The 144,179-nt window shown below is 39.1% G+C and overlaps 3 protein-coding genes and 1 non-coding gene across 11 annotated transcripts in view; 2 read left to right on the forward strand and 2 right to left on the reverse strand.

Moving 5' to 3' along the window:
• The first annotated feature begins 51,235 nt into the window (after nucleotides 1-51,235).
• Tcf/Lef (HMG protein Tcf/Lef) lies at nucleotides 51,236-68,983 on the forward strand. The gene is made up of 7 exons (XM_030979630.1): nucleotides 51,236-51,455; nucleotides 52,242-52,338; nucleotides 56,165-56,371; nucleotides 59,675-59,849; nucleotides 60,753-60,918; nucleotides 61,477-61,552; nucleotides 62,144-68,983. Exons 1-7 carry the CDS (start codon nucleotides 51,251-51,253, stop codon nucleotides 63,126-63,128), a joined length of 1,911 nt encoding a protein of 636 aa, XP_030835490.1. The 5' UTR covers nucleotides 51,236-51,250; the 3' UTR covers nucleotides 63,129-68,983.
• Nucleotides 68,984-69,239: 256 nt separating this feature from the next.
• Nucleotides 69,240-117,373, reverse strand: LOC763682 (ankyrin repeat domain-containing protein 17). 6 transcript variants are annotated; one of them, XM_030979635.1, is made up of 33 exons: nucleotides 116,937-117,373; nucleotides 114,978-115,125; nucleotides 114,172-114,334; nucleotides 100,675-100,831; nucleotides 99,405-99,552; nucleotides 98,313-98,546; nucleotides 96,204-96,346; nucleotides 95,607-95,796; nucleotides 95,130-95,321; nucleotides 94,471-94,580; nucleotides 93,762-93,849; nucleotides 93,073-93,200; nucleotides 92,287-92,421; nucleotides 91,544-91,637; nucleotides 90,178-91,425; nucleotides 89,283-89,657; nucleotides 88,786-88,931; nucleotides 88,168-88,310; nucleotides 86,993-87,206; nucleotides 86,413-86,650; nucleotides 85,465-85,565; nucleotides 84,648-84,743; nucleotides 84,059-84,175; nucleotides 83,385-83,565; nucleotides 82,263-82,642; nucleotides 81,468-81,706; nucleotides 80,691-80,858; nucleotides 80,064-80,210; nucleotides 79,227-79,476; nucleotides 77,054-78,449; nucleotides 75,725-75,858; nucleotides 74,311-74,499; nucleotides 69,240-72,898 (listed from the first exon to the last, which is right to left on the reverse strand). In XM_030979635.1, exons 1-33 carry the CDS (start codon nucleotides 117,120-117,122, stop codon nucleotides 72,866-72,868), a joined length of 7,911 nt encoding a protein of 2,636 aa, XP_030835495.1. In that variant the 5' UTR covers nucleotides 117,123-117,373; the 3' UTR covers nucleotides 69,240-72,865. The 6 variants fall into 6 exon arrangements, with proteins under 6 accessions (XP_030835495.1, XP_030835494.1, XP_030835491.1 ...); XM_030979634.1 differs by having other exon boundaries at nucleotides 93,762-93,873; nucleotides 114,978-115,101; nucleotides 116,937-117,372; XM_030979631.1 differs by having other exon boundaries at nucleotides 93,762-93,873; nucleotides 116,937-117,372.
• Nucleotides 117,374-117,541: 168 nt separating this feature from the next.
• On the reverse strand, nucleotides 117,542-117,614 carry TRNAT-UGU. The gene has a single exon. It is a non-coding gene; the product is annotated as a tRNA-Thr (tRNA).
• A 4,680-nt stretch (nucleotides 117,615-122,294) lies between these two features.
• The window catches only part of LOC574639 (wings apart-like protein homolog), a 30,720-nt gene continuing 8,835 nt past the window's right edge, over nucleotides 122,295-144,179 (forward strand). Inside the window, exons 1-9 of one of the 3 annotated variants that reach the window (XM_030979638.1) lie at nucleotides 122,295-122,438; nucleotides 124,671-125,987; nucleotides 126,659-126,718; nucleotides 138,901-139,086; nucleotides 139,781-139,917; nucleotides 141,183-141,294; nucleotides 141,578-141,826; nucleotides 142,294-142,405; nucleotides 142,813-142,993. In XM_030979638.1, coding sequence (XP_030835498.1) covers nucleotides 124,764-125,987; nucleotides 126,659-126,718; nucleotides 138,901-139,086; nucleotides 139,781-139,917; nucleotides 141,183-141,294; nucleotides 141,578-141,826; nucleotides 142,294-142,405; nucleotides 142,813-142,993 — 2,261 coding nt within the window. In that variant the 5' untranslated portion in view covers nucleotides 122,295-122,438; nucleotides 124,671-124,763. The remainder of the gene's footprint in view (nucleotides 122,439-124,670; nucleotides 125,988-126,658; nucleotides 126,719-138,900; nucleotides 139,087-139,780; nucleotides 139,918-141,182; nucleotides 141,295-141,577; nucleotides 141,827-142,293; nucleotides 142,406-142,812; nucleotides 142,994-144,179) is intronic. The other 2 variants (XM_030979639.1, XM_030979637.1) reach the window with 2 other exon arrangements.

Here is a 144,179-nt window from a genome sequence, read left to right on the forward strand (position 1 = left end):
CTGTTGAACTATTCATTTCAAAAGTCATCCGCTCAGAGCCAATAGGGCATGTACTGTATGTGAATATATGAGTTAATGCCCTTTCGGCTGTCAGAAGATGATATATTGCTGAGGGAGGTAAATGGAGGTGCACACGGAGGGTTTTCTTGAACACTGTCGGAATCATTTGAAACTGTGCCCTTCAAATGTGAGCACCATATCCCCCCCATCCCTATACTGTAAGTGGTGATGCGATAGGGAAAATAAAAGTGTGCATTGATGGTTTTAATAAACATTGTCTGAATTATTTGGAACTGTACCCTTTAAAAGTTCAAATGCAATGATTACCCCAACCCTCCCACATTAATGGTTTTCATTGACATTGCCTGAATCTCTTGAAGCTACACACACTGTTGTGGTGATGGGATATAAAAATTAGAAGTGCCCATTGATGGTTTTAATAATCATTGTCTGAACCACTTGAAGTTGTGCCCTTCAAATGTGATCACCATACCCCCCCCCCTCCTACATTGAAGGTTTTCATTGACATTGCCTGAATCACTTGAAGCACAACACAACTGTATGTATACGGCCTACATATATTATTTAAAGTACTATACCAAACGCCTCTTCTAACAAACAAATGACTCATTATTCCAAATGATAATTTAGTCATAATTCTTTCATGGCAAAGTTATATATAAACTTCCCTTATACATGATTCCTGGAAAGCAAATTTGATATCATGTTTACATTTGTATTTTCATCGAACATTCAACCGGGAAATTTGCGAACAAGGCAAGGAAGTACAGTTATTTAGATGTCACCATTAAAATCTCTCCAAAATGGACTGAAAAATGTGTTATTATCTCGACCATGAGAAATTGCTGCAAATGGAATTTATTTGTGAACAGATGTAAATGCTTGGATGCCCATTTGTAACTTATTTGTCAAATCCAACAAAACTCACCGATACATCAGCCTTTCAGCAGATTATGTTTCCCCCTTCAGTAGGCAGAAGAATGCAACGCAAAGAGCAGACTGTATACATATAAATAATAAATACATTACATTTACAAAGCGTCTTTTCATTAGATGCAGAGCGCATTTATAAACAAGAAATACTTACAAACAAACAAAAATAGAGAACATTATCATACAAAGCTAACATTGATAACAAACAGAGAGGATTATTACAACATACAGTATTAGAACAGATGTGCTTTCAGACACCTCTTGAAAGCTGTGAGAGTATGGCAAATTCTTCAATAGTACATAGGGTAAGGAGTTCCAGGTTTTGGGAGCAACTTTATTACTTGAATGATGATATTAAATATCAGCAAATAGCCATATTTTGTATGTTGAGAGCTAGCTATGAGGGCACTACGTGTAACTCTGTGTAAAAGTATTATGAGTTAATGAATGCCTCTCATTAGATGATATAAAGATATTGAAATAATTATGTCTCCAGTACCCTCTTAAAGGGATGCAGAATCAAGGCATTATCTACTTATCTATATTCAAGAAGGGGCAGAAATAATTGATTTTTTTTTTCAATCAGAAGAGTAAAATAAGTCATCTTATGTAAATAGCATATTTCATGGAAATTGATCATTATATATTTTCTCGGTAACGTTTGATCTGTCTTGTTTATGCAATGATATGCGCAAATGAAATCATTTCTAGGTACCAGTAAACATCTTAAAGTTTCAGACACTTGCCCTAACTGATGTAATTTGAAGAAGAGAAAAGAGGGGAGATACTTTGTGGACTCCCAGGGTTCGGGTCGTTGAGGAAAAGTTAAGAGGGCTGTATTAAAGAAAGTGTGCAGGTATCGAGGAGAGCTACGCTGGGGGGAAAGAGAACCTGGGAAGGTATCTAGGGAAGAGAAAACAGTGCTGAATCACAAATAATTGAAAGATCAGAGAGTGTAATGAATATCTTTAACGCGTTACCAATATCGGGACCTGTGGCACGGCAGTCATTACGCGACTCGCAGGTCCGTCTTAAGACGTCGCTGCTTTGGTCAAAATCAATGAAGCGCTCCGCGCCCGGGTATGCATCTAGACGTTCGACACTGAGGGCGACGCGTCTTTGGGTGCCGATAAAGAATCGGAAGGAATCACCTGTGTCGCAACTCCCTTTGACTCTATCCCTTCATCCATTAGAGCGCTTCGTTGTGCGTAAAGACACATTGTTGAACGTTGACGCAACCCGATACGTGTTGCCACCGGCGCACCGGATATATTCGGCTTCTGCTGTTACACGGGTTGGGGAATCTTTGGGGTTCGTTGCGCTGGCCCACATCTCCTATCTCCGTAAATGTCGCTGCAATTATGTGTAACCGATACCGCGGCTGTTTTTGTGTTATCTCCGACTATTCAAAGATGGAAAGGTAAAGGGACGAGATTAGAGAGGGAGCGATAGATAGAAGAGAGGGATGGTAGGGATAGCAGGGAAGGGAATGTGATGTACAACAGCATGATTTATGAAGTGACGAGAACCGCTGTCGAAAGGACAATCATTAGGGATGAATAAGGGATGAGGTACTCGAGCGCTTCAAAAGGGAACTTCACTTCATCATCATGCAACAATATCGCTTTGTTTGATGAAAGGGGAGCACTTGGGGTAATTGAATAAGAGTGTTTCAGCAGTGTTTTTAATATCCAGGATCATTTATTTACGAAGTTTATTCAGGGCCACTTTCATTAGCTTCTCTAATAACTCTGTCTCTGTTTTCAGATTTGAAGGCAAAGTATCATGAGTACCAGAGTAGTCAGGGAACATTAAGCCGTCTGTTTGGAGCCAGAATTTTTAACTCGCATCATTTCAATGCCTCTCTGACTTCAAACAGACAAAGTGTAAAGCATCTACAACATTTTACACATTTGGTAATTATTAGGCTTCTTGACGCTCTATGCAATATAACATACTTGTAGGCTACTGTTGATGAGCTTATAAAACTGAAACATTTCCAAATAATGAATGTCAATCGTTTAATTGACAATTTATTGACAACCACAACAACATTCTGTATTTTCAGTGCCAGAAAGGCATTAATATATTGTGTTAATGCCCTTAATTCTGCCTCTACGTACAGAAATGCTCAATGCATCAAACACGAGTGGAATATTTTGTCTAGTACTATTGTCCCATTTATTAGTCTTTCTGCTCTCTGTAATATAATCAAAACTGTAAGGAAGGATTTTATTGCTCAGTCTCCTTGCAAATCTCATAATGTTACTCAACACCCTTTAAGCTGTTTATGCAGAAAGACATTCTCAAAGCCGAAAAGTGATGAAAGGTACCTCTAGCATGGCCGGCCAGCTGATGGCCGAGACCTCACTACAGATGGTAGAATGGCCATTACTGACCCATACATCGTCTTGACCGGATGCGCATCACATCAGAAGTCCTCTAACAGTCATATTTGTCCACCCTATCCACCATATATTCTTCTTCATCGCATGATCTGCATGGCTATTTCGGAAAGGACATACTAATCAAAATGCTTTTTAGCAGGTTAACAGATGTGGGTTTTTTTCAAGGGGAAGAGGGTTTATTGTCCTTACAAGTTACATGGAAAAATTGCTATTGGAATTTGGTAAGGCTTGCGTAAGCATTGAATGATAGCTTTATGGTGTTAGCCTTAGAGATGAAACTGATATCATTATCAAGCATCTTCATAAATAAATGTGTATGGTGTTTCAAAGTTATTTGAGTTATTATTATGGTGAATAATATTGTACTGTATGATCTCGCTATGAAAGCATAATGTTTCAATCAAAATATAGAAATTCCATATTTGTCAATTAACTGAGGGAGATTCAAATTCCCTGTACTTTAGAATGGTTGTAATGCCGAGTTGGCAAATTACAGGCCTACATATACACATAGTTGGATCATTGCATTTGCATTGTTAAATCGCTATTACATGTATTTTAGTATTTCCTGTGAATATTAACCTAGCTCCAGCACATTTGATGACTCATGTTAGATTATATTTACAAAAAATATCATTGATGGGTTCAGTTCACACATGACTGGAACCGACTGAAGAGGGGTTGACCATTCCTCCATCAACATTTTGGTCTGGGCTTTATTTCCTCAGATAGGGTTAGGGTTGTATTTGGGATTTAGGTTGGGCTTGGGCTTAGGATTAGGTATAGTGTTTTGTCCAGGGTTGAAGTTAGGAATTCAGTTAGTGTGGGATATGATACAGGGCTCAACTGCACCCAGGCTTTGAGTGTTGAGGAATGGTGTGGAGGAATGATGACTGGGATATTTTGGGCGAGATGTGAGAGGGGCCTGCCTGCATGGTCAGGGACTTTCTGGGTGGAAATAAACAACAAGGATGTCAGGAATGTGATGACTGAAGGCATGAACCCAATTCATAAACTCTGGATGATATCATCTGTCTACGCTGAGAGCCAACTGCTGAGAGCCAGAAAGGTGTTAACTCCTAGAACCACGAGCACAGAACCCAATGTCCTTCTGGCTCTCAACAGAAGGTGTGAGGGGAGGAAGTACTAAAAATAAGCATCTTAGGAATTACAGGGTTAACGAACATGTAGGCATACCAGTGGCGTATCCAGGATTCCCCCATGGGTGGGGGGGGGGGGGGTGGCACAAGTTAGGAAAATCTCTGACAAGGCCAAATGTGATCACATCTTTTGGATGCCCTTTCTATTCTAGACTGGTCTTAAATTGCTGTTGGGGGGGGGGGGCAACACTTGTGTATGCCAATTTGTGGGGTGGTGAGGGGGAATTTTCTTGCCCCCACCCTGGATCTCTTCCTATATTTAATGAACGACTTGTTTGTGTTTTTAAGGCAGTGAATGGACTTGAATTTCCCCATGCAGAATGATGTGCACATCACACCACAAAACTGAAATATTCATTTCTAATTATCATGTCTTTTTAGCCCAATTTCAATGAAATCTTTCATTTTTACTTGGGTTCAAGCCAATAACAAAATGGGCCTACTCGATCCTGCCATTCAAACAGTGGAAGAGGAATTTGGACCAATATTCTATTTCACCATGTCGTTTTCACTTGCCAATGATGGAAAACGAATCCCTCGTAATGTACAGAGATCAGCCATCCCTTTCATGAACTGGAGATATAGATCATGAAGGATTCATTTTCTTTGTTCTAGCTATCATAACAAAATCATCGTACATTAGAGGAAGGAAATTAAATTGCCTTGAAATTAATTGCCATTTTTCTGTTTCTCAAAATAATAATGTTATAATCGCTATAATACACTGGTTTTCAATCGTTTCAAAAGCGTAGCTTTCGCAGTATGACGAAACTCTGTGAATGGATTAGTACTTTCAAAAGAGAATCCTTGGAACGTAATACGGAACGTAATGTCACATTTGGGCATATCTTAACATCCTGAAGAGCAGAGGATTCAGAGCGTAGCAGAGATAATTTGCTTTAACAAGCCAGCCCAAATGTTTATGAAATATTTGGGGCATGAAAATTGGCCGTTAATGTAGTTCCATTTTGTGCTCCAGTAATTGGTGCATTGTGATGATTAAATCAACGTCAACGTAGTGATTAGTTGACAATACCCCCAATTCCTCATCGGGCCAACGTACAATGTCTCAGCCAAGGTGTGGTTTGCTCCGCACACCCTTAACCCTTTGCTTAGGGGAACCTGGTGCTCCCTGTGTTAAGCCTATGGGACCTATACAATTCAGTACTCAACGGATAAGATGCTACAATGACAGGTAGCTAATTTTGTAACTTTGACAGGAAACAATTTTGCTTTTGGTACAGTTACAGTTTCAGTTACAGTTTCACTTACAGTCAGTGTATAAAAATACTTTTCTTTCTTTCCCTGGGAGATCTTTTAAGACATGGTTTTGTATTAGTATGATTTTCTTACAGTGATATTTAAGTATTTCATCTTTTTTTTTTTAACGAGAGCTCCTTTTTAAGTTACCAGAGAACTTTTGGAGCTTTTGAGAGCTAAATTGTTCACTGCTCTCATATTTACTTAAATATAAGTATATATATATATATATTTTTTTTTTTACTGGTTACAGCTATAGTATCTGTAATAATATCTGTAAAGTGATTAGAGACATCACTTTGTATTAAGTGCTATATGAAACCAGATTAATAAGTATTATCAAAGTTGTTGTAAACTGCATTTTAAAAGGGTTAGTTGTACTATTTTGGAATTTTTAGGTATCAATGATTTTTTTAAACTACAGTGGGAGTAGATTACTAAATTTTATCGTTTGAAAAAAAAAAGTCTTGTAGATAAATTTATTCATCTTCTAAGTGACTGCTGTAATATTTGCGCATAATAACTTGCTGTAATTCATGAAATCAGTGTTAATTTATTCTCTTCTGGACTAAAAAGCCTTACAAGGAAGAAAAAATGCTGATATCACAAGCGGAAGAGAGAAGAAAAAAAAATGATTGAAGAATAGTTGGCAATTTTCTTTTTGAAAGGGGCTGCAATAATCACCTACTAAGTGTACAATTAAAGGGAAATGGACCGCTGAATAATTAAGGCTTGGAACCCTTGAGGGAGACTAGCACAAAATCACAGTTGCACCTGGTAGCGAGCTGGGGCAAGGCCTTATGGGAGATATTTGGCAGCATTACATCAGGCCCTCGCGCCAGAGGTGTCGGTAATTTTTTGCCCCAGTGTCAAAAATATCCTTTTAATATTTCAAGAGGATGGGGGTCGATAGTTCTTGCTTGGTCTTTGTTTATGTTCATGCTTGGGTGGTACAGACCATGTCAAAGGAACAAAACAAAACAAAAACTTACAGAAATATTGATCATTCTTGGAAATTAATCCATAAATACAAAGGGAAATTGATGGAAATGTTTTGCTTTTAGACTCAAGTACATGCATGTACTACAAGAAGCAAGCTAGATTTTCTTTGAACGTGTGGGATTGTTTATAAAGGTGAACAGAGTATATTTAAACTGTCTATTCCTTTTCCTTTGGGAAAGAAGAAAGGATGATTATTACAGTCATTGACACATCTCAAAGTTAATTTCATCTTCAATAAAAGTGCTGAATAGATAGAGTTCTTCATCGTACCAGTACACAACTTGTGAATCAAAATTTCACAATTTCCTCACATAATTAACAACTAAAGCTCTGCAATGTGTATATGGTCAAAGTATTCGTCCACACCAAAATTTGAAGGCAGTTGGGGGGGGGGGGGAGAAGGACATCAAACTTTCCCTAATTGTAGTATCTGAAGAAAGAAAATCAAGCTCTCTGTATTTTTATGAGCCACCCTGGCACTGATGACAAGGCATATATCTTTTTGATCATCAAATCAGTGTTGGCCTTCTGAATTTTTTAAGTTGCGCCCATGAATATTGAGCAGCTACAACACCTCCAACCCCTCTCAAAGACTCTACCACGTATGTAGGCCAATGAAGATGGGCATCCACGAAGCTGATGAGCTTCTCACTAAAGAGTCATTCCAAAAGTGGATCATATGGTACCCCAAAGACCACTATCACCCAAGACCTAGAATGATCGCCTAATGATGGCTTTGTGCACTTTTGTCACCCCGCTCACACGCTATGCGAGGAATCTAAAAACTATGAACACTGTATACCTTCTTTGATCTAGTCACAGGTAGTTGTTGTTGTTGTTGTTTATTGGCGCCATCCATCGATTTTGATGATTTCCGCCAGGCTTGGTGTGAGAGGGCGTCTTGCTCTCACTTCTGCTGCTCTACGTTTCTGTGATTCTGATACTTGCCCAAGTGTTCCAAGACAGCAATTATTTCAAAAAGTTGGTAAAGCTACTGATAATTCAAATATAACTCAGGTGTATTTTATAGTAGTTACGTGCAAGGTTAATGCGTAAAGTACAGAACTACAGGAGATACAATGACATCCAGTTTTGTTTCGAGAAATTTGAAAATAAAAATGTCTAAATTAGCTACATGCCTACCGACTTGTGTGGTGTTGCTTCAATGTGCATGTATTTTGTTTGTACTTCACCTGAATTAAAATGATACTTATTTGATTTATATTCTTTAGATTAGTATAAAATGGTCAGATGGAACCAACAATCAACTACAGTTTCCATATATCGATGAATATAAAGGGAATGATTATCATAGTTACAATTATTTTTTACATTAATAGCCTAAAGCTGTTAGAATGGAGATGTTCCCATTGACTCATCACCTTCGGAATCATCCTCACACCCTTACCACAGACTGTGATGATTGGCGTACCCTGAGATGCGCTTAGGCAACGGTTAAAGGACAGTTGAATACACAGTCTGAGTACACAAAATGTTTGAGGGCATGTCCCTACTGCCAAGCAAGCACGTTTCATCTTACTCTGTGATATCATGGATGCCAGTTTTGAGGCAATATCCTGAATTCAGGCCCTGGTGAGTTACTTGCAGACTATAGTTTAGGCTTTTTTTGTGTACAAAATAGCTCATTCTAGGTGATTTTCAGGCCCTCTGATCAATTCTAACTGGCATCCTTGTAATATAAATGGAGTGTACTTGCAGTTGCAGCGTCCCCATGTCTTAGGAATACTGTAATACAGGGACCTTTGGCATGAAGGAAAGTGTGTGTAATACGACTATGAGCAGATCTGTCTATGAATGTTGCACATGGCTGGCAGTGGGGACACAATGAACTTTAAACAGAGATTTTCCCTGAAAATAACAGAGTTTAGCTCACGGCTGCTGTTTACACCATCAACACCACCATTCCCCTAGATCATTGCCAGTTAAGCTTGTTTTCTGGGGCATGACCATCCCCTTTAAGTTGTTTAATTCGTTGGCCATGATGGTCGTTGACAGAGCGCTCCATAACGGCTATGTCTGCCGGGTCGCGGGCTGCGGGATGGGGATGGCGCCAGCCGTTGTCCGCATGGAGGTAACCCAGAGGCGGTAATGATCTGCTCCTAGAGCTCGAGGTGTAAATCCAAGCCTTTTCTCATCAGCATTCAAAGTTGCATTGTTAATGTCCAAAGCAGATCCTTCCTTTGTTTGATGATCAAGTAAGAAATGAGTAATGCTTCTAGGTGGATATAGAATCCACGAGGAAAGAATGGAAAGAATAAATATAAATTGCTGCTTTTTAATCATATTGATCAGTATGACTGTATAGGTAATGATGATAATGGTATCAATATTATAACCAAAGATAATGATAATAATAATAATGTAAATAATAATATATTGTATAGCTCACATACATGTATATGCATATCTGCCTATAATGGCACTCAAGTCACACAAAAGATTCACTACTAACATTTCAAATGCAAACAAACAAATTAAAGTTAAAATTAAATACTGATGGCATTGATGATAATGATAATGAAAGGGAGTGTGGATTTATATCTAGGGTCCAAGTGCGTACCCTTGCCAGTATTAAGCCCTAGCTAATAAGAGAAGTACTTGATTTAAAAAAAATATGAATCACATATAAATAATACCGCAGATATTAGATACAAATGGATGCTAGAGCAGTAGAGGAAGTAAAAATGTGAATAAAATATAACTACACTAAATGATCATAATGATACTGATCACGAATAGAACAAGAAAATGAAGAAAGAGAAAATAAAGTAGTAGTGAAATCATATAATATAAATATTTTTTCTAGGATAGGGCACTGTACTCTCTATTCTAAGAAGTACTTACATTGTGTTGTAAAGTTATGTAATATCTGGTTTATGAGTTTGTCGTAAATCACACTGCATGTGAAAGTGTTTGCTGAGAACTATAGGGCAACACAAGTAGACTTGCTGTTTATGTGCCCTTTTATTCATCAAGTGTTTTAACTCCTTGTTGAGTAATGATTATTTGCCCACTTAAAATGAAAAGTGGTATATATTTTTACAAAAGAAATGGACAATATCATTGTTATAACATTCAAAAGAGCTATACATGTATAAATTAACTACCAGAAAGTGTAAGTATCTTCATAAGAACAAAAAAGAATTACGGTAATGCTCTTCTTTTACCGGTACTCAAGAATTGAGGGTTTCATTAAAAGATAAGACCTTCATTTCATTTGCACTTTATGGGAGCATAAAAGAGTAAATGAAAAGAAATGTGCACTTTTTACCACATTTATTCTTGCCGGCCAAACATTTGTGATGCTATCACGTGCATAAAATATATCATACTAGGGCGAATCATTATATTCGATCCAACTTCGATCTTGTTACTGACGTACATGATTATAATACAAGAAATAGACGATTCAACTTTAACTTACCAGAAAGAGTAGGTAGTATTGGAAATTCGTTTTATTACAATGCCATAAAACATTGGAATTCCCTTCCCAATGGTGTAAAAGAAATAGGAAACTATGATCATTTTAAGAGGAAATTAAAGGAATACCTAATACTTGACAGTCAGAGAAGAGAAGTGAATGACATGTTATATGATTGAAATTGTTATTCTTCTGTCGGTTCATACTTTTTCATGTTGTATATACTTATGTTTTCGTACGTTATAGAAATTCTACAAATTCATCATTATTTTCCTCTTCTTCCTTCTCCTCTTTTTCTTCTTCTCCTTCTTCTTTTTCTTCTTGTACTTAATATCATTTCTATCATCAGTTTAATGTTGTTATTATTATCTTTAATAAGTAGTTCTTTTAATTTTCTTATCTGTCTGTAAATATTACTATTTTAATTTATTAATTGTATACATGTCTGTAAGGGACCCCACTGGAAATAAGCTCTCGAGCTTTCGTGGGTTATCCTGTTCAAGCTGACTTATTTTTGATCTGTTATTATTGTATATTGTTGTATATTGGAAGCTTGTCGAATAAAAATCAATCAATCATATATTTCTAATCGAGTTACAGATTTTCTCTTTTACAATTGCACTTTTTTCTGTTGATAAAATTGAAAAGAATGTTACAATTCTATCATCTTGGGAATTGTGGCTATGCTTTCTGTTGGTAAATTCAACCATAACATATCCCAGGAGATTTTTGTGTACCGTTAAGTGCAAGTTGTGGGGAGTTACGGTACAATTTTGGTTAATTTAGCAAATGTGTTGAATCGGTTGTAATGGCTGGTATTTCAAATGAAAAACAAAATTCTGAGCTAGAATGAGAGGGTGAAATTGTCAGTTTACTCTAACTCGATGACTATCTTATTCTTAATGGATTATCAGAAATAGCAATTTTCTGATAAAAAAACAACAGTTTTATTTTTCAGTTGAAGTGCTTCATTGTTTTCATTTTTCAGTCAATTTCTATTGGGAATATAATCTTCATGGCATATCTAAATCAATTATTTCAGCTTTCCCTTGAAGTAATTTGCTTGAAATTAAACAATATGAGAACATAAAACAGGGCCCTATGAATGTCAATTATATGTTGTTCCTATGTTCATATGTTGAAGCAAGATTGTTCATGTGCATATAAACAATTATCCTATATGGACACAATAAAGAAATGAAATGAAATGAAATGAAATGAACATATAGGCCTAAAACTTCCATTCTAACTTGCCTTTTAGAAGTAAAAATTTGAGTTTTATGAAGTTAGGTTTGTGAAGATATCTTAAAGATAGTGCTGAATTAGTCTGCTGTCACAGGCTCTATATTTGTTGTGTATAATAATTACAGCAGGGCCTAGATCTGTCAGTTTGTGTCTGTTTTCAGTAGTGGCTATTTAGAGCACAAACCATTATATAGTCTCATTGTGCAGACACTGTTATACAAGCAACAACTGACAAGGTTTTGTGTCTGCAATCTAGTGCTAAATGTAATCGTGGACATTTTATGAGGCTAGTTTTTTTCATAAATTCATAAATCAACCTTACTGCCACCGGTGCAACTGAATATTTCCTGTAGCAATGGTGGTATGAGGACAACCAGTTTGAGCATAGTTGCTAAGAAATTTGATACACGTCATGAAATATGGCATAGTGTTTGTATGAGAGGTAATCGAAAGGAGTTTTGTTTAAAGGAGCCTCGTTAAAAAGGTCTCTATTGCAGTACCATCAGTCATGCAACTTAGTTTTGATGTTGGTGTTGTCATGGAGATGGAAGAGGCGATGGCAGTGAAGATGGGTTGAGGATGAGGAGGGGGAGCAGGAGGAGGAAAGTGATGGTGGTGGTGGTGATGCTGATGATGATGATGATGATGATGATGATGATGATGATGATGATGATGATGATGATGATGATGATGATGATGATGATGATGACGATGTTGATGTTGATTATTAAAATGATATTGCAATTTGTGGATTGATGTTGATGATGGCAATGAATATATGTCATGTTATTGATGACAATTACAGTGATGATGATGGTGAGGGTGGTAATAATGATATCAACAATGATAATTTTGGTGATGATGAGGATGATGGTGATGATGGTGATGCTGCTGCTACTGATTATAATAGTGATGTTGATCATTATCACATTGATCAGGGGAAGGAGGAGATGATGATAGTGATGATGATGATGATAATGATGGTGAGATGATAATGATTGATGTAGATGGTGCCGAACATTCATAGTAAAGATGATGACAGTAATGATGATGATAAAGATGATGATGATAATGATGACAGTGTCAATGATATTGGTTCTGCAGCTGATGATGATGATCTGTAGGCCACATCAATTGAGCAGTATATTGCATTTGCTACCATGGTTATTATGACTCTATGGCTGTTGAGATTACGTCATCAAAACCTAAATTACGAAAGTAAGGCCATTAAACTAATTGTAATAATTGACCTCACCCATACCTACTTCATATATTATTCGGTACTTGTCAGATAATGGAAGCACTATGATAACTCTGACCTTGTTGGCTGCTAATCAGTCTCTTGTAATTAATATATCCGTAAAATCCTAAAACGTGCAGATGCAAGCCTCCAAAGTGTATGTGGGCTTATTGCCATTTCTGTATTGAATGAAGATATGGTCATAGCCAAGCGTTACTGAACGACTCTTCAGAGAATTTTCAGTTTAAACAAAATTAATATATTATAGACATTTTGATAAAAATGTACAAATTAAAGATGTAATATATAAACTACATACATACATTTTTGCTTGTGTACATTTACAACATGCTCTCTTAAAATAAAGAAATGCAAAAAGAATCAGAGGCGAACTTCACTTTTAGAACACTAAAATTAACTGCTCTTTCAAAATATTCAATATTACTTTCCAAGCAGCTCTATACAAATTCATATACCATTCACCTCTTTGTGTTTATACCAGAAAAGATGGAATTTCGATGAAATTTATATAACAATGTTTTTCACTTTCTTCTGTTTCTTACAGATCACTCCCAAGTGTGGTGTTCCAAATGTCTTCCCTTCACCTCTACGACTCGGGGAGGTGAGTGAGCTTTCTTTTTAAAGGGAGTGTGTAACTTATGTAGAAGCATTGTGACATTTGGCGTGGATCGGCATCGTGTCGTAACACTTAAAAATCCAAAAAAAGTGTTGATGCCACTTATGTGGCAAATTTTATATAAATCAATACCTTACAAAAATCAATCTGATCTATTAGGCTTTTATGGAAGGAAAAGGAAGGGGGAGAATGTTAAATTTTCAGGAAGAAAAAAAAAAGAGAAATATTTATTGTTAAATTGGTGAAATAATTTTATGAGTTACAGATTTAAATAGCTATTACTGAAATTGTTGGTGTAATTTTTTAGTAAATCCTGTGAAACTTTGCACTGAATGGATCGACAAACCAATGGATGTACATTGTTTTCATGAGAGAGAGAGAGAGAGAGAGAGAGAATGTCTGAAACCCTTCCCCATCTCCTCCTGTGTTATAATCCTGGAGAGGGGGGATGACTTGCAAACATTGGTTGAATGTTGATAGACCTTTGCTTTCAGTTGGGTCAGACTGTGCCCTCTAGAGGTCAAAAGGTCACTGGAGAAGGTGCCACAGATTCTGGTGGTGTTGGTTGCGGCGCACAGTTCCACGTTTTGTATGGCTGGAGTAGTTTTCACTGTTTGCCAAGGAGTAGAACATATTTTTTGTGCGTGTTTGTGTAGAATAAATTTTGAACATTCATTTCTAATTTGTGAGAAGAACATGATGTCAGCCTAGAAAGTCGTAGTAACTCCTGCACCTTTTGGGGGCAGATTTTGGATTTACAGCAATAGCTTGATATCTTCCTTATGGCAATTTTAAGGTTAGGTTAGTGTAGTGTTGTTTTATTCGTTTGTTTTTTCCAAAACCAGAAATATTTTGTACCTTTCAGAGATAAATCACAATTTTCTGTCATTTACTTTAGTTGAGTTTAGCCTATTGATATTTTGTCATGGGCTACATTTATGAATTGTTATCCAGGGCTATACATTGTACACTGACAGGGATTAAAAAAAAAAATACTTAGACCCCCCCCTCCCCCCAAACAATAATAATTCGGTCCCCCACTCCCCCCCCCCCCCAAAAAAAAAAAAAATAGTGTAGAGCCCTGACGCCCCTGAGTTATATATCAGTCAAGAGTTTTATAAACTTACTTTCCCTTTAATATAACTGGAAAAAGCCCACACCCCCTCCCCCATTAAACAAAAATGATGAAGAGGTGATGCAAGGACCAGTCTGTTCTTGAGTTCCTTGCTCGCATACTTGAGGGATATGAGACGGTGAAGAAGATGAGATGAGAGGCGTAGAGAAGAGAAGACAGCTTGTACAAGTACCTTGTGCTGCTGATTGGTATTGAAAATTGTTGATGTACAGACAGCTAAACATGAGCGGAAAGGATCGCAGGGAGGATTAACCTAGTATGGGAGGAGTCAAGCTGGTGGTAGGGGGGTAGGTTGGGGGGGGGGGGGGCTGTGTGATGGGAAGGGGGAGTTCACATATGGCCTCAGCTCCTGCCCATTTGTTGCGGAGACTTCAAGAGTGCCCAGTATCTGGTTCGAGTGGTCCAACATTTGCTATTGGCAACACTTGATCAAGGCTTTATTTTGTCAGAGATATAGGGTTAAGGCTAGTAATAAGTTGTACAAGTTTAGGGTAAGGGTCAAGTATAGCGTTGAGTCCATGGTTGAAGTAAGGAATTTATTAGTAAAGGAAATTGACTGACTGTGAACCAATTGTCACAAAAGCAGGCACGTTTCCTAGAACTGACTCAGCTCATGATTTATATGGATTATATATTTAATCATCAGGCATAGGAGGTATGATAACAGTAATATGTGAATGTTTTACAAGGGCTGTATGTGGTAATGTTACATGTTCGACACGCCGGCTGTATATATATGCAATGATGAAGGGAAGAGATAAAGGATCGCTCGTGATTGAATGACAACCTGCAAAACTGGAAGGGTGAAAAATCAGTTAATAATGCTCTAATATACAGGCCAACTGTGAAATATCAATGTTATTCAAGACTTTGATGTGTTGTGAATCGCTTCGGGCGCAAAAATGAAATGGAATCCCTCACTCATGAATTCATCAGTTAGGATTTGCTCGTGAGTAGTTTTTATTTTGAAATGTTGAGGAGCTTCACGCCACACTTTGGCAGCTTTTTGTTTTTTTTACCAATGACCAGCCAGTCATATCTGTCGATGATACAGTGTATATAGATTTTGCTGCCTGCAAGAAGGCCCTTAGTTGTTGCGTATTGCCCGCAAGAAGGGGGCTGCCGACAATATACGCCAGTTTGTCTTCACACTGTTTAGTGTTGATGAAAACAAGGAGCACTGGCTTAATTTTTTTTGTATGTACCTTGGGTTGCGTGAGGTTTGCCTAACAGAGCAATGCTGTTGGGGAATTTCTACCAGTAAAGAAGTGATGCTTGAAGAGATGCTTCTTATGGTATTGATAGCTACTGGCTGAAAGGTGGTCAGAAAAAGGATTTCAGGCTAGATTATCGCAACTACTGTACCATTGGGTATGAAATGTTGCATGTTTCAATCAATGAAAACCAGTCTATAAACTTGTATCGTTAATCCGCAGAGAGCCAGAAGGATGTCATTTATTTTATGTCCAGCTTAGTTTGAATGTAGATCAAGTTTATGGTCTGAATAAACAGTGATTTAGAAGACAAATGACAGAGGGAAATGATAACTGGAGGAACGGGAGAAAAGAGAGAGAGAGAGAGAGAGAGAGAGAGAGAGAGAGAGAGAGAGAGAGATGTAAATTAGTATACAGTACTTATTTATGAGGACATCTCAACAGACAAGAAGTGTAAAGAGAATAGAGGAGCAAGGATGAAAAAATACTTTTACAATGGGAGATGTGATTAAGAAAGCAGGAAATCGAGGGCAAAATGACTGGCCTTCCACGCCAGTGAGAAAGATGGGGAATGGATGAGGGAGATAATTGGTTTGGACCTGCTCATCGACTGTAATTATGAGAACCGAATCTGTCACAAGATATCGTTGCGCCCGTACATCATGTTTCCTCGTATTTTATGCAGTTATTAGCACATTGCGCTGAACTGAAACGGTGGGGGCTTCGCCCTGTTTTTATGAAAAAAAACACTCCTCCTGTTTTTGCAGGGAGTGTGCATGGACAGAACAGCAAGGGATGGATGGATGTGCGTGTCGTGGTGAAATGGATTCAATAATGTTTTCTCAATTATAATTGCTAATTCCATCCAACAGTTTCGACTTCACGCTCAGCTCTTCACAGCACATTATCATTTACCTTGCCTTTCACTTCCAAACCATCGGGCAATCAATCATCGCACACACAGACACTTACAAATTATGTGTCACACTATGTAAATTTTTATGTTAGAATTAAAGGGATACAAATATTTTTTGGGGGTAAATGTAGATCTTCTCTTTAATAAAATTGAGGAGTCTTCTTTATATATTTTACTTGTTCAGAAGTTCCAGAAAAAAATAAAATTATGAGACAGAGAGAGAAGGGAGATGGGCAAAGCAAGAAAGAGAAAGAGAGAGAGAGAGATAGAGAGAGAGATAAATAGAGAGAGAGAGAGCGAGAAGGGAGGAGGAGAGAGGGGGAGAGAGAGAGAGAGAGAGAGAGGGGGGGGGGGGGAGATGGAAAGAGAATAGAGTGAGCTTTTATAGGAAGGGATAGAAAGAGAGTTGATGAAAAGATGGTGAGACATCAAAAGATTTAGAACAAAGGAGGAGAGAGAGAGAGAAAGAGACAGATGGAGAAAGAGATCATATTGATATGGAAGGTAATCGGTAGAGAGATAGTGAAGACAGAGCAAGATAGAAAAACAGAGAGAGAGAGGGAGAGAAAAAGCTTGTGACTGAGCGAGGAACACTAATGATGGTGATGATGATGATGATGATAATTACGACACCCTTGTTGACACGTAAATGAAGCTTGGGGGCATTCGTGTTGGACCGTGGACGATGCACGCTGTTTCATGCCAGCTCGCTGCATGAATGCGCTGTTTATGATTGATGTTAGGTTCGATTATGCAAATGAACTTTCTTCTCAGCTTTTACGCATTGCAGGCTGTCGCACTCCACAGGGATCTTAACCTAAATATGAGCGTCAGAGAGGCAGACTTGGTCTTTTATTTCAAGAAGGTTTTTCTTCGGTGATAGGACTTGAACCCTGGAAGACCAGAGAGCTTTTGTATTCTCATACCCTGAGAGGGGGTGAAAGAGTCAATACAATTCTATTCTAATCATCTTAACTTAATGTTGATAAACACCTCCCTTCCACTTGAATTCACAATAAAATGCTTTAAGATCAAACCTCAACTCCTATGACATGCCATTGACCCTTGACCCTGTGATGTTTTGTTGCCATGTTCCAGAATTTCACAATCCTTAAACCTGTAGACTTAATGAATGGGACTGCACCGGGATCCAATTTTGAACTGGGCGTGGTGAATAATAGGTGTTATGCAACGTCTGGTCAGTGATACCTTGTTTTGATAATGATATTGATTGCGATCATGAGGCAAGATGATGTAATCAATAACAGGATCACTCCCAGGGGTGTGTTCATACAATTCTTGTAGCTTGAATCCGGAACGTGGAACATTAGTTTAATCAATTGTGACATTTAGAAAATAATTTTTACCCCATTCCTACAAATTTTAGGATCAGAATGAGATCCCATATAAATGTTTATCTTGCTATAGTATGCCAAAGTCCGAAGCACAAATTCTGTATGAGTGCAACCATATTTCAAACATCATTTGAAAGCCCATTTCTGTGTTTAAATACAATTTTATGAACACAGCCTTTATTAGAACTTCTTATAACCCTTCGACTTTTAGGGAGGGAACATTTACTTCAGTAAAAGTGCGATGACCTTTGAGTCAGTGAAGGTATGGCTAGTTGGCAATGTTTGATTTTTGAGAAATGATACAGAGGAACAGGAGCAAGCAAATATAGAAAGGGAGGGAGGGAGGAGGGAGGGGGAGGGGGTGGGGGAGAGAGGGAGGAGGGAGAGAAATAAAGGGAGGAGGGAGAGAAAGAAGGGGAGGGAGGAGAGAAAGAAGGGGAGGGAGGAGAGAAAGAAAGGGAGAATTGTTTGTTAATATCTTTTCTAATTATAATGAAGTAAAATGTTTTATGGAGAAAACATTAAATATTTGCAAGAAAGAATGTAAGTAAGACCTTTGATTCTAAATCCATCCATTCAAAATAGAAGTATGAGACTTGAATTCCAGTGAACACCCCTGTTGGGGTACTATCATACATATCATGTGCATCTTTAGAGACTGAAATTCTGAATATGTAGACAAACAATACTTTTTGGTAGAGGGCAGCACAAAATTTCCCCCCGTTTTTTTTTCCTGTTGTATTTGCTCCTTTCTATCCATCTCTTGCATCGATCAAATGTCCTTTGGGGACAATGAGTGTCAACGTTGAGTTCTGCAAGGAAAATATTTACAGTGCATTATGTTGGGTGATGCCGAATATGTTTGTTGTTCCTGGCGTTGGGTTTGCTAACAGGCCAATGATACCCCCATCCTCGCCGTTCTTCCATATGATGCCCGCCCCTTGTGGGAATTCCTAGGTGTTTTCTGAGGCAGATTCCCCGCGAAACCCTATGGACGCGAAGTGAGCGCATTCTTTCGTTCCCTCTCGCATGTTCACGCATGCTAATCGTTGGGCAGCAGAGCCCCGGGTGGCTCGGCCGTCAGCCATTAGGCGCCGGGATGTGCATCGTGGGATTCAGATCCCCCCCGCGAGGGCTTGCAGCGGAGAGATAGGAGGTGAGAGGGTGGAAAGGAGAGGTGCGGCCGGCGCGAGCGCAGGGCACTCTGCACCTCAAATGTGGGAGAGTGTAAACGGAAATCAATAACCCATTCTCGGAGAATGGATTTCTGATTTTACATGCTCTGTCAAGGGGATAAGAAGTGCGTAAGAGCATGTCTTGCTAGTTATGTCTCAAATTGGCAACTCTTTTCCATGTTCAAAAGATATTATGTATCATAGTCTACAGTAAGTTATATTTTCCTTTGAAAGCCCTTCCATGTATGTACTGCTTTCATTCTTTCATTATGCACAAAATATTCTTTTTGTAGTCTTATTTACATTTCATAGAGCATTGTGGCACTAAGATTTGTTTCTCTTATCAGTTCAAAATTTAAAGGGCCAAATTACATTATTTCTGTTTCAAAGTGGTGTAAAAAAATGTTTCTTTTTCATGTAATTGACAGCCATTTATTCATGAAATTAACATTCACACATAAAATAGACCACCTTTGATTAAACTACCTATGATTAAAAGAAGAAAGGGAAGAAGAAAAAAAAGAGTAATAAAAAGAGAATTTTTTTTCATTATAAAGGACAAAACAAAATATTTTGACTGGAAGCTATTCATTCAGCCTATATCCCAAAGTGCTTGCAGAAAGGTGTGTTCTCGCATGTGCCACCTAAATATTTGATGACACGTTAGTCTGCCTGATCGTACACCGTTTATTTAGCTGCAGTCTCGCCCAGGCTTAAATTATCAATTACCGACTGGCTTCTAACGTGTGCTGGAAAATTACGCTCATACCAGTAATCATCACGATTCTCCCATTAGAAGGAGTTTTAGGGGAGTGAAACGATTGTCCTATCTCTATTTTGAGTCGTTTGCTCTACATTTTGGAGTCTCACGATTAAGACATCAAGATATACGCAAGGGTGACGATATCTTGACTATAAATTACTAATGTGATAAGTTATGGTTCATGCTTTCTACCAAAATATCGCAAACTTGGATGAACATGTTTAATACTACTTATCAAATTCACTACACAGAAATGCATGTGTGGGGATCGTTTATGATTGATAGACAAATTAAGAGGAAACAAACTAAAAGACCTTCAAATGGAAACGTGCAGAGATAGTTCAAGGGAGCTTCTCTACTCTATTAATTTGTGAAAATGGATAGAGGATGGATGGTGTGTGGGGTTGTTTTCAAGGCAGAGTTCATCAATCCATACATTGAGCGTCCTTGGGTTAGAATGTATAATCAATATGTCCCCGATCAGTTTCATTAATGTTTGAATAGTATCGATGTATGAGAGTGACAAAAAGACCTTGATTCCTGCCAAGAATTACTGGTATTTTATTTGCAGAGGTGGAGATTCAAAGGAGTAATTTGCATGGTAAATTGCTTTTATGAACATGAATGTTTGAAGAGCGCTAGTTAAATAGCTTCATGAAATGCCTTGATCTATGCTAGAAAAAAAAAAATCCAGAGGGGGGGGGGGGGGGGGGGGGGAGGGGGGTGGTATGGTAGTAACACAAATTGATACATTTTGCCAAATATTAAAACATTTATGGAGGTATTTATGATGAATGATTTCAGTTGAGTTTTTTATTCTCATTAATTTTATTGGTATAAAACATGCTTTAAAATGATTAGAAATAAACATGAAGACAAAAAAAATATCTGAAGTCGTAAACTGTTCCCCAGTATATAACAACGAGAATCACATTGTCATCAACAAAATGTTTTTATTGCTTGAAAAGTTTCATTTCTTCTACAGTCCTCTATATGTTTATTCATTTACACACAAGAATAAAAGCCGCCTTATTGTTTACGCTCACAGTTGCATTTTCAACCATGTAGAATAGATCACCAAGTCAGAAGGCTGACAAGTCTTAACAACCCTGCAGAGAAGTAGCCGCTGTCCGCGGACGGACGGAGCTGCCTCCGTGAATGGACGGCCGGTCTGTAATTTGTAGGGTATCGGCATTGTGCGGTCCAGTAATGGTGCAGGGCTGATGAGGAGACACGATGCACTCCTATTGTTGGTCAATCTTGCGCTCGCGCCTCATTAAGCAAACGAGAGCGGTGGAAAGGAAAGAGGTGGGGCACTTGAGTATTTTCTCTAGGCTTTGGCCTTGGATTGGCCACTGGGCAGTTGTCTTTCAAAAAAATGGTCCTGCCAGTTTGCCAATTTGCCAAAGCTAATTGGCACAGACGCGTGAAAGGGGCGTGATGGCTCAGTGGTTGATCAGTAATCATAATTAGATGGTTCCAGGTTCAAATCCAAATTGATGTGCCAATACTATTTGATAAGACATTGGTTCCTCAATTGGTGTCCCTGAGATAAGATGTGTACAGTTACAGCAGTTGGATAAATAACCATCTGCCAGGTCAACACCAATTATGCAGTTTATTATTTCTCAGTATATTATTACACAGTGCAGTTACAGCTACTTCTATATAATTTAACACCAAAAATCTAAGATGTCAGCCTCAGTATGGTGTAGAAATTAAAATTTAAAAAAAAAAAAAAAAAAAAAAAAAAAAAAAAAAAAAAAAAAAAAAAAATCAAAATTATGAAAGATCACATCAAATTTATGTCTTGTGAAAGAAATGTGGACAAGGTATCATTCTGTGCTGCAGTTTAGAATGAAATAGTATCACACCTAGTATGGTGTAGAACTTTTAAAAACTCAAAATTATGAAACATCACATCAAAATTTTGTTATGGTGAAAGAAATGTCTGACAAGGTATCATTCTGCGCTGCACTTAAGAATGAAATAGTATATACCGTATGTAGAATTGTAGATGTTGATAACAAGGAAACAATAATGAGATAAGCCAAGAATAGAAAGACAAAGTGAGAATGGCAGAGGAGAAGGGACTGAAAGAAAGGATATGGAATCAGAGGAGTGGATAAAAGTATAAGACCGATGGATGTGAGCATAGATGAACGGATGGATGGATGGAGAGATGGAAAAGATTAATTTCTCCTAGTTTTCCTCTCAGCATGTCATGCATGCATTCAATCTCAACCCTTTTAGCAAGCCCCGCTGGTTTTGAATAGACTCCAAGCAGTATGGGCGGAAAGAGAAAGGCCCCTTCCTACCCCCGTGGCCGTCTGCATCACCCCTTCCAGCAACCAGGATGCAAGGTGCACGGGAGCATGGGAGGGGTCCGGAGGAAGGGGATTCTTTTTACTCCAATTCACATTGTTTTGATTGAGAATCGTCAGCTTTATTCAGTTTCAATAACATTGGAAACTGTGTGTAGTGACCTATAACTGTAGTGTTTCCTTTCAAGCTGGATAGTGCATCTATATAATGGCGCCTGGCTGGAATACTCCCCAGGGAGTGGAGAATGTTCACACATTGTGTGCCAGCAAGCTTGAATCCGATGACCGGGGTATGATATATCTGTAAAGCACTTAGAGACATCGTCGATGTATCAAGCGATATATATTTCATATATGCAGAATATTATTATTATCATATATGATTCATATACCTCATTAGCATAGAAGCTTGTACTCTGACATAGGTTTGTTCAGCATTTTATGAAAATTTGTCAAGTTGATTTAGCCGGAAAGATGACACTCACAACATTTAGCATCCTGATGAGTGCTAGAAGGGTGTAATTGACTCTATGTAGAATTAAATGAGTTAATGTCCCTCTTGCTCTCAGCAGATGGTAGGTTGCAATTATCCAAGAACATAGAGTGGTGAAGTGTGACGTCATCAAAAATCTATTTTTAGAATTTCTCAATTTTTTCTTCATATTCCGAAAGAACACCAAAAATAATGTCCAAATGTAGAAAACCAATTGAATATGTTAAATATTGGCTGAGTTATGACCATCTGTCCTATGGGAACTCAGTGTTATATGCTCTGGCTCCTAACCATTAGGAGCCAGAGCATATAACACTGAGTTCCTATGGGGAGTATCTTTATTCAGATGGTCATATCTCAGCCAATATTTAACATATTCAATTGGTTTTCGACATTTGGACATTGTTTTTGATGTTCTTTCGGAAAATTAAGAAAAAATTGAGAAATTCTAAAAATAGATTTTTATGACGTCACAGCTTCGGTACTCTATTGTGTCTGTTGAGAGCCCGGAAGTTCTTATCAGGTCTATTTGAAAGTGTATGACTCACTATGAGTTAATGTCCTTCTTTCTCTCAGTTGACAAACCTATAAGTTGCAAATATATTGTTCCCAAGAATATGGTGTCTGTTTGAAAGCCAAAAGGGAGGTAACTCTTTCTTTAAAGTGTGTGAATTAAAGCCCTCCTGGCTCTCAACAGACAATATATTGACGTGTGATAAAGATAGACGAGGCGGCAAGAAAGCATGCCTCTCCCGGTCGCTTGCTAACAGATCATGAGTATCATACAGCGTAGCCTCGATCCATTGATGAGTATGATTTTAGATGTCCAAGCTCCTCCTTTGTTTCCTTTTTGTGTGTTAATCAGGAAGCCCTCAGCAGCCGTAGTCCCAGTTACCTCATTTGGTGTATTGCTTTGCTGTATATCCCACTGAGCCAATTGTGTAGTCCCACTGGGCCGGTTTTGTGTCCTGCCCAGCATGGAGCAGCTCGCCTCAAGCTAATGCTCTCAAATGAAATGCAATTTTCTGAAAATGTCTTTTGGATGTACCAGTGGTAGTTTGGCTTGACCATTCATTCTTGGTAATTTGGTCAGTTGATTTGCGACGGCTTACCACGGCCCACCCGAGGGTTCGATTAATTGCAAGCATCATCCTCAAAGAACTTTAAGAAAAAAAAAGAAGAAAAATAGGAAGGCGTAATGCTTTCCATCCTTTACAATATATAATCAGTATCATACGGAGTCCAAACATATTCTGAAGGAAAAGATGTACAAAGGCATATTAGAGATACTAGTCAACGTTGCTTTTGTATGAGGTGTCGCTAATGACTAGGTATTATCAGTAGCCATTGATTATCTGCTGAATTGAGAAACATTGATTTGATGGATGAATGATGGTGATTCTTTCTTTTCTCACTGAAATTCCACTTTTGCCGGTTATTGTACATTTTGTTAAGGACCGAATTTGAAACAGGATGAGAATTTGATGGTGGGTGGTAAGAAAAAGCAGCCTTTCAATATTCTTGGATTAAAAACATTTATTGCATGTTATTTTTTGTATACAACGTTTCTTATAAACGATATTCATTCTTGTGTAAACATGCCTAGTTGCTGTGATATAGAGATTAGAGAAGGAAGATGAAACATTGAAAAAATATGGAAAGATTTACAGCATTGCAACACAACCGTATTCAATCACTTAAAACTGCAAATGGGGCAAACTAATCATGTAAGGTCTTGAAATGGAAGCTTCTTGAAGCATCTCTCGATTCTTCTTGATCAATCTTGAAATCAATGCCCTTTTCTCATGCAAATACTGCCCCAGGGGTCCGCTTTTTTCCATCCGAAATTATTCCAGTTTTTAAAATCCAAGAGTAACGTTTGATATCTTGATTTGTTTAAATCATGTTTTTGAAGGACTGCTCATGAGATGTGAAAACAGATCGCAACGTATTAGCCTTTCGACGTTAGAATGAACAGCGAGGGATACGCCGATTATTGAAACCGCAGACACGAAGTCTACCCCCCGATCAATCCGATCCAGACTTTGCCCGGAGTCGGGGCAGAAGGACGAATTCCTGTATGATTCTATCAATATGATTCGCCTATGTTTTAATACCCCTGACATATTCAATTGAGCTAATGGACATACTTAGTTAATCGCCGCGGTTCTGTGCATTATGTGGAACGTAGCGGATAGGGGAATGAGCTCATTTTCTTTTTCTTTTTGACGCCAATATGCAAAATTCCATGTTGAGGGCAAAAGCAATCAACTTTGTGGGGGCTGCATACAATTACTAATTCTGTGGGTGCTTTGGAAGGGACATGAAACATTGTTTCATTTTATTATTGGAATTCATCCATGTTAGCGATCAGGCTATGGTGTGAGAATGTGAGATGTAGCAAGAAATTTGAAGACGTGAATAAGTGTTCGATGAAGAAATGAAAAACAAATGACTTTGTTAATGAATAAACCTAAAGATGAGTGAACCAATGAATGTTTGAATAAAACAAATAAGATCTGAAGAAGAAAAAAAATCATCTGATGAATTAAGAAACAAATTTCTTCATGAACAATATTTCCAACAGTATATTTATGTTTATGTTTTGACAATTTCAAGGAGAATTTTGTTAATTGTAATTTTTTTTTACATCAAAATGAGTTTGAAGTAAAAGCTCTCACAAACGTTAATTTAAAAATTAAACAATTCCTCAGTAAATGTGTACTTGATGATTTAACAGATGATAATGCCTTTATCATTCATTTAGTCTATTTTTCTGTAAAGATATAAAGATATTATTCAATATTTAATTCTTTAAAATCCATGTTGAAAATGTTGAGTTAAGAAGGTTATGGGAAGCAAGCTATAAATGCAATCTCATGGAATCTAATTGAAATTAGAATGAAAGATTTCTTGTATCCATATGTAGGTTAAATCATTTAAAAAAAAGTAACAGGTATTCAAGCATGCCTATTCTAATATTATCATAGGAAAATGTGGGGTATTGCAGTTCTATTTTCTTGTTTTGTTGTTGCTCCATGCTAACACACAGATACTCTTCTCTCACTCTCTCTCTCTCTCTCTCTTTCTCTCTCACCCTTTCTCTCACTATTTCTCTCAGTCTTGCATGGTCTCCGTCTCTATTTCTGTTTGCCCATCACTTTTTTATAAATATATAATTTATTGATTTTCAAGATTAACATCATTACTCGCATTACTCCCTCTCTCTCTCTCTCTCTCTCTCTCTCTCTCTCTCTCTCTCTCACTCTCTCTCTCTTTCTCTCTTTCTTCGTATTGCATGGTCTCCGTCTCTATTTCTGTTTGTCCATCACTTTTTTCTAAATATGTAATTTATTGATTTTCAAGATTAACATCATTACTCTCATTTCTCTCTCTCTCTCTCTCTCTCTCTCTCTCTCTCTCTCTCTCTCATGTCCTTATCTGTCTCCTCTCTCTGTCCGTCTTTCTTTGTCTCATTTTTCTCTCCCACTTTAATGTTCCACACATTTCACACACACCCTCTCCATCCATCCATCCATCAATCCATCCACCCCATGTCTCACGGTCCCTGCCTGACACAGACGGGCCACCTCCAATTTGTAAATTTAATTCCGCGGTAGTGAAATTGGTTTACTCAGGCGGGGCTTAAACCATTAATGGGCTTCTTGCGCTTCCAGCCGGCATTAAAGATTGGCACTGGAACGCAGAGGTGAGCAAGTGACAGGCTCTGCGAGTGGAACCCTGGCAACGACGACGATGATGATGATGATGATGGCACGCCGGAGAAGCGCGTGAAAACCGCTTCTGCGGAATGCAATCGTGATTGGCAGGGGGATGGTATTAATGAGCTCTGGCCGAGGTGTTAATTACCTTCTGTTTTGGGATGTTAGTCCTCTTGACCTTAAAAGAAGAGTGGTGGTTGGAAGAGAAAGAGGAAGACAAAAGGAGAGGTGTTGGGGTTGATGGAGGGAGGAAGAGATGAAGAGATGGAGGGATGGAGAGAGAGAGAGAGAGATAGAGACAGTTAAAGAGGAGAAGAGAGAGAGAGACCTTACAAAGAGAGACCTTACAAAGAGCGGTGGTGGAAGGAAAGAGAAAGAACAAATGAGAGATTGGGGTTAATAGAAATAGAAGAGGGAGGGAGAGAGAGAGAGAGAGAGGGGGTGGGGAGGAGGGAAGAGGGTGGACGGAGTGAGAGGAGGGGAAAGAAATGCAGATAGGCAAGGTGAGAGACCAAACAAGATGATCATATGGTACAGAGTGTGATCATTGTGATGAGATGGACAAACTAATGTTAACTATAGATGACAAGGTGCAAGAATTTAGGAGAGGGTGAAAGAGTCTGATGTGGGAGGGGGGGGGGGAGGTGAAATGGAAATGGTGATTCATAAAAATATGGGATGGAAGTTGCTCTACCAGATAGAAAGATTGGATATATAAGACAGTAGGAGATATAATGTAAGGGCATATGGGAGGGTGGGGGAGGGGGGGGGGGGGGGGGAGGGGAACAGACAGGAGTGATGGAAAAGATGTCCACCCTTTTTGCTTTTTTATTAAAATTGAATAATGAATATAAATAATGGTGGTCTTCATCATTATTCCTAGGGAAAAATTATGTAAAAAAAAAAGATTCCCCATTCATATTCCCATTCATTTGTTTGTTCATATTTACAGAGTAGACAGTTTCACAATATTTGAAATCAAAGAATGGATCAGAATGGGGGCAATCAATTACAAAAATGAGCTTGTTGAGCAATAGAACTAGCAGAAAGGTGAAAAGGCCAAAGAAAGGGGGACATGTAGAAGGTATCCATCTTACATGATGACCATGACCACTCATGGCCAGCGAGTGCCTCCTACAAAACTGCTACTGAAAATCTGAAATCTGTACAACAACCCAAGTACTGGTCTGCACAACCACTTTAGGGATTATTAATTTTCTAATCCACCACCCCCAAGCCCAGAGTGTGTTTGCTTGTGCCCCTAAATAGCTTAGGAGGATAATACTCATCCGGGTTTAGTGGTCAGTCCGAGGCTGCTTTTACACCAGCCAGAATTTCGGGACGTTAATTGGTCAGCAGTATATTCTATTCTTGCTAGGTATGTAGATGTTCAGGGATATTCGAAACTGAAAAAATTGAGAGATTATACCAATACTAGTCTTCATGATATGATGCTTAGAATGAGAAAAATACAGTATTTTAAAAAGTTGATGAGTGATACCAATAAATGATAAGAGTCGAATGTGATATGGGTAGTATAAAACTATACAGTGGATACTGTTTATTCAGCTTTGAAATATGCATTTATTATGTAATGGTTATCTGGATAATTAAGGGAGTGATCAGAGGAATAAAGGTAATCCCAGTCTTGTTCCATTGGTACAGTCATTTCTGTATCCTCCCAGTGTTCCTTAGCAGCCCAGTTATAAATTATGAACACCAATCACTGGGATATTCTGAAGCGTTTGAAGAGAAAATTATAAAGGTGATCAGTGTAAAAGCCTCCTGGCCGGACTGAAATAGGTGTGGGATAAATTACAAGTATGACCACACTGTGGAGGTCACTGGAGATAGGGGCTGAAGTGTGAGCAGAGGTTAATGATCCGTAAATGGTCAATGGCTTTGCCATGGTCAAGCCGCTCTATATCTCCCGTCCACCCCCCATTCCGTCCTCATTGACGCCTATAATGGAAGCGCAATATGGAGGTTTAATATCGCCATAATTTGGAAATTATTGGGTGATTCCGTGAGATGCTTTACACAGGAAATAACGTCTATTCAGAGCCAGAAGGATATTAAATTTGTTTTAATATATATGAGCTAATGACCTTGTGGCTCCCAACAGAGTTCTAGCCATTTATTTAAGCTAAAAATGAGAAATCTTGTGCTATGGATATGGACAAATGGTTTTTATCTGGTTATCATTATCATTTGTCAATAATCAACGGTCATCTTGGGAGATTTTGTTCATGTTTGGCTGAAATAAATACAGGACCTATAGTGTAGAGGACACACTGTACAGGATCACCTGGGCTCATTCAATAAAGTTGTTTACCTCCAAATTTAGAATTTAATCCTTTGTATTCCAGACAAAACTTTATTTGTGAAATCCTGAATTTGTTGGTATATTCATTTTGTAATGTAGAACTCATGAACATTCAAAGTTATATATTTTACCTAGCCTAAAGTGTCAAATTATATTCCAGAAGCAAAGAAAAATTACTTAATTTGTCAATTTTGATAATTTGTAGGCAATAAAATATGTATTCAGCGGCTTAATATTACAGTTATATCTTCATAAAAAATCCTGAGTGGGTGGACTTGATATCAAAGTGATTTTGTTTATGAATACCAAAAGTAGTCAACATTTTTCCTCTTGAAGTCTCTCCATTTGTGAAAGGCCTTTGCTATTACTGTGTGCACACTGTCTTCTAGTTTCTTTGCAGCTGAACATCATTTAATTTAGACAAGTAACATCTTAAAAATGAGGCCAGATGTTATGCCACATGTTTGTGTAGTCCCATATACATCTTTCTGTGTCCAGTGCTTGTTACTTTACCAAGACTGCCAAATTTCTTATCATTTCGATGACTCCAGAACCTTGCAGTACACACCAATACTTATATGCTACATGATCAACTTTTCTGATCGATTCCAAACCGTTTCTTTCACGGTGCAATCGCATGACCAGAACTCAAGTTTATCTTTAAATTAGAACTTCTAACTCTTGGGATTAGCTCTGGTTTCCATGCAAAGCTATGAGATGATTGTATGGAATATCTTCCCCTTTGACAAAGCTCCAATCTTGTCCAATTCTCATGAAAAATAATGAGGTGATAGATGGGGGTATGCAAAGTTTAAAGGGCATGGTTATTCAGGTAATACTTGGTTGTTGTTCCTCCAAAAGATTCCTGGTGGAATTTAAACTGGTAATCCATTAATACGGAATGTAATTGAACATAAAATATGAGAGATTCAAAGGAATTACCTCTTGTAGCATTTTAAGAATATGATCATCCTGAAAAAATAGTTATTCAGATATTCATCAGTGAATCAACAGCTTAAAAAACAATCAAGAAAGTTGATCCCGTCTAAGAATTATTTATTATGTTCTATAAAATGAGAAGGTTTAGTTTGGTATCGCATATATCCTTCTCAAAATCTGTTGAAAACTTGTTTACATATATATATACAAATTAAATTTCTGGGAGATTTTAAGTGAATTTTTAAAATGGTTGCCTGGCTTGGTCACCGTCTAATAAATAACATTTTGTTTTGTTTTTATTTGTAAATCCGGTCAAATATTCAAGCAGTGGATTTGAACTAAATTAATTTTGTTGTTGTCCCCCTACCCTCCCCTCTCCCTCTCTCCCCCTACCCTCTCCCTCTCTCCCCCTCCCCTCCCCTCTCCCCCCGCCCCTCTTTCGGACACACTCACCCCTTGCCCAAATTGTGTTGATAAGCCTGTAGGGATAAGGATGAACTCATCACTGTGCAGTAATTGAAACACACTTCACTGTCGTTTGTAAATACAATACATCAACGTCCACATCAGGAAATAGGCACCAAGTAAAAACTCACGATTGTTTCTTCTGAATGAAACAGTGTCCAGCCTCGTTGATGATGTATATTTTTCCTACATCCTTCAACAACAAATTCTGCGAAGTCTTAGAATGATGCTGAAGATATTATTTTGCAGTACTCAAGTAAGAAACGAATTTAGATATGTTTATTCACAGAAATCATTTCATCTGCAAAAGGGGTCTCAAAATTCAGACTAGGCGACAAATCAATAAGGGGTTTGTAATAGCTTTGAGAAGAATACTCCCACCCCCCTCCTCCCTCTCAAAACAAAAATAGACTGCAAGGTTTGTGGTTTATTGGTTGTTTGGGAGTGGATGGGGCAAGGTCAAGATTGACCAATGTCCAAATATTAGAATGGACATTTAGAATAGAAGGTCAGTCAGGCTATTCTTGGAAATTGGGTCATCTCTCTGGTCAGGTATGGGGTGCTTCTGTGTTCTCCTTGTAATGCTGGTATTATCATCCTTGGATGAAAGCAATGCATTGCACTGTAAGGATTGTTTGCTACCATCTCTATATACATTGCATTGTGGCATGCACTTTATATTGCATCCTATTTTGAAATGTACACTTGGTTGGGATATTTGTATATTCACTCCTATCAATTGTTTTAAACCCCCCAAATATTACATACCAAATGAATTGTTTATGTAGTCTCAGATTTACAAAGGAGATGTTTTTTTTGTAATACTTCATATGTTTAATATAGTCATTACAACAATGGAAGTACCTGTACGATGTAAAAATGATAGGTCAGTACATCAGGATTGAAAGATATAAGCCTGTTCGTAGTTTGGGAAGTTGATTTTAAAAGGCATGAAAAAGAAGAGAATATGTGTAAAAGGATATCTGTAAAGACAATATTATGTATCCAGCGCTGTATAAATCCTGGCCCCCATTTCACAAAACTTGTCATCAGTGACAAATGACAGGTTTTGTTATAAGCTAGTGAAATCCATGCTTCTGATTGGTTATCAGCAGATCTGTCATTGATTTTTGTCATTTGTCATTGAAAAAAGGCTTTGTGAAACAGGTCCCAGGTATGTAATTATTGTTTTGTATACGGCTATCTACAGAAGATATGAAAACAGGATGTTGTGGAGCAGGTAGGAGAGCGAGGATAAGAGAATAGGGATAGGAGAGTGGGTGGGGCAAGAGGGAGTGGTGTAAGAGAAAGGGAAGGGAAAGAGAAAAGGAGTGAGAGATGGGGAGAAAGAAGGGGAAAAGAAGAGAGAGAGAGAGAGAGAGAGAGAGGGTAAAAAGGGAGGAAGAGGAAGGAGAACAAAAGGAGGAACAGATAAAGGAAGAGATTGTAAGAGATGGAGAGGGAAAGAGGAGGAACAGTTAAGAACAAGAGATGGGGAGAATGAGTGGGAAAGACGGAAAGAGAGAGATGAAGAAGGAGTAATGCGAAAGATTGAACGAATGAGAGGGAAATGGATGGATAGGTGGATAGGTAGAGGGAGTAAGTATGAATCTATATATGAAAGGTTTAGAATCATAAAACATGCATATGCAAGGCTCTTATCTGAGAAAGAGAGAGAGAGAGAGAGAAAGGGGGACGGGTGGAGGGGGTAAAGAGGACATGGACACTGACTGACAGACAGACAGACGGACAGACAGACAGACAAGATGGAGCTTGACAAACAATGCACTAAAAAGCCATAAGGAAAACTGGATGAATGGATAAACAATGATGCCAATCTTTGCATCGTCGTCGTAATACCGCAGCCGCGATCGAGTCACCTCCAGGATGTAACGCACCTCCATGAATAAATTCGACCGAGACCGAGGGCCCAAACCGCCACGGGCAATGAGAGGAGAACATACGGACTGAGTCCTCACCCAACGACAACGCCGAAAGCCAAGCAATAGTACATTCAACCCGAGATAGATTGATGCTCGGTCCCATCGTTTAATGCCTAGTTTAATTCCTCATTTAGGAAGTGGTCTCCCCGTCTGCGAGGGTGTAAAAGTGAATGTGAGAGGCACAAGTGGGTAGAGAGATTAAGAAAGAGAGAGATATAGATAGATAGATTAGAGAGAGAGAGAGAAAAATAGAGATAGAGAGAGGGAGAGAGAGAGAGAGAGAGAGAAAATGAGACTAATTAATGAAGGGAAGATGAACAGGTTAAAGAGAAGATTGAGCTCTAGTTGACGTGAAAAGTTATTTTTGTGACTGTGAGCTATCTCATTATCTTCATTCCCACTTGAAAGATCATCAATACAATAGTAGAAAGATCATATCAAAATGAGTTACCTTGTATTAAATGCATTCATTCATATTTCAGATACAATTGGGATCAGTTGAAAACTTCAAGCTAGGTTTTAAGTCTTATGTGTGTGTAGTCCTGTTTACCCATTTCTGTGTTTTTCTCTGTGATTTTCCAGAAAAAAATATATCATTTTCGAAGATTCAAGAAACCTCACAGTACACATTACTTTTTGATCAATGTGTAAAAAATGATCCATTCTGCAATTTGTCTATATGGGGAATAAGTGTAGGGCATATATGGGACTTAAAGACAAGATGTCTCTCCTACTGACTGTGTAAATGATGAATTAATTTTGCTTCTCCCACTTACAGATTATTCTGCGTAGGAGAATTCTTTTAAACTCTGGTACATAATAAACTGCTTATGTGGTAATATCCATGTTTAGTAGTGGCAGCATCAACTTGCTACTTGTTCCTAGCCCTAAATGTAATGTACATGTAACTGTAGTCTTGTGAAATTGTCTTTTTGTTAAGCCCCCCTCCTACCACCTTGTAATCTGGATATATATATATATATATATATATATATATATATAACCCACTGGCTACGCCCACCTGATTTTGCCAATTTAATCTTGTGCATGCTTGCCTGGCCGGAAGGGGCAATGCCCCCGATCTACTACCCGGTGTGCTAGCTGTTCTCTTTCTTTCTGCATACTTGCATTGGGAAACATGCTTGGGAGCAGCATGCCACGGCATATGTCATTTGCTAATCCCATGAAGGGTAGATGAAGAAGACACATAGACAATGCCTGGGTGGGCAAGAGATTGAAAAGGAGGAGGAGGAGGAGGGGTGGGAGGAGGAGGAGGAGGGAGGAAGGAGGAGGGAGGAAGGAGGAGGGACGGGCAAAAGTGCTTTTACCCAAGATATTTGGAAGAATGGAGAGATGAAGAGAGATGGGGGAGGGAGAGCCTGAGAGGTGGGAGGAGAATAAAGGGGAGAGCGAAAATGAAAAATGGAAGAGACAGAGAGAGTTGGAGAGAGAGGGGGCAGGGAAAAGAGAGAGAGAAAGAAAGAGAGAGAGAGAGAGAGAGAGAGAGAGAGTGTTGGAGAGAGAGGGGCAGGGGAAATGGAAGGAGAGAGAGAGAGAGAGAGTTGGAGAGAGAGAGACATGGAAAAGGGAAAAGAGAGGGAGAGAGAAAGAGAGAGAGAGAGAGAAAGAGAGGTTGTAAAAAGTGCAAGAAGGAAGGTTGAAATGTACAAATTGAGACTGAAAACAAAGACGTACAAAGGCGATTGGGTAAGAGAAAAGAAAAGAAAAAAATTAAGGAGAAAGAGAGGGAGATGGCCGGAGAAAGAGAGAAAGAGACAGATAGAGATGTGTATTGATGGCCGGGGGCTTTATTAGGAGACGATAAAGACCGGGGCGATGGTGCGTTGGATCTTATATTGGTCTTGCCCCAGGGCTAGGCACATTTGTTTTTATCAAGAGAGGAAAGGAGGCGAGAATGTGGAAGGATGGGGGTGGGGTACGTGATCATTCTGAGAGAGGGGAGAGACAAATCTCAGAAAAGAACATGCAAGATTTATGAAAGGAAGTTCGCTTTGTATCAGTAAAGGAATTATATTGGGAAAAAATAGTGACTGAATCGAACACATGTCATCGAAGTGGAATGATTTATGATAATACAAGGATAAAGGAATTTAAAAGAATGGAGGAATGCATTTAAAACATACATGGACTCTAGTTTCAAGACCGATTTTTGTTGTATTTAACATTTTGAGTAGATTTTGAACTGAATGTAAGAGAAGTTCAGAGAGTGAATAATTAATACATAAATTAGTGATTGTAACAAGTATGATCTATCTAAACTTAACTTCACTTTAACATTTTATGTTTTTAATGTTAAAAGAAATATTGAAACAGAATTGTTAAAAGTGAGATTCTTAAGTGAAAGATTTTTTAGTAAAGTCTGAATAAGGATACACCTAGATTCCTTGGTTATTCATTTATTCATTGGTTATTTTCATATGTGGATTATTTTTTAATGCTTTCAATTAGTATGCCTGTCGCCTATTTTTCTTATTTAGGCCATTCTTTGTTTTTAAGGCACAAACCTTTGTTAAACTTGCTGAAAAACAGTCTCGAGTAAATCTATTAAATCTTCAATATTTATCCCCATATTTAAGATAATCCATAATTTGCATTTAAAATTGAGGAGACATTTGGTTTTCCAGTCAAAAACCTCTTATAGCCTTTCATAAAAGTCTTAAGAACGGTACTTCTTTTGTAGCCTTGCCTTTTTACTTGACTAGTTAAGACATATTTATCACCCGCATCTTAATAATAATGATAATAAAAATAATATTTAACTTTTATATACAAATATCTCTAAGCGCTTTACAAATATACTAATACCCCTGTCATTGGATTCAGTGCTTGCCCGCACACACTGTGTGCACAATCTCCACTCCCTGGGGATTAATGATAATCAATGTTCTTTTTTTTTTTAATTGGTCACTTTGGAAAGTTGAAGAGCATTTTTTTTGTAGGATGATACAAATCCACAGACTCCACATCTCTCTTTTTCAGCACACAATATCGTCTGTTTGGAGCCAGAAGGGTGTTAACTCTGTAAAGTAAGGGTAAGCACTCTTTCGACTCCAAACAGACAATATGATTTAGAAATCACCTGCGTATAAAGGCCACTATCTGTATTTCCCTTGAACAGTTTTTCTGATTGAAATGTGCACTTGATAAAGAAACCTGTATTTGAAAATCACTTGCTTATAAAGTTGTTTTTTCTTCTGTCTTCCAAGTTCTTTGTACACAGATTTCATTGTAGATCTCACAGATTGAATAGGTGGTGGTTTTGTAGGAGTACCAAGTTAGTTTTGATGAGAAGTAATCTGTTGGATACAATTTGATTTTGGTTTAAAAAGCATTTTACCATTGACTCTGAGCTTGAGTTATCTTAGGGTTAATATTTAATGAGTTAATGGTTGGAGGACTCCCCTCTCCCCACCCCATTCAGATCACCAAAAGTCATCATATACATGTAGCTACCAGGTATATACAATAAGGAATTAATTTTATAGTCTAAATGCCATATAACGAAAATCATGTTTGTATGCCCCCTCTCCTAAACGATGGGTCTATTAACAAAGATTTTCCATACAAGTTTGTATAAATATTTTGTAGTCTAAATGCCATATAATGAATAATCATGTTTGTATGCCCCCTCTCCTATACGATGGGTCTATATACAACGTTTTCTGTACGAGTTCTGTATGAATTTCCTCAAGTGTGAACAGGCCACATGTCCCTCAAAACTTAGTCCCATACCCCAAGGAAAGGGGTAGAGGAGATGCTGCCGGAGCGAGCTAGGGCAAAAAGAGAAAGTGAAAGATCCCGGACCAAGAGATACATTGAGCTTGAGGGGGCTGTGTGTCTGTTGCAACTAGCAGGGCATTGCTGCTCACCGATGCCTGAAAGATGATTTTGAAGTGGGAACGGAGGGGAGGAGGAGGAGGAAAGATGGGGATGAGTGTTGGAATATGGCAAGGAAAACAAATTTCTGTTTATGTCACGGCATCTGTCATGAAGAGCCGGCCCGAAACCCTGCAACGAAGATTGTCTGAGCTCGCTGGAGCATGGGAGAAATTTTTTTCTTGGAGAGGGGTGCCAATTTGAGTGACAGTTGGGTTCCATATGTCACTGTCCGCCGTGCTCGGCATCGAAACGAAAGAAAAATTAAAAAGGTTGCATGTGACTTGTTTCTTTGCTCCTTTCTGCCTAGAAATATTCTCGTTAGTCAAATGTGATCAATTATCCTCACTTTAAAATTAGATGCATTGCAATAGGTATTTTTTTTAATTGTCTTGCATCGTTAGTGATTGTTGTAATGAGGAAATTACATTTACAGGTCTCCTTCAATAGATTGTTGGGTAATTGGTATTACATATTGTCTGTTTTGAGCCAGAAAGTTGTTAACTCCACTTCTTCAACAAAGAGTTCATGCCCTTTAGCTCCAAATACAGACAATAGTACTTTATGAAGTCTATTGATAAATATCATCATAATTTAGTCTTCTAAAAATTAAATTAAGTTCGTCTCAGCTCAGGACAGAAGTTGTATTGTAGTGTTGCATATCATGATAGCTTTTATATTTATGAGGTTCTACATTGCATAGTTGTAAATAGTCATCGATGACTGTAATGTTATCTCATCTTTTGATACTATAATGTGTCATTATGCATTTAAACAAATAGGGTAAGGGGAAACGCACTTCCATGAGAAAACAATGTTATCCCTGACGGTGTTTATCATTATAGACCTTGTTAACAAATTCTGTTTTAAATCATTTTTATTTGGGGGGGGGGGGGAGGGGTTTGGGTGTAATCTAACTACTGCTGGTAAAATAACACACAACAGTAAAATGACATTTTCTTTAAAGAGAAACAGTTCTTATTCTTCCTTCTTTCTGCTGCCACAATTTGATTAGTCCTTGTAATGTCTAAACTTGTCAAAAACATGTCAAAAACGTAGAATGAGGTATGACATCTTCTCTCCAATGCACCCGAGCATGCGGTCGACACACCAAGACAAAATAGAATGTCCAGTCGAGCCTGCGATTGTTCTAGCCTGAGGTGAGTGAGGGCGACGTAGAGAGCGTGGGGCGTTTCGGCAGTCTCATTGCTTTTGCATTGATTTTGATAGGGAGCAGTACGCCTTTCGTTGGATATTCCTCCTAATTTGATCGCTTATGCAATGATGATTGCTGCCGATAAAATTGATGAAACAATCGCGAAGGGGCACAAAACTAGAAAAGTGATTCAATTGGAGTCACTCATCTGTATGTACTGTCGCTCTGCGTGTCTTCCGCAGAATACGAGTATCAATATGGATCGAAAACACTTTCAAATTTGCGACAATTGAGTGATTGGCTGCTTGGTAAAGATGGCAGGCAGTCGACCCTCCCTCTTGTGGTGGACTGGAAATTGAGGGGGAATCGAAACTTGTTTGTTTTTAGAAGACCTCACTTTCCTTGCTTTATTGGTTGTGGTGAATCGTTTTGGGTGGCAATAAATGGGGGGAAGATGGAATGGAGAAAGTTTGGCCTTATCAAATTTGTGAAAAAGTGCCTTTCTTTTTGTTTCTTTAAAGGTAATTTTTCTTTTTGGTGGGCAGTGGAGAATTGATCGGAGTGGAATAGACCATGAATTTGTCATCTAGATTCCTAGATTCTCTTATTTGTTTCAGGTTAAATTGAGAAGAAGATTTTGACTGATGATGCTGTTGGAATCTGTTTCGGTAAAAAGTGCGTAGGCAAGTTTGGTCATGTAAGGTTGCAACTGAAGTTGACAAACAGACGGTATATGTTTTCCAGCAAATAGAGGAGTATGGTCGCATTCTTTCATCACATAATTCGAAGATGACTTTGAATGTGGCATTCATTCTGTAATCATACAAAGTTTGTTGGCTCAGTGAGGAAAAAATATATATATTTGCATTATGAGATAACAAATCTTGATAGTGTGAGCATATTGATTTTTACCTACAAAATATTTGCTCTTGTTGTACGTGTATTACGAGACATCGAACGTGGAATTTCGGTCATTCAACTGCTTTGTCATGTCAAGAATAGGAGTTTGTAGACAGCATTTTAAAATAAATATGTCATATTTGCAGAATATTCTGCCGAATCCTGACTTTGTAGCGGGTAAAGTATTTCAATCTTAACATACTGTAGATCTATATGTGGCCTTGACAATGAAGAGAGGTTACATTCTATGCCTCCATGTAATGTTCATTCAGGAGCTTATATATTTTTACGGTTTATTTTTAAACGCAATTCCTATGGATACTTCTTTGTATCTTTGGATGATATAGAGTTATACAGCATATCAACGTTCCATTCCGTTTTCAAAACATCCTGTGGTTCATAAAAACGTTGCCCATGGATGCACGGAGTCTTTAGGCCTGTCCTCATTAGCTCGAGTTTGCCAAATAACCTGCTATTTCAACTACCCCAATCGCAAATTAACCAATTCATTTGCGTCTTCATCAGCCAGCAGTTGCAATTAGCGGGATATTTGGTCGAGATAATCATCCTAAGATATCTTGGGCTAGTTTGCAAAATATCCCGCTATTTGGCAAATATTTTGCTATTTGTCCAGTGCGCCTTCACTAGCCCGAAGACTCGCACTATGCATGCATGCTGAGCAAAGTATCTTGAGCTAATTTCTTGAGTTTCAAGTTTTGAAGTCGATTCTCGAGCTGATGAAAACGGGATTTGTAACTTCAGGCTTATTTCCCAAATCAGATATAGCGATTCATTTTGGCATACTCTAGCTGATGAGGACAGGCCTTTTGACTACTGGTAAGGGTATGATCACCAGAGGGAAGTCTTTTGAATATTTGGATAAGGTTTATGGGAGTGAACTTCTGGCAGTTGGTAAGAAACATATACTGCCTGCTGTCTGCTCCTCGTTTAACTACTAGGATGGGATAGTAAATCAAAGTAGTTAAGTGTCCTTTAAAAGTCTCTCTTTAAAAACAGGAATATTTATATCTTCAGCAGAGCTGGAGAAAAGAGAAAAACTGATCTAGTGCACTAGTCTTGCTTCGCATCCAGAGAAAATTAGAGACAGAGAGAGAGAGAGAGAGAGAAAGAAAGTTGTCACATTAAATGAAATGTTGATACAATGGTTTTTAAAAATCAGCATATTTATTGCAAGACAAGCCAATGTTAATCTTGACTTCGCACCTAAAAAAGAAAAATTATACCGACTGTTATATTGATCATGAGCTGAACCCAATTTATTTCAGTAACTAAGCAGGTTTCGATGTAAAATTATATACCGGTAGTAATAACTGAATTATTCATACCCCTTGTAAATTTTCTGTTTTTGTGTTTTTGTCTTTCATATCTCAAGAATTGAAGGTGGACTGCTTGAATTAAGCCTTTGATAAATACTTTTAGATGTAAGCTTTAATATTTATCAATCTCAAGAAGCATAAATCAGGACAAAGTAACTTTTCACATGCTAATTTTTTTAATACAAAATTTGGCAAAGGTATGAATAATTTGGTTGTTAACTATAAAAGTATTGGTATATGTGAAAGAAAGAGATTTAAATTTAATTGAAATGAACTCACTAATTTTACTAATTTTACCTTTGCCTCAATTTTATATATATATATATATATATATATTTTAAACTCGATTTAAATTGGACATAAATTGAACATTGAAAATGTTAAACAATGTTTGAAGACATACACAATACAGTCCACAATTTGACACTGTTTATCGGCTGGTAAACAGTATAAAACATCCAGTAATAATGCATGCACTTTGATTCTCCTACTCTAAAAGTAATTGACGTACGAGTAACAAATAAATCATTATTGAATGATATGTTGTCAATTGATAAATCAAGATATATATATGGTTTTATTGTTCGGGTTATCTCCTGTAATTGCTTTGAGATACCTAAAGACTTCATTGAAGTGCCAGTGACCGATAACCGTATCAGAGGGAAGTCCATTCACATCGATTGTATTTGTGGATTGTGATTAATTCTTGTGATTGATTGGATCAATGTTCATATCCTATCCTGCGTGAAATTTATCATCTTGGTCGTATTAGTTGATTAGGAATAATAGGCAATAATTAAGGAGACAAATAACAAAGTCCAAATGATTTAAGAACATTTTGAGCATTATGGTTGAGTCAACAGTTTGTTTCATGTTTAATTATAGATGTACAGTTGGAAAATACATCTGACATCCATTTTTAGCAGTAGTGGACTTTATTGAATGTATCAAATGATTTTAAGAACATTTTGAGCATTGTGATTAAGTCAACAGTTTGTTTCATGTTTAATCTTAGAGGCTGTTCACACCAGCAGAGATAGAGCGCGCTAGACCGCGCTATCTCTGCGGTTTGGAAGGTACAACGTCGTTTCGGTCCTCCCAACAGCGAGCCACGGCGAGCCAAAACGGCGTGCCACTGGAGCACCTCTTGGGGGTGGTCCACGAGAGAGAGAGCGCGGTCTAGTGCGCGCTAGAAAAAGGGGGTGCTAGGATAGACCGCGCTATCTCATTGCGGTGTGAACAGCCTTATAGATGTACAGTTGGAAAATACATCTGTCATCCATCGTATCAGCAGTGGATTGTATTGAATGGATGTATCAAATATTCAGTGTGTTGAATTATAATCACATCTCGTCTTAACCTCTTCCACTACACATTTTCATTACCCCCACTTCAACAGAAATCACGTTTGCTAACATTTAAAATCTGTAGCTGGACTCTTGACTTATGCGACTGTACTGAATTTCTTTTATAGTTGAGAGCCTGTGATAAACTGAAAAAGCACAGTTGTTTGAATCAGAAATTGTATTTATTGGTCGTTTGGGTCACCAATAATTCCAACTGATGATAACATGGGGGAATTATGTTGAGTGTCTTGTGACAAATAAAATAAGACTATAGGTAATACGGGTTTGTGTGTGAGGGTGAAAATTAGCTTTAGAACTGAGACAAAGGGAAATTGAGGATTGGGAAAGAACGGAAAAGGAACATCGGAGAAAGAGAGAGAGAGAGAGAGAGTATTTGATTCTCTGGAAGAAAACGAAAGCATAACGTTACATGCAACTGAAGAAACGGAGAAAGAGGTAGACTGACTTTTAAGAAAAACAACTATAGACCTACATGTACATTTTATATACACCTTAATAGTATTGACAAAAAGCACTTCACTTTCTTCAGAAAAGGAAATCAATCTTCAATATAAAATTTCATGGCATCAGTCAGAAGAGTACTTGATATTTTGAGCCGCAAATTAGCTTAACGATATGGAGAGAGTTTGTTTCTCAGCTGTGTAAAAATACAGAAACAAATACAATGTCTGATGTATTCGACTTCCATGAAAAGAATAACATATACAACATGAACTTCCACTGTTAAAAAACAAAGGTATCATTTATGCGTTAGCTTCTACATCTCCCATTGACGTGGAGCCGAGAACTTCCTTCTGTCCTAATGATCCAAAGAGACGGCCCACCGTCACCTCGCGTCGGCTTTCTTTCCCACACTCCAAGAAGTCGTTCGCGGTCCGGTAGGCCCCATGCCGAGCTCTCCCAGCATCCCTTTCATTGCTGTCTGTCAATCAAACCTCTAGACTAGACAGCTCATTTGCATAAGTCAACAGGTCATTAACATCAATGGCTGGAGAGGGGTCTCTATTGAACACATGGCCCATTATGATGTTTGGACAGAGGAGTATAGCTATCAGACACACGTTTTGCAATCAGGTTGTAAGAAGACCATCATAGCAAATTGAGGACATTAAACAAATGCAGGTAGCTCTAAATTAAGTATGTACCTTGAGCTTAAGTGTGTCTGCAGTTAACCTCTTGTCATTGTCATTTCTATAACAAATCTAATAATTGATAGAAAATGCATGCTTGTAATGACTCTCATCAGACAATACATATATGCTTTACAATATCTACATTCCAATTTCATTTTCAAATCCAAGTACAGTTGTATTGGGTACTGATGAATTAGAAAAACCACAGTGTCATATAGGCACTGATGTTCTTTGGCAAGGCATTATTCTACGTTTTCCACTCCATATCCAGGAGAGACATGGGAACCTGGTAGGATGATGAAGCCTTTGTGTTAGTAATTGCCATATGCCCTCACGGTGAGCATATGGTAGGAATACTCCCCATGGAGTGGAGATGGTGCACATTGTGCATGAATGAATTGGATGACTGAGTTAATGATATCTGTATAAAAGCGCTTAAATAGATAGTATTTGGTCTTTTAGGCACTATATAAATCCAGATTGTTATAATAGGAAAATATCCATTTAGAAAGTATCCTTCCTTGTTTCCAGAAAATGTATGTCCTTGCAGGGTGTTAACAACAAAATGTAGAAAGACAAAATCTTTTAATTAAAATGTTTGTATCAGAATCGTTGTCAGTGCTACATTAAAAGCTTTCCTGTACCTTACGCAAGCCAGGTGGCTTCATGTGTGGAGAAAATACTCCTTTCTTCCAGTTCTGTTGGAAAAAACTTAGTCGTTCCTTTTCAATTTCCTCCACGAAACGCCACCTGGGTAATACAACGGAATCAATACTCCAGCTCACAAACCATGAATTCTTGTAGTAGCGGGGAAGAATGAAGTCCTCCAAGCGAGAAAAACTACCTGATCGGAATCTTGATTCCAAATGCTGCTGTCTGTCGTAACACAGGTAGCGAACAATCATTCACCTGCAAACACAAGTCCATTTCAATTCAGCGATAGACAAAATTAACAAGGTATCAACATCTAGATATCGAGCGCTTAATTCATTGAATTCAAAGTGCTGTTGGTTTTTTAAAGTAGTATTTTTGATGCAGATCGTGCAGACTCAATGAGAAATCTTCATGACTGTATGTTTTGGTAAGAATCATGTCGCCTCTTTTGCACGTGACACAAAAAAGCAATTCTTAGGATTGCGAACAGCGCAGCTACCAAAATGAATAAAAACAAGTATGTAGGAGTTGAAGAAAACCCTTTTGTCTTGTGTATTTACCAAAATAGACAGAAATACTATTACTGGTTTGTAATTTTTAGATGTCTTTAATACAAGCCTAAAAGAGTTACAAATTGCATTATTACATCAGGGAGATTTATACATCTCAATATATACAAATCAGGATATTTCTTTAATTTTAAATCAGAAAATTCATATAATTTTTTAGCTTTTCTAACAGGATTGTCATTTTTTTCTTCTTTTGAGAACTATGGCTGATAAAGAAATATCACTATGTTGATTTCTTTCGAAGAATGTGATGTTTTTCCAATTATTATTTTTTGATTCGTAATGTGTATTTTTAAAGGAAAGATTATGTCCCAAATACACATGCTGTGCATTTAACTGTTTGTAAGCCATACTGTTATAATCCCGAAGAAACACTTTACTCCCACATTCAAAGTCAATACTTCAGTCAGTGACTGTCAAATATACTCAGAAACTGACAAGTATATTCTCAGAAGGGGACTTAAAGCATAACCGTCTCGTGGACAGACTACTCATGGTGGAGAAAAAGTGCTCCTCAACCCTTCATGTGTACCTAAAACCAAGTCTGACATTTATCCAGACATACTGTACATTTACATGACATATGATGCATCTTAGGTGCTCTATAATGCTACCTGCCACTGGTATATGGAGTGAGTAAGCAGTACTTGAAAATAAGGTAAAAGGGGAAGGAGGAGAGAGAGAGATTGGAGTCTTGGGAGATATGATGTTTTCAATTCAATTAACATCGTTGTATGGGAAGAATGACGGAGGGGTGTGCTTGGTGGTAGAATAGCTTGTTTAGGAGTAAGAGAGTCGCTGATGTAAAATGGTATAGTCCGGCCTCCTTGGTCCGATGTGTGTGTTTTCGTGTAAACACGATGTTGATGCACTCTGGCTGGTAGCTGTGTACAGTAGTGCGTTCCCTTCGCAATAGATGGGTCTCTCGTAGCTGGTGACCTACTAATTTTCTGGCGTACGTACGAGAGGAGTCATCAAAAAGCGATCTCTTGAGTTTTGCTCTCAGATATCACTTTACTCTGACTAGGAAGATGAATATCCTGACAATAAAGCGAATTCTTTCGCAGACGCGAGGCGACTCCTTCAATTTGTCTGATAAATGTCACTCTACCGTACCACAGGGGACCTCCTACTCTTAGATTGCCTCACTACATATCTGTATAAATAAATTTCCTTGCGATGCGATGGAATTGTCTAGTCCCACCCACAGCAATATGCGTTAGTTTATCCCCCGCGTTGTCATCTGGGAGGAGTAAGGGTACAGGGAGGCTGGATTATCCCCCTAATGAATGGACATTTTCCCTGACTAGCTATGTCAAGTTCATAATATTGCATCAAACAATATATCTGCGCTCATTCTGGCGTCACGACCTGACATTTGATTGGGGCGCCGATTGCTATCACCACTGCCTGCCATTATTAACCCTAGGATTGCTTCGCCCAGACGCAGTCCCCATTTGAGGCAGCGAGAGGCCATTTTTTTTCCCCTCCATCTCTCTCTCTCCCTCCATCATCTGCCGACCCGGCGATGCACTTTTTGTTCGTGTGCGTCGGAGGATATCCCGCCTTGTGAAGGAGAGTGTGTGTGTGCGCTTTTAATTTTTCCTTTATTCTAGATTTCAACATAATCTGTAGGAAATCCACGACTCCATGTGTACAGTTTGTGGTTGTGCATACGTGGATGGGATACATGCACTATGAGGCCGCTCTCTGAAGTATCTGCGAGATGTTTAGCTACTGTCCTTTGCAACTCAAACTCAAATTGTCTGTACCTACATATATATATCAGAACGGCTGCTCCCCCATCTCCATCCCCATATAAACAAGCCGCTGAAAGTCCAATTTTACTGTATTATTTCTTTAGTTGGCAATTTCAATGGACACCCCACCCCCACAAAAAGAAAAGAATTAAAGAACATCTCTGTTTCACTTAGCAGGTGACATTTATTGTTACATTATTTCTTCACTTTCTCCCTTTTTATGTCATCTGTTTGTGTTTATATCTTTTTTTGATATTTTCTAACTAATTTCTCACCCTGCCTTCATGATTTGTATATTTTTCAAAATTTCAAGAAACATTTCAGTTATTCAGTGGACATTTTATCATATAATCAGTATAAAAGAAAATAATGAGGAAAGTACAAAATATGCTGTGAAAAAAGATAGAAATGAGGGATACCCAATTTGCCAGAGAAAATCTTACTTTTGAGTTGAATCCCCCCAAAGCACTCATGTATAATACAAAAGAATGTTCTAAATGCTTTATATTTGTAATGTAAAAATTTAATTTGTGATTTCTTTACACATCTTTATTCCAATATTAACTACACACCATCCGACTTGAAGGGGTTGGGGGGAAGTGGCTTTGGAGTGAAACATTTTTCAAAAACCACTTTTTCAATTCATATTTACTCTCAACCATCTCAAGTAGCTTTCGGGATTGAGGTCAGAATATGACGCCTGGCTTTATATCCGATATGTCATTTCTGCTTGGCATACAGAGCGTGAGCTGAAATGTAGAATTTCTTTTTATTGATTTCATTGGGTAGATTGTTATTAAGTTGAGCCCCAAAGGTCAGGCTACTTCTCCGCCATCAATTACCCTGCCTTCTACCAGGTTTACCAAGATTTTCAGAGGATGTGTCGTGAGCAGAGAGCCAGAAGGGCATTAAAACATTGTCACTCTCTACAGGGTTAACCCTTCTTTGGCTCTGAACAGACCATGTGTCCGTCCAAGGATCTGGGAAGCATATGGTGCTTCCATTGAGAGCCAGGAGGGCATTAAAGACCCTTGCTTCATACAATCCTTACAACCTTCTGGTTCCAAACAAACGCCATGTCCATCCAAGGATGCAGGTAGCATATGGTGTTTCGGGCAGCGCGGTCGACGTAACACTTGGGTGTTACTTCCAACAGAAAGAGGTTGATGAGTAAGCTGTCATATTGGATTGAGAGCGAGAAAGGTGTTGGTGCAGACTTAAAACCTTTTCAGCGGTAGCTGTAATTCAAGAGGTCCAATTGAGAGACATGAGCAGTGACCTTTGTTCAACGTCGAGGTCAATGTCATAGTTTGTTATATATCTCAATCAATTTCATATCATACATTTGATATACACCTGTACAGTAGTTTGTCAGTTGCTGTTGCTGGCCAGTGAATGCATATTCAACAAGAAATAAGAAATGGTGATCGAATACCAAGAGTGTGTTAAGTTTAATCAACTCATGTGTTGCAATTGTGGAGTACCAGCAAAATATGCAATGTATGAGACTCTCGGTGCGGCATTTTTCCTTTAGTTAATTTGCTACTTTTTTTTAAAGACTGACAATTTATTGTCTGATAGGATGTATATGCATTCATGAAAATAAAATATAGAAAGAAGAATTGTCAACAATCCAGAAAAATATACTGTTTATATTGCTCATTAAATTTTGAATGAAAAGTTATGATCCATAAAAAAGATACTGTTTATACTGCTCTATAAATTTTGAAAGAATTTGTTGTTGTTGTTGTAATAACTGAAAAAAAAGAAAAAAAATATCAGTCAATGGACATAAGTTTGATACTTAAAATACCACTTGTCTAACAATTTCTTTTTCACAATGCAATGAGTCATTGAAAAGGGTGAATATCTCTTCTATCGGTACTTTATTTTGGAAAGCTGAGATTTTGCCAAAGACTGCTGGTCCGTGACACCTTTGAATCACTGGAGGTCATTCACCTCTGAAGCTGTGAGCTGGTGTCTAAGCTGGTGGAAAGGGGGAAGGAGGGGGCCCAGGGGAGATAGGTGAGACAGGCACAGTGAGCTATGGGGTGTTGTAGGAATAAGGGGGGGGGGGGGTAGTTTTGGACCCAAGTTTCATATAATACTGTGGAACTGCTAGATAATGTGCACTGCGTTTTAACTTTTTTAGCAGATTTTGATTCAAAGGAGTGGACACCATGAGATACTCTGCTCTTGTGAATTACTTGACCAATTAAACAAAACCCAAGTATATCACATCATCCCCCCTCTCTCTCTCTCTCCATGATGTTATGCAATACAATTTGCTGATTTCTACAGTACCAGCTACTCTTCAAGGCTTTGAACTTTTTGAAAAGTTTGATAGTGATATAGTAATAGTTAAGTTTATGTTGTTTGGTGCAGGTTTTCGAAGCTGGAAATTTGGCTGGTGTTCAAAATCAAACAGCACAGCAATCATTGCTCCATGGAGCATGTGTTATAGAACCAGTTGCACTTTGCGTATGGTACAATGTAGGGCAACTCATGTTGTCCCAACAACCGCACTCACTCGATGGGTCGCAGTCTTGAGTACTTCCACCAAGACTGACTTACCTCCCGTTGGTGTGAGCGACTAAAGAACGGTTGGAGGTGAAAGTGGATGCCGGTTCCTTCACCCCATCAAACCCCATGACAGACGGCCGGCCATTGTAGTCCTGTTGACGATGTTGAATAGGGGCTCTGAGCCTTGTTGCTTGCATTGCTATTGTTTGGGAGGAGATTTTGCGGTCGGGCAGGGGGGAAATTCTGAGACATATTAGCGGAGGTGAAATTACGTAGCTTGCACGGGAAAAAAAGAATAACAAGAGTGAGAGACAGATTGAGATAGATAGAGAGAGAAAGGGTGAGAGGGAGGGTGAGAGAGAGAGAGAGAGAGAGAGAGAGAGAGAGAGAGAGGGGGGGGGGGGGGAGAGAAAGAGTCCTGGAGTTTCGGGAAGGCATTGCCTAGGATTGCATACATTCAGACTTGTGGTAGTGGGTCTAATCAGATACTGTATATATCAGGAAGAAGATACTCGTATATACTAATGACAAGAAGACAGAAAAATTCAAAGACACGGGAGCTTTCTAGTTAAGCTTCTCAGTGGAGCATAAATTGCAGTAAAGAATGATCAGAGTTTTACTACCATTGCAACAATCACCAAATGCAATCGAGTGAAATTTAGTATAGCTTCAATTCATTTATTGTAGCAAATAGATTGAATTATATCAAATAGATTGAAGCAACAGTAACACTATGGACAATTGTAGTTAAAGGTAAAGACCAGTTATGGTCACGCGATTGCATTGTGAAAGAAACGTTGTGGAATCGATCAGAAAAGGTTGATCATCTAGCATCTAGCATCTGCAAGTTTCTGGAATCATCAAAATGATAAGAAATTTGGCCCATTCTTCGTAAAGTTACAAGCACTATACACAGAAAGATGTATATGGGACTACCCTATATCTCTCACAGACCATGAGAGAAACAAATTTACCAAATATATGAATTAGTAGGCAGTTTCCCAGCAAATTTTGTATCATCATGTATTAGTCAAAACATATTCTTTCACATGATTGGTAATGAGAGCTTCCATTTCATTTTTTGAAATTGGGGCGTTTCCAATACTGGTCTTTACCTTTAAACTTTCCAAATTGTCTGCTGAGAGCCTAAAGGGCACTAACTCTCATATTTCAACACAGAGTTAATGTCCTTCTGGTTCCCAACAGATGATATAGATATTTCCCCGTCCTGAAAACCAGAAAGGTTTTAAAAAAACTGTGTTAAAGTATATCGGTTGAAGTTCTTTTGACCCTCAACAGACGTCACTTTCGTGATTGAAAGTGTTCATCACTCCAGTGTTGTAATCCTATAACTCTTATTCAAGTTGTTACGGATAGCAGTCGTAAGGGTTTAAATGCGTTACAAGCTTATTGGATTATCAGTGCTTTATAAAGAGGTTTTCATGGAGGGAGTGAGTGGCAGAATGGAAAAGGGGGCTACTACAGGTCAAAGCTGTATTTTTAACACTCAGATTGTGTCGTCTCTTTAGCTCTCAAGAAGTATAGAAGGCAGTAATGATGAGGGGGAGAGACAGAGACAGACAGACAGACAAAGAGAGAGAGAGAGAGAGAGAGAGACAGAGAGAGAGAGAGAGAGACAGAGACAGACAGACAAGTAGATAGAGAGACAGACGGACAGACATAGAGATGGAGAGAGAGAGAGAGAGAGAGAGAGATGAAGAGGGGGATTGAAAGGGACTTAAAAGAGCACTTCTAGCATATAATATGAACCTTTACAAAAATTTGAAATGAAAAGTTTTGAGAAAAACAATTTAGAAATAGATTACCTTTATTCCTATAAAAGACATAAGTCCCTCAAATTATCACTTCTCTCGTAAAAATCACTCTATTTTTTGTAAGCAAATGCCCTTTTTGATGTTAGCCAAAATAAATGCTGCTTCGTTTTATTTCTCCCTTCAAAAGCAGTCCAGTTTCCCCGCTCCTTTTTGTCCAATTTACCAATAATAAACTATCGGTATTGACACAAAATCACATAGCAACATTTTTTTGCCATTTCTAAATCAGTCTATATACCTTGACCAAGACAAAGAAACTGACAAAGTGTACTTCTCTGCCTCTGACATTCTCCACTAATGAGCCTCTGAGTTCTACAAAGGGACCTTCCGTTTGAAAAAGCATTTTTCCTTTTGAGGCGGGAGCGACAGAAATGATGGAATCACTCGCAGAAAGTCAGGGAGTTGAAGAAAGTTACCCTCAAATCAGGCTGTTACAAACCTTTCTCTTTTCTTCAATCTCTATGTAATGTAATGAATTTAGGCTTTGCAATATCATATCAAGGCTTAAGAATTCTGACCCTCCCCCCCCCCCCCAATAATTTCTTTTAGCGGCTTTGACAATCGGCACTCCCTTTTGATATCATTTTGCAGTGGATTTGATGAAGATTTGGTGTATTTTTATAGAATATATCTACAAGGTTTGAAATTTGAGAATCGCAGTTGTTCGTCTTGTCCCATAGAAAGCAGATGTTCTTTGAAATTTTGTCGCGGTTTCAAAGAAAAATAGTTTGTTAGACAGGAGCTCTTGGTAAAAGAGAAAGGAATTCTCACCTTAGCTCTTCTCTGTTGCAAACCTGTAGATGTTGAAGGTTTGTTCCAAGAAAGGACATACGCTCTAGACTCTTTGCCAAAGTATCTTCTGAATATTGAAGTAAAACTTGTGCCAGGAAATTGAAGTTCTTTCAAGAGAGAATATATATATATACCGGTACCATATATAGCAAAGGACATTTCCCAGCTTGGACTATTGTAATCAGTTGGAGCTAAACCGAAGGTGTTAAAATAAGCGATTGTCCAGTTTTTCATGAGAAAGAATACATCACTGTGGGACTCATAACGTGGTTCCTTGCTGTCAGTTGCAATTGAGTGTGGGGACATAAACTCTACAGTTCTCTCCAAAATTGGGAGAGCCATAAATACTAGGAAGATCTTGGAGAATCAAAATGGAAGATCAACTAGCGAGCAACCTGACGCTCTGCTGTGTGATGACTGTCACTGACATGGTAATCATGGGAAATCTGTTGAATAAGTGATGTTTGTGGGCCATTCTTCTGAGATGGCCCAGCAGAAGGGGATACTAGCTGGCCCCATACAAGAAGCCATCATCATCATCATCAGCAGCAGCAGCCATTAAATTCTACTCTTCCCAGATACAGCTATTTTATGAAGCTGTGTTTATACTAAGCCTTTATCCACATTTGCTACTTTAAAAATCTTTTAACGCTTTCTTGATGCAGTTCTCTACACTGATAGGAGTCCAGTGTGCAAGGGCCCATTTATGTCAATTGCGAGCCCCCCTAAAATTAGTTTGTGAGGAGCCCTACTTCATACCACAGTGTGTTTGTGTGTGTTTTGTTTTTAATACACGGCTCTCATCGTCATCTTCAGCTAATAATAGTTTTTGTGAGTGTGTGTCATTAATTTGACTACTAACTACTGCATCTTAAGCTGGAGCAAATAATCTAGCCTAGACTCATGTAGAGGTGTTGTGGTCTAGTGGATAAGTCGTCAGACTGTGGATCACAGGGTCCGCGGTTCAAGTCCTGCCGCAGCACTAATGTCCTTTGGCAAGACATCAATCTACATTTGCCACTCTCCAACCAGGTGTTATATGGGTACAGATAGGAAGGAATTCCTTGAATGCTGTGAGTGCCGAAATCGGCAGCCAAGCCGAGCCGGGTAATATTTGAAGCGCCTTGAGCACCTTGCATGGTGGATATGTGCGCTATATAAATATCTAAAATTATTATTATTATTATTATTATTTAAAAAAACTTTATAATGTTTAGCATTGTATTAACCTATTTCTCTATTTCTCTTCTCTCTTTCTCTCTTGCTCTGCAGGGCCAGAAGATGCCTGTGCTTCATCCCGGGGCGTATCCACCCTCCCTAGCCCAGCTGATGATGTACCAGCAGGAACACTACTCACACTCACCGGGGACACCCCCTCCTCATGTCAGAGGGCTCGAGGTCGATTCCAAGACAGGTGAGTCAGTGGCGTAGCTACAGGGGGCAGGGAGCATGTGCCCCCAATCCAAGTTTTGAGATACACAGGGGCTTGGGGCGAATTAGCCCCAGAAATGCCCCAAAGAGCCCCCAAAAGTCATAAAAAAGCCCCCCAAAATTTGCATAGAGTTAAACTCAATAACAAATTAAAGAGTGTTATTTTCATGCAAGCAAGCTTGAAAAGTTAGCCCCCAAATTTTTTAAATATTTTTTTTCCCTACCCCAATCAAAGGGGGGAGGGAGACAAAAAGGTTTTCCACCCCCTCTACTAATGGCCATTTAGCATTAACGTTTTTCTGTTTGGAGCCTGAAGGAGACTAAGTCATATTTTTTACATAGAGTTAACGTCCTTCTGGCTTCAAACAGACGATGTCATCGGCAGAGGAAGAAGGTCCATTCCCCATTGATGCCAGCCCCCCCCCCCCTCCCGCAATATTCTGATCCATATGCCACTGCAATTCAGGTCATATTTGGTATAGGCATGGCTGTGGTTGTACATTTTAGGTTCTAAATTTTAGGTATTAAATCTTATCACAGAATGCAGGGTCAATGCCCCTTCGCCTCTCATCAGATAAACTATCAATTATTATTGTTACTATTAATATCTGTATATATTTAGAACAAATTATTATTTATTCATTTTTTACTTTTTACACATATTATTAAGATCCCTGAATTGCTGCACATTATAATGATGTGTTATTTTTTCACTTTAACCAAGCTCAACAAATTATTCTTTGTCCTCCTCCTCCTCCTCCTCCTGCAGGTATCCTGAGACGGAGCCACTCCGAGATCTCACCGTATCATCCACTGTCTCCGAGCTCCTTGGGAACACATCCTTTAGAGGTCTACAACATGTCTTGGTAAGACCAAGATGATACAGCATTTGCAATGGCAACGATTGCTTTTGCCGTTATTTGTCAAAGATATAAGGCGTAGCGTGCAACTGAGTTGTAGGTTTAGGGTTAGGATGATGGTTAGGTATTGTGCTTAGCCCATAGTTGATGTTAGAAATTGAACTAGTTTTAGAAAGAGACCACAAACCCAGTTCACGAAGCCTTTTTTCAATGACAAATGACAAAAATCAGTGACAAATCTGCTGATAACCAATCAGAAGCAAGGATTTCAGTAGCTTATAACAAGAATTGTCAGTTGTCACTGATGACAAGTTTTGTGAAACACCCCCCTGGAGCCAGCATTGCTTAGACATCTGAAATATATTTAGGCTTAGGGTGCAATATGGTTTTAGGCTAGTTTATTTGAGCTAGGGATATGGATGCTCATCGCTAGTTACCTTATTTCAATTTGTATTCAGTTTTCATGAAAATGTCAAGATTCTGACCAAATAATTTGCTTGCTTTATGACTATCACAATATTCTTATAAAAATCATTCACTTTGCGATCCAAACTCCTCCCCAAACTCTTTCTGATGTTCATTCAAGAACTAAATCTTTAATAAAATAATTACACATCTAAGTCCTTCTTCTCGATCCACTCATTTTGGTTTCCTCCCCGTCCTAGCTATGTGGAGCACATACGTCTTTTCCACGTGAAGGCACGCAGGCTTGATTGCGCTTCGCCACAGCGTGATGATGCGTGGCAAGTGAAGCGCGGCAGCCCCGTTCCACAACCGGTCAAGAAATGGGCACAACTCATCAGTCAGAGGAGAAGCCTGGCCAGCCGCCTGCGTAATGCGCATTACGCACACTTCACACGCTCATACCAAGCTACTATGTCTTGGCCTAACATACACTCAAAACTCATCATCTTTCATCTTTGTCTTTCCTCTTGCCTTATTTCCTATTCACCCTCTTGGTTGCTCTCTCTTTCTCTGTCAAACTCGACCTTTTTTCTCGTAACCTCTGTCCACCTCTCTATCTTCTTTTGCTTCCTTGTCCCCCCTCCTCTCACTCTCCTCTTTCTATCCTGCCCCCCTCTCTCTCTCCCCTTTTCATTTTGTTCCCCACGTCTTTCTCCACCTCTATCTCTTTCTCTCTAGTCTTTCTATCTCTCTCTACCCTTGACTGTATTTCTCTTATTACAGTGAATCTCTATTTGTCATCTCATATCTTATCTACTGTGAGTCTCTCGCTGTCTCTCCCTCTCTTTCCCCTCCCTCTGTCTCTCTCTGTCTCTGTCTCTCCCTTTCTTTCCCCTCCCTCCCTCTCTCTCAGTCTCTCTCCTCTCCAACTCCACCTCCTATCATCTTACCCTACCTACAATCCTCTGCCCCAATCTCCATGATCTAACTTCATCCATGTATCTTCTAAATGTTGGCTTGTGACAAAAGCCCCTCTGATCTCCCATCTCTCTCTTCAGCTCTCTCTCTCTTTCCCTCTCTCTTTCTTCATCTCCCTTTTTATACAACTCTCTCTTCATTCCTCTCTCTCTCTTCATATCTCTAAATTAAAATAGATTTGCCTCCATGTGATTTTTCTCTTGGGGGGGGGGGGGGGGGGCATTTCACAAAACTTGTCATCAGTGACAAATGACAGTTTTTGTTATAAGCTACTGAAATCCTTGCTTCTGATTGGTAATCAGCAGACTTCTCTCTGATTTTTGTCATTTGTCTGTGTAAAAAGGCTTTGTGAAACAGGTCCCTGATCTCAATCTTTTGATAAAGCCTTCCTCCATTGCTGCATTTGGCAGATTTTGTGGGTGGAATCACTGGAATTGGTGATTTCAAATGCTGATCAGCTTCCTGCTTTGAAAGATGTTATGATATTACTATGTGTAATATTTTTGCGTTGTGGTTTGAGCTTTGTTTTCCTGAACCTCTGTGCTAGCTAAAACTTGACTGGAAACATGCTTGTGGAAATGTGAGTGCAGCCTTCAATACTATCTGAGCTATACATGGACATTATTTTCGTAAGATTTTGAAACCCAGAATTTTGTTGATCTTTTGTTTCTTCATTTTGAATTTCCAAACTTCTTGGCCATTTTCCATTTGAGATGTCTTTCGTTTCGCTTTTCCTTCTGAATCTTATGAGGATGCATTCACAAAGTTCTTCCTGCTTCCTCTCTTCTCTTTTCTCTCATTCATCCTCCTTCCCTCTCCTCCTCCATCTTCTCCCTCCTTTCCTCCCTGCCTTCCTCCCTCTCTTTCTCTCCCTCTCTCTCTTCCCCTCTCTCTCTCCCCCCTCTCTCTCTCCCCCTTCCTCGATCTCACTTGATCTCTCGCTCCCCACCTCCCTCCTCTTGCTATAACCCTGCTGCCTCCCTCCTCTTTCTTTGGAATATGAAGTCCTTGCTCAGTCAACCATACCATCTATGTGAATGGCATGGCATTGTGACAGCACACTAACACCATCTCCATCTCGCCCCACCCCCTCCTCCGTCCTCCCATGATTCAACTCCACCCTCATCCATTCCTCTTCTCTACTATGTAGCATTTGTTCATTGCTCAAGTAACCGTGCATCCATGTGAAATCGTGAATCACTGTGAAGGTACAATGACTCCATTCCATCTCACCCCCCTCTCCCCCTTCCCCTCCCCCTCCTGTGATACAACCCCGCCCTCGTTCTTCTGGACTATGTAGCATTTGTTCATCGAAGCACAAGGTCCATGACGGTGCTTTGACACCGACTTCTCATCTTCACCCCTTTGCGGAGAGGGGGCTTGCTGGAGGAGGTGATGGTGGAAGAATAGATTAGCATGAGAGAAACAGTGGCCAAGACCACACCAGGCAGCCTTTTACCTCTACCTACTAATTATCCTCCTCCTCCTCTCCATCAGTTTGTCTCTCTTCCACTTTCTCCATCCACTCTTTCTTTCTTTTTCTCTTTCTTTGTGTCTCTCTCCCACTCTCTCCCCCTCTCTCCCCCTCTCCCTGTCTTCCTCTCTCCCTCCCCCCTCTCACATCTTCCCCCTCTCTTCCCCTACACTGACGTTGATCGGTAGCCGCCTGGCAAGCCCCCGATTTCACGGGTATTTGGTGCGGTTGGCACCTCCCGTAGTTTTCAATCATAATCTTTGGCGCGATCGTCAACCTTTCACCGCGCCAGCACACTTTTCTTCCGAGTCCGGGGAACATTAAAACAAGGGGATGTGCACTTTTTGTCCCTGTCTGCTTATAGAATGGTAAAGGTTATTGCAGCGGTCTAGCGGTCTTATCAAAATTCCTTTTTCTTCCCCTGCTTCCTCGAATCCCGGGAAGCCGATTAATCGTGCGAGTTTACATTCCATGATCTTGACGAACCGCCCTCTTTTCTGTGAAGCACAAAATTATACTTCATCGAGAACATGATATGGGCTATATCAAGAGATGAACATAACCATGTTAGTCTCAATACTCTTTTGTTTTTGTGTGTGTGTACACATACACTTCTTTTTCGCAGGGCATAGATATTACTTTGCTCATTTAATTTGTTGTGAATACAAAATCATACTTTATATGCATTTTAACTAGTGTTGAAATACACATTGCATATGTTATGACGTAACGAGGAACCACATTTTCATCAGCCATTTCAGCTAGTTCATGGTCTCCCATTACCAGTTAGGCATTAACTTATGTTATACCCTTTAAATATGTTATACCGGTATATGTTTTTTTCAGGAATTGTAATGCTTTTACTGTTGTGTGCCTCCATCCCGATTCTAACCCCCTCCCCCCCCCCCCAGATAAATGATATCTAATCGACACATCTTCATTATTCTCATTTTTATTCTGTTCCCCCCTCTCCAGGCCAGGCCAACCGTTCTACCCTCTCACCAGCAGTGCACTGCGGTCCCCCTACCCTCCCAGCCTAGCCGTCAGCCCAGCCAGCATGGCACGCCTGGGCCCCTCGCCCATCGGCGCCGGTCCAATACCCGTGGGTAGCCTTCCACACTCCCTCATGCACCCCATTGGGTCATCTCAGCAACATGATGCACAGCAGCAGAGCAATGATAGGTAAGCTGGCCGGCAATCACCTCCATAAAAAGACCACCTGTATGTAAAGATCACTTTTTGTTTCCCCTTGAAATGATCTCATTCAAACATCATGTTAAAGGAAACCTACATACAGTCAAACCTGTCTATGGCGACCACCCAAGGGAAACACAAAAAGTGGCCTTTGTAGACAGGTTCCTTTAGTACATGATTCAATGAGAAACCATTTACAAGGGAAACAACAAATGTGGCCTTTGTAGACAGGTGGTCACTAAAGCAGATTTTACTGTACATTCAAAGACCACCTGCCCACAAAGACTTTTTTTGGTTCCCCTTTGGGTGGTCTCTATACACAGGTTTTACTCCTTAATAATTTAAGTCTATGGCACCACCTATCTAAAACTTCTGTTTGAAGGTATACCCCTAAACAAAATTGTGAAGAAAAAAAAATCCAAATCAAATCGAAGGTTTTGTTATTCCACTGAAACCCATTTTTGTGTTCACCTGTGCAGAAAGACCACCTGTCCATGAAGACCACATTTTAGTTCACCTAGAACTGTTTCTCACTAAAATCTGTATTCAAGTTACCCATATATGAAGACCCCCTGCTTGAAAAGACCACTTTTTCTTTCCTCTAGCGAGCAGTCTTTATAGACACGTTTGATTGTATTTTAAATGACAGTTTAAAGATCACTAAAGGGAAACAAACAAAAGTGAATACAGAATGCCACAATACATCACAAAATAAACATTGCAAACGTGATTGACTTTATGGCTTACATTCCAATGATGCCTCTCGGACATAAGAACTGCTTATGATAATTAATTTTAATGACTCCCCAGCAATATTCATTATTAAAATTGAAAATTGCAGGTAGTTGCAATTTCTCAATAACCTTTCCTTAGAAATATTAATGAGGTGAACAACACTTGAAAGTAAGGGTAACATTCTGTTAAAGTATACAGAATCATGATTAATAAGACATAATGAGAAGACAAACGGTTGGATACATCAGTATATTCTTCAACAGGCCAAGATTTAGTTTATCGTTGCAATTCAAATGTCAGACATCGCAATATATATAATTGTCAACATTAAACTTTGATTTTTTTTAGCTTTGCATGATATATTGCAGGATGAAAGACACTTCATTTCTGATAAACTAGCTTGTAAACAAGTCTGATTATGGTATGTGTACAATCTATCATTCTACATAAATCTGTAGAATGGAATTGATAGTCTGACTAATACATCTCTCAGATTGGAAATAAAGATTGACCTTAACAATCTCGTCCAATCAGCAATAATTCACCTCAGCGGAATATCCAATAAGTCGGTAGTTAGCCACATACTGTAGCAATATGGTGATTTATTGGAGAGATTGGTGCTTGCCATGTTTCACAGACAAGGCTACAGTGGAAGCCACGAGGCCCAGGGCTTGAGATATGGTTACCAGTCATCATGATCAAATCATAGACAAATGAAGTAGTGGTGGCACAACCCATCTCGGGTATAATGCACCAGTCTGTGAATGAGAAATCAACTCTGAGAAACTGTCACCAGTCATCAAGAGCAGAGTGGTTACACATCCCATTTCTGGAGCAACCCCAGTGCACGAGGCATAGGGAGTAATGATCATGAGATGGGATAGGGTACCAGCTCCGTTGCCTAATTGGATCATGATTGTAGGTGGATTGGGGAGGGGAAATCCAATTGATTAAGCAACAATTGCCAAACTTGTTGTGGATAAATTTATTTCAGCGGGGAGGTGCAGTAACTCTCCACCTCAACGCGAGGCATCGTTCGCTCGTTGTCTCCACGCCACTCGATTGATAGGATTACCGTCTTTAGTTTCATCCAATAATATTGGATTTCGCTACATAAACGTCACCTGTCGTTTGTATGGACCGTGTCATGAAGCCGACTGAATCACAAATGCAAAGAGAGGCCCGTTAACATGGTCTGGCATTCCAGCTTTAATGGCATGATATCGATGAAATAGAATCCTGTAAAGGATATTGCAATCTGTAGACAGCAAATAATTGTCCATGGATATTTCCTGAATTGCAGATGAGAAACAGGAAATAAAAGTCATGCATAAAATGAAAGTAAAATTGCTATGATCATATAAATTTAATGCTTTGCCTCATTTAAATAATTCAAATTTCCAGGGTTGATCAGACACTATTTTATTTTTATTTTTGTGTGTTGGGGGGGGGGGGGGGAGGGGGTCGCTGCAGGAGTCAGAGGGATGGGGTTGGGGGAGGGAGATGGGCAAGATGGGACCCATTGTAGCTAAGCACAGATCTTTATTGGCAGAGCATAATAATAGAAGGGTCCTGGTACACATGGGCTAATACATTTTAAATTTAGGGGGGGGGGCCCTAATTGGGGCCCAAATTTTGAAAAATCGAACAAGGGCCAGAACACACCACCCTACAAATTTAATTTTGACCTGATATATGATAAAGTAACAGGTCCTTCCAAAGGTCTTTGGTTAAATCCTGGACCCATCCATCCAAGTGAGATACATGACAACAGAGCAGATATATACATTGATAATCATACTTATATGAAACAAGAAATTAAAATTAGAAACAAGAAATGGTCACATTGATTCTTGAAATGAGAATAAAAGAGAAAAAGAAGAAAGATTATTTATTAAAATCTATTGATAATCATTTTGATCAGTTCCTTCTTGGTTCTCCAGGTCCATGTAACACGAAGCTTGGCAATTGATCGTACAATTTATTTTTGGCGATTGATTGCATTGATCACTATATGCTATCAATCACAAAAATCAATCGTACGGGCAATTTCCAAGCTTTGAGTTACGAGGCCCAGATGTAAAGATGAAAGAGGAACCAAGAACAAACACCACTCTTCTTGATAACCACCTTTGTTTCCTTATTTGTTCTCATTTTGATTTAGTTTCCTTTCTTGGCTCTTCAGGGTGTGTTTCACAAAGACTTTAATAAGATCGACTTTAGTTGGAATTAACTATGGCAGGCCATTCATGCCACTGTTTTCTCTCACCATTTACTGGCATTGGTCTCTCAAAGGACATACAAATCATGGTCACAATTCTACAGAATTTACATTTTTTGATAGTTCATTATTGAAGGAAAAAATATTATCTAAAGATCATAATGATGTGAACAACCAGCGGCATGAATGTCCTGCCATAGTTAAGTCCAACTTAAAGTCGATCTTAGTCTTTGTGAAACACCCCCCAAAGCTGTATTAAGAAGGAAAGAGAAACCAAGAACAAACCACATTCTTCATGATAATCATTTTTCCCCTTTCTTTTTTTCTTCTTGTAGGCATCAGAAGGAGAAGGAAAAGAAGCTTGCCGCCCAAGAAGCAAAGAACAAACAGCAACACATCAAGAAACCTCTCAATGCATTCATGCTCTACATGAAGGAGATGAGAGCCAGCGTGGTCAAGGAGTGCACCCTCAAAGAGAGCGCAGCCATTAATCAAATATTAGGAAGAAGGGTAAGAAACCTCCCCCTATCAAAAAGGCAACTCTGGCCCATTTGCCAGTTGAGGTGAAAAAAATAGAGAAAATTCAAAGGAATGTAACGGTGAAAGTTTTGTCAAAATCGGATGATAAATAAGAAAGTTATGGAATTTTAAAATTCCAATCGAATATTAGGAAGGAGGGTAAGAAATCAAATGCTCCTTAAATCCAGCCCATTTGGAAGTTGAATTGAATAAATAGAGAACAATGGAAGGAACAAAACATTGAAAGTTTCATCAAAATTGGATGAAGAATAAGAAAGTTATGGAATTTTCAAGGTTTGCATAATTTCATGACACTGATGTGTACCGGTAATCACATAGGGTGTATGCAAATTAGCGAGTTGATGATATCATCTCCTCGCTTTTCTCTATCCGTTTTGTTTTGTTGATTTAACAAAAATATCACTTTTCTGTTCTGGGAATGTAAAACATGGTTTGAATCTGTAAGGAATTTGTGCAAAATCACCATTACTGTTACTAATTGTGATATAATGGAAAATGTTATTGCTGGTGTAATTTGAAATTTCAAACAGGGAGTGGAGATGGTGCACATTGTGTGTGAATGAATCCAATGACCAGGGTAATCATACCTGTAAAGCGCTTAGAGACGGTACTTAAAGCTTATCTGTACTAGTTTATACGAGGGATTAGACCGCCCCGCAAGTTCACTGGACAGGTGGTTATCTCATTAACTCAGCTCTCAATAAACATAAGAAAAAGAGGATCATGGGGGACCAATGGTCACTGATTAGGCATTGTTTTCTATATAGAGGGAGCAAGTAGCTACAAGTAGTGCAGTGAGGTTTTAAGCGATATATAAATCCAAATTATCATTCTCATTATCTAAAATCTTTCTGGACTGTATTGTCTTTTCAGTGGCATGCGCTCACCAGAGAAGAACAGGCCAAGTACTATGAGCTCGCACGCAAGGAGCGACAACTTCATATGCAGCTATACCCAGGCTGGAGCGCCAGGGACAACTATGCCATACACGGCAAGAAGAAGAAGAAGAAGAGAGACAAGTCACATGGCGATAATCCAGGTAAGTTTTATACGATGAAACCTGTAAATAAAGACTGCTCAGAGGGAGAAAAGAAAAGAGGTCTTTATGGCATGTGGTCTTTATGTACAGTTTCCTTTAGTATATGTTTAAATAAGAAACCACTTTCAAGGGAAAAAGAAAATGTAGTCTTTCTATACAGGTCATCCCTAAAGCAGTAACTGTATTTTGCCTCTATTGAATATTTTTTGAGGAGGGAGGGGGGGGGGGGGGATCATTTGATTGATTAAATAAACCAGTCATGTGTTTAAAATTGGCCCATGAAATCATCAGCAGTTACCCCAAAATGCCAATTTTGGGTTGTACTGTTTTCCCCAGGTAATGCAACTGTACATAGGTTTAACAATTGAGCCGTAGAGGGCAGATGCAAAGCCTTGCCGGTCATATCACTTAATAGAGTGTCTGGCGTGTAAGAATATGTAGACTGCATGATTATTTGAACTGCAGAGGCTCATGTTAGTGTTGAGTGCTGTTGTAAGGTGTGTTTTAGAAATTAAAAAAAATATCCTTGTTTTGATTCCCAATGTTCCCTGCCTCCAGGTGAGCCATCAACACCCAAGAAGTGTAGAGCGAGGTTTGGTGTGGACCAACAAGATTTCTGGTGTAAACCTTGCAGGTGAGTCAAATAAATGCATCCACAAATCACATGTACTCGTTCTTGAAGAGTTGCTGAGAACTGTAAATTAGTCCATGTCCAATTTTAAACCCTTGACCGCTGAATTCTCTAATACCCATAGGCTGTAATATAATAGCCACCGGATCTCATAGGCAGTGGCTTAAGATAACATGAATGGTGACAATTGTATGAAACCTATTTAGAAACTACTCTTCTAGTTATGATAATATCCATAAATTTAGAGTTATTCCTACTACGGTGTGAATGGGTTATCTTTTTTTTCTTCATTGAAGTTGAAGATTACTTTTACTTTGATAAATGATGATCATATTACTTAAAACTTACAGGGATGTATTTAAACAGTAGGCTTGTGGATGCACCATGTGAGAGAGAGGGAGGATTGAGGAGTCCTGAAAAAGACTCTCTGTAATCTTTCTTGAGGGGGATGTATTTAGTTGCATGTTACGAGTAATCCATTGACAGTTTAACCACTAAGGGCTTTGATACATGCAAGACAACTCTTCTTTAATTTCATCAAACTAACCGATCAATTGTTCATCATCTGTATTTCTGTGTTTCGTCATTCATCAGGAGGAAGAAGAAGTGCATAAGATACATCTCATCTGATGAGAACGACCACGGAAGGAACGATGATGATATGGATGACGATGACATGGACGACGACCAGTCGGACACCAGCCCCAGTCAGCCACCTCCTCTCGACCCAGACCAGCCAATACCATCGCCCCTATCGAGGATGCCCCATTCTCCAGTCCATCGACCTCACCAGGATGCCATGGTCTCACCGAAGCAGAACGGCATCCATCCTGTTTCATTAAGCCGTGTGCTCCCTCATCCGATCAGCAGCAGCGGTCGGAGTAACAGCAACGGACACAGTAGTAGCTTTCAGAGCAACGGTGAGCCCCCGACATCCAAAGGACCAAGCGCATCGTCATTGTCATCATCATCCTCTGCATCGTCGTCATCGGCCGGAATGTCGCATTCGTCCACCAGTTCATCCCACAAGGTTCCAAGCCATAGAGACAGTCATTCGGCAAGCCACTTGAGCCAGTCGAGTGTGAACAAGCCTGCCGAAACGAGTCGTCCGCTCTTCTCGCCGCACTTACACACGACGTCGTCGAGCGGGCCGGGCACGTCGGCATCGATATCATCATCTCTTTCACATTCTACTCTCAGCATTCCGTCGCTGTCGTCTCAGCACATCTCCCACCACTCACAGCAATCCCTGGCAGCACAGACGTCGCCGACCATCGTTCACTTACCTCACCCGTCGGCGGCGTCCTACCCGTCTCTTTCGAGTGCAACGTCCCCCATGGTCATGTTCTCGCCGCAGGCATCGTTGCTGGGCCACCATCCGACCCCGCCTGGGATGCACGAGGCGTTCCGGCCGCACCTTACGAACGGTTTCCCCCCGCATGGGCTCTTACCCATGCATCATCCTCAAGGTATGCATCCCCCTCCGCTCATCTCGGCGGCGCACTCCCATCAGCTTAGAGTGCCCCTGTCTGAAATGCCTCAGGATCTCTCAGTCAAGTCAGGGACCGTAACAGCGTGACTACCCTGGTGAGGCTTGGTCACAGTCGCAACGTAACGTTTCAATCCGCCCTCTCCCAAGATTCAATCCTCTATGCATACCAACCAATAAACCAGAAACAGGGTTACAGAAAAATCTTAAGATTGACCCTATTACCCCGATCACACTGCCAATCCGACAGCTGACCATGGTCTGACTGTATTCGGTCAAGCGTCGGTCTCAATGATGTGTCTGACCTACAAACCCACACCTACATGTTTTCACCCTTTTGATGAAAATTGTAGTTCCAATTTTGTTAAACCATGAAAACTTAGGGCTATAAAAAGTACTGTATCTCTCCTGATCGTATTCATTGGGCTTGTGCCTTGTTGCTCTTTATCAAGCAGTCTGAAATTAACGACCAACCGTTTTTAGTCCCAATTTTTGATACTATTTGAGAAAGAAGTGGCTGGACCATTTTAATGTAATTTTTTTACTCAATCAAAAATATGATTTATCCATTATCCCCTGAATTCATGTTAACTGCACGCCATAGGATTTTATCCATCTCAAGTTTATTTATAAAGCTACCTCGATCCATCCCACCGTTAAAGTGATAACCATGGTAAGGACCCCAATTCTGGTATGAGAAACCTACAAAGCTGCTTGATGTGTAGGTTCTGCCGAAGTGTTGCGTTGCGGCCAGAGTAAGTCTCTCCCTCCACCTGAACTTGACGATATGTACTATTCAACGTTGTGAATTTGTAAATTATTTATATGCACGGACCACATGCGAATCGTCTTGCGCCGTCGGAGCTCTCAGAGACACCCACCCGAGGCAATCGTCTGCTTTCGTCGGTCGGCACGGCCATTTCATTTGCTCCTACTGCAAGACCTATCTCGTAAAATGGGAGACAAAGACTCTTTAGAGCTTAAAAGATGACCTATCGTGACTGCTGAATTCATTGCTGTCTTTTTTCTTGTTTTGCTTTGTAATATATATTTCACTCACTTGCTCACTTCTGTACTTTTTTTTAAAGACGTTTTTTTTGTTGTTCATCTGTTGTTATAGGAACGCATCATACATCATCGGTCAATGGAAATGCAGTGTGTGGTGTTGGTATTTTAGTAGTGCCAGGAGTTTTGTAAACTCCTGTTTCAACAGCTTCTTAATGTGTTCCTCTATCCGATTCCGGTTTAAGAAATGCTGTCAAGTTCCGGTGTAAGAAATGCTTACTGATTTTAAATCCGATGTCGAGTGTTTTTAAATGAAGTGCTTGGGAAGTACATCACACCCAAGACAAACACTGAATTTTAAGCACCTACATGTCATTTGCTTTTGGCTGCAACCAAGTGTGTGTCCATACAGGACTTTTAAACATGTATCCATCATGAACATCTCTGATTTTACTTTAGCATTACATGAGGTATTAAAGCAGAAGATAAAAAGGAACAGATAGAAAATTAAGGGTTTATTATTTCAGTTCTTTCTTTGACAAAAGACTTTAAAACATGTCTTTTCAGCGAAAACACAATCTATCCAGAATTAAGATCATATGAACATGATGTTCTCACAGATAAATTACTAGAATATTAATTGTTAACATACTTCTTATGGTGTTGACAAATTACTAATTACCACTGTGGTGAGTTAGCTTCTAACTTCTTGTATGAATACACTTACAAGTCACATGACCAATCACATGACCGATCACATGCTATGATGCGTCTCCTTATAAAGCAAACTTGAATAACCATACCTGCAATCTTGTACATGTTCATTCATTAAAAGTCTATTACTTTATAATTTTGTTTATATAATATTAGTGAGAAATGTGATTTTATGTTGTAAGAATTATATTCTATGTTAGTTTTGATGTTTCCCCCCAAGATATATCTTTAAAGTTTGAAGTACACGCAAGTACATATCTGAAATTATTGACTTTTCTATTTTTTTTCTCATTCTTTTGTGGAGATATTCTTCGGAGGATGATCTTTTTTATACTTAACATCTCAAGCTACAATGTAGACAGTTACGGAAACTACCTTTTTGAAAATTAAATTCAGGGCAAAGAGTTGAAAATGACTTACAAACAGTACAGATGTAGAATTCAAAGTTGGTCAGTTTGTAACATATTGTACCTAACTTTTGATAAATCAAAGTTATATTTACTGTTATGTTTGTAGGAAGTATAGGAGAACTATGCTAACAAGCATGTTGTATTCATTCAATACGGATAATTTGATTATTTTTCTTTACTTTAAATGTTCCCCATTTACGATGTTCTTCTTGAGAAGGGACGAAACATCAATACTTGTCAAAAATCCTTCTCTCAGTAATTCAATCATTTATACCTTTAAAAACCAGGCACAATAACAGCATTTTATTTTCTCTCTCTCGATTTAAGCAACTACTTCTTGTCCCTGTTTTCTCCCAACCTAAAAGCATGTGGCTTCTGTGTTCTTTCTTGAGCTTCATTTTCTCCTTCACGTTTATGTATTTCGCTCCATCCGTTGATCGAGAGAGAAAAATTTGTGAAATATGTACTTCATCCTGCAGTTGATGAATGAAGAAAAGAGTACTATAAATAAGTGTGACAGTACTTTTGTTTTATACGAAACAGGACCCGCTTGTATTCAGCTTTTTTTGTTTTTTTGTAATTCAGATGATAATGTATTTTCTATGGAGGTTTAAAGGTTCCTGTGTATCATACAACAAGATTTCTTGAATATGCAATAAAGTTTGGAAATCTGCTCATTTTCACTCCCATTTTAGAATAAATACAGCGGCACAAAATGCTATCATGGATTGATGTTTGAATAATGATAACAAAAATGTGATATCTGATAGAGGTTAATTTCCATGTCGATCATAGAATCTAAATGAACTTGTCCAGATAATAATGATAATTTGAAGGATTGATGTCACCAAGTGAATATACATTAAAGGATTTACCACTGCCTTATATAAATTAGGATACCACATGCTCAAATATCTTCATGTTTTTCTATTAAAAAGAATCGATTTACACCACCGATCTTGGTGCACCTTTTACAGAGTTTCCCCAAATCTGTGGTCTGATTGGCTTTTTCAAGGAAAAGTACATTCGATTGTAACCTCAGTTTTTAATGTAACTTTTGTGCAAGTGGACTTTAATAGGTGTAATAAACTCATAGCTTTAATGATACGTACAAGGACCAAATCATACTAGACACTACACTTTGTAACACCTGGCAAAATTTTGCTCAGCTTTATATTAGTACATTCCAGGAGTACATGTTTTGGGGGATTTCCCCTAAGCCATAGTATGGAACAAGCCGTTAGTTTTGCAAGGATTCATTTATTTTCCAGAGGGTTTTATTTTTGTAAGGCATTCAATTACGTCATTTTTTTTGCAAATTTTTGTAGGGTTGCGAATTTGATAACGCACAGAAAAATGAGCTGTCAGGGCATGTACGATCATGTATTTCATGTACCATAGCATGTTTTAAATATCATTAATGCAAACGAAACAAACTACATGTACAACTTTTTTTGGTGGGTTTTTGTTATTTTGTACCTTCAGAATTAAAAAGAATCAAATAAAATGTTGAAAGTAAGTGTGGATTATTGCTAATACTACCCTTGGGCTGTAAGCTCCCCTCTTATTTTTTATGAACAGTTTGTAAACTTAAGACTTATCTTTTAGGCTGAACCGTGTATGTAATCCATCCTGAAAACATAAATAATGGTAAGATGGAGTTGTTCTTTCTCTTACCGGCCAGTCTTTTTAATAATGTGACGATACTGAATGCTGCACAGGACTTAAAGGGAAATCCAGCCTTGGCAGACAACTACTCTAAAGGAAAGCAGAAAAATCAGAAAACCTGACTGGTGAAGTGTGAATTGAGTTGGACAAAAAAATCAGAAAGTTATGAATTTTTGAAATTTGTAATCACTATGTGGGAACTTCAAATTGGCTGAATCAGTAATGTTAAGTGTAACAAAGTGCCGGACTACTTTCCCATTTGTTTCAACACATCAAATGATTAATATGTCTTTTTTTTCTTCAAGACTTATGGTTAGGGACATTCTTCTTGTTAGAGGACCTATAACAATATCTTATCAATAATAAACATGTACTATCAATATATTTTGAGTAGTGCCACAAAGGAGAAGGCACTTGGGGGAAAAACAGAAATTAATTATATTTTTGTACACAACAAACTCAAGTTGTCCCATGACTACGTAACAATCCTCTGACCAAATTGCCAATTTGAGATTTACATGGATTTAGTGATTTCTTATTTCATAAATTTGTAACTCCCTCATTATTGGCCCAATGTATTTCAAACTTTCGCTTTTCTATGTATCTTATTTTTCTGCTTCCCTAACAACGAGTTATTACAGGGTTTGGATTGCCCTTTCAGACTATTAACTCATCCAAAATGTATCACATACAAAATGTTGACAATTTTTCTGTAATATAGCCCTTTTGTTGTTAAAACATAAAGACAACTTATGTCTCTTTGTTTTTAAAATTTTAAAGACGACCACTGTACAGATGGCTGTTGAATGTGTTTTTAAAAAGAGGGCTTATTTTTTTATCTCACGTACAGAACTCTTGATATATACGCAATTTCCGACAATTGTAGTTGCCTGTATTCAGAAAATATTCATTACTTCAACGGTTGAATCACTTGCTAATGTTCCTAAGGAATTTCAGAAACAAATATTAAATTTTGCTGTTTCATATTAGGAACCTTTTATTCAAAAACTGTTTATCCATATCAACTGAAATCTCTGTCATATTGGTTTTTGGTAAATTTTGTAGAAAATTAGGGCAGTTCATTTAATCACCAATAGACATTCCATAACATCACCTCCATTCTTTATCAGTTCTAGAAGGTAACAAAACGATTAATTTAGTTATCTTTCTTTAATCGGTAACTCTCATAAATTTTAAGTTGAAAAAATTATTAATACAATTTTTTTTTTTTTTTTTAAATTAGCAATTTGGTTAAAAAGTAATCTGGGCAAAATTCTATCACCCCGGTGAGAGAAAACTATGAGTCTTAATATCTTTTCTGAATACAGGTTTATACTGCTTGATGACTGTCGTTTTGTTTTGGACTAGTTTCAAGTAATGTGTCAATAATTAGTGTGAATAAGAGATTTTTATAAGATGCCTTGTGTGTTAATGTTTTCCTAGTGAAATAATCATGTTTTCAACAAAATTACGATGAAGATTACATATAGTTTTAAAAGTTTTTTTGAATTGAACTATTTGCAAATATCCCCTTCCAACTTAAACCTTCATTTTTTAAAAAATTAATAATTGTTTCAGGAATTAGTCTAAAATAAAAAGAAAAAAACATATGTAGATGGTTAAATTAAATTATTGTTTGAAGCCTGTATCTTTGAATTGTTTTGGACATGGATGCAGGGGGTTCAGAAGTAACTGTTGAATTTCAGATTATTCAAGAATTTGTATTGCTAAATTATCATATTTAATTATAAAAGCAAATCATGTGAACCGATTGTTCAACTAATTGTTCGATGAGGAATTGCTTTTTGACTTTTGAAATGAAAATCATGTTTTGTCATTGACTGTATGTTTTTTAAACAACTATTTTTTCTTGTTAGTGTGTTTTTGTATTATATAATAGATGCTCATGAGAGTGGTGATGTTTTTTGTTTTCACTTTTTTTTAAAATTAATTTTTTGTTTGTAGAGCCTTCACAGAATTGCAAATGTATAAAATATTGTAATTTGCGTAAACATTCGATGGAAAAAAATATTGTGAAGATTTGAAGAAAAAAATAGTGAAAATGATTCTACACACTGGGCCGAAACGAAAAATGTTTATATTAGTGCATTTGTGAAATAAACATCTTTTTCAAGAACAGATAAATGATTTTTGATTGTGATGTGTCCCTTTTTGAAAGTGAGAAGTACCGGTAGTTTTATGTTTATGCGATTATGTCCCCAGGAAAGAAATATCCATTATATTAAACCTTAGATATTCAACAAAGGCCCAATTAAACCAGTCCACTTTTCATTCTTGAGTTACAAAAAACATTAAATTTACAAGGGACACGGGTTACCAGCAATATAATGTTTGAGAAGACAACACAACCACATGAACAAAGAGGAATATGATACGATATGAATACTGTAGTAATTCATGTTTTAATGGGTAGAACACATTGTTTTTAGCATGAATAAACGTTTGACACTGGTTTTGTATGGTTTTTCCTCTTCCTCGATATTGACAATGCGCAGCACTCACAGAGTTCCTGCGCGCACAATAATGTCCGAGGAAAATAATCAACAATTCGGAGCCAATTCCAACGTTTTTTTATCTTCTTCATCAGAAATGCAGCTTCGACAACACATTATTGATTTGCTAAATAAGAGTTCCAGTTATACAGAAAAGCAACAATAAAAAGATTAATTTAAATTATGATTGAACAAATAAAAGGCAATACGAAAGGGAGTAGGGGAACATTTGCTTGTTCTACTAAAAAAACAAAAATAAAGGCAATAAAGTGTGACTACTTTGGGTATAATCATACGGTAAAAATTACGATAGTAAATACTCCTTAATATGTAGAGTAAGTATACGAGGAGTGCGAGCTACATGCGAATACTCCATTCACTTTCGGCGTCTATTCAAAGGAAATAAACCTCACACCCAAGAAAGATAACGTACCACACCGATACTTCTATGAAAGAGTTCACATAAATTCTCCAGTAAATGGGAGAATACTCAAATCATTTCTTCTCTAATTCCACAAGACCTTTTTTGTTCAGAGACTAATCCACCACAAATCAGCCCCGAACTGGTCTTCACAGTACAGTCCAATTTCAATTAATATTTTATTCACCTGGTAACCTACACCACAGTCGTCATCTACGAATTATGAAGAAGTGACTGGCACGCTAAGCCTAACCCACCACAAGTTAGGCTTGCTCCAGACTCACTCTTCATTTTCTAGTCATGAAAATGCTACACCACCGCATCATTACAAACTAAACACTAAGTTTTATGTCTTCTTAGTATCATCACTATGACAACTAAAGTTGACAACAAAAAAAGAGGGTCTAGTCCACCTTTCTAGAGGGGGTGCTTCACTAAAAAAGCACAGAGGGACCGATATGTGTGCATTTTCTTTTACCAATGATTCACACTAATAAAGCTCTCGCAAGTGTTTCGGTCAGAAAAGAAAACATCTTAAACACAGGCTAGTCATGTCAACAGGGGACAAACAATGAGCACTTTTCGCATACTGGTTTCCACTGTATGCCTTTAACATTGTCTCAATTCTTTTCTTCTTTGAAAAGTTTGTGCTAAGCTATTTAGACAGTACTTTACCATCCTAAATAGTTTCATCACGTTAAGTCTAATTGTATCTCTATCTTTCTGAAGTGAAAAGAAAGGAATATATCACTATGTGATATTCAAGTCGGTCAAATATAGTAAACATAAACACGCTGCGGCCATTCAAATGCTCTTCAAAATGGCCGCCATCACTTGATGCTTTTAAATGAATAACTGTGGACTCATCCATACAAAGTAATGCACAACATCGTTAAGTGCAGAAGAATACTCCACTATTAATACTTGCTAGTAAATCTCTCTTCATCATCTGATAATGCTAATAAAATAAAAAGATGGATGAAAGCAGAGAATCAAGAATTTCGATCGAGAAGAGTCCAAAAGATGCCATCTTTATCACTTTACAGTCTCCTCCCAAGTTTTGTTCAATCATTCGTATTAACATCCTCATAGTTGGATGATGATGAAAAGAAATTACAAACAAAACATGATGGTGATAGACAATGGACAGCTTTCTCCTTAATTCATGACACAATTCAAAACAAGCTTTAAATTGATTTCTTGCATCAAATTGCAACTTGACTTGAAGTCGCTGAGAATCATTATCTTACTTGACTTAGAACTAGTTAATCCTCCCAGACATAAACATCAGTAAGAAACTGACTATAGCATTTTCTTTAAGAGGTTACATCAAATTAGAATTATTATCAAAAAAGACTTTTCAGGCCAGATGCAGATTTGAAAGCTGTATTAAATATATACCATATATGGGCATTTCATATACGACAGAATAACATATTGCATGTTAATTACCTGAATAGCGACCAACATAACATTTGAGTGGGGAAGGTTCATCGTATAAGAGATAAACCATTTGTCTTCAACTATGTGTATTACTAGAGTACATGCGGTTACACGTGTGTGAAACCAGGCAAAAGGATTTTTATATAAAAACAAATTATGGGGGCAAATAAGGACGTTATTATATTTTTCATAGCAATGATTATCACAGCATGGCTATTTAAACTCAGTATTAAATCACAAAATAGTATAGAACGTAATAATAGAGAAGAAAACATTGACGTAATCCCCAATACTGCTTGATCTTCTTTCAGACACAAAAAAAAAAAGAGAAAAGAAAAAGATGAAAGAAAATAATAAAAAGGTCCAATGCCATGCACCAGGGCATGGCAGCAAAATGCTACACTGACTATTAGGTATAAGAAAAGTTCAAATAATAGATTTGAGTCACAAATGCTTGTACCAGATACCTTTGCAATTCTCACCATGCACAATTTCATCATCAGCAAAAAATAAATGAGCTGGCCTCTAGCTAGACATATAACCTTAGAATAATGATGATCAGTTCACATATGAATCAGTCTATCATGTAATAAGCTTGTAGCTGAGCGTTACTATCTACCATTAAAGCCGTTCACATCGGTCGCTTCTGCAAAGACAAGCTACTTCCAACTACCAAAACCTTTTGAAAGTGGCTTTTTGACACTGAATCAGACATAAGAGCATGCATCAGAAAAGAAAATAAGCTAGATCGTATCTTGTTGCGACATGACAAAATATTTCATTCAAATTCTTTTCTTTTTGTTTTACGGTGAAGAGCTGTAAGTACTTGCAAGTGCAGGTGTGTTTATAACAGCATACTGTATGCAAAGCCAGTATATCTATTCATATCCAAAACTTTAGCGATGAACTGAGATCTAGTAGTAGAAGACGAATCACATGAGCATCGTTTCATATTTCATCCACCTCTTAACACATTTCCACACAGTCTCTCAACCAAGCTGCTTAGATTAGAATGAAAACAGAAAACATAACAGAAGAGAGTAATATACCAAGAAGTAGTTTCATCATCAGAACTAGGATTCTTGAAAGTGAGCATATATTTGCCCACTGCCTGCCCAAAGTGCTGAAACGAACCTCGTTCACTTAGAAAAATGAATATACCTGTGATGTCTTGAACTTCAGAAAGAACTTCTTTTTGAACATATTGGTTCTGAGTTGAACCAAAAAGTTGAACACAAAGTTTTTATTTTGTATGTCCATCAACATCAAGTGCAAAATCCCTCAATTAGATTCAATTTATTTGAAACCTCCCAATTCATTGACCAAAGTCCAGCAAATAATAGCTAAGATTTATTGCCATTCTTTTGAAGTTCAAAACACCATGATTTTGTAAACATCATCCCTAAATGCATCTAGGAAAACAAAGCTTACCAAAGAAATCCAACTACACTGACATGAAAAGATAAAAGTCTACTTTAAAAAAAAAGATTTAAAAAAAGAAAAAAGAAAAAAGAAAAGAAACGCAATGATGACCCAGCACTTCTTTTTAGTTCTTGTCCATCATCAAGTAGTAGTTTATGCTGGTTGAGTTTGATTGGTTTCCGTCCCATGATGAAGATGATGAATATCTATCTCGGGGTACGTTCGTTACGTTCACATAGAAGGCTGGTTCCACATTCTCCAGCCCTGAGGTATCAAAATGAAAAAGGATTAAAAAGGAGGGATGTTTGTTAGGACACGGTGTATAAAGATACAGGACTTAAAGGTACTATGTCCCATTTGAAGGCCAAAAAATGAAAAGGTTAAATTCCAATGACATTTGAAACTTTCCTCAAAACAAAAGGGCTTGAAAATGTCTTTTTGTGGGAAAAAAAAGACCACATAGATAGACACAGATGGGACATACATGACATATTCATAATTCCTGCAAAATTCTATAGAATTTGATGTTGGCTGCAAATGGCACATAGTAACCTTTAACAAGTGTTGTGCTCACTTGTATTATTTCAAAGGTGCATTAATTAATAAATGAAAAACTTCATCATTTGAGAGGTAGTTCCATTGCTCAGGAATATAGATCAACCTTTCCAAAACCTTTTCTACATTTCTCAAGGGTGAAAACACTCTTTACTCAAGTATTTCATTACTAACCTTTTTTCATAAAAAAAAAAAAAAACATTTGAGGGGTCATTGTAAATTCTACAGTCATTTACTCCCCCATCCCTGTTAATTAGTTTTTAGCATTTGCAGAAATGAAATCCTGAAATTAATATTCTGTACTTCAGCAAAATGTTACTCCTAACGTACAGTAGATTTCCTTTCATAAATGTATTTTGTTTAAAAAGGATCGTTTCGGGAGGTCAGTTTTGTTCAATTTGTTTTCTAAGAAGACTTTTTTTCTTCTTTTTTTCCTTCTTTCCTTGATCAAATTCTGCACAGTACACCTAAACAGAATCTCTGTATTCTGTGATCGCGCAATTCAGAATGGCCTGCAAAGACTTAATGATCTTTTAGATTGTGAGATGCATTCAACTCTAAAATCCTGTATTTGAACACCTTCTATTGGTATTTCATACCTGCCAACCTCACAAAGCAAAAATTAGGAATACATTCATTTTGTTTACCTTTTACACGTACGTTTTGAGAAAAGAGAGGAATCTAGGATCTATTACCATTAGTTTGAGGGCCAAAAAGTAGGAATAATTCCTCCAAAATAGGAGTGGTTGGCAGCTATGGTATCTCAATAGTTTGGTGTGATTTGAGCCTATTTCTGTGCTGTACTCTTGGTCAGATCCATTTCATATTTACAGCATTTAAATCAGATTTCTATGGGCACTTTACGGGACAGCTCCTGATTTAGGATAGGGAGACCTTGACAGAAAAATCAATAGAAGACGTATCAAACACTCGATTAGAGAGCAGGGATGCCAGTAAGAATTGATCAGAGTGCCTGAAAATCACCAAGAATGAGCTATTTTTGTACGCAAAAAAAGCCTCAACTATGGCCTGAAAATAAATCGTCAAGGCCTGAATTCAGGCTTTTGCCTGAAAACTGGCATCCCTGAGAGGGGGACAAAAATGAAATATTTCCCCCCTACCTGATTGTTATCCATGTTGTCAGTGGCTGAAATAGCAGGTGTCCAGACCCCGTTGCCCATGGAGGGCGGGGCGGTGTAGGGCATGGCCTGTGGAGGGGGTAGACTACCAGGGTGTGGTTGGTGGTTGGTAGGGGGCAGGCCACCGGGGTGGGGCTGCTGGTCTGACATCTCCCTCTGGTAGGACATCCCCTGAAACAAAAGCAACGAAGGAGAGATTGATGTCAGTCACTTGGGCGTGGGCCAAGACGGGGCGATAGATCATTGGGGATTCGGTTACTTGCTCTAGTAGAACCTGCTTTAGCCTTGGAATTTATGCAGATATGATAATCGATGATTGCTCTACCCAACTGCTAAGAAAGCATGCATAGTCTCAAGAGTAAACAACCAGGGGAACAATGGCTTAAAGTCCTCTCTGAGGGACTTGGTAATGAGGTTTATTTAATGCCTTACCTAAACACAGGAGCGCATTGACTTTCTTTTTAACACGGGACCTCCCAGTTACGAGACCACTGCTCTATCACTGAGCCATCGCACCTCCTTTTAGGGCTCGATTGGTAATGTGAATTAGTTTAGGTATAGTGTTGTGTCCAAGGTTGGAGTTTAGGCAATTGTTAAGTATCATATATTCACCACAGAGCAACTGTAATCCAAGCTATTGTACGTAGAATCTTTGGTACCACTGGACCCTGGTCCTGAAACCTGAAACTATCTATCTACCTAACATTATTCATTCAACCAAAGAGAAACCTTAACTTAAACAAGGTGCAATATTTTCACATAATTTACACTGCTTTAAACATGTTTATGTACTTTGATGTTTGATTTCAGTAGCTTATATAAATTAAAGATAAACTTGAGTACTGGTAATGCAATTGCATTGTGAAAGAAAAGGTGTGGAAAGGATCAGAAACAGTTGATCATGTAGCATGTAAGTATTGGTGTGCACTGCACGGTTCTGGAGTAATCAAAATCATAATAAATTTGACCGAGTCTTGGTAAAGTGACAAGCACTGTACACAGAAAGCCATATACACATGATGTCGGGGCTGGTACTACCTTGATTTCCTTGTCTTTTTATGCTCATTACTCAGCCATTATACATTTTCTTCCAAAATTGTTTGGCACATGTCATTTATTTGTAATCTTGAACATTCAGTGTATGTTTCGTTTGATTCTGTGAGAATTTATTTTCTTTTTTTTTTTTTACCAGAACTCAAGTTTATCTTTAACTGTTAAAAAAAAAACTCTCTGGAAAAAAAAAAGACAGAAGAAAAGAGAATCTTTTTCTGTGTGAAGTTGGCAGCTCTTGTAAATGAGAAGAAAAAAAACACCCAAAGAACTGGGCAATTAAAAGTCAAACTCATAAAAGACGAAAAACGTTGCCAATTTGAAGTTCAGACTTGATTTAACTTACCACAGGTACGTTCATAGGTTGGCCATGGTAGCTCTCTGGTCGACCGATAGGTCTCTGGATAGGATTAGCAGGAGTGTTGACAACCATGTCATCCATAGAGATAGAAGCATTGGGCCAACAATTCCCCTCACCAGCTAAGAAGGGGAAGAACAAAACGGAGACGTTCATTTGAGGGGACGTTTGGTGGAATGGATGTTAATAAATGACATTTCAATGGTTTTGCAATTTACATGTGCCTACTACCATGTTATCATCCATAGAGATAGAAGCATTGGGCCAATTCATTTCACCAGCTAAGAGGTACCAAGAACAAAATGGAAACATTCAATTTAGGGGTGGTTGATGGAAAGGTTAATTCATGACATTTCAATGGTTTTGCAATATGTGTGCCCAATTACCATATTATTATCTGAAGTGATAGAAGCATTGGGCCAATTCACCTCACCAGCTACTAGGTACCAAGAACAAAATGAAAACTTTCATTTTAGGGGGCATTTGATGGAAACATTAATTAATGACATTTCAATGTTTTGCAATAGATATGCCCACTACCATATTATCCATAGAGATAGAAGCATTGGGCCATTCACTTTGCAAGCTACGAGGTACCAAGAACAAAATGGAAACGTTCATTTTAGGGGACGTTTGATGGAATGTATGTTAATTAATGACATTTCAATGGTTTTCGACAGGTGTGCCCACTACCATATCATTATCTAAAGCGATAGGAGCATTGAGCTAAAAACAAGACATTCACATATGTTTCAATTACAAATAAGAACCTTAGGTATTTTGGCATTTAATACATACACAAACAAATGTCTCTGAGAGATAGACAGTATTAAGTACACATAGGACAGAAATTGTCAATGACTGAGGACATGTGTAAGGGAAAGGAAATAATGGTGAAAATCATTTTGATGATTATTAATTTTCTTGGTCAAATATAAGATGAGCTTGATGTCGGACTAGAGTACATCAGAATTTTTTGCTGGATCGAAAATCAATGCTGTAACCTCTCACAAAATTAGACTAGAGTTCTACAAGTCTGAATCCGATGACCAGGGTAATAGTATATATCTGTAAAGCCCTTTGAGAGGGCCTGCGGTCCTGAAAAGCACTATATAAGATCTATCTATTATTATTATTATTATTATTATTATCACTGGCACATGAAGTTAAAATGGTTGTGTACAGCTGACAAAGTCCAAATGGGCAAACTGAAAGCTGTGATTTCTCTTCTTATGTATCTTATTGTACAGATAGGATTCTATGCTTGTTTCAGTCAAAGCTTCACGAGGAAAGAGAGCAATAAGATGTGATCTTTACCTTGATGGGCCCAGATGCTTCCTGCCGAGGTGAAAGGAAGATCAGCAAACCCGACAGGTGTACGTCGATGAGTCTGCTGCCCTCTACGCTCCGTCCCAATGGGGCGTGGTAGTTTCCTATCCTGGGCAGCCGCAGAGGTACTGGGGCTAGTGGTACCAGACCTAGGCGACGTACCTGGGGATGCGTTGGCGTTGGGAGGGGTCGGGGAGGGTGCAGGAGGGTTGGTGATGGGCGAGAAGTGGGACAGGTTGGCATGAGGCATGGATGCGGAGACGACATCGGGTCGCTCGATGGGATGGGCGTGGGGGTGTTGGTGGGGGTGGGCATTAAGGTGTGGTTGAGAGTGAGGGTGGGGATTGGGTGGGGCATGGGGATGGGGTGGAGGTGGATGTTGGGCATGCATGTAGTGGATGGGGTTGAAGTTGGGCGGATTCCCTTGGAGGTTGTTGACCGTGCTCAGCAATCCAGCGTCCCCTCCTCCTACTGGCATGGATCCGGTCGAGAGGCGCTTGTACCCTGGAGCTTTGGCCTCCTCAGAGTTGGGGAAACCCCCTTCTTCTCCAGTCCCCTCCTCCTTCAAGGTACCTCCTGGAGCTAGGGAACTCCAGCCAAAGGCATTTGCAGGGTTCTGGCTCCTACCCTGGTTCATGTGGGATAGGAAGTTGAACCCTCCTGTAGCTGTGGATACCGGTGCGCTGCGGTTACCGTCAGGCTGCTGAGGAAGCATCCCTGATCCAACCTGCTCTCCCATGCCCTGACTCTGCGATGGCATCATCATCCGTGGCATGTGGAGCTGCTGCCCAGAGCGGCTCTCCGATATCTTGGACGCAAACGTACTAGCGTTGATGTTGGACTGAGCAGAGACTGAGACAGGCATGGCACCGACAGGCGTCGGCGCACTGCTGGTCATCACCCCACCCGATCCACTCACAGCCACACTCTGGATTGGTCGATTGGAAGAGACGGTGTTTGTAACCGCTTTCCCGGCTGGTTGCGTAAACAGTTGGCGCGCCACACCATTCCTAGGCGACTTGGCAGACGCTTGTTGGGGAGCACTGCCTACAGGAGGAGCCACGTTGACCGAGATAGGTCCTCTTCCCTGCTGATGGACCTGCTGCGGTGGCTGATGATGCTGGCTGGGGTCAGGTACCCTGCTTGGGGCAGCCATGGTGGTAGGGGCAGGCTGCCTGATGGGTTGACGACCCCATTGCTGGGCCAGTGCCGCCATCTGGTGCTGCTGGACTCCTTTGGGTAGACGAATCACTCCTGGCATTTGGTTGGGGTATTGGGAGTTGGCTGGGGCACTGTGGCTTTGGGTAAGCTGCTGGTGGCCAGGTTGCAGAGAGTTCTGCTTGGATGCAGGGGGCTGATGATTGGCAGTACTAGACTGGTTCATCTGTACACAAGGAAATGAAATAAAAAGAAATATGAAACTACCATTACATTAGTTAATGAGAAATGCAGAATTTAATTCAGGAGAACCTGAAATATTGGCCTCAGGTTTACAATATTTACAATCTATTAGGCCCTGTGAGCAAGTCCAAAGTACTATTTCCCTTTAGTTATCATGGATTGAAATAGTGATTTTTCCAATCGTTTAAATTTCACTGTAGTTCAATGTTTTTATGTATAATAATAATAATAATATTAGGATTGCGCCTGTTCTTTTTAACCACACATAGATTAGATCTTACACAGCATCATATATATATACCTGTGCAACCTCAAAGTACGAAGATACACCAACAACATGGTGGCCTGTACTTCAACAGAAGAAGAAGAATATCAGATATACCACTCAAGGGCAGCCAATATTATATCAATATTTGGGACACAAAATGACCAAATACGTTGGACTTGCCTCTAAATGCTTCTTATTTACAGTGTACATACATAAGGATACCCTGCAATAGAGAATTCCATATCAACACTCCACACATAAACACATGGTTTGAAACAAGAAAGCATAGTACAGTGAAACCTGTCTATAATGACCACCCAAGGGAGACAAGAAAAGTGGTCTTGATTGGCAGGTGGTCTTTATGTACATGTTCCTTGAGTACATATTTCAATGAGAAACAATTTTCAAGGGAAAAAACAAATGTGGTGGTTGTAGACAGGTGGTCACTAAAGCAGGTTTGACTGTACTATGGAGACTTTTCCTGTTGCTTACCTTAGGTGCCTGTTTGGCTGCCGTGGTACCTGTCTGCACACTGCTCTTACTCCCAGCCTGCGATGATGATGACGTGGTGGTCGATGAGGATGATGACGGGGCCTGTGTAGCGGTGAACATGGTGATGGGGATGGTTGCCGGTGCTACAGACTTCTTGATCTTGGCTACTAGCTTGCTGAGGTCTTCATCTGGGTCCTTAATGAGGGCACTGATCAGGTGGTGGGCTTGCCGGGTGGCGTCCGCTGACCCCCTGAGGGAGCAACACAGAAAGGGAATGTTAAACTTTATTTACTTTTCATTGTAATTGTTGTTCAAGTTTGAATTACAAAGCAAAGTCGCTTAAAGAACAGTTCTCTTAATCTTGTTATTTAAATGCAAATTCAAAGGAGATTAAAGGCAAATTTTCATCACAAATGGAGAAGCTGTTTCAAGAGTGTTGTTCATGGCATCACTTTCGTCACAATCTGGTTTGTCTTTTGTCAAGTCAAATTCACCCACCACGGGTCAAGCATTATACTTTTTTTCTGCCTTTGAAGAACACTTTATTTACAGAAGGTAATTAGAAGGATCATTGATTGAGTGAGTTGAGACCTTTTTTCAAAGGTGAATGCATTACAAAATAATTGCCCTTTATGCATACTTCTAACTAAAAAAATACTGGTTCTCTTGATTACTTGATTGTTTTGATATTAGTCAGGTTTTGTTTCACATAAGCATCTACCTTAGCATGTTACTACCGAGGCACAATATGACTGATGCAAGGAAGATTATATATATTACAAAGCCAGTCTCAAGTTTATCAATTTGACAAATAACAGTCATTTTGAAGTGACTTACTTGATATTGATGGTGCGCTCGTTGCCCTTGTTCTGTCTGTCCACATCGATGTGAGCCCCGGTGGCGTCTCTGATGGCATTGATGTTACATCCTCCCCTTCCTATTAGTCTACTGATTGCATTGGCTGGCACGGTTACTTTCTTGGACCTACAAATTAAATAGTCAAAGCACATTTGGTTTCACATCAAGTAAATCTGCAAGTTAATATTCACAGCATTTTTTAATCTTATCCTGCCTCTCATACTGTTGGGATCGCTTCCATATTTATCAAAAAAGTAAAGAGCTTAGTAGCTGGACTTCTCATGCTGTTACCAGATTATAGCAGGAAAACCACACACTTGACACTAATACAAAGTGTGGGGAAGCTAGGAAAGGAGATCATTAGTCAGTCAGAGATACAACTTTTGAGTTGTATCTCCCCAAACCTTATCAAAACTCTCTTGATGTTTGTAGGTTTACCTCCTGACTACCTCTTGCTTCTGTTTTCTCTTGGGGCTAGCTGCAGTGATCGACGAACGCTTCATAATAGGACTACCCATCTTATACATACATATTTCATTTTGTCCTCTCTGCAAATGCATCCCTACCACTTTCTCAAAAATCAAAACATTGGAAGGTAGGTCTTACCTTCTAACTACTTCTTTCCATCCCTCCTCTCGTTTCTGTCCTCTCTTGGGGCTAGCTGCAGTGATCGACGAACCCTTCATATTAGGACTACCCATGTCTCCTCCTGGGCCAACAGATTTCTTGCCCCCTCCGTCTAGACCGGTTGAGTTCTGGTCGTCGTGTTTGCTGCTTGAGAGGAAAATGAAAATGTTATGAGACAGTCGCTTCTCAAATACATATATGAGAGTAGTTCACCTCGTATGGCCTACTATTCATAATGTACGATTCTTTGACGCATACTCTGTTGATAATTGCTCCCATTAGTTTTTGTGCAGTAATACATTCTGAACTTTAACCCGAGACTGAACAATGTAACCCTACCCTAATGATACCCCTTAACCTAACCTAAAACCCCAATCGCAACCCTAACACAATCCCTAATCCCAATCCTATATGTTTGATGAAATAAAGCAGGGGTAAATATTGGATCAACGTTTGCATTGTATGGTCTAGTGCTCCGGACATATGTAGAAGTATCCTGGCTAAGGATCAGTGTACTGTTTTACAACAAGTTCCATCACTTCTGGGGTGCGTTTCACAAAACTTGTCATCAGAGACTAATGACAGATTTGTTATAAGCCACTGAAATCCTTGCTTCTGATTGGTTATCAGCAGATTTGTCACTGATTTTTGTCATTTGTCATTGAAAAAAGGCTTTGTGAAACAGGTCCCTGGTTGGTTCATTGGTTCCTTACAATCCTTTCCCAGTTTTACCGCATGGATCCTGCCTACACTTACATGGTATGGTTCTGCCCCTTCTCCTTCATGCTCATGCGTTTCTTCTTCTTCTCCTCCCTTATCTTCTCTTCGTGTCTCCCTCCCTCTTTGGCTCCTTCCTTCCCTCCATCCTTGACGTCTCCGTTCATGTTGACTCTGTTCTTGTTGTTCTGCCTCTCCTCCTTGCTCGAGGCAGAGTTGTTGCTCCTGCTCTGGTTGACCTTGTTGTTGGCGTGTTCCTTTGCACTTGCTGACTTCGTCTGGAAGGGAAGCATAGGGTTAATTCAGTGAAACCTGTCTATAAAGACCACTCAAAGGAAACATTAAAAGTGATCTTTATAGGCAAATGGTCTTTATAGACAGGTTGCCCTAGTACAGTAAAATCTGAATAAAAAGACCACTCAAGAGGGAAACATGAAAAGTGGTCTTCATAGGCAGATGGTCTTTATAGACAGGTTCCTTTAGTACAGGTTTCATTGGGAAATGTTCACTATTCAAGGGAAATGAAAAATGTGGTCTTTTTAGACAGGTGGTCGCTTAAGCAGGTTTGACTATAAACATTGACATGTCGTGCTAAGAAAGCAAGTGAATGCTAGTAAGGATTGTAGTGCGGCAACCAGTAGACCTACTGATGCCACATCGCACCGCAATGGTGTTCATATGCATGCATGCACTCTGTCCAGAAGACGGTAAGAGTTTGCTGAACTCTTTACTTTGCTTACTATCATACAAAGAATGCTTGGAAAAAGTAAATAAATAAATATAAACTTCAGTTCTCTCAAACGAGAACATGCCCTATTATTTCGTAAGACTGACCTTAATGTTGGGTGGAAGGGCTGCTTTGCTGTTGGTTTGGTTGATGACATTTGATGATGATGCAGAGGATCTATGGGAGGACGTGGTGGACATTGCAGCCGTAGTGGTATGCGTGGTGGCGGCTGTGGTGGTGGCGGTGACCACAGCGTTGCTACCACCTCCCGATCCTCCTCCTTGTGATGTTGCCGTGATGATGTTGCTCTGGTTGTTCTTGTTCTTCTTGCTGACTGTGGTGGTGGTGGTTGTGGTGGTGGTGGTGGCTGTGGCGGACTGGCCGTTGCTGCGAGCTGTGGTGGTAGTGGTGGTATCCTTGGTGCGGACCTTGCCAATGGTGGTCGTGGTGGTGGCCGATGGTGGGTCCAGTGGCACAAGGTCTTCAACTACAAAAGAGAAACAAACAATACCTTGCCAATTTCTAATATATTTTTTTAATGACCAAAGATTAGCACACACCATCTCACTTTGGAGTACCTAACCAAATAAAGATTTTCTTAAGCACACGTTACAGGAACTCAAACAGTAAAGGCAACAGAAGACCCAGAAAACATACCCTATATGTAATATTGCTAGAACAAAATACCTGAAATATTACTCTTTTCATAATTATGCTGCATTTTTTAATGTGCATGTCAAACAGACATTAAAAATTAGGTCTTAGAGAAGACAAATTTTGTTTTTTAGCACAATAAGAAAATTCCTTTTTCTGACATGCTTTGATCATTTAAAGAGTTTTTTCCAGCATTTCGGAATATATTCTGCAAAAAATACAAAGAGTCCATGTAGACGCTGATCATTCATCCCCTCTTGTATGATAACAAGGGGTAAATTTCACGACTCTTGGTTCGTCATCACTTAACAATTTCCTCCATAGTGCAAACCTTTCCAATGCATTGTTTTTCAAAGTGTGCTTCAACAATTTAACACCCAAATTCTGGATCCACGTTGATAATTTAAAAAATAATATCAAATACTACCGCATACTCCTTGCAGTAGCAAATGGAGAAAAAAGGTCCACAACCCACAAACTGGACTTTTTGAAACACAGAATGCATGGACAATTTCTAGGAGACACTCTTTCTTATAGAAATGTACATGCATATATAGAAGCATGCATGTACATACTTTCGTAGGACTCACTCGTTTCTCTTCCCAGGCTATCGTCTTCTTCATCTTCTTCTTCGTCGTCTTGTTCGGGTTCCGGCGAGCTGTTGTTCGGTCCTCCTTTCTGCTGCTTCTCCTTTCGCTTCTTTTTCTTCTTCTCGCGCCGTTTTGCAGCTGCCATTTTACGGCTCTCCTCTCGCGTCTAAAAATGGAAACAAGCGGGAAAGTACATAATACACGGGAATCCAGGTGTAACCGTCACTTCAGAAGTGTTTGTATGATATAAACAAGACTTAAAGTTCAATACACTGTCAGAATGTGCAAAGACTTGCTCAAAAGCAAGTAAATCGTTACACAAGTAATAGGTCTGTACACTGGCCCTATACAGCATGTAACCCTTGCCCTAAACCAATCCTAAAAACAAATAGCAACACTAACCCATACCCTATGGCCCAAATTCACAAAGGAGGTTTGTCGACAAACCTAGGTTTACGTGCGTCATATGACATGTTTCAGACCAAGGTTTATCTGAACCTTGGTCTGCAACGAATCAAAACTCGTCGTATGACGCACATAACCTAGGTGTGTCGACGAACCTCCTTTGTGAATTCGGGCCATTATCTTTGACAAAAAAAGCCTGGACCCATCGTCACCACAGTAGATGTCCGAGCAACCCTCTATCTAGTCTCTCTTACCTTCTCCGATTCCAGCTGCTCTAGAAGGATATTAGCATGTTTATTGGCTTCAGCTGCCTGGCGTTCTTTAGCAACCACGATGATCTCCATGCATTGCTGGCATTTCTTTAGAACCTCCTATACAAAACAAAGGAGAAATACATTAAAACTTTGATCAAATATATTGGCAAGTGCAATCAAAACATCAACTAAAGAAAATATTAAAAAGTTGATATTTCTTTCCATGTTCAGCAGTACTATATTTGCACAAATAATGATTTTTCTAAGTGTTTTAAACAAATGCACTTACCCAGCAGCACATTTTGGTTTGCTAGGGCATGCAAGTTCTTGGGAAGCCAATGACAGCCAAAGATAAGTAGGAACCCGAAATGAGAAGTCAAGCTGAAACTTTAAAGTACAAATAACCTAGACTATCGACTAATTATAAGACACAAGTTTGATTTTCAAAAGTTTCATTCAAAAGCAGTTCTTTTTGTAAAGCAACATGCCCTCGACTTCAAGAAAGTTTAAACTACTTCAATATCACTCTGTATCTAACAACCTAAAAAGTGTTACCCCTTGGTATCCATGGTATCTTAGGGACACTTACCCTGTCTGAGATGGTAGCGATGTATCTCATGCAGTCGGTGTCCGATGGAAACTGGTTGACGTGCTTCACCATCCATCGCACAACTTTCACATGACCCTGCAATGAAAGAAAAGATATCACCGTCAATGATAAAGTCTGTCTCTTCTGCCTTTTCCATTGCAGAGAGGGTGTAGCTGTAACATATCATTCTTTCACATCTTTCAATGACTTCCAGCTCTTCAATATCTGTCATATTTTTCTTCATCATACTCACAACGTGACAAATCTACCTTTGCAGAACAATGTAAAAAGAGCATACCAGTTTCTTTCTTGAACAATGAATATAAATTTACATTATTTTTTATCATATGTATTTATTTTTCAGAAAATTAGGATAACACTGTAAATTGTTCCTTTTTTTTTGTGTGTGTATTGTTTTGCTTCATGTATTATAACTATGTATGTAATTTTGTTATGCATTTATGTGATTTTGAACTGCAACCAATCAGTCAGTACAAATTTATTTTGTGCTTGCAAGAGACTGATAAATGCATCTATCTATAAATCTTTATTTTCATAACAAGTAATTTGGCAAGAAATCTCAACTTAATTAAGATACCAAGAAATTATGTTTCCGCTGCCTCAATAATTGCTGAACCTGCAGGGTAATCACCAAATTGGCAACAACCTGTTCAAGGTATGACTTCTTGCAAATGAGATATTGCTGGATCAATATCATTCACTAATGACTTTGTTCAATATGTCTCCGAGGTCTGTTTTAGATTCTTGCTATCTCAAAGTCCTGTTCCCAAATATTATTGCAACAGGATTTCCATACCTTTCTGAAGGCTGCCATTAGACACGACACCTTGCGATTGTCTTGACTGTCGATATCAGCACCAGCATGGACCAGTAGCTGGACTACGTCAAAGTGACCACCTGAAAAACGACAAGGGATTACTGAGGTTAGATTCAGGTTAATGACAGGTTTTGATTAATTCATATTTTTGGACTACGTCAAAGTGACCTCCTGAAAAAAAGATAGCGGAGTACAGAGGTTAGATTCAAGTCAATGGCATGTTTTAATTACCTTTTTTTTACCTATATTTTTTGCAAGAGTTAGGAAATTACTCTGTAGTTCTATAGGTCTTAAGACATATGCTCTGTCGATAATGACTTTGCCATCAAGATCCTTCACTGATTCATTCCTGAGCCAACCGTTATTCTATACTGAGACCCAATTACAATCCTAACCTTAGACATTATATCAAATAAAGCCCATATCACATGTTGCCGGAACAAATGGTTGGTCACCAATTTTCTCACCTTCCGCAAAAGAATAATTCGAACTTTAAATTCAAATCAGGAAGACTTAGGAAAGATCATGTAGGCTGGCAAACTATATGGCATATATAGTAAGGACCAATTCTAAACAATTACAACTCTAACTCTTTATCTATTATAAAATAAATAAAAGCCCATATCAAATATTGCGTCACAAGGAAGGCACAAGTGGCAGGGAATTCTACACACTCCGTCCCTAAACTACTTCACTTTCACAGAGAATGAGGTACATATTGATTCTATCTCAAAGCCAGGCGAGACGTTCCAGCATGGTCACTGACAGGTGGTTATCTCATCAAATCAGCTTCCAATTAACATAAGAAAAAGAGGATCATGGGGGACCAATGGTCACCGATTAGGCAATGTTTTCTGTATAGAGGGCGCATGTAGCTACAAGTAGTGCGGTGGGGCTTTAAATCAATCCTTTGCTTGTGCCACTCACCATTGCATGCTAGCCAGAGTGACGACTGCCCTTTCTTGTTCTTGACGTCCACTGCCGCCTTGTGCTGTAGCAGGAGCTCCACAAAGCGGTAGTGACCCTTGTCAGCTGCAATAGTCAGAGCCGTGTCTCTGGAAGAGGGCACCGGGGGCGCGTTGACGTCCGCCCCCTTGGAGATGAGCACCCTCCCCACGTCGGCGTAGCCACCCGAGGCTGCCTCCATGAGCGGGGTGAGACCCGTCTAGAAAGGGGGGAGGGGAAGGAAATGATCCATTAATGGCATCTTGAAGGAATACAGGGTCATCATCCTTTCTTATCAGTGACCATGTAACATAAATATTTAAGCATCTGATTCAAAGATGATAGTGCTTTTATGCTAGTCTACCATTTTACAAATCACATTTTATACCACAGAAATGGACTCAAATCAATGTAATGAATCTAGTCATTGCAGAATCTACTAAAAAACAATGATTTTGTAATGGCCCACAGGTTACCCACTCGAAATTGTATATGTTATTCCTCTGCACAGGTATGAATATATCAATTTACAAGCCAGGTTTATTAGCAGTCATGTAATTACCTTGGCTCTATGCTCTACGTTGGCCTTGCGATCGACGAGAAGGCTGACGACCTCGGTCCGACCTTGGAAGCAAGCCAGCGTGAGGGCGGTATTCCGGTTGGTCTCAATCTGGGCATTGATGTCACTGCCCATGTCCAATAAGAGTTTGACCGCTGCGGTGTGGCCGTTCATCGCCGCCAGCATGAGGGGCGAGATGCCCAGCTTACTGCCCGTTCTGCAAAAAAAACATGAGATCGAACATGATTCTAAACTTGTTTTTTAAATGCATGCGTTGTACAAGTACAGTCAAACCAGTCTATAGTAACTGCTCAATGGAAACACAAAAAGTGGTCTTTGTAGACAGGTTCCTTTAGTACATGTTTCAATGAGAAACCACTTTCAAGCGAAACAAAAAATGTGATCTTTGTAGACAGGTGGTCACCAAAGCATGTTCGACTATAATTCTAAATTCTGATATTACTCCATAGCTTGCTAGCACGATGAATGAGAAGTTGTGTGAAACCTTGACCATTGCCGCAATGTGCAAAACTGAATAATGATACAGGATGTGAAGTCATTTGAAAATACTTTCAAAAGATGATGGATTGGCCCATTAGATACCATGCCTGAGATTATTCATCCTGCAACGTACGGATTATCAAATCTATCTGAATTGTTCAACGAAGAATAAGATATCTTTAAATGGTTTATATGATATATCACTCTCATTCAGCATTTATGTGGTACTCTTTTGATTCCTTGAAAAATAAACTAATCCCTATCTAATCCATATCATCATCATTAGTGTCATCCTCTTCCTAATCTTTACTGACAAACAAACACCAATACATTGTAAGATCTCTCTCATAAATCATTGCCTGACCTGGGGGGCGTTTCACAAAGATCCTAAGTCAAACTTAACTCTAAGTTGTACATACAAATTATGGAGAACCATTTGTAGCCTTAAAATAAAATATATTCAAAAGCGAAAATTGAAGTATTTTAGATTTTTTATAAATTCCACAACAAGAACATGAAATCTCCTTGATAATAGAAAACATGAATGATTTGAATCAACATTTTATGCCTTTTAAAATAAGTTTCACAAAATATTTTAATAGATGCTAGTGGCTTTCCATAATTGTTAAGTCCAACTTAGAGATAAGTTCAACTTAGGATCTTTGTGAAACACCTACCTGGAGTTGATTTCTGCTCCGTATCTGAGAAGGAGTTTGATGATGTTGACGTAACCTCCGGACGCGGCCAGACTGAGAGGGGTGTAGTCGGATACGTTGCGATGCTCCTTGTTGGCATTGTGCGACAGTAGCAGCTCTACAACCTGTTGTTTCAGAAGAAGCATTCAATAACAAGTTAACAAATGTTTGCACATCAAAATATTACAGGTAGTTTTTTTTCTAAACATTTGAAATCTAGTTAAAAAAGAAATAATATAACCAATAATATACTATTTTCCCTTCTCTAATACAAATGAGGGAATTTTCCTTCTTCACATGGAACTTGAGCTGCTGCAAAGACATCGTCTACAAACAACAGCCTCACGCTACAGATTCACCTACTTTAAGACATTCTCACAAGTCACCATACAACTTGGGAGTTTTTATAAGCTGAGCTACAAAGCCGAGCTGCAAAGCTGAGCTTCAGAGAAGCTGAGCCTAAAGTACTACTAAACTATAAGGTTAGTGAATTCCATTATTTCATTCATTTATCTCCACCATCCTTCATCTATTGTAAGTTATATACTTAATATTAAAACCATGTTTTACTTCATTGGACTGTAGGTTAATGGAACTGACCTCATATCGTCCACCTGAGCAGGCTAGGGAGAGGGGTGTATCTTTGGTTCTCTCTGACTGGGCTTCAATGTCTGCATTGTGGTTGAGCAGGATCTGCACCGTCTTGTAATGGCCTGCGGTGGCGGCTAGGATGAGCGGCGTGAAACCTGGACGGAGGGAGAGAGAAACAAGGCAAGACAGGTGTGATTGCACTGATACATTTGTGTTTTTTTAACGTATTGCCTGCCTAACAATGCTTCAAAATGATCATGAAGTGCCTCAAAAAAGTAAAACTCTTTGAGTGACCAGTTTTACCATACTTATTTTCCACAATAGACTGTAGTGTTATAAAAACCGTTGGGAAAACAAATTTTTAAATGTTGATTTCCAATCATAAATATCTTGATAATCAGAAAGGCGATTGGCTTGTAAAAGTCATGCGGTTCCTCACTGACCTAAAGGTTTATAATTATGATTGCAACATGACATAAATCCAGAATTTTAAGGATATTACTCACCTTTTTTGTCCCGGTGCTCAATGTTGGCGTTCTTCTCCAGAAGCATCTGGACCAGGTCGTCGTGTCCCCCAGCGCAGGCGATGGTCAGCGCCGTGTCGTGATTGCTCTCCGTCTGGGCGTCGATCTCGACGGGCGGGTGCGGCGCGAAGTGGGCCTGGTCATAGCTTCCCGGCGAGGCAGGGGAGGGGACAAGGGCAGTCGTGGTGGTGGCTACCCCTGTGCCCAGGCCCCCCACCCCTGCTCCACCGGTGGTGAGCAGGAGAGGGGTAGGGACCGCCTGGTGATGGTGGGGGATGGAGGAGCGGTCGCACTGCGTGCCGACGGATTGGGTCTGGGGAGGGGGCTTCTTGGACTCGAGAGGTCTCTTATCAGAATCTGGAAATAAGAAGCACAGATGATAAGACACACTGTATCACAAGGAAGGGCTATCAGGAAGAATTGAAGTCTAGAATGCAAAATGGAAATGAAAGGTTATAGAAAAACTTGTTCAAAATCCAAGCAGTTTCATTCATTACATGAACCAGGAACCAGGTGGATCCTGTATGTAACTAAAGAGGAATGGAAATTCCACAAGTCACCCAATTAAAATGATGACATAACATGTACTATGCATTGAATACTCCATATAAATTTCAGGCAAGGGGGTGATTTTGCAGAAAATTATATTTTAAGAAGGATTGATAGGCCGAACGGGTTTAAAAACAGGGCAAAATAGGATTTATACAAGACACGTAAAAGATGCAAAGGATGAAATAAATATTGGGAGTTATTTTAAGTCATGATTTGCCCTTCTGCCAATTTATTTCAGAGCCCTTCTCTTTAGTCAGGTTATTTTTCAAATAATTTATTCTTATTGTGGAGAAGAAAAAGAAAATGAAATGTACTTTGTGCTCACCTCTATGAACTTCCCTGTAGCCATGTGGCATGACCATGGCCCCAGACATCCCTGTAATGTTATTGGCACTTGGCGTTATCTGCACGGCGCCACCGTTTAGCACAGCATGCCCGATGCCCGCTGCCGCCAGACTACTGGAATCCACCTGAGTACCAGACGACTCCTTGAGGAGGGTATGCACGTCTGGAAGAGGTGACGGTACAGAGGTTGAAGCGGGCGGGAGAGGGGTGTGTCCCGGAATGCCTGCTAGAGGCGAACTGAGAGCTGGGATATAAGATGACGCCGCCGGTGCCGGTACGGTAGGGCCGCAATTGCAGTTACTGCTTTGGTTGTACGACTCATAGGCAGGGGGTGCCACCGAAGCAGATGGTGGTGACTGGGATTCGCATCCCAGCGGCTCGTGTCTGACACCGGTCCCAAGGACATCAGCAGCATCTTCTCCACTACCCTTGTCTTCATGCTGGGAAGAGACGGAGGATACAATTCGGATATCCCTCGTATCGAGGGCCAAGTCGTCTTCGTTATCCCCGCTTTCCTCGCCGTCTGACACCGATGGAGGGAGTGGCTGTAGATGAGGTGGAACCTGAACCGCTGACTGCTTCTGGTTGCCCGACTGATTGCTATTGCTATCAGGGACACCGGCAATCAACGAGCTATCCGGTGGATCAACACCAGCAGCGCTATTTACTACCGAACTGACCCCAGTTTGGGAGGTTCCCACCGTGCTACTCGGTACAGTAACACCAGCAGGAAGCGACACCGGTAGGGTCAGCTTGGATGACTCTGCCTCATCCAGACCCTGCCCTGGGAGACCGACCGAAAACACCTTCTGCACTTCCATCCTCTGCTGCAGCTCCCGCTCCACCTTCTGGAGTTCTGCATAGATCTGCTGCTTCTCCAGAATCTGCTCCTCTGCGGTTCGCTGGTGGCCTTTGGCGTTGCCGACGACTCCCGCTGGTGAAATTGCCGCCGCATCCAACTTGGAGATGGCGGTGTCCGGTAGCGATGCGGAAGTCACGATGTTGGTGGGGGAGAAGCTGGATGGGATTGTCGTGTTGAAGATCCCTGTGGCATCCATGCTCTCTAGGGAGCTGGGTGCACCTGCCGGAGTGGTGATGGCGTTGGCAGAGGTGGAGGTTGTGGCGACGGTTGAGGAGCCGGCCATTCTTTGGTACAAGGCTTCATCGGGAGTGGAGGAGGATGGTACATCAGGGTTCTGCTGCTGCCCATGACCTAGGAGGGATGACCCTAAAAGAGGAAATGAATACAGATTACTGAGTATACAGTGTACTTCCTTTTAAAGATTTTGTAAATTTTAGTTTTTGTAAATTTTCTCTACTGTTTTCAAAGAGAATTCTGGACGTACCACCAAGTTCAACAAGATGTGCCTCCTCTGGATGCTTGTCCGGTTCCTGAGGAGGGACCACGATAGGAAGTGCCTGGGTCGGAACTCTGGACACCTGCAAAACAAATCAATAACATAAACAGTATGGTTATGGGTAGAAGGTATGGTTTCAAATGATTTTTTATCACAAGAGCTCTTTCAGGAGTTAAGGACAGTAGTGAATGCAAGATTTTGTGGTCAAACTATGATACTCCAAAGACCACCAGTCTAAAAAGAGACCTTCCTTTCAAATTTAACTAGAATAGTCTCTAAATACAGTTTCATAAGATTTTCTTTATCACAAGCTCTTTCAGGAGTAAGGGTAGTGATTGCAAGATTTTGCCGCAACAGCTGGATGTGTGGTCAACTATGACAACAAGTCTACAAACAGACTTTCTTTTCAAATTTAGCTAGGATAGTCTCAATATACAGGTTCGGCTATAGTAGTTTCATAATCCATCATCATCATCTCATCATCGTCATCTCAATCATTTTAGAGTGGCATCAGTAGATTAAAGCTCATCTGTACTAGTTTGGCCAGGGAGATTAGACCTCCCTGCAAGGTCACTGACAGGTGGTTATCTCATCGCTTCAGCTCTCAATTAACATAAGAAAAAGAGGATCACGGGGGATCGACAGGCATCGTTTGCTATACAGAGGGAGCAAGTAGCTATAAGTAGTGCAGTGGGGCTTTAATGTGTCGCCAAAGGACTTAGTGCACTCACCTCTCCCTGATCTGGGGTTGGAGGGGTAGCCATGCCCTCTGGATGCGCTATCATGTTGGTAGGGTACTCTAGCACCAGCACCATAACATCAGAATGGCCCCCCTTGGCAGACTCTATCAGACAGGTGGAGTTGTCCTGTAAAGAGAAAAATCAAATGACCAGGTTGATTACTGAGGATGGATGGGGAAAGATCAAGGGAAAGAGAAAGTCAGGAAGAAAGAGGTGTAGAGTTGTTTCTCCCATTCTCTTTCCCAAAAGTGCTTTAAACAAAACAAATACAAACAAAGCAAACAGAACCCCCTCTCTCTCCCTCCCCTCCCCCTCCCACAACAACAACAAATAATCCTCAAAAAACAATTCTAAATTTTGCAGCATTACAATATAAAGTTACTTTCATTAATTTTCAATCCAAGTTTTAAAGTATTTCAGTTTTGGAACTCTTGCAAGAAGAATTGCAACCCTCACGAGCTTCCACAAAACCCAATATCGTTATCTTTTTATAACTTGTTCAAATTAAATTAATTAAAGCAACGCAAAGCAGTACGGAGAAATCTAGGGCGAGTCCATGGTATACTTCCTGTGTCCCATGCATTACTAGGTAGCATAGCAAAAGGAAAATAATAAACATTGATGGAAACTATCATTTTTCCTTGATATTTGGTCTGATTCCAGCTAAAATAAGGCTATGAAATTAATGCAATTATTGGGTGTTCTGAAATCTTTGATGTGGTCGGTAAAAAAAGAGAGGAAAACCTTTGATTTTCCCTAAACGAGATGGTAACTAACCTTGAGTTTATGGGAGGGGTCAGCGTTGTGGGCCAGTAGGAGTTCAACGACCTTGAGATGACCTCCAGCACAAGCCAGAGAAAGCACCGTATGGTCATTGTTGGTTGTTGCTTTGTTCACATCCGCACCTGAAGTAGGTAAAAATAAATAAAACAGAACAAGGTTTTAATAGAAAGTTGTTTTTAAATTGCTTTCTCTATTCGAAAGTCACTGTGAGTTCAAGTTCTTTTTAATAAAGAGTTGATAAAGAGTTAGAGGAACCCTTGTTTAGTGGTCCACCTGCATATCCCAAAGAGCTTTGTCAGGAGAATAGACCCAATGGTCACAGAGATTTATTTTTATTTTTCCATCCCGGAAACATTATTAATGATAGTGATACAGCGAAACCCGTCTTTAAAGACTAACCCAAGGTGACAAGAAAAGTGGTCTTTGTAGACAGGTTCCTTCAGTACATGTTTCAATGAGAAAACCATTTTCAAAGGAAACAAAAAATGTGGTCTTTGAAGACAGGTGGTCGCTAAACCAGGGCCCCCGCCTTACATAGAGTTACGATTGATTCAAATCAATCATAAGTTCTTCAATCAATCGCAAGTTTGCAGTCTCCTATCTTTTATGTACATAGATACGATTGATATCAACTCTTTGTAAGACGGGGCCCAGGTTTGACTGTACTAGCAATGTGAACTCACCCTTGCTGATGAGGTACTGCACGGTGCACAGGTGGCCCGCCCTGGCTGCCTTCATGAGCGGTGTACGTCCCCCTTCCGACTCGTGCTCCTGCAGGGCAAGAGTTTGATGTTCCTGTAAGTTTTTTTTATGGGGAAACCATAAACCTTGGGTTGCCTTCTTGGTTATGTTGTTAGGATTAATATTATCTACCCTGACTATACATCGTAAAGAATGTGTGAATTATATGCATATAACTATGTATCATTAATGCCACTTAATGATTATGTAACTATATTGCACATGACTACTGTAACTTAAAGAACTACAATACTTGTATATCATATAACTATGTCACTTTATTTCCCTCACAAATTCCATAGACTGTTTCCTATTCAATTACTTAAACATCAGAAGTTTAGATTAGCAGATTTGATGGGGTATATATTACATTAATTGCAACATTTCCCATAATCAAAATCTAAAAATTGATTACGCCGCTGATCAAAAGCTCAATGACAAATTCTATTCATTTTGAATGAAAGATTATTATCCCTTTAACGATCAAAATACAATGAAAGTCAATGGACTGAATTCAATGGACTGAAGATATACTGAACATTAATCATTTCATTAGCTTTCAATAACTACACATTCATAAAAAAGAACAATTTGTTTAGACCAGTATTATTTGGTATTTGTTTGGGGTAGAATGAAAGGGAAGAAGCTTACCAAGTCTGCTCCATTGGCTAAGAGAACGTCAGCGACATCGGTGTGTCCGTTCTCACAGGCGTAGGTGAGGGCCGTGTCTCCTGTGGCCGTCTGAGCATGGACAATGGCACCTAAGTAAAAAAGAATAACAAAATTAATAAAAATTAATGAAAAAATATCATTTTATCAATTTACAATCAACTATTGGTTTGTGTTTAATTTCCTGCATTATCCAATTTCTTAGCTTAAACCCTCAGCAAAACACCACAGATTTTGATTAATATATAGTTTCCAAACCAATAATAAGCAAACGAAAATAGTTCCACAAGGCAAAAACAGGCTCAATTTTTAAATTCTTCTGTCTATTTCTTAAATTGCAATATAAGGCAATTACTATGCAAAGTTAGTTGTTATTTATGAATGCAAATAGAACATGCATAGATTGTCATGTTTGTCACAACTGTTTGAACGTTTTAGAAATGAAATTAATAAATTAACCAAGATGAAATTGAACTAAACTGAACTTTACACTAACCCTAAACATAGCCTAAAACCCAATTGCAACTCTTAACCTAACCCTAACATCTACATCATTGGAAAAATAAAGAAAAAAAGTGAAATAATGCCTGTAGGAACAATCTCTGAAACTAATGTTGGGTCAGCAATCATACTGGCCTTACCTTTGCTAAGGAGGAACTTGACCAGATCGACATGGCCCTCCTGCGCAGCCTCCATGAGAGGGGTGGAGCAGCCCAGCTCGATGTCGGCCCCCACCTCGATGAGGAACTTTGCGACCTCCAGGAAGCCTCCGCAGCAGGCCAACGTCAGAGCAGTCTCCTGGGTCTCCTCGGTCTGGGCGTTGATGTTTGCACCTGTGACCAGAAACAAAACAAAAATGGAATTTAAAGCCAATCTGCACTAGTTTGGCCACGGGTGATTAGACCTTCCTGCATAGTCACTGACAGGTGGTTATCTCATCAAATCAACTCTCAATTAACATAAGAAAAAGAGGTTCATGGGGACCAACAGGCACGATAAGGCATTGTTTGCTATATAGAGGGTGCACGTAGCTATAAGTAGTGCAGTAGGGCTTTAAGTGGACCACAAAACCTCTATACCTTTGATAGAATATCTATAAGTGCTTTAATTTAATTTACCTTGCGCAAGAAGCAGAGCCACCATCTCCTCATGCCCTTCCCTGGCGGCCTCCATGAGGGGGGTGTACCCCTCATCATTGACCTCCTCGATGTTGGCTCCCCTCTCGATCAGCAGGGAGGCCAGTTTGACATGACCTCCACAGGCTGCCAGGGTCAAGGGTGACTCAAAGCTATCAGCCGGCATGTTGACCTAGAGATGGGAGACAAAGGAAAATCGATGACCTTTATGTGTAATGACTTCAAACAAGATGGCTTCAATTCTTATGCCGCACTTGGTAAACAGCAGCATTACTAATCAAATCCATTTCAACTCTAAATATGAAAATGATTGTCTATAACTAGACATTTTTGATGGCGTGAAGGCATATAAATAGTCAATATCATAATTATATCTACACTCATATTTACAATGCATGTAATACTCAATTAACTTGTTGCCTGAGAATCACCCAACATAAATGCACAAATCAGGAAGAACAAGAATAAGTTAAAGTCTGCTTCCAGTGCCAATCGAACTGATGACAATACCGTTCACATTAGCTCGTGTCTCAACTTGTCGCTCTTCTACGCCTAATGTGAAAGGGATGTAAATCCTACCTGGGCACCGTGGTCGAGCAGGAGTCTGGCGACCTCTACGTGTCCGTCCATGGAGGCCTCCATGAGGGCAGTGTGCATCTCGTCGGTCTTGTGCTCGTGGTCAGCACCAGCCTCCAACAGGAACTTCACCATCTCAAGATGACCTGCAGGTCAAAGGTCAACAAGAGGTCCAATAAACAACATTGTATAGTCTGATTATTGAAATACAATTATTTGTAACAGGTGAATGAAATAATATGTAACATAGTACCAGAGATATGTGTATTCAATTTAATTACAATATGAAAATGGTCTATTGGATGTACTTGTTTTATCATGCAACATACATAAAAGAGGTTGATATTTAAAATCGCAATTCTCTTACTTTACTAATAGAAAAGGCGGCTTTAGCCCGTCAAATTCTAACGCAATAAAATTATTGGTCAAGATAACACGGCACAATGAGTTAACTTCTATATGACAAAGTCAAAGGTCTTTGCCCATAAATGTGTCTGCACCAATACTACCAAAATATGATGAATGCATCGACTAATGTAAGCTCTATATACTGATAGAAATGAGTTCTAATCAGATCCTCGTAGGAAGTAGCATATCTTGTTTCATACGTCTAAGAGAATGAACATCCCCAAGTTCCCCATTTTAGCATTAAACTGCAAAATGATAATTATTTATTCATAAACCACAATTTTTTTTCTTGACAGAGAGTTCTTAAAATAGCCCGAAACATTTCCTACTTTCGACTTCCTGTCTAATTGCTCTAAAAAAAGGATGTCGAAAAAAGAGGGAAGAGGGGTTCGTGTAATATGACCTAGATTCCCTGTCGAGGTAGTAACAACTAGAGTACAAAATTGATTACACAAGATTAGTTTATATCCTAACTTTCTCCTTTTCTATAGTTATTTCTATATATACAGTTTGTTAAAGTATGGAGTATGGAACTTTTTACAGCTGTTTTCAGTCTTTCTGTTGCATTGCAAAAGAAATATAAATTCTTCTTTCATTTCCCCTCCTTATCGCTAGATATCTACATGAATGTTATTCAATAATGTCACTTCCTTCCTTGAAAGTTTCACTTTCATATAAGGGGATTTCTTTCCACTCCCTGTTGCTTTCATTCCATGAAAAAGTGTGCATAATTTCAGGTATCCATTGCATCTGTATTGTTTTTTAAGAGTTTTCGAGGATTAGTAAATGAGAGAAATTATCAACTTTCTCAGGTAAGCATTTAGCATGCAAAGGTCACAAAATCCCTATTCCTACATATGGTCTATATGGGGTGTGTCCATAAACCCATTCCTAGAAATTCGGTAATGCTATCTTCCACCCCACCCCACTCCACTTGCCAAATCCTCCCCTATTTGTAAAATGCTAATAAGAGGTCCTTCACATCCTCCTGCCCCAATCTCCCACTATCTTTCCTTTTATAATATGCTAATGTGAGGGTGTTCACCTAAAATTCATTCAAATTCGCAAAGATAACCCCCCCCCCCCCTTCCATCTTTCTCCTACAATCCTTAAGCATGCTAATGTGAAGACACTCTCCTTCAATTCATTAGAATGCGTGTTGATACCAGCACCCTTCTCCAGAAGGATAAAGACTTTCCCCCTCTCCTCCCAACCCCCTTCCCCCCCCCCCCCAACCCCTTCACAACCCCTCCTCCACAATCTCCCACAACCCTTACCTTTATAGCACGCTAATGTGAGGGCACTCTCCTTGAATTCATTGGAATGCGTGTTGATACTAGCACCCTTCTACGGTAGGATCCAAACTTTCTCCCTCTCCTCCAAACCCTCTTCTCCTACCAACCCTCTCCCCCTACCCCTCCAAACCCCTTCTCAACCCCTCCTCCACAATCTCCCACAACCCTTACCTTTATAGTGCATCATCCTAGAGCCCTGCACCTAATTGTTCTTTGAGGGTGCAGGGTGTATTCTTGATGCCATAGCAAAGTTTCCCGATTCTTTCAAAGGTCTTGTCCTGAATATTGTGTATAAGGCCTTCAGAGTCTTGGCAACAGATATTGTCATTTTTAAGGGTTTTGTAAAAAAATTAGAGAAAGAAAAGAAAACAAGAGAATGGTAAGAAAAAAAGAAGAAAAAAAACCTTACCTTTATAGCATGCTAATGTCAGGGCACTCTCCTTGAATTCATTGGAATGCGTGTTGATACCGGCACCCTTCTCCAGGAGGATCTTGGCAATGTTGACATGACCGCTGCTTGCGGCCTCCATCAGAGGGGTGTGGCCGTTCTCGTTGTGGTCCTCGATGTTGGCACCCTGATCGAGAAGGATCTTGACGATCTCCTCATGTCCGCCATTGCAGGCATACATCAATGGGGTATTACCTAGGAGACCATTCATTACAAAAATTAAAAAATAGCTAACTCTGTGTGATTGGAGTTCAATGCTGGCATCCTATATTGGAAACATCAGCTTTTTAAAGATTACTTCTGTAAAAAGAAATATTGCAAGTTTAAGACTGAACTCAGTCCTACTAAAGGTAAACAATCCTGGTTAGTGGACAAGTCAATAAACTTGCATAGAATTGGCAGGCTGAGAGGCAAATTTTTCTTCAGGTTGTACTTCTTTTAAAGAGCACTCAAGGAGTCTGAATTTTCAGAGTACCTTAATACCCTGAGCAGTTAATGAAGTTCTACTAAAAGAATCCCTAAAAAACAGTTTATAAGCAATGTACATTCACAGTATTTTTCTAAGCTAATTGCATACGTGGTTGCTTCTGATATTTTTCAAAGTCTGCACACAGCAAACCTGTAGGCCTATCAAGAAATACCCCCCAGTCTCTCTCGGAGAGTTTTCCGGATGAGGGAAAAGTGAGATATTGACTTTACCATATAAGGGAAAGGATGGGAAATGTAATACATGATATAAGGCCTGTTGGACATAAAACTGAAGGCTAATCCTGGTGATTGACAACACATGTTACTAGGTTAACACCTGAAAGGTGTGTCTAATACCCCGTGAGATCCCACTTCTATGCATCTTTAAAGGCTGTCTGTACTAGTTTGGCTAGGAGGGATTAGACCACCCCGGTGGTCACTGACAGGTGGCTATCTCATCAACTCAGCTCTCAATTAACATAAGAACAAGGGGATCATGAGGGACCAATGGTCACCGATTAGGCATTGTTTCTATACAGAGGGAGCTAGTAGCTACAAGTAGTACAGTGGGGCTTTAAATCTCACCTGCACTGGATTGAGCATTGGCGTCTGCACCATACTCCAGGAGCAGCTTGACGATGTCCACATGGCCAGCACTGGCGGCCTCCATCAGCGGGGTACAGTCACCTTTACTACCCCGGTCCTCCACGTTGGCATTCATCTTCAGAAGCACCTGAACGTTAGGAGTATAAAGGTGTCATTCATTATTTCAGAATTCTTTATTTGCATATTAAATATATGAGCAAGTGCATCATATTTGGTCCCCTATATTACCAACCACATCGTAGAGTTCAGTACTCCTGGGGGTTGTTTCATAAAGATCCCAAGTTGAACTTATCTCTAAGTTGGACTTAACAATTATGGAAAGCCATTAGCAACATTGAAAATATTTTGTAAAAGTTATTTCAAAGAGCATAAAATGTTAATTCACATCATTTCCAATTTCTATTATCAAGGAGATTTCATGTTCTTGATGTGGAATTTATGAAAAGTCTAAATACTTCAATTTTTGCTTTGGGAAATATTTAAATTTATGGCTACAAATGGCTCTCCATAATTTTTAAGTCCAACTTAAGTTAAGTTTGACTTAGGATCTTTGTGAAACATCCCCTGTTCAAAGCCTTACAAGAGGGTGGATCAGACCAAGTATCAAGTAAAATGATACTTTTGATAGCTTTCTGATAAAGAGTTGATATTAATTGAACTTTATATCAATTGCAACGATGTACTTAAGAGGTAGGGGACCGCAAACTTGCGATTGATAAGAGGACGTATGATTGATTTGGATCAATCGCAAGTCTTTATAAGACAGGGGTGATATTCTGTTACATATGAAAAACCAATAAAATGATGAGTAGATTTTAAAGAGCTTATACAAACAATAATGACCATGTTTCTGTCTCATTGTAGGTACAATAATATAAAGGAAACCGTCTGCTCTAAAATGACACAAATATGACTGACTGAAATGATTTTGAGATACTTCACCCCTCGGGTATAGAGTACCGAAGCTGTGACGTCATGAAAATCTATTTTTGGGGAATTTCTCAATTTGAACTGTTATTTTGCTCTGTTTAATAATATTACCAACCAGAGCAAAATAACAGTGATTTCCTATTGAAATCTATTTATTTGGATCATCATATCTCAGCCAATACTTAAGATATTCAATTGGTTTTCAACATTTTTACATTATTTTTGATGCTCTTTCGAACAATAAAGTTCTAATTTGGAAACTCTAAAAATAGTTTTTTGATGACATCCCACTTGACCACTCTATAGCACTATTACTCACATGAGCAAGTTCAAAGTAGCCCCCTGAGCACGCTAGCGATAGGAGACTCTCGCCCTCTTCGTTGGTTTCTTGGATCATCTTATCATCGTCTCCTCTCCTGGCAGCCACTGGGTCGGCAGAGGAGGCAGCAGCACCAGCAACACCGGCAACTTGCAGTCTGAAAGAATCAAAAGGACAATAAAATAATAATAATATGAATATTTATATAGCACCGGTATCCGCCAGTCTCTGACGCTCATGGCTCTTTACACATATTACCCTGGTTGTAGCCGAGCTGCCAAAGTAACTAGCGCTCAAGCATATCAGGTACCCATTTACACCTGGGTGGAGAGTGGCAAATGTAGATTAACGTCTTGCCAAAGGACATTAGTACCGCGGCAGGACTTGAGCCCCGTACCTTGTGATCTGCAGTCGGGTAACTAATCCACTAGACCACGACACCTCTACAATGGCTTTGAATGTTTTAGGTTGTGTGTTTACTAACATGTATCATTAAATCATGATTGAGTCAATACAGCATGTCTTTTGTTTTGATCAATCACCATAAACTGCCTTGCCACTAGATCAGTATCAAAATATAAACATTTATGTTTGACATTTTTTTGTTTCAGTATCACTTTATTGACATTCATGATTATAAACAAATGAGTAACATGTAATAGTATATACATTACACTTAGATTCAAAACAAATATATGTACAAGTAGATTACAGAAAAAGCCCAGGTCATGTTTTATTATAAATAATGCAAGGCTAATATGTCATATTATTTATGATGGAATGCTTGATATACAATGTACACCGATGTTAACAGACAAGTTTAACACGTCGTATGTTTGGGGTCACAAGGGCATTAACTCTGTGTTAAAGCTTATAGTTACCAATTAATGTACAAGTATGGTTATGGATGTAATAGTTGTGCTTTGTAGCCTCTTAGAGCATCCATTGGATAGACATGTGTGCATGCATTATAAATACAGTGCTCATTAGCATTATTCACATGTATGTGTGTGTCATAATGTAATGAGAATGCTTAGTAGATGCCTTGAGTATGCCTTGAGATTGTGAATGTATCACCTCCACATGTTGCCATAGAAACAAGGCAATGAAACAAACATCTAGTATCACCTGGCCTTACTTTCCATAATGAAAAAAGTGTTGCTATATATTGTTTAAACAATATGCATCGTGTGTACATAACAGACACATCATCCACTTGCACTGTACTCGCAGTTTGTTGGTTTGCATGTAAATCCAATGTATGTAGCTTATATACATGTACATTTCATTGGTCTGTGTTATTTACCATAATGCTTTCACCTTTTGGTTTGCTTTGTTTTGGTACCCCATAATGTCATTCAAATAACAACCATCTTGTCAAGTAATCTCTTCAATAGACGCTCATGAAAAACATGAATAAATTTTAAAATTCAAATTGAGCAGGGTTGAGAGAAGATTTGGATTTTAAAGCAAATCGAGCTAAAGGAGAGAGAGAAAAAATATTATGGTTTATCATTTATTCATCTATTTAAAAAATATTCATCAGTTAAAAACGAATCAATTGCAGCCAATGGGCAGAACTGCAGATTTTTCTTTCAAATAATAACATAATATCAATGATAAATGACACAAAAGAAACATGAGATTATGTATTTAATGTAGGTTCTACATAAAAGGGACTTCCTTTCCTCCATGTAGCCTACAATAAGGGAATTTGTATGTAGTTTGTACAGCACTGGGAAGCCTGAGGCACCAGTTACTCAGCAAATGAAATATAATTAACCTACATCCAACTAATAAAACAGAGCAACCAAACAGAAGTACATGTAATGAACATTGCACGACAGAACTCCACTGTGCATGTACAGTACAGACTATGTAAGCATATTTAAATTTTACAGCTAAGGAAAAAAACATCATTAGACCAAGTTCCTTTTATAGGGATAGTACATGTTTATCACACATGTTACTAACAAAATATATTTCTTGTATCTCTTTAGAGAATGACAGAATTATTAAACCAATTTTACCTGGCTTATATGGTATTTATATTTAATTCTTACTACAACATGATATTTTCAGAAACCTTCCCTTTTAAAATTCTTTCTTTCTCTCTTTGAAAAATTGATAAAATATTAATGAAATGTTACCTTGCTATCATGGTACTTTATTTACTTCTTTCCAAGAATATAACATTATCAGAAACCATTCTGTTTCATAATCCCTTCTGTGGCTGTGTAATTCATTCAGAAATCTGCTTGGAGCTGAAGCCATGTTGGTTTGTACTTTGTACATGTACCAGGGATGCCAACCTTTCAGAGCACAAATCAGTAATCATAAGGCTAAAAATCAGTAATTTGGAGACAAAATCAGTAATTTTCTGCGCGACGCAAATTTTTCTGCACGCTGGCAAGCGCAGCTCCCGCAGGCAAGCGCGATAGCACAACAAGTTAAATAAAAGTAACATACCTGTTCATTAGTTGGTGTTACATGTGCATGTAACTCCATATTGAAAGTATTCTACTGAAAGACTGGATGAACTCATGACAAAATGTCTTGATATGTTACTATAGTAGGCACATTCATGGGGCACTAGAGGGCGCTTCGCGAGCGTACGAAAATCTGAATGGCCTTGCTGCGGTGGGTCGGCAATAATCAGCCCAAAACTTGGATATGGGAGGGTGGAAGGATATATCTTTTTTTATAATGTTATCCGGTCTTACCCCTAACCATCCTATGTTTAATCTATGTAGAAATAACATGCGAGTACGATATGATAAGAGAAACATCGGGCCCATTACTGATGCAACTTTTTAAATATTAGCCTAGAAATGACCACCAAACGGAAAAAAATGACATTTTTTTTCCGACAAATCTTCATAAAATCTGAGTTATAAACAACTCACAACTAGGCTCGGTAATGCAAATACGATTTTCTGAAAATTCAGGTGTGATTTTTGAAGTTTCTTTCAAGTATATTTCTGCGCATCGCAGCGCAAATTTTCTTCACTGCTTTCAAAATCACCCTTGAAATTTTTTTTTGCAACGAATTTGATACGGGGTACGCGAGTGTTCCCCGTTCCTTGCGTGTTGAAAGTTTGGTAATACCAGGGAGGTGAGACTTTAACTCACATGCCCTGGTAATACAAAGTTTGCATTGACTCGCGCACGAAAAAATGGCTCGAAAACAAATGTCAAAACGAGAAATAAACAAGCTTTTGTATAGTTATAAGAGAACTACCGAGGTTTCTTTGTCGATATAATGTATTATATAGTCTCAATTAGAATTCAGAATTATCTCACTGAAACCGACGATGTTCTCGATCGTAGTTATTTTCACTTTGCCAGCAGACGTTCTAGCGTGGTTTTGGCAAAAAGCTAGCCCGCCACCTTTCCACCTCGAACCTTTCGAGTTTCGCTAAAATTGTGCGCTGCGGAGCTCCGAGGGTGCGTTGGTATCGCTGGCAAACTCTCGGGCGGCTAGCTCCCCACGACGGACCATTCGCGGTATTGGGAGAGTGTGTGTGTGAGATACGATTTTGGATTCGAGAACGCACGTAATTGTCTGATGTGTTTTCAAGTCAATTTCTTGAATATATTTTTTTGCATGAATTTGCCTAACTATAGTCTTTTGCCCCGCCATGTCCAATGTTGAAATCTGATGCACATATCGTGCACCTAGCATGATTCAGGCTTTTCTTTGAAGGAACCAGTCATTTCCATTTCTTACTGTATTCTTCTTTAAAAGTATGTAACTTCTTGCCATGCTTCTTAGTTGTGGAAGACATGATGATTGAAATCTAAATCCAACCAACATGAGTTCAGATTGTCGACGAAAATTGACGAACGCTGTGACAGCCTGTGAGAAATCCGACAGTGTACACGGCGCTAGCGTAGCGAGGCCTGGCGCTGGCCGCGCGGTAGCGGCGCGGCCAAGAGAGGTATTTCACCCGGCCCCCGCTCGCGAAGCTGTCTTTCTCTGCTGGGTACACACGCACACAGTCAGAATATACAAAGACACACATGTATGCACCTGCACTGTGAAAGGGGTGTGCTAGATAACAAATTGTCCAATCGGAAGCCCTATGGGATTTCTATGCATGGATTCAAGGATGGCTGCGCTGCAATAGTCAAAAGTATGTGCTAAACCTTAAAGTGCTAATTTTGAAAATCGGCAAAATCGGCAAAATCCGGGATTTATGGTATGAAAATCGTACCGCCCGTAATCGGCCGATTTCCCGTAGAAATTACGGGAAATCCGTACTAGTTGGCATCTCTGATGTACATGTATGTCAGTCATCTGACTGGTTTTATATTTAACCCACATATCAAGGATACCCACTAATCACAGCCCAAATACCATGTACAGAGTCAATGACATTCTGGGCTTGTTGTAACAAAATCAGAGTATACTCCATCTGACATTTTCGTTTCTGCTATCAAACTGCTCAAAAAATCAACACAATGGCATGAATATTTCTATTTAAATTAAATGTCAACACCACAACACATGCTAATGAAATGTATCATAAAGCAATGCCATAGGAGTCTGATGCAAGTACTGAATTAGCATGAGGATTGTTACAAAATATTTCTCTGAAAAGATGAATACTGCTTGGAGTTATAAAGAATCAAAATATAATAACACTGACACTGACACTGAACTATCATTCCAGTATTTATGGCTATTCTATTCTAGCTGAAATATTATGTTCCCTTCTAGGACCTTTTTCTTGTCTCTCTTCACTCTGATATCAGAAATACATGTACATGTACAGGTGACTACTCACATATTTTGTTTTCAAACAGCTTTGGAAATTAAGGGGAACCGATATGTTTCTCCTCCGTTTCTGAGTAGAAATTAAGTTTTATACATCTCATCCAACCATGATAATCATGCTATAAATATATACACTTCTATTCCCCCCATCCCTCAATCATTTTTTGTTGTTGATGCATTTGTTTTCTTAGAATGAAAGGGGCGGGGGAGGGGCATTTGGAGACATCAATCTGCAGTCCATATGGATGATTTTCAAGACATCTTTGTGACTTGTTCATATAGAATTTGAAATATATTTTGACATCCCTAAGTATAGGCCTATATCATGTCATATACTCATTCATAAAAATATTGGGGGGTGGGGGGGGGGGGGTTCCACTTTTATCAAGCAGACAAGAAAAATAATAATAGTGACATACATGTAACATATGTCTACATGAACTGATGCTCTGAGGAATGTTGGTTTGACATGCACCTATAATGTCATCCACGATGAAACTGAGCCAATAAACATAATCCCTATAGGAATCATCATCCCAGCTACACAGCTTTATTGAACAAATGTTTGCCAGAATGATTATCGCATGCAGTTGGAAAGAGTAGACTTGTGCACCAGGCTCATGGCCCAAAGAAGTGTTGCTGTCCACACACTATGTCATGGTAATAACAATAAACCTTGTAGAAAGAGACTATAGAGTCAGCATCTAGGCCTTATGTTTCTATTGTATTCAAAAATACATAATCACACCGAAACGGTGCAAGATTAGGACATACAATGTAAATCAAAAGAAGAGCATACCCCCCCCCCCCCCCCTCCTCCTCAAAAAAAAAGAAATGGCATGATGTAAGGAATAGAAAATAAAATAAGAGCCCCCCCCCCCTCTAAAAAAATTATTAAAAAAAAGAAAAAAGATCATAGATAAAAATTAAATATAATATTATAAACATACATGTACATATAGTGTAGGCCTACTCATACTATATGCTCTATACAATGAACAATGTATGCTCTCTAAATGGTTTATCGAGTGTTATGATATTGGCACAATGTATGATACCGAGGAAGCTGGATATGCCTTCCAAGTTCTAACAAAAAAATATGTCCCATGACATACTGTACTCTCTGCTGACCATGCCGAGAGTGAGTTAGCTGAAACTAAGCTAGAATGGCATTAACTCTGTGTCAACCCCAAACACATTTTCTGGCTATTGGCAGACGATGGTCTTTTACGATTCACAATTGTCTGCATATGATTACCTACATGTACATGTAAGACAATCATGTGCCTGTACCTTCAATCAAGCTCTAAACTGTACAAGTCACTGGTACTCCTATCCTATGCACTCACACCAAGTCTGGCCTTTGTAATGAGTTGGGTTAGTATGTATATTACAGTGCATGTATGCATGTACATGACAGTATGTATATTACAGTGCATGTATGCATGTACATGTCCACATGTCCATTTGTATGCACATACAGTTATCAACTATATTATTAATTCCCCTTGTAAATCTAATGTTTCTGTGTGTTTTCATAACTCAAGAATGAAAGGTGGACTGGTTGAACTAGGGCGTTTGTGGAATACTTTTAGATGTACGTTTTGATACTATACGTCACATTCTCAAGAAACATAAATCCGGACAAATCACTTGGTCACATACTTAAAAAATGACAAAACTTGGTAAGGATACAAATAATTTAGTCGTTAACTGTACAGGTAGGCCTACATAAGACTAAGAGTAAATGTACATGTACACTGTGTGAGTGTGTTCTATAGGTGTAAACATGAATTATCTTGTAATTTCATTTCGTAGTAATTACATAATAATTAAATATAAGAATAATCTTTTAAGGACGATTCCATATTTTTATAAACCTTCTCATATGGTGGAAAAGTCCATTTGTATTCATGTAAAAAAGCAGATTTCAGATTTCCCAGTTTGAAACACAGTCTAGCGTCTAGTTGTAAAATTCAGAGCAAGTGCATGTACTTTACTACACTGCGTGCTATCCATTTACATGTAAGGCCCTGTCCAAATGACTTCGTCATCTTGTTTGTACTTTGCCAATTTTAGGAATTTTGGCATATTGATTTGATTTTAACCCAGATCATCCCTAACTTTGCACACAGTATATTCCAGCACTGTGTGATGTGTGCACTTGTAATGCTTTTAGAAATAAACCAAACATGTACTGTATGTTGATGCACATTGTAATTTGATTGTGCACATGCACATGACTCATGCACATTATTGTGGGCAATATGTCCACACCAATTTAACTAGAAATGTATACACCGGAAATATGATGTATGTGTTGGTATAAATCTACATGTAAGTGGCTTATGTCTACATGGTAAACCTAATTAACAATCAAAAGTTAACATGTATACAATCCATTTCATTTCCTAGTAATTAGACCAGAAGTGTATCGGTATGCAAACAAACATGGAATAAATCAAGAATGTACAGTACATGTATATACTGTATATGTCTATGATACAATATACTACGTGAGTTTCTAGAAAGATTTTATTTAAAAATTCAATTTCAAAGTAAAAATGAATCAACAGGGTAAGGCCACCTCAATAACTACAAGACTTTGATTGTTTTTACTTTTGTGATCTGAAAATAACTCAGCAACATTTGCTCAGTACATTCATTTTGTGAAATATTCTATAAACAGAGTAACCTACATGTATCAGTAGTTACATGTAAGTAATATTTTAAAAATCAGAAGCTGCTTGGAGGGCTACAGGTGCCACTTCAGCCAGGAAAGGGGGGGGGGCACAACGCTCACAGTCTTTAAAGTATTTTGAGCACAGCTTAGACAAAATGACACAAGTATTGATAGCCTAATTGATAGCATGGGTAAGTCTTGAGTGAAGACTAGAGCGTCTGGATAAGCCACTACTCTGTGCCAGTGACCTTGACACCATATAACCCCATACTATGCAGGACAAACCATTCCATAGACTCGACCGCGCATTATTGGATGTGTGTATTTACATGATCGGAACTGCTATTTTCCCACCATCTCCCCAGGTGCATGGCAACCAAGTTGGCCTCGCACACTTTTTTTTTAATGCAGAATTTCGGATAAAAGTGTATGTTGATGACAAAGGTGTACTTTCATACTTTGGAGGGAAACAAATTATAGTTTCCGGTTCTTTTCCTCTACTTCTCTGGACTAATACAGAAAATATACATGTATGAACTTCCCTACAAACCATTCCATAGACTCGACCGCACATTATTGGATGTGTCTATTTACATAATCGGAACAACTATTTTCCCATCATCTCCCCAGGTGCATGCATGACAACCAAGTTGTCCTCTCTCACATTTTTATGAATGCAGGTGGATAAAATGCATGGGTTCAAGTTGATGACAAAAGTGTACTTTAAAATTTTGGAGGGACAAGAAATTATAGTTTCTGGGTACAATTTTCCTCTTGTTCTCTGGACTAATACAGGATATGTGAACTTCCCTACAGCCCGGAATGGTATTTCCCCATCTTTTCCTCCCAAAATTGTGGTTTGAATCAGCATTTGAATCAATTAGAATCATTGACATTTTTTTTTTAGCAACTGAAATATGTACATGTATTCTTGAACCCAACCCTCCTAACTATAATTAACCTATGATTAACATAATTTTAATACCAACATTGATCCATTATTTTCATAGAAGCAGAGAGAAAATGTAGCTTAGACATTATCAACCAACTTTCACTAAATCCACTGCATATGATTCCTAACCGTCAAATAGACTTGTGAGATTTAATTAATTATTCTTGCACCAATGGTGCATGTGAAGTGGTATTCAAACCATACATTTATTTCTAAATGTACATGTACCTTCAAGCTAGATTTCTAAAGTGAGAATGGGAGTGGCTGGAATATAATTATTGGTTTAATATTGTCATAACATGTGTAGGCCGATATGTAGAAGCATTTGTGTCACAATGCATACAGATACATGGAGAGCCTACATGCCATAGCTACACAAAGGACATGTATTATAGTGGTACTAAAGATACTCATGCTGGGATTTTAAATGCAAGTCCTGTACAGTGCAGTAATTTGTACAAATACCTGTACATATAAATACCACATGTCTAATGCTATAACCTTATGTTCAATTTCCTCACCCCCCCCCTTCCACCCAGAGGGACAGATGCATGTAGAGTCTACATGTACATAAGTACACAATGTATGTACATGTATTGTAGGCCTACATGGCACAAATTGCAGTCATGCTGAGGTAAATGTATAATGCATGTACAGTGCAACAAATTTGTACAAATACCTGTATATTTACCACATGTCTAATGCTCTAACCTTATGTTCTACCCCCCCTCCCTCCTCCCCACCCCGCCGCACCCTTCCCACCTACCCAGAGAGCCAATGCTCAATTAAGCATAGACTTCCTCTCCCATAGCGACCATGTGGCTAGCCATAACAAACACCTGTTGTGCTTTAGGACACATCGTATGACCATATTCGTGGTTGAGTACTACATGTAGGTTCCGTGGTATAATACACACCTTATACAATATACGGTGTGAACATATTTCCGTTCATCTACTATCCAGGCAGTATCATTACTGGGTACAAAACCAAACTTGCAGCAGGGCATGGGGGGGGGGGGGGGGGGTGGTGGTCTTTTTGTCAAAAATGTAATGAACTAAAACTAAGATTTTAGTACACAAATTATTAAATTGAATTCACAGCCCTGCAATAGCTTGGATCAGATTATGAATTATACTTGTTTCGCATTTGGAAATCTTTGTTTTGATAACAATTATGATCACTATCCCATTAAAATTGTGAACATTTGGGTAACAAAATGATCAATACCAATGCAATTGCACAGGAGATGCATTACCTCCCTCTTCCTTAAAACCCGAGCATGTATGGCTGACCATAGCCCAGCTCCCCCCCCCCCCCCCCCTTCTCCAAAAAATTGTTGTATTTTAGGAGAGCATGTTCACACCTACTTGTATATCTATCAAGGGCTTTTCATGGGAACCATGAAGAACAACAAAGAGGGAGGAGGGACAAGACATTGTTTACAATCATTCCTCTTTCCTCCTCCATTTCCCCCTTCTCCACCCCACCCCCTCCCTCCCACCCCCTCCCTCCCTCCCCCTCTCCCTCCTCATGATGTCTCTAAAAGGTCGGAGTTATCCATTTCATTTTAAATAAAAGCAAATCATAAAAATTAAAAACATATATCCCTATTAGAAACTTAGATGTCACCTTTGAAATTTCCCGTATGGGCTTTCTATCCAGTCTCTATACATGATTAATGACTGATAAATGACTGCCCAAGTTAATAAACTTCATGCACAGTAGGGCTTGACACAATTTACAAACCTATTTTCATGTTAAATGTTTTTAGAATCATTTAATAGAAACTAGAACTATAAGGTCATGCTGCATCCCGCACTCCAACCTAACCTTCTCCACTTGGGGGTGCGGGCAAAATAATAAGGATTCATGAGCACCAAGCACATTAAGATTTTTACGATTAGGTGTGCATGTGGATCCGGACACTTCTTTTTAGTATCAAGCTCTACTGCAGACATATAGCTACACCACGAGGGTGTTTCACAAAGATCCTAAGTTGGACTTAACAAATATGGAAAGCCGTTAGCATCTATGAAAATATTTTTTAATAGTTATTGATTCCGATCATTCATATTTTCTATTATCAAGGAGATTTCATGTTCTTGATGCGGAATTTATGAAAAGTCTGAAACACTTGAATTTCTGCTTTTAAATATATTTCATCAATTGGCTACAAATGGTTCTCCATAATATTTAAGTCAGACTTAAAGTTAAGTTTTACTTAGGATCTTTGTGAAACACCACCCAGATGTTTTAGCTGGAGGAGGGGGGGGGGGGTCTAGATTTAATTATAAAAGTTCAAGTCCAGTGGGACATTTCAAACCAACAATTAAATGGGGGGGGGGGGGGGTTGTCCATGTTAACTGAATCCCTGTTAGTGTCGAGCACTGCAACTGTATTGAATGAACAATACAGAGGTTACATTGGGAGGTCATGACCTTCAGAGGGTCAAGTAATATTTGATCACTGTTCAAACATGAAGTATGCCATGCTTTGGATTCTCAGAACAAAACAAAAAACAAATGTTAAGCTAACTAATACTACTGTACAAGTACAAATTTTGACATGAACTGAAATAAATGCAGAACACTTTTAAAGTTATGTATGGTGTAGTTGAAAGAAAGACAATGCCCTGATATAGTATGCCTACATTTTAAATGTCTCGCACTAATAGACAGTGTACTGGATATGCAGCAGTAATAGTATGCACGGATGGACACCCTCGCACCATGGAAATGAGCCCACCATGCTCCCTGCTTCCACTTGATCACAGCCCATATCCATTCACTGAACATTATGCAATCCAATCGTATTTAGATCCTTATCTTTTTCATTCATGTAGCTTCTAGATGGATATGCTTAAATTAAAAGCCTTCCTTCTTGGCCAGGGGGGTGTTTCACAAAACTTGTCATCAGTGACAAATCACAGTTTTTGTTATAAGCTACTGAAAATCCTTGCTTCTGATTGGTTATCAGCAGATTTGTCACTGATTTTTGTCATTTGTCACTGAAAAAAGACTTTGTGAAACGGGTCCCAGGTGTGACTATCAGATTAATTTCTCTGAACAAAGGAAATTATTTGTACTGATTGTAGGTCAGTGGGGGAAATAGATGCGGGAAGAGGGTGATAAACTCCTAAAACAATGGAGGGAGAAAGAGAGAAAGAGAGAGAAAGAAAAAAAGAGAGAGGAGAGAGGGAGAAAGAGAGAGGGAGAAAATGAGAAAGTGAGAGGGAGAGAAGGAGAGGGGAAAAAGAGAGAGTGAGAGAGAGAAGGGGGGGGGGGGGTCGGTGGGGAGGGAGAAGCTTACAAGGTAATGGGACAAAATACAAATAGCCCCTGAAAGTGAGAGAGAGAGAGAGGAGAAAGAGAGAGAGAGAGAGAGAGGGGGGGGGGGGGGGGGGGGGGAGGTTGGCAGGGAGGGAGAAGCTTACAAGGTAATGGGAAGAAATACAAATAGCCCCTCAAATTTGTTCTTACCGAGTTCTAACATAAAAACCATACAACAGCTTACTCAGTCTGGCTTGCAAAAAAACCTTGAAAATGAGACTTATTTCTGCCTTAATCCCAAACCTTAAACCGTAAAGCAGGTAGTTTGGGAGATGAACAGAAATAGCTGATGTGTCATGTTTTTACCAGGCTTGTTTAATATGGAGTTTAATATGCAACAGTTGTGTCTCTCATATTTGATCCTATTAATCTTTTCATTCTTCCCACGTTACAAACACTACATGAAACAATGGGAATAATAAATCCCTCTAGAAAGCTTCTTGATTTAGTTGTTGGGAGTTCTTATGAACATGCTTAGGAGGCAAACTCATTTCACAAACAGGTAGTATGGGGGCGCCCTGAACCAGAATCAAAGAGAGTTCAATTACGAAGGTGTAGCAGTATTGCCAGATACATCTATTGCATAAGATTAGATGCCATATGGACAGTGATGGGGTGTATCATGATGAGAAGAAGATCCAGAGTAATCCAAATCGTCTTTCGAATAGACAGATTCTAAAAATCCCATCTATTGAAATCTGCTGTTTCTTAAAAATAGAAGTTACACAACTAGAAAGCCAATTAAAATTGCAGCAAGGTGTAAAATAGCAATTTTACCCATTACTTGGTTAGGATTCTATTTTATCCCCCCCCCCCCCCCCCCCCCCCCGCCCCCAAAATGCTGCCATTCACCTATGTGTTTAGCTATCAAGAAGAATATTCATAACCTGAAAAAGTTGCAGAATTATTTTCTGTTGGCGAGTATGTGCTCTTGCTGCTTACAGTGAAAGTAGGAAGATTAAATGGGGGGCCGTGCCCCTTTTCCTCAGAAAACTTCAGAATATATTTACATAAAAGGACATGTTTTCCTTGCATTTAAATTCTGAATTTGAGAGAAAAATGCTGCTAAGGTCTTGAGGTAAATGCTAGATGTACAAATAATGATAATCTGAAAGTTGAAGTTTTTTTTTTTTGTAAGCCCGTTTTAAAATATAAAAATAGTCGGCGGAGGAATCTCATCCCTGTGTAACCTAAATTGAATCATGTAAACTGTCTACATAATTCCACATCTCGAGCTGCTTTTCATAAAACTCCAATATTTTTTTAATATTATTACCAACTAGCATCTTTGGCAAACTGATGACTCTTGAGGGAAGAAGAAGAAGAAGAAGAAGAAGATGAAGACATAAATACTACTTGATTGATTTTCACCCCCAGACGTACTTTTCATAATTTTATGCCCAGAGAATGTATGGTAAATGTCAAAACTAATAAGTTTTGGTAATATTTCAAAGGATGAGAGCATTTAAAGGCCGCCTGTCCTAGTTCAGCCAGAAGGGATTAGACCATACAGCGAGGTCACTGGCAGGTGACTATCTCATTAACTCAGCTCTCAATTAACATAAGAAAAAGAGGATCATGGGGGACCAACAGGCACTGATTGGGGAAGTTTTCTATTTAGAGGGAGCAAGTAGCTACAAGTAGTACATTGTGGCTTTAAGGTGTTGAGGTATCAGGTGGATGTGTTTGAATAGATTGATTTGGTAGGGGGAGATCTGTTACGCCTTGGGTTTATCATCTGAAAACTTACCCATCGCCATGTTGCCCCGGAAGGACAGTGTTCTCCTTGATGCCATAGAGAGCAGCCTCAGCTTGGTCCAGGGCGGAGCTAACGGATGATGTTAGCCTCCCGAGGATCTCTGGGTCATATGCCTCGATCTTCCCATCAAAGGGCCCTCCAAGCTTATCGATACCTGTGAAGGGGAAGGAGAGGGGAGGGAGCAACCAAAATATACAAACATGAACTAGTTGATTCGCCGCAGTAAGGAGACTTCATGTGTTATACATGTATGTATCAGCTTTTATGTAGTGTAAAATTAGGATTTAAACTGTTCTCAATCGTTCATTTGATTTTGATCAACGGACAATAACAGGAGATGATCAGGATCAAGACTTTTAATGGATCTTGATCGACTACAATTTGAGGTGCAGGTGTAGACTGTAATGGAATCAGAAATATTAGGTAATTTTTTAACCCCTCCCCCCCCCCCCCCCCCCAATTCATTTAATTTTGTATAAAATTTAATTTGGCATACGTTAATAGGTTTGGGACCTCAAAAGTATATCTCATTCATTCATGCATATATATTTGAACAAATTGATTTGGTGTTGATAAAACTCTCCACCAATGATGAATAGAATTTTGCTCTCAGTGACATAAACTTGAATGATTGCTGGCTTTTTGGTTTGAGCTAAATATATCAGTTGCAAACATGACTCTCTGGAACAAAAAGTAACTTTGCAAAGAAATATTAAATATTTTAATGGAATGCATAGGACACATGGACATAGGGGAACCTTGAAAGGAGTGCGAAGTGGCCTTTGGAAGGAACTCACCTGCTGCATCCAGAAATGCCTCCAAGGTATCAGGGTCTACAGCCCTCAGGTCTGGGTGTCCCTGGCTGTCCAACCGCAGGAGCTTGTTGGCTATCTCGATGGTAGGTCCGCTCTCCAGCTCCTCCTGATCCAAGATGAAAGATTCAACCTGAGACATTGGCATACATGCAGGATAGGTATATTCTTTTTTAGCAAAATCTACTGAAGGCCAGACAATGACATTTTGGCATAGATGCATGTACATGTAGTAAACATACTGAAAGTATTCTCACTGTATCTAATCCAAGATGAAAGATTCAACCTGAGACATTGGCATACATGCAGGATAGGTTTGTTTTTTTCTCTTTTAGCAAAATCAACTGAAGTGAAGGCCAGACAATAAATGTAGCATTGTGGCACAGATATTAAACAAACTGAGAGCATTCTCGCTGTGTATCTAATCGAAGATGAAAGATTTAAACCAGGGAAATTGGCTGACGTGCACATGTACGCAAGATGAATGATTGAATTTTAGCTAATCTAAAATTTGTACACTTCAATATTGTAATGATTTCGTCCTCTCATAAGCTATCACTCATCCCATTTTCTTCTTTAATTTCATTTTGTTTTCTTTGTCTTTTCTTTAAACAAAAATTAGAAAAAATTGTTATTTTCCCCTTTAAAAAATTTATACTTGCCATCATTCTAATTATGAATGTGTTTACTTGTCTGAGTAACAAATGGTGCTATTTTAGACCAATAAAAAACACCCATTATTCCTGTCAATGTGAGATATTAAGAGACTCTGATGGCATGCATGCCAAGCAACAGAAAGTTTGTCTGTGTGTGCATTTAAAAAAGACTTGTTGGAATTTAGTTCCCGGAACATGCCAAAATTGTGGACGTCTAAAACTTCTACACATTGGAGAATAAATGTAAATTGGTGCTTAGAAATCTAGATCTGTCTTCTTTGGGTTTACTACTATAATTTCATGGACATTAACACAGGGTTCATCTTGTGTTAAGTCTTTTAGAAGATGCATGATTGAATTTGAAACCTAATGGTGATAATTTTGATGGTAACATGGTCATATTATTAGCTGGTTAGCCCTAAGTAGGAACTCCAAAAGAAACATTTACACATTATTGAAAGTGTGGACCCAGTTACCACTGTCAAAATTGTCTCAATTCTGAAAGACAAAACTCAAAATTTTAATTGATCACAAATTTACAGTAACCAGTCTTTTTACAAAGTTTTCACTAATCAAGGTCAATTTCAATCTATCAATCCAACTCTTCAAATAACACAGCAGACACAGAGAACAGAAAAAGGAGTCATGGTCCATGCGCATTCATCTCGACAAAGTCAAACTCAAACTCAAAGGACAAGCCAAGGTCAAGCCCAAACCAAATTAAGGCAAGTTCAAGAGTCAGAGAGTAGGTTGGCGCTTTCCTTTATTTCTGGTTTAGCCTTCACATTGACAAGACAGAGAACTGGTTTTAGTCTATCTCCTTTCAAATCTTTGAGATAGGCCTAGGATCTACTGTTCTTTTCTTAATTTTCAATTTTATTTATGTTCCTGGAGTTAAATTTTAAAAAAATCTTCACAAGTCACAAGTTCACAACATCTGAAGTTCTGTTAGTTTTTGTTTTAAGGATTTAAATTAAGGTATGTCTTCCTAAAAGAGATCTTAATGTTAAGGCAATATTCTCAAAAGATTCCGGAATAAGGCATGCAAAATTGCAAACACGTCTTCTCATTTTTCTCAAAAGCGATCGAATGAATGAATGGGCGCCATGCATTCCATGATTCATTAATTTCCACACAGACCAGCCACACACTCGTTCGTGCAACAAATCGGGGAGGGTGCGCGCGATCGTTTCGTTTGCATGCCATATTTCCTCCAGTAACTATGATAAAAAGATATATAATAGAAATACATCATATCCTCGATATCCATTATTTTTCTCGGACTCACCTCGGATACTTCACCCTCCTCGCTTCCTGATAATTCGGCCATTAAATCTTGTTGAAGAGAGGCAAGCAGTTGAGCCTTTTCTATTGCAGAGTTTGCATTTGCGTGTGTGTTTGGCACGTTAACCTTACTCACAGTTTTACTCTCTTTACGCGAGCCTGTCGCTTTCTTCTGTCCACCATTCTGCATTTTCTGATCGTTTGACCGTCCTTCTTTCTTACATGTAAAACATAAACGTGATTTGTCGTATTTTCTACTGCTATTTCAAAATTTAGTCGGGCACTTATTGACCCACACGTCGCCCGCCTGTACAGTAGTCGGCCATTTTACATGTAAGGTACCCGGATGTTGTTTAATATTTTGTGCAGATATCTCCGACGTGCACAGAGTACACTGTAATGAATGAAAGGGTGGCCGATGTGTGTGGTTGTTGGGCATGTTCTACGGCACTAGCGATGTGCATGTGTTGCTCGTCGAAATATCGAGTCACTTGGAAATCATAATTAAACTTCTTGGCCACTCTCATTTACTTGAAATTATCAATCATAGTCTATTATGATCACAAATTCCTTTGGAAAAAGAAAGAAGAAAAAAAAAGTAAAACAAATAGCCACCAGTGAGATTTGAACTCACGACCCCTGGTTTACAAGACCAGTGCTCTAACCACTGAGCTATAGCGGCGTTCGCTGGCGGAGGGGAGAAATTAAGGTATAAATATGTTAAAAGAAAAGTTCACGTGGACTTGTCAATTTTGCTGGTACATTTCCCTGCATGTGTAAGGCTACTGAGAAGTGGAGGTGAGGGGACTGGGGGATAGGGTTGGGGGGGGGGGGGGGGGGGGAGGGGGGAGGTGAAGGAGACGAAGAATCCCCATGGGCCATGGCCATGCACCTTCAGAAATGTAATGATAATTTCAACAGCCTCCTCACTTTGTGTTTAATTGTAACGTTCGCCTATATACATTATACTGTACACGTACGTGAACATAATTATGCAGTATAATTTATCTCCCTTCTCTCTCTCTCTCTCTCTCTCTCTCTCTCTCTGTTTATCCTTTTCCCTTCTGTTCTATGTTTCCCCCTCTCGAATTTATTTCCTAGATAATTGCCATTTTAACAGGGAATGATAATGATGTTGCTAGTGCCATGGCCCATAAAGTTAAATGCCTTGTTTTGGGGAAAAGATTGGGCCTATACAGCAAACTGGTTCCCTCAGTGCATTATTGTCACTTTTCTTCCATTTTCATCGTCCACTCATTTTAGTAATAATGATATTAACAACAACAACAATAACAACAACAATGATAATGAGGATAATGAGGGTAGTGAGAACTAATATTTGTTGGCCCTCGAAAATTTGAAAAATCGCACCCCCCCCCCCCTTGAGCGCCAGAGGGGGGGGGGGGCATCTAAAAAAAAAAGGTAAAATTTAGCGGGCTTTTTTACACGTTTTTTTCCCCAAGGGGGGGTGGGGGTGGGCCCCCTCGATCCGCCACTGAACAGGGACATTAATAAGGGACTCCTGGGGGCACATGTAGCCAACGGGAGGAGCATTTTGAACGCAGGCATATCAAATGTTATCACAGAAACGGCAAGCGTGTTTTTTTTGGGGGGGAGGGGGGCGGAGGGGCTTATGAGCACCCATTCTTCGTTTTGCCGCCCCGGGAAGAACTTGTAATGACCAGAAGTAAGATCGGAAGACTATAGAAATCGGAATGTGAAATGAAGCATATGAAATTATTCAGATAACCAGGCCAGGTCTACAGTTTGAAAAGAAAAGAAAAAACAGTTAAGTACCCTAATAAAAAATTCTGATGACGATGAAAACAGAAAAAAATATTAGCATTCAATTAGTAGCACTATATTGGTAGAGATATATTGCCTATATAGACCCGTTTTGAAAGGTTCGAATTTCAGAAGAGAACACAATCATAACAAAGACCGTAGAAAGAATCGAGAATTCGAGAGGAGGATACATTCAAGATTCAAGATTCAAGATTCAAGATTATTTATTGTCTGATTTTTAAAAAATACAGAAATTCGTCCTCCACTGGCGAGTGACGTACATATACAAACAACATAAACAATATATAAATACATTCAAGGATACAAAGAAAATACAACAATAATAATGATAACAATAATAGTAATAGCAATAATAGCATTACAAAACTGACATGTAAACTTGAAAACTGGCATTTAAAAATGAATCTCGATAATGCACAGCGAATTGAATAAATGAATTTAAGTGCTTTGAAACATTCACCCCTTCTCTCCCAGAAAAGGGGTATGAGGAGAGAGAGAAAAGAACAAATGAGAGAGAGAGAGAGAGAGAGAGAGAGAGAGAGGAGTCGAATGGAGTAGAACAGAAAGGAAATGTGAGGGAGAAAGAGAAGGAGGAAGAAAAGAGAAGGTGACAGAAAACGAGGAGCTCTGGGAGGGAAGAGATGAGGTAGAGGTAAGAGTACAGGATATCAAGAACAATGACTGCCCGTGGTAAAAAAAGACAAATGAGTCGTCAACATTCGAAATTTGAAATTCAGAGCCGCAAGCTAGAGATAGACCCTGTGCAGTAGAAAGTTAGAACACCCGACACCAGAGTTCCGCTATCAGGGACCCCGATGCATCACCCTCTCCCAATGAGTTGACTCCCAATTATGGCGAATGACGTTTCAACGTCGTTAGATCATGTATTAATTTCTCTCCTTAATCAAACCCTAAACCATGTACACTGTTGCTCATAAAGTTGGAATAGTTCTTTTTTTTTACCCCAATGTATGGAATTATTTTGTGAATGATTTATTCCTAATACTGACTCATAGATCTAGATAATAGTATACATTCTCAGATTTTATTGAATAATAATCTACCAGAGTTTGTTTTGCGTGACTGCTAAAGCATGTGTATGTTAATATGCTTATTAACTAGGGGACCTACGCCCTTAAGTCATAAATGACAGTAATGAGGATTAATGCCCCACAAAAGGGCACTAATATAGCACATCGACACAGTTTTTATCCTGGGGTCTCACAGTTACGGGGCCATATGCTTTGCCACTGAACACGACTGTACCCAGCGGGGGCTAGGGTAGGGGGCAGTTCCCACAAATAGAAAAAAAGAAAGAAAATGCAATAAATTATCACTAATTCATTGCACTTTACCCCGATCCCCAACATAAAAAAATCCTCTGTACGGCCATGCATTATGGCTCAAGGCACGGGCATACAGAACATTTTTTTCTGTTGGGGATCGAGGGGGGGGGTCCAAAAGGCCCTTGCCCCCCTCCGCCCCCGCCAAAAAAAAAAGAGAGAAGGAAGTGAAATTAGAGAAAGAGGAGAGCTAAAACTAAAAGGGAATACAAAAGACAAAGAAGAAAAGAAGCTAGGGTAGGGGGCAGTTTCCACAAATAGAAAAAAACAAAGAAAATGCAATAAATTATCAATAATTCATTGCACTTTACCCGATCCCCAACATAAAAAATCCTCTGTACGGCCATGCATTATGGCTCAAGGCACGGGCATACAGAACATTTTTTTCTGTTGGGGATCGAGGGGGGGGGGGGTCCAAAAGGCCCTTGCCCCCCTCCGCCCCCGCCAAAAAAAAAAGAGAGAAGGAAGGGAAATTAGAGAAAGAGGAGAGCTTAAACTAAAAGGGAATACAAAAGACGAAGAAGAAAAGAAGCTAGGGTAGGGGGCAGTTCCCACAAATAGAAAAAAAGAAAGAAAATGCAATAAATTATCAATAATTCATTGCACTTTACCCCGATCCCCAACATAAAAAATCCTCTGTACGGCCATGCATTATGGCTCAAGGCACGGACATACAGAACATTTTTTTCTGTTGGGGATCGAGGGGGTCCAAAAGGCCCTTGTCCCCCTCCGCCCCCGCCAAAAAAAAAGAGAGAAGGAAGGGAAATTAGAGAAAGAGGAGAGCTAAAACTAAAAGGGAATACAAAAGACGAAGAAGAAAAGAAAAAGAAGGGGGTTGTGGATCGAGGAGGGGTCCAAAAGGCCTATGCCCCCCCCCCCCCTGCCTAAAAAACTAGAGAACAGAGGAGAGCTAAAACTAAAAGGGAACAAAAAAGAGGAAGAAGAACAGAAAAGGGTGAAAAGGAGGAGATCAGTTGCGATATATCCCGCCAACAACGCGTGGATGGGGGGGGGGGGGCCGAAAGGCCCTTGCCCCCCCCCCCCCCCCCAGCAAACCAAAAGAGAGAGAAGGAAGAGAAAGGACAGGGAGAGAGGAGAGAAAGGGAGGAAAAGAGAAAGAAGAAAGGTATGGGAGAATCAGTTGCGATATTTTCCGCCAACAAGGTGTAGGTCGGAGGGGGCCCCACTGGCGTACTGATGGGGGGGGGGGGGGGGGGGGGGGCTGGGGGGGCAGTTGCCCCCCAAATAAAATTCAAACGTATTTTATTTCTAATTCGATACCTTTCATTTACAAATGTTGCTGAATTGACATAATATTCCGAGATTTTTCCTCACTTTTTAGTAAATTATACTTTGTATGCGTTTGTTGGAAAATGACAGATTCCTAAATTTACAGTCAGGCAAGAAATGTGCTTATTTAAAGGCCTAGATATCAGTGCCCGTGCTCATCTGACAGTGATGCCTAAAACCCCTGAGCTTCCGGGGGCTCTGCCCCCTTGACCCATGCCAATTAGTGTCCTGCCAGTGTCACAAATAAGGTATCAAAAAATGCTCATCTGACCGTAATTGAATGCCCATGCCCCCTGAAATTCCAGGGGCTCCGCCCCTTGACCCCCGCCAGGTCTTTGCCCCTAGACCCCACGCCAATTTACGCTACGCTCTACCTTATCGTAAATACTTGAGCCTCCCCCACCTACTTTGAAAAATGTTCAGCGGGGCCTGCATGTAAGAGTGGGGATACTCGGATCGTTTTGTCTGCCCCCAAACGATTTTGCTCATTACCCCACTGCTGGTCATTATTACGTACCAATATTTGGCTCGCATACATTCAAATTTTGGCCCCCCCCCCCTAAGAAATTCTGGATCCGCGCCTGACTTTATCTACATTTACAATAAAGGCACTGATAAAGGCACCACCAGATACAATAGATTGTAGCTGCAGGTGGACAAATAACGAAAGAAAGATAGCAAAAATGAAGGAAAAAAAAGGGGGGGGGGATTGAACATGAAAACACTGTGATAAACAAGTGGCCTATATAATTCGTCTTTTCATATACATAGCAAAACCAGTGACCCCCTCCCGCATGGTGCCAGTGCCACCGTTTTCTTTTTAGAAATTGCGATTTCTTATACCAATTTCCCCAATCAAACATGTATAGTATATTGGCGTTGAGGGCCGTGATGTTTTCATTGCATAGATTGTGCGCATGCGTTGTACGCAATATCTTATGGTTTCAAAATGGCGAGAGACCGACTGCTTTGTTACTGAAACTTTGGAGTTGTTTGTAAAACTAGAGCTCATAGAAAACCACGAAATTACGTCATCTGTTCGAAGAAATTGCACCAGGTAACAGTATGTACGTTTTTGTGGTGAAAGATGTGAGAGATGATTTGTAACTGTACTTTCTTAATGAAAAAGTCGGCACTTTTCCCCCACAATATTTTGAGTGTGTGTAGGACTACGGCGCCGCTAGCCGCTCCAGCACTCCACAATTCACTGCACTGCACTCAATTTAGTAAATTTGCTGACGGCAATGTCGGATCGGTCGGCGTCGGGCACTTCTCAAGTTCTCGAACTCGCAAATTTGTGATGTCTGCACATCTTATATTTGACTTGAAAAGGAAACAAGAATGTGTTTCATGCAATGTATTATTCCTCTATCTAGTGGCGCCGCGCGCTCTGCCTCTGGTCTGAGAATGAGGATCATCCGCATAAACAACGATATCCTTGCAAACGCGGACAAATGGCGTCCTAAAAAATAAGGATCGTTTGCATTTTTGAGGACTTTTCATTTTCTTTGGTACTCTGCGGGTGAAGGGTTCCCAATCCGCTTGCAGGCAATGCGAAAAAACGGATTCCGCCTAACAAAATACCCCCACATTTACGGGTTTGTCTTCCCGAGGAGTCTTTGTGCTAGTGCTACATCAATGAGAAATGCATCATCGTGGATCTGTTTTTTGCATTGTTTTGCAGATCGTTAATAAGGATTGTCCATGAAAATGTGGACGATTCATATATGTTAGGGACGCAATTTGTCCGCATTTACGAGGATATCCTCGTTTATGCAGAGAGTCATTATTCTCGGACCAATGCCCCCACTGATTGTTGCTTTATCCCATGGCTTAACATTGAATAATTCATAGTTAACTGAGTTATGATTTGATTTTTACATCGGTCAGCATCAATCAACAACAATAACATTAAATTAACAATAAATGAATAGGCCTAACATATTTTTGGTCAAGTTGAGTTCACTGCACAGTGTAATAGCAATTTAATTTGTTTGGCTTTTGCATTTGCAGCCCTTCTACTCACAATTTTGATGACATTTACTCTCGAAATGAAGATTTCTAGACCCTTGTCGGTAAGAAGAAGAAGAAAGGACTCAAGGAGAGAGAGAAAGAAAGAAGAGAGAGAGAGAGGGGGGGGGGGGGGAGGGAGATGAGGAGGAAGGAGGGGGTGCACTGTTTATGAGACATTCTCCCATTTAACATATTTATTTGTTCTGAATACATTTTATTTACAGTCAATGCTGTAAAGGGATTACCTCAGCTAAACATAAAAATTTGATTTATGAGCAGATTTGTCATGAATCATGATTTTAACAAATATATTTGTCCATCTAAAACTTATCTGTATAACATTCCTGTGTTGTGATCCACAAACAAAACAAATGGCCTTCTAACCTCAAAGCTAACGGCAAGTTCTGTTCTTTTGTAAGATAACTCTGCAATATATGACACTTTCTCTAGTCTAAGTCTAGTCCCAAATTGGGAGTGACACAAACCCATAATAAAAGCAGCAAACGAAGGAGTAGAAGAGGAGGAGCACTGTTTGGGAGACAGTCTCCCATTTAGAATTTTAATGGGTGTCGTTTCTGTTCTTTTGTAAGCTACAGTAAGTCTGCAATAGATGACACCATCTCTCAAGTTGGAGAAAGTCTCCAAACTGGGAGTGACCAGACCCATAACAGAACATCAACAATAACAGTTCAAATGCCAAAACACACAAATTCAATCACTACGCACAGAGAAATTGTTACTTACCACACACTGCTGAAACACACACATGTCAAATCATTACAGTTACACATAGAGAGAAACCGTTACTGTCTTAGTTTTATCATATCTAGATGGTCAGCCATGACCTTAGAAGAACTACATGTACATTTGAACTCCATGCATATGAACAGTTGAATTTTACCATTAAAAATGCAGAATCAGACAGTGTACATCCAAATAATGTGGTGCTTCAACGATCTAGAGTATCTGGAAAAATTGTGGTACAGTACTGTAAGAGTGCTCATTGGAGTTTTAAGGGTTCTAAGAACATTTTAATCTGTAGAGAAGCAGGAGGGGGAGGGGATTCCTGTGAATATTTTTGGGGATCTGTGTGGATTGGAGTCGGAACCCTTCTAATGTCACCCTATTGTTCACAGGAGCTTTACAAAAAAGTATCACATGCATACTGTACATGAACATGTAGAGGAATTGAGGTTTCGTTTGTGATGTTGGTTTATATACTTTGATTTATTATTATTTTGTCAAAAACTTGCTTAACCATTACCTTTCTCTCCTGAATTCCCCAGATTGTTTCTGCTCGTACCTGTCACCGGATTCATGCAATACCTGACAAGCACATAAGCTAAACTGGTGTTTATTCCCAACTGGTGAACAATACTATGCCTCGTTACGGGGCGAAAACTTACGGGCGAACTGTCCGTAAAGACGACAATGACCATTTTGATGATTTATGGAACAAGAGTAAAGACAGCACTCGACCTGTGACTCGGCACTCCCCTGCTAAACGGCCAGCTAACAACCAAGTGCAAACCACTTCCCGACAAACTAGATCGTCCCCATCCAAGCCTTTAAGAATGGCTAGCTCTGAGAGTTCCAGGCCGACGCGACAGAACACTGTATTGAAAGAGGATGTGGTGGGTGTAACAAGTCCAAAGAGGAGGAGAAGAGCGAGCAGCACGGATGATCCCTTCAGCTTTAGCAGTGATGATGATAAATCACCCGTTAAAAGGGCCACCACTGACCAGAACAACGCTAGTGATTCCAATAACTCCAACTCTCGACAGACGAGAGCATCACTACAGTTCGACAATGGTGTTGAATCCAGGAATAGTTCCAGAGCAGCACCTAGGGCTGCCAATACGACCAGGAGCAGTGCAAAGGAAAAATCTCCAGGTAACCAAACCTTGATCACGCAATTTGCCAAGAATTCAAGAAATAATGACTCATCGAGTGAGAAAAGGGACAACACCGACGTAGAAATGATTAGTTTGGACGACAGTTTGGGTAGCCCGAATGGATCAGATTTCTCCAGTTCGCAAACTAGTGTAGTGTCTTTGTCATCAGGCAGTCAGCGTTCGAGTGGTTCGTCAGCGGTGAATGCCCGCCAGGGTAGGAGGACGGCTGGCAAACTTAAGACTGTTGCTGAGACCACAAGCACAGATGGTTCCTCTTCTCAGCTATCATCAGGTAGTGCCTCCTCGCTGAGAGGTAAGACAAGAGCAACGAACAGTGCTAGCCAATCGTCTAAGAAAAACCTAAGAACTAATCCCTCAGGCTCTAGTCAGGACTCTGCAATGAAGAGTGATGATGATTCTGATGACTCGGAAGTCATTATTTCAAGTACTAGTAGGAGTAGCAGCTCCCAGGGAAGTAGTAGTCAGTCTTTGAGTCAGTCATCTGGAACGTCAAAGTCGTCAACGTCCAAACCTAGTCTGAAGACCTCTAAATCGTTACCACCAGCCAAGCCTTCGTCCTCAACAGCTTACGATGAATTTGATTTCTCGGAAGACGATGAGGAGATAGAGGCTCCTCCTGCACTGTTAAAGGCGAAGTCCGCAGGTGCTTTGGACAATGTCAAGAAGATCTTCAACAGTCCAAAGAAGGTATGCAAACATATTTGTGAAGACTTGCTTTAAAGCCCCACTGCACAATATCTAATCGGTGACCATTGCTTCCTCCATGGTCCCCTTTTTCTTATGTTAATTGAGAGCTGATTTGATGAGATAACCAACTGGCAGTGACCTCGCAGGGTGGTCTAATCCTCCTAGCCAAACTACAGTAGTACAGACGGGTTTTAAATGATGTGACTTTGATTGTCCAAAAACAAAAAACAATGATGCAAGAAAACAACATGCTCAAGGAATGCATTTTTCGAGAAGAATGTTGGCACTTGCTATCCCAGACAGCTTGTTGCTAAATTGTCTGAAAGGTCTAATCATCACTAGTCAAAATGAAATATTATCTTTTTTTATCTTGAACTCTGAAATACCTTGAACTCATTTAGCTGAAATTAAAAGAGAGTTTGTGTTTAAAACACAAGACATCAATTATTAAGGAAAAGTTGACATGTCATGGTTGACTCATCTTTACAAAGGTAACCAATTAAGGTAAAAATCCCCAGGCGATTTAAAGAATTTAAAGAGAGCTTTGGAAACTCTTCAAATGCTCTTGTAAAGCAGGATGAAGCTTGAAAAAAAAAGATCTTGATTTATATAAATTCATGTCAGCCCCATATTGATGTAATTAAAGTCTTCACTATATTTTCTTGATACAGTCCCCTGCCAAGGCAAAGTACAATGCAAGATCATGGAACAAACCTGATGTACCAGAAGAGGTAAGTCCACTGGCTTAGAATCGCTGCTTGGCATAATTTTCAAACAGTCCGATGGGAATTGAGTGTACAAACAGACGTATAAACTTGGTTCAACAAGAGTGATCTACTGTAAAAGCAGAAACTTTTGTGAGCATGAAATATTCACCAAGTTAGTCAGTGAAAGGATACAGCATAATTTTCTTTGCAGTTTGTTAAATTTTGTGCCATGATATTAGCTTTTGTTTAATTGTGAAAGTTTCATGTCGCCATAGTTACTGGTTTTACAGTAATGTCTGCTGAGTTGATATTGATATGTGCGTGTGTAGTAATTATGTGAAAAAAAGTGTTATAGTCATCCATATTCCATTTCAGCTGTCTAACAATTTTTGATGCACATCTCTTGCAGTTATTAAACTGTTTGTTGATATTTTGGAGTAGGAGTCTTGCTCTGCTCTGAAAGTTTCAAATCGTGAAAGGATCGCATCATGTGCACCATACCATGATCATCAGTTAACTGCCATCTCATGTATTTCCACTGTAATTTGTACATTCCATAATTTGTAAAAGAGTTCATTAGCTGTGATTGAGTTTGTGAGTCAGTTATGTTTTTTCATTCTTGACTGAGAGGTGATACTATGTATGCCATACTGGTGATTGATGGCTGTTTTACAAATCCAAACATATTTTGAATTGTTCGTTCAATGTGAGAGTGACGTAAAAGAAATATGAAGGCTAACGAACGACGCGCGTGCGCGCTCCCTATTGATTTTGTACATGTACATGCTGCCGAAAACTGCCTCGCTATAGCTGAAAACTACCTTCAAAACAGCAAAAATGAAATGAATATCGCCATGGCAATTCATGATTTAAAAAAAAAAATAATTCTATTGGTTTCATGATTTGAACAAAAAATGAAAAATAAATAGGAGGTAAAGAGTCCAAATGAAGAAAAAAAAAAAAGAAGAAAAAAAAAGATCCCCCGCCCTACTCCAGAAAAGCAATCGAGGACATCCAAATTATTAAAAAAAAAGGCCTAATAGCAAAGTTACGTACATGTACCATCAATTTGAATTTATATGCAATGGGGACAAGGGCCCCCTTCCAAAAAAGATAATGTGAAGTCCTACTTTAAAGGGACTATGTCCCATTTGCAGGCCCAAAAAATGAAAAAGTTAAATTCCAACTGCATTTGAAAGATAATACTAATTTAGAACTTCCCTAAAAAAGGTGGGGCTTGAAAATGTCTTCAAGTGGGAAAATAACGACTTTTAGTTGTCAAATCGACTTTAGGGCTATAGAGCCCAAAAGTAATAGTCTTGATTTTCAGACAATTGTACCGAATGGTCATACGTTTTATGCTGCGCAAAGATTCAATCAGTTAATCTTGGCCATCACAAGAAGTGGGTTATTGATGTAGACAAATCCTCATGTACCCTTTACAACTCTTTTCATGTATGTTATTACCAAAGAAGAAAAAAAGCCAGTTAGCAACATCATTATCATTCCCTGATAAATGTACTATGTCCCTTTTGCAGCCAACCTCAAATGCTGTAGAACTTTGCAGGAATTATGAATATGTCATGTATGTCCTATCTGTGAAATTTAAACGTTAGCAGTGTCCTCATATTCAAATTATGCAAGGAAACCCGTTTACTTGCTAGACTTCACTGTCAGACACTATTGAGTGACTGACTGGCTTTTTTCCTTCTTTGGTAATAACATACATGAAAAGAGTTGTAAAGGATACATGAGCATTTGTCTACATCAATAACCCACTTCTTGTGATGGCCAAGATTAAACTGATTGAATCTTTGCGCAGCATAAGACGTATGACTTTTCGGTACAATTGTCTGAAAATCAAGACTATTACTTTTGGGCTCTATAGCCCTAAAGTCGATTTGACAACTACAGTGTAATAGTCGTTATTTTCCCACTTGAAGACATTTTCAAGCCCCACCTTTTTTAGGGAAGTTCTAAATTAGTATTATCTTTCAAATGCAGTTGGAATTTAACTTTTTCTTTTTTTTTGGCCTGCAAGTGGGACATAGTACCTTTAAGGCAAAGTCTTACAAATAAATTTATTTGTTGCACATCGTTATACTGTACAAAAGACTGTCTAGACAGGTTTAGTACTGGCAGAAGGAAATTGGCCATGCAGATGATAAAATGATGGAATAAAACTTAGACATACCGGTACATGTACCTTCAAGTTCATGTACATGTACATGTACTGTTTTCTCAGAGGACACGTTAAATCTTTTCTTTATTACAATTAGTGCTGTAACATCACGGATATCTCCAATTCCGTTTAACCGCCTGTCAAAACCGGACGGTTTTCGGTTAAACGATTTATTTAAAAAAATAAATAAATAAATAAAAAAATAAAAAAAAATAAAAAAAAAAAAAAAAAAAAAAAATCGTTTTTTTTTTTTTTTTTTTTTTTTTTTTTGGCCGTGTGAAAAAGCGGGAAGGTGATTTAACTGAAGGCGCCGATTTGTGCTTGTGAACTAGTCACAAATAATAGTAACAATGTCGTTTTAGAATAATGTGTAAGATCATTAAAGTAAATTAAAAACAGTAGAGGACCTAGGATAGAACCTTGTGGTACACCATGTGTTAAACTTGGATGAATATATATTGAGATCTATTACAAAGATTACTTTCAAACCAAGATGACAGACAAATTGGAGTGTTGTTCTAGTTTCCAAGTGGTAAGTCATCATACCGATTACTGAGCTGGGAGACATTGCCAGGCATAGTGCCAGGTGGAGGGGCATAAATCGAAACTTTAAAAAAAAATAAAAAATTTAAAAAAAAATAAATAAAAAATAAAAAAATTATTGAAAAAAAAAAAAAAAAAAAAAAAAAAACGGGAAAACGAAACCGTCCAATTGAAAACGGAATCCGCCATGGGCGGTCGGATACCGGACGGTTAAACGTTTGACTACAGCACTAATTACAATTGGGTTGCTTGGAATTGCACCTCTTTTTTAGTGCATGTAAATATAATAAAACACTTGTGTAGCAAGAAGTGTAGCAAGAAGGTCAATGATTCGTGTGAATATGACAGATAAAACAAGCATCCGATAAAATTAGATAACAAATAAGTGCATGAGTGAAATTCTGCATGGTAAGATATATTGTTGTATGAATGTTAAGTGCTTGAAAATCAAAGGCAACTGTCAAAACCTTGGGAATTATATTATGATGTATACATAATTACTCTTATGACTGTAAAGGTTGAGAAATGCAGGAAAGGGGTACATGTAATTGAAGGAGATGGACCCCTAAAAAGAAAAAAAAAGGATTAAAAAAAAAAAAGAAGTAAAATTGTGCACCCTGTGGAAAGAACACTAAATTTTCCTTTTCACAGGATGCATGCCTAACGGCCTGACCAGTAAAATTTTGAAGAAATTGCAATGGAATTAATATATTAGTTTGAATTGTAATTATACCCTTATGGAATTCTCGCTATCACAAATACTTCCAAATGCGCGGATGTAGTGTCTTGAACATATTTTTTTACCCATTCCCGGGACTTACATACTTTTGGTGTTCAGTGGCGTGAGGGCGGTACATACATATATTATGCATGCGCAATGTAGGAACGTACGTGACCGAAAGCTATTTTGAGTTTTAGAGTACATGTTTAAAAAGATTTTTTGTTTTTTCGTAAGTTCCACTCTTGAAATCTATGCGATTACTGTCAGTAAATAAAATAAACACAAACACAATCAACACTGGCATGCACAGTGCAGCGCACGTTAAATAGACCGGAAACGACTACATGCATATCACCAAACTATCCCAGAGTGCATTTTAAATGTGGCCTAAACGAACAAAGCTATTTTAAAATATTTTGGCAATAGCAAGAATTCCTCTATCATCTTATGAAAAGTAGCGCAATTACTGATTACATGTACATGTACATCCATGTGTGAAATGCTCTCTGAAATAACTTTGAATGTGTTTATTCTTGTATTTACATGTATACAGTGACATACATGTACATGTACATGTACATGCACCTTTTTATGCCTCCGCCACCGAAGGTGGTGCCGGAGGCATCATGTTTTCGGGTTGTCCGTCCGTACGTCCGTCCGTCCGTACGTCCGTCCGTCCGTCCGTACGTCCCGTTTGACCGTTATCACAATATCTCAAGAACCATTTAAGATTTAAACTTAAGACTCGGGAATAGTATTTATCACCATAGGAAGACGATCTGATTAGATTTTGGAGTACGTAGGTCAAAGGTCACAGGTCACAGAGGTCAATTTATGAAATTCCTTGTATTGAGTTTGTTAGCGCGATATCTCAAGAACCATTCGAGATTTAAACTTCAAACTTAAGGATAGTATGTATCACCATAGGAAGACGATCTGATTAGATTTTGGAGCACGTATGTCAAAGGTCAAGGGTCACAGAGGTCAACTTATGAAATTCCATACATTGAGATTGTTATCATGATATCTCAAGAACCACTGGAGATTTAAACTTCAAACTTAGTGATAGTGTGTATCACTATAGGAAAACAATCTGATTACATTTTGGGTCACGAGGTCAAAGGTCAAATGTCACAGGGCTCATTATGTATGCAAAAACAGCTTGTGATCGCGTTATCTGAACAACCGATTGATGGATTCCTGCCAAACTTTGGTCATGTATGTATCTTGCAGAGCTGATGAACTGATTAGATTTTGGGGTCACGAGGTCAAAGGTCACAGGGCTCATTATGTATGCAAAAACAGCTTGTGATCGCGTTATCTGAAGAACCGATTGATGGATTCCTGCCAAACTTTGGTCATGTATGTATCTTGCAAAGCCAATGAACTGATTAGATTTTGGGGTCACGAGGTCAAAGGTCACAGCGCACATTGTGTATGCAAAAACAGCTCGTGATCGCCTTATCTCAAGAACCGATTGATGGATTTCTGCCAAACTTAGGTCATGTATGTTACTTGCAGAGCTGATGAACTGATTAGATTTTGGGGTCATGAGGTAAAGGTCAAGGTCATGCGGCTCATTATGTATGCAAAAATAGCTTGTGATCGTATTATCATTAGAACAGATTGATGGATTCCTGCCAAACTTAGATCATTTATGTATCTTGCAGAGCCAATGAATGGTTCATAAGATCAAAGGTCATGGGCTCATTATGTATGCAAAAATAGCTTGTGGACGCATTCTCATTTGAACTGACAGATGGATTACTATTTAACTCAGGAAATCTTGCAGAGCCAATGAACTGAGTAGATTTTAGGGTCATGAGGTCAAAGATCAAAGGGTCATATATGTATATGAGAAATTGCTTGTAATCACGATATTCTGAGAACATGTTAATGGATTACAATTGAACTTGAATTTGAAAAATTTCTTCCGTTTCGGTTTGTAAAATTGCTCTATGACGGAGGCATCATTTTCGACTGCGCGCAGTCGAATTCCATCTAGTTGTTTCCTAATTTCAGTACTTGTACTATACATGTATGTACATGTAGCTAAATTGAGCACAATAAAAAATAACATTGATGCCTGGAGGCATTATAATTATCAGCCAATTATACTATTGTACGATAGACTAGCCTACATGTAAGTAACGACGACCGGATAACGAACGTATGACAGTTCGAGATCTGTCGAACACGTGTTGTGTACATGCATGAGATAAAAGAGATGATCTCAAATGTGTGTGCATGTGATTGCGTGTGTGTATAATTATACTCTGCCTATTACCGGTACTCTCTTCGCTCCGTACAACTGAATGCAACTGCGTGTATTATGTTGGAACGCAAACACACATGTAATTGCCCTCCCACCTCCCGGCCTAAATGAGATTTGTACCATTGCTGGCTGTCTTGCTCGTTGAGAAATTGTATCCATGATTAATGTGTTAACTTAACTTTGAAGAAGATGAGTTACTTACTGTAGAACGTCGTGTACAGTAATCCTAAATGTCATGTGGATACTTGTATCTGTGGATAAATTATAATCTCCTACAAGTCATCAATATGCTCATTCAATGCTCATTCAATGCTCATTCAGTGCTGACATGTACATGAATGTAACCTGTGCAGTTCTCATGAACCTACCAACTTGTTTTTATAAAGGGTAGTATTGACAACATTTATGATATCTTTATTTTGGGGAAGGAAGGGGGAACGTACACTGTACATGGACATGTACAGTAGGAGGAGGAGGAGGAAAAGGAGGAGGGGAGGAGTAGGAGGAGAGGGGGGGGGGGGGGGGGAGGTAGGATAAAGGGAGGAGCAGGGAGGTGTGGGTCTGTGGGATTTGGATCATGGCTAGGGTTAGAACAAACAAAAGTCTTCCAACAGTGAAACATAACAAAATTGACGGAAATTGTATTACAAGTATTTTCTCCAGAATTTAGATATTTTTAGATAAAAAACATGCCTGCACTGTCTATCCTCATCCTGATTTTATCCAAATTTAGTATTTAGAGTTTGTGTAATCGAAAATATGTTCATGGCCACCCTAGCTATACTAGGCTGTCTTTCTCATAGTGAGATTTGTGACCCTTGCTTTTGCCATGTACATGACCTTTCAGCCAATGCCATTATCTTTTTATTGAGTGATCAAATGCAGGCTCCTTGGTTAGTTACTACATGTATTCAAAAATTATTGCTTTGTGGAAGTCTGTGAATGCTCATCAAGGGAATTGAAAACACTTGCCTTTATTTTTGCGGTGAAAATAACATCCTGGAAAATTCCATTAAGCTCTTGTTCCAAGAGAAGAAAAACAAACCCAAAACATCAACAACAACAAAACAACAATAGAAGATTCATCTCAATTTCTGTAATGAAATCTATTTAACATTCCGAAGCAACTTTCAGAAGAGCTTCCTTGAACAAGAGCGTAATTGTTACCCTAATTATTTCTGCGGAGCCCTGTCAACTGTCAAATGATGTTCTGAAAAACATCATTTTTTTTTAATGTGACTCTTATGCTTGTAATGATAAGAAATTCTTTATTCTCCCTGTGTTTGAAAATCCATTTGTATTAGAAAAAAATGTTTAGATTCCACAATAACAAGAATCAATCAGTCTATTTTAAGTCTCGCTCAACCACAGCCCTTCATAAATTCAATAGAGCTGCAACAATGAGCGAGCAGAGTTCACATGTAATTCTGGTTAGGGGCCTTGACAGACGCAACACTCTGGCAATAGACCAAGGCCTTACTCACACTGTCAAAGAAGAGAGTGTTGTATTGAGGGCAGCATAAACTGTTCCTGCAGCAGTGTTCACATGTTTTTCCATTCACAATTAGTCAATTTTGGATCTTATTTGCAGAAATAAAACAGAAAATCCATCTTGATGAAATTCATGTTGAAATTCTCCTCCCAAATGAATGGCAAATAAAGTTTTTGGTGGTTAAAATTTAGAAAGTCTCTATATATCTATTTACACCCCCCGTCCCCTCTAGAATCCCGCGGGTCCTGCTAGTAGCAAAATGATAGAATAGAATACTGATTATTCTTTTTAAAATAAACATGGATTTTCCACTTCTTCACAATGAATATTAAGCTTCTGAAATAAATTAATTAGTGATTTCTTAGCTCTGATGACTGCGTGGAAATGCTAAATACAGGGCAAGACATTTTTGCCGATTGCAGAAATTTTCATGCAACCAAATGTGTCTGGTTTTACAGCACTCATAATGAGAATGCTTACATGGTTCGGTTTAGAGCACTGGAGTATTTTTTGAGTGTGAATGGGGCCCTTATTAGAAAATGTTCTCAGGTACACTTGAAGGGCTCCTCTCTGGAGAACACCCCCTCTCTGTAGAGGTCATGAACTCGGTCTCTCTTGAAGAGGAGTCTTGCTGCTATGGAGTGAGAAGATGGATGTGGAGAAAAGAGGTGGAGGAAAAAAGGGGGAAAATAAGGACTTTTTTTAGGGGAAAGAACGGTCATTTTATAAACAGGTTTCCATCACCATTTTTGTTTGGAAGGGGAGGGGTGATGTTGAGAGTCTTAGGAGATTGATTCATTTTTATGATTGTTTTATTATGCAGCACTTTGAATCTTGACACAACTCTTGTTGATGACATGTTTATGGGAACTAAATCTTGACACAAGTTGATGTGGAGATTCCCTTTTTGGTGATTCAGTCATGTGTGATGTCATAGCACTGGGAAGTGTTGTTCCTCTGCAGTAGAAATCGGTCCAAAATTCCCTTTTCTCAAATGTCAACAGGGAACAGGCAGTTTGAATGTGATACACTTGATTACATGTGTTATTCGTGGGCTTGGAAACCATGGCACCCCTCCCACTTGAGAGGCCCATCATGTTTGTTTACTTTAATTCCCATGCTATATTTGAACATGATCACACAAGAAACAAATGCATTGTCTAATTTGTCTCCTACATGTATGTAACTCTTTCATGTACAATGTTCATGGAGCGTGTCGTACCACAATAACAAAAAAGTGACTGGTACTGGTAGATGAGCTTCTGATCAAATTTCATTTACATGAATCGTGCACGCTTCAAAAGTAATATACAGTTTCATACCGTGATTATTTCTAGGCCGATATCCACCTCAAGTGTTCCTGTTTTCTCAGTTTAAGTTTGTATTTGAATTGAATTTATTTATTCACCACCATTGAAAACATTGAAACAAAAGATATATATAAATGTACAATGACAATGCCAATATAACTTAAATACATGACATGAATTATAAAATACATGTTCTACAGCGATATACATGTACATTATGAAAATATTTAAAAAATAGTTATAAGTAATTTTAGTGTCGAGAGTAAAACAATAAATGACTATTTACAATGAGTTTGTGATCGATGGTTAAATGGAGTAAAAAGAATATCACATGTGCTAGTCGAGTCTGACTCGCGTTTTCTAAAGCCTAAAATAAAGTTTATTGAAAAATGCATGATGGTTGCTATACAACTAGACCTGCATGTAAATTTTTCTAGATGGGTTTGACCTCTTCGTGTGAATGGGGTCTTGAGTTTTCCTCTGACTATCATTAAAATGAGGCTCAGCTTGCAAATCATTTTTAAGCTGATCATTGCGAATTCATGATCACCTAGCCTTGGCTCAGCTGTGCTCTGTTAAACTGTAAAACCGAGAACAGGGTCGAGAGTAGAGTCGAGTAATGCTGCATAGGGAACACGTGTGTCGGTGTGTGCAGTCCATCGCGCCATACCGTGCATGTAATTTAGGCCCTTTGTGGATTTCAGTGTGTGCAGTAAACTGTGCTCGTGTATGGGAACTCACGTACACACACTTTGCCATGCACAGTGTGCATTTATATGTGTCTGCTGCTGAACGAGCCAGTTGAGTGCTTCAGCATTTCAGTGCTATATTTATCATTGCTGCTATTCTGTATTTCTGTGCTTACGAATGTATCTAGCTCGAAAACAAGTCTACAGACTAGTTTGTTTTTACTCTTATAGAGGTGTACGGTACATGTATTTTTTCTAGACTTCTGTTTATATAATAGTGTACATGTATATAGATAGGGCCTACATGTTGCGTGGATTATTACATGCAGTTCTACATTCGGTAAAGTGTAGGCTGATCGATTTGATGTCACTTTGCCTGTTGATATCACTGCAAGTTTTCTATGAACTTGCATTCAGGAACATTCCCTTTATTGTGAAGTCATGAAATGTTTGCAGATCCAATGTAGATTACACAAAGTGCAATGTCCCCTACTACAATGATGCAGGCCAAATCCTACTACTGCTACTTTATTCTTACAGAAGTTAAAAATGGACAATATTCAATAATCAAATTTCAAGTCAACTGAGAGGGTTTCAAACTTTTAGATAAAATGTGCTTCAATGTATTTAGTAAATGGTCATAATCAATAGTGTCCAACTCACAGCACGTCTTCTGACTGCTTTTTTGGCATACCAGTAATCTGAATCTATGCATAGCCCTATACATGTACATGTATTATGCATTGGCTTATATGTAAACTTTAAATGAGCCTGTCAGTCTTGGAGACAGACTAGTGAAGGTCATAATTTATCAGACTTCGGCTAGTACATGATATACACGTACACATGCATACAGGGGATGTGTCTATTTTGAGCATCACGCTAAGCACAGTCAAGATTTGTTACATACAGGTATAAGATGTACCGAGTAGTCTTCTCTTACAAAGACGGTGGCCGTATTTAGTTCTAATTCAGGGTACATTTATAAATAGCTTGTTGTTATTGCTTGAGAATTTTAAGAACAAACGTACTGATGCAATTTGAACAAGGAGTGGAGTGATTTTTTTTTATAACCATTGGCTTACATTCTCAGCATTAGTAATAGAATACAAAAAATAGAGAAAACTTCTGTGCTCAACAATCTGTGTATACACGTACATGTGTACAGTATATACATGTGCATGTACTTTTTGATTCTTGCATGACAATGTCAATGATTAATAATAGGTAGGGGAGGGGCAGGGGCAGGGGCATGGAGGTGAGGCTTCAACTCAATGTATATGTACATGTAGTTTTAATTATTGTGACAAATGCATGTATGACACAGAGTAGGTTGCATATTAGACTGACATTAGTTGTATTTCCTGATAGCAAAGGTATTCTAAAAGATTGAAATTTTAAAAAGAGAACATTTTCTGATGCTGATGCCTGATGTACAGTGACAGACTGACAGTACATGTACTGTAACACATTGCCTCTTTAGTATCTAAATTTTGTATATTTGGCTTTCCAGGAAATGGTACATTGTAGAAAATGCTGTTTTTGGTATTAATAACTGAATAAATATCAAACAGGATGTGAGGTTATCGGGTCAATCAGATTTTGTGGAATTGAAAACTTACAAAAGTAGGGCAGGAACTCTTTTTTTGTACCTTCTTAATCGTACAGGGTAGGAAAAGATTTGTTTGACATTTCCATAACGAAAATATTGTTCATTTAAATGTCCGCATTGGCATTAAACCAAAAAGCAGGGAAAAAAATTATCATCATTCTCATAAAGTTGACAGCTTGTGCGGCATTGCCTTCATGTATCATGTCAAATTTATTTTAAAAAATTGGAATCAAAAACTTATAAAAGTAGGGCAGGAACTCTTTATTTGTATATTCTTAATCGTACATTTATAAAATATTGTTCATTTAATTGTCTGCATCAATTGGTAACCAAAAACGTAAACAAATTATCATAAGTCTGACAGCTTATGCCGCAGTGCCTTCATGTATCATGTCAAATTCAAAGTTTTCAGAATTGTTCTTTAATTTTGATTTGATTTTCCAATGCATTGCAAAAGTAAAAGAAGGGTCCGTTTAACGGAGCCGCCGCGAAGCATCCATCACGCGAAGTCGCCATTTTCAATCCATTTCAATGACTACATCACAGAAAACAGCAGTGTATGGTATCAGTGCGGTTTAAGGCGGTGATTTTAGTCACATCAACATTTGTACGCAAGAGATCAAATCCTGACTTTGGCAAATTTTTTTTTTTTTTTTTTTTTTTTTTAATGTCAAAATCGGGGGTGCGGCCTTATCGCCGGCAAATGCGGTAAACAATTCCAGAGTGATGGCCTGGCATGAGCAAAGGCTCTCTCCCCAACTTTACATTAACTTTTAGAAGAACAGCAATCCAAAGTTTTGAGAATGTAAAGATCTGGCAGGTGTGTAGTGATTAATCAAAGAAATATTGTACTTTGGAGCAGAGCCATGAACACAAAAGAAGTTCTTTTATGGGTAAACTATGGAGTTCCTTGAGAACCGGTGTGATGGTACAGTGTTTGTTGGAGAGGGTAACAATATAGTGAAGGATGTGTCTCTCTATTTTTTTTTTACTGTGGTTTTGATGAGGGACTACTCCTGTTTTGAAAAAAAATGTTTTGACGAAAATTTTGAATAGATGTTTGATTGTTTGGAGGGGGAAGTTATTCAGGAAGAGAAGCACCCATCATATATTTCTTAGTATGTTTTTTCTATGGTTTTTCTTCTTTAATTTTTTTTTCAGAGCTTAATCGCCCACTACTCCCATGTGCCTCTTTTCACTGTTTGACCTTTCCTCCATGTTTTCTCATTCTTTAATTGTAAGCGTAGTACTCACTCAAGACTATTTTCCTTTGTTGAAAATCTTATTTTCATTCATCTGCTTTCATTGATAATGACTAAAACCCCTACGATAACATTCACACTTTGTTATCTTTATTCTTTGTATTTTGATTCATTCTCCAGGACGAGTTTGCTAGCTCCTCTGCCTCCTCCAGTCAAGGGTCCATCCCGTCCAAGCCTGCCCCGTTCAGGACCATCGAGGGGGGCAAGCAGAGGGGGGCAAGCGGGCTAACCAGGCAAACCGTGTACCCTAAGAAGGTCAACCACTCCATGGTGACATCACTCAAGTGCAAGCGGGACGAGAAGAAGGTGAGGAAATTGCTTCATGTGGAGGGTTTAGAATGGATGGGTGTTAGTGAGAGGCAACGTTAAAGCCTATCTGCACTAGTTTGGCCAGAAGGGATTAGACCACACAGCAGGGTCACTGACAGGTGGTTATCTCATCAAATCAGCTCTCAATTAACATAAGAAAAATGGGATCATGGGGAACCAATGGTCACCGATTAGGCATTGTTTGCTATATAGAGGGCGCAAGTAGCTATAAGTAGTGCAGTGGGGCTTTAAAGGCTCTTTCAGATATGACGGGGTAAACTTTTTTTTTTTTTTTAACGTTTAAATGAAAGGTGACTTCGGGCAATAATGTTTTACGCGTATACACTTTGCTTTGTGTTATATAAAGATACAGGAATGAGTCGTGTATTACATTTTACGTCATCATGAAACACCCCTCCCCCCTCCTGTGGTTTTGCTCTGAACGAGGCCTTATGGCAAGCTTGGGGTTAGTGGGTAACCATGCTAACCATTTACCATGTGGGTGAGTAGATTGTTGCTTGAGCAAGGCTCATAGGAAAGTCTAAGCTATTTTCTCCTTTATGCTTCAGAGCACTTCTGATGGTTAAGCAGTGTGAATCTAACTTTGACTCGACCACTGGAGATGATTATCATGAATGTTTTTTGTAAACCTGGGTTTCCACATTTTCGCTGCTTCCTTTTGTCTTTTCAGCTCTACACTGTGGTGAGGCATGTAAAGGGGGCTTCAGACTGCCAAGAGTCGGGTGAGAGTCAGCAATATGCAGATGATATCGAGTACCTGATGGAGGGGCTGAAGGGAACAGAGAATGTGGGAACGCGCTGTCTGAGGTGAGATAAACTTGTGTGTATGGTTCTCGGCATGCATAATGGGGCTTAAGTAAGTTCCTAAACGTACCTAAAAAAATTGACGTTTTTGAAATACAAAAAGTCAGGTCCTCTCATTTGAATGTTTTTGCTGCATATGAACATGTTTGATATTATATATACATCTCTATCCGATGAAGAAAATTACCTGCATGGTACTGGTAATAATAGGCCAATGTTTTAGCCAAGGCACCTAAAATGCTTCATCTAAAAGTGTCATGGAGCTTGGAGAGACAACTATTGATATTTTGTGAATAGGAGTCGAGAGAATCTTAATCTGATATTTTTATTGTGATGTCACAATACCGTTATGTAATGAACTCTGGAAAGATTTAACGTAGAAAGTGGCATAGATTCATTTATTCCTTATCACATTGTGTAATGGGTTTGACAATCAACAAGTTGATCCTAATGTATTTGTTTCGATGTGCTGTGTATGCCAGGCAGAAAAGAATAGAATTTCAAAGTTAAGAGTCCTATCAGATTAACTGCTATTTAAGATCCCTTCTTTCTAATAATTCACCCAAATTGCCAATTTTGTAAGTCACACACAAGTAGTTGTAGACTTTATTGGATAATGTGTTTAGCACAACGCTAATCTGCCACAAGGTTCATATACTTTTTAATAGGCGCAACGTTAAACTCTCCTATTGTTCCCTTGGCTTAAAGAGAAGGTTGAGTTCTGGGAAGAGGTGAAAAATAATTTGTGAGCATTATCATTGTATTATGCAAGTGTGGAAGGACATCAGAGAGAAAATATTCCGTGAAAAGCATGGTTCTTCAAATGCCTTAATATTCTAAATATGGCATGTGACAACATGTTCGTGTAGTCCCATATACATCTTTCTGTGTACAGTGCTTGTAACTTAACCAAGACTGGGCCAAATATCTTATCATCTTGATGATTCCAGAACCTTGCAGCACACACCAATACTTATATGCTAGATGATCAACCTTTTCTGATCGATTCCACAATGTTTCTTTCACAATGCAATCACATGACCTGGGGGGGGGGGGGGGTGGGGCATTTCACAAAACTTGTCATCAGTCACAAACGACAGTTTTTGTTATAAGCTACTGAAATCCTTGCTTTTGATTGGTTATCAGCAGATTTGTCTCTAATTTTTGTCATTTGTGATTGAGAAAAGGCTTTTTGAACAGACCCCAGAACTCAAATTATCTTTAAAGGTGATAATTGAATGAATGTGTGTTGTTTCTTTCTTGATCAGTACGATGGGTTTTGTAGAGAAGTGTTCCATGCCACAGTTCAGAATGCACATGAGAGCGCATGGGACCATCTCCAAGGTCTTCGGAAAACTGCAAGATGCTGCCCAAGATCCAGTGAGTATTATGTCATAGACTGTGATGGAACTATCAAATTAACTCTTTCATTACTAGTAAATTAAATTAAATTCGTATTTATTTCATTTCCAACAGAAAGATAAACAAAGGTATTACAGAAATGCTTATGCTTGATACAAAATTGCAGTTTGCTTTATGCAAATGTCATGTTCTTATCCTTTAATCTCCAAGAATGGAACTTTTGTGAATCTAAATGACTTGCTAATTTGACAAAAGTTTCTTCATTTAATTATAATAAACTCACACATTTTCTAACTAACAGTGTCTTGGTCTATGCACGTCGGGACTGATGTACATGCTGAGCAGAGACCGACTGAACATGGACCTGGACCGGGACAGCCTCTGGCTCCTGGTCCGGCTCCTGAGCAAGGACTCGGCCCACCGGATCCACCAGCTGGAGCCCACCCAGCAGGCGGAGTACAAGAAGGTCCAGGAGAAGCTCTGGGCCGTCTTCTCGGAGCTCCCCAAGGCCAGCAACTCCCTGGGGGACATCGAGACCAGTGATCTTTCGGTGAGTGGTACCAAGTAACTGTCGATGTGGCTGTCTTTATGTGTAGCCTTGAAATGAAGAGAATGGGCATCAGTCTACAATATACCGGTTACTTTTGTCAAGAGAGCCATATTTGAACCTTGACATTTTTAAAGAATAAATGACTGGGTACAGGAGTTCCCCCAAAACGGTAGTTTCCAAAATCTTATCGGAGCTACACAAAGCTATCAACTCCCTGGGGGACCTTGAGACCAGTGATCTTTCGGTGAGTGGTACCGAATAACTGAAGATGTGCATGTCTTTATTTATTACCTTGAAATGAAGAGAAGGGACATCAGTCTACAATATACCAGTAATTTTTGTCAAGGGAGCCAAAGTTGAACTTTGAAATGTCGAAAGAATAAATGACTGGGTAGAGGAGTCCCTCCTAAACAATTGTTTCCAAAATGGGTTTAACAACCATTTGCTTTGTTGTTGTCTTGTGACAGAACGGTCATCTCGCTATGGAGTCGCTGTTATCACTAACATCGAAACGGGCTGGAGAGTGGTTCAAGGAGGAGCTGAGGTTAGCAGGAGGTCTGGAGCACATAGCACAAACAGGTGAGCATTTCACTGTAATATAACAATGAGAGTCTGTGAAGAGGCTACATGCACCTGCAAAGGATTATCTTCCCGATGATTGTTCAATCCAGTCTGCTGAAAAGGGTTTTTTATATCGTACAAAACGTTGCTCACATCACTCAACATATTTAGGCCACTTCAACGATAATATATCACTTAAAAAAGACTAGTGATTGGGATAGGAGATATTCATTGCAAAATGTTTGTAGTGTCCCATTTTGGTTCCAATGAAAGTTCTGAAGTGCAATATATGCAGATGTGCATGAGTGTCAGTGGAGGGGAGGGGTAGGGTTCATATTTTGCTATGAAAACTATGTCCCATACCCGCCAAATGCTTTTCCCTCCCAGTTCCGTCACTGTGACATTCAATTCTCTCTATACCACAGTGATCTCAGCCGCTCTCAGTCTCAGTCCTGTCATCGTCCGGATGGAAGGGGAGAACCTGGTGCTGTTCAAGACCATGAACAGATGTCTGCGTGTCCTGGAGAATGTGACCTTCATGAACAACGAGAATCAGCAGTATCTCCTGGAGCTCAAAGGCTGCGGCTTAGTCAAGGCTGTTGGAAAGTGAGTCTGTTTGAATGTCTGTAATGGACAGAATCTATCTTTAATCAGGCCCACAATATATGATTGTATGTGTTGCTAGGTCAGGAGAGGATAGAGATGTTTGCATTTCTCTGTAACTAGACACAGTATGTTTTTAAATAGTGCTGTAGCCGAACCGCCGAACCGAACGGAAGTTCGCCGAACATGGCACTTCCGAACCGAACCGAACCGAACCGAACGCAAAGGCCTGGTTCGGATGTTCGGCAGAAAAATAAAAAAACGTTTTTGCAAGCTAATAAACTTGTCATTTTGTACCTAATTTTCATGTCATGATTGCTCATTTTATATTTACTTTTTTTCCATTTTCCGCCTTTGTGATTTATGCCTATCCAGTGGTGGGCGCGACTTCACTGGCGCCATTTAAATCCCAAATCCTGACCACGCTACGTCGCGATCGCAAGCCATAAACAAGAATACATGTGCGTGATCAAAACAAGTTCAGCTCAAACCCATTCAACAAAAAATTAATATTTTAATTGTAACAATTAATATTGGACAAATTTTACAATATAAATAATGAAATAAATATATATTATAGTATGGTATTTATTTATTTAGGAAAAATAGGGATTTTATATTTTTCCTATTGAAAATAAAAACTTCTAAAAAACAGTTATTGACGAGCCTGGCTGAGTCTCTATTCAAGATGGCAGCTTTCATGACTCTAACATTAGACAACAACCGTCTCGGAAAATCTTTAAAAAATATCATTTATTGACAAATTGAAAACATGATTCTTTTAAAATTGAAAATAAAACACGATTCAAGACGGAAATACGAATGTAAGTAGTATTTTTCTTCACAAATAATTACGTTTAGAGCAGTTTTTCAATGTGAAATTCGTGCTGGTCGGAAGCAGTGTGCAGAAGTCCTCCGTGCTGGTCGGGCCCGGCAGGCCGGCTGGCCCGCCCAGTGCCGACCGCCGTGGCTATAACGCTGCTTGCTATTATATTACCGAACCCCGAACCGAACCAAGTTCGGGTGAAAAATTGCCGAACTCTGCCGAACCGAACCGAACACGAACATAGCGTCTGACTTACAGCACTATTTTTAAATCAAGCTCAATTTTTGTGGTAAGCGACATCCATGAATAATTACAGCCAACAGTATCACAAAGAGCTCGGCAGCTCTATCTTCGCTAAGGAAA

This window comes from Strongylocentrotus purpuratus, unplaced genomic scaffold, assembly GCF_000002235.5.
Source record: "Strongylocentrotus purpuratus isolate Spur 01 unplaced genomic scaffold, Spur_5.0 spur5_scaffold_10, whole genome shotgun sequence".
Taxonomy (NCBI): domain Eukaryota; kingdom Metazoa; phylum Echinodermata; class Echinoidea; order Camarodonta; family Strongylocentrotidae; genus Strongylocentrotus; species Strongylocentrotus purpuratus.

What these genes read in the sequence shown, in the direction of transcription:
- LOC763682 (XM_030979631.1), bottom strand. Translation starts at nt 117,122, where the DNA reads ATGCAGAATGGTGGACAGAAGAAAGCGACAGGCTCGCGTAAAGAGAGT. An exon ending in GGAGCAGAAATCAACTCCAG is followed by an intron (nt 87,207 to 88,167) that starts GTAGGTGTTTCA and finishes TTTTTTTTGCAG; the next exon opens with AACGGGCAGTAAGCTGGGCA. An exon ending in AAGCATCTGGGCCCATCAAG is followed by an intron (nt 75,859 to 77,053) that starts GTAAAGATCACA and finishes TCCCCTTCTTAG; the next exon opens with CTGGTGAGGGGAATTGTTGG.
- Tcf/Lef (XM_030979630.1), top strand. Translation starts at nt 51,251, where the DNA reads ATGTTTAGCATTGTATTAACCTATTTCTCTATTTCTCTTCTCTCTTTC. An exon ending in CGAGGTCGATTCCAAGACAG is followed by an intron (nt 51,456 to 52,241) that starts GTGAGTCAGTGG and finishes CTCCTCCTGCAG; the next exon opens with GTATCCTGAGACGGAGCCAC. An exon ending in ATCAAATATTAGGAAGAAGG is followed by an intron (nt 59,850 to 60,752) that starts GTAAGAAACCTC and finishes TTGTCTTTTCAG; the next exon opens with TGGCATGCGCTCACCAGAGA.